Source organism: Phacochoerus africanus, chromosome 9 (genome assembly GCF_016906955.1).
Source record: "Phacochoerus africanus isolate WHEZ1 chromosome 9, ROS_Pafr_v1, whole genome shotgun sequence".
In the NCBI taxonomy this organism is placed as follows: domain Eukaryota; kingdom Metazoa; phylum Chordata; class Mammalia; order Artiodactyla; family Suidae; genus Phacochoerus; species Phacochoerus africanus.
Genome location: NC_062552.1, coordinates 106,816,691 through 106,960,869, shown reverse-complemented (window position 1 = coordinate 106,960,869; position 144,179 = coordinate 106,816,691). Strand labels below are relative to the sequence as shown.

Below are 144,179 nucleotides of genomic sequence, written 5' to 3'. Positions count from 1 at the left end.
TTTCTTTCCTTCCTCTCCACATGCACCTGTTCCCAGCACGTTCCCATTGTGGCCTTTCTCCAGTCCCTGGAGGCTCCCTACCCCCACCCTCACTCTGCCTTTTCTCTTCTGTCTGGCTCTCAAGTGGGATGTTCATGCTCAGCAGTGAATGCTTGGTGCAGCCTCAGGATGTTCTCCCTCTTAAATTTACCAAAAGCCCTGCCAGTCTCTTACCAAACTCCTGAGCTAGACCCTGGGCTCTCTGCATCACTTAGATAAAGTATCCAGCAAAGCCAGTGGCATGCAGCACTCAATCACTGCTAGGCTTTCCTTCCTCTACTTAATCCTTTTCTTCTGGTTGAAATCTTCTAGGGAAGCTGGGACTTGATTCAATGTTTCACTTAATTAGGAACAATTGTTCAGTGCCTACAAAGTGCAGAGCACTTTGCTAGATTCTGAAATAAGGAAGAAAAAAAGAGCTGCAAAGAAGTTTGAAATGTAGCCCCATGTCCTTCTAAGCAAGTAAGATCTAGTTGACTCTAGTGCAGAGAAACCTATTAGGTCCCCAATAAAACTTGTTAAATGAATAACAGATGTATACACAAGGAAAAGTTTAAAAATTATCAGGGTTTCGATGAAGCTTAAAATGCTCTTGTCAAATGCACCTAGTAATGCCCAAACCTGCCAGCCTTCCTTCAACATCTTGAGATCCCTCACACGAGGGACAATGACAAATGGGAATTGAAGAACTGTGCTATTTTTAACTACCGGAAATTATGCTCTACACTCCTAGGAGGAGTTGGTTGAAAGCCTGAAGGGCACACGCGTTCTACCCGAAGGTCAAATGAACTTTTGCCCTCTTTGCAACTCAAACCCACGTCTTGGGATTTCACCACGCTCTGGCAAGAGCCATTGTGCAGGGCAGGCCCACACTGAGAGAGGAAAGAGAGAGTAAAGTTGGCTGGATCTGTCCAGGGCTGCCTCTCCAAGGGCTAGTTCAGTTATGAGGTCACTGAAGGGATGCAGCAGCTGAGACCTTTTCTTTTTTGCTTTTTTTTTTTTTTTTTTTTTTTTTTTTTTTTTTGCTTTCTAGGGCTGCACCCACAGCATATGGAAGTTCCTAGACTAAGGGTCCAATCAGAACTGTAGCTGCTGGCCTGCACCACAGCTACAGCAACTCAGGATCCAAGCCGTGTCTGAGACCTACACCACAGCTCACAGCCACGCCAGATCAAGCCATGTCTGCGACCTACACCACAGCTCACGGCCACGCCAGATCCTTAACCCCCTGAGCGAGGCCAGGGATCAAACCTGTATCCACATGGATCCTAGTCAGGTTTGTTAATGGCTGAGCCACGAAGGGAACTCCCCAGCAGGTGAAACTTTTTAACACACAGTTCCCCTGACCTTAGGAAACAAAGCCTTGTTGGTGGGCAGAAATTTCACCCCCAATTCCCCAGTTGCTGATATATCATTGATTGATAAGAAAATGGCAGACAGAAAACACTATAAAACTCAAAGAGGAGTGAATTCACTTTGGGCCAGAATAATAAAAGAGGTGATAGGATATTATTTGACTGTGTTGCTTTTGTTTTAAACGTAGGAGAGTTTTTCACATCAAGGAAGGCTAAAGACCAACATGTTCATTCTCTTCTCCCCCTGAACTTCAGCATTCTCACAAGGGGGCTTGCTCTGCCCTTCTTTTCACCCTGTACTATCTCAATAAACACTTGCTCAATGAACAGCCCAATTCTGCGGTCATTACCAGCAAGACCACAAGCTGGTCCTTCTTTCAGACATGCATGTGAGAGGAGAGCTACTTGGCTACTTAATGAAATTCTTTTCACAACGCTTTCCTGGGTATTTTCCATAATTGAATTGTCTACAGACAAAACAAGGATTGCAGCTTCTAATAGCATGTGGCATTTTGCAGGCACCTTTAAATGAAATGTAACGAAGCACTTTAAGCAAATATTCATTAGCTGTGTAGTTCTCTTTGAGGACAACGCAAGTCTAATTTAAGCAATCTAAGCACACTGAGAGTACTGAATAATACCTGTTCACGAACTATCATGGAAAATAGCATCTTTTGAGACAAATTAAATTTTAAAATGTTGATCTCTTTTTAAATTTTATTTGATTAATGTATGTATACATTTCACATTAGCTATAGGAAAGGCCTTAAAATTTTTGGGACCCCAACCCCCTTAATCGATTCTATCCCATTCTTTTATTTGCATGTCTTTCTACCCCTCAGCCCAGGTCCACAGCCCAAATATGTTTGCTCCTACATCTCTGTCTTCATGGACTTGGAAACAGTGGTAAATGTCATGCAAGCTGTGAACCTACCTATTCCACAGTCATCCAACTACTTCTTGAGTAGTTGGGTCACACCAACAAGTCTTTGGTCTTGAAACTTTGGCCAGGGTGGTTAAAAAAAAAAAAGAAAAAAAAAGGCCATAAAAACAAAAATGAAAATTCATCTACACGTGTATTTGTATCAATATTTTTGCTATCCCATTATATTGTCTTCTGATTTCAAAAGAAATACATTGTATAAGAAATGGAGAGGGGGAGTTCCCATTGTGGCTCAATGGGTTATGAACCCAACTAGTATATGTGAGGATGCGGGTTCCATCCCTGGCCTCGCTCAGTGGGTTAAGGATCTGGTGTTGCTGTGAGCTGTGGTGTATGTCACAGACGCAGCTTGGATCTGGCACAGCTGTGGCTGTGGTATAGGCCAGCAGCTGCTGCCCCAATTTAACCCCTAGCCTGGGAACTTCCATATGCTGTGGGTGCAGCCCTAAAAAGCAAAAAGAAAAAAAAAACTAAAGAAAAGAAAAGGAGAGAAAGGGCATTGAGCCACTGGAAAACTCAGGTGCTCCAGATGGCGTCAGCTCTTAATTCCTACCTATGGAATTTGGGGAGATAACCCAAAGTACATGTATTACTTTTCTTTTTTATATATCCAAAAAGACTCTGAAGAGTTTTGATATTTATATATTTAAAGCACGGGAGTTCCCATCGTGGCTCAGTGGTTAACGAATCCAACTAGGAACCATGAGGTTGCAGGTTCGATCCCTGGTCTTGCTCAGTGGGTTAAGGATCCATCCAGTGGTGCTGTGAGCTGTGGTGTGGGTCGCAGACATGACTCAGATCCCACCTTGCTGTGGCTGTGGTGTAGGCCAGTGGCTACAGCTCTGATTAGACCCCTAGCCTGGGAACCTCCCTATGCTACGGGAGCAGCCCTAGAAAAGGCAAAAAGACCAACAAATAAATAATTTTTAAAAATTAAAGTACCACACTTTGATGTCCCCCAAAACTGGCAGGTATATTATACAAATCTTTGCCAGGGATATATTGATTAGGATTCTAGTCTTGGAAAGATAGTTAGGCTAACAATTGATAAATATGCAGTCCAATGACTCCCATATTTTACCCCAATATTTGACTCATTGGCTGGTACAGTAGAAACTTAAAGTGGGCAGCTTAAGTAGTTATCACATACTAAAAAAAATAATAATAACACTGTCCTATTAGATTATAGGGAGCAGGAAGTGAGAGGAAGGAGACAAAAATGTTTAACCTGAATAATCCAGACCATCTATCGAGATCAAATGTACTAGATGATTATTCAACTTACTAATCTGCTTGCTGCTATGATATGCTAAATAGATGGACAAAATCAACAGCAGGCATGATGCTAGATTCTAGGATTCAAAGATAAATGAATTAAAGCACCGGTTCTTCACAAGGTCAGAACCCAGTGGGGACAACCATGGAAGGAAGGAATGGGGGAGGAATGAGGGAGATAGAGAAATGAAAGGGGAGAGGACATGATTCTACCGGGGGCAGGTGGGTATGGTTAAGGAAAGAGGAGATGATGTTTAAACAGGCTCTAGAAATATGTGTCAGCATTCATCAGAAGACAAGATGACAAAGGTATTCCAGGCCATGGGAACACTTGGGCAAGATATTTGCATTTTCTGTTCTGTAAAATAGAGCTTGCAATCTGAATCTACTTTCCGAGTAATGAGAAGAAGAAAGACTGTAAAATTAGTACGAACATTCCTCAAAAACAAAAAATACATTTTAGCAATTGCCTTTTTAAATAATCTGGAACAGTAGTTTGCAAAGTGTGATTTCCAGGCCAGCAGCATGAACATCACCTAAGAACTTGTTAGAAACACAGATTCTTGCCCCCCACCCACGCACTGACTCAGAAACTCCAGGGCTGGAGCAGCAATGTGCTTTAAGATGCTTTCTAGGGGATGCTCATTCTGAATTGTGAGAATAGCTGCCCCAGATCAAGTAACTTCAAATCACCCTGTGATATGCTTTCTGTATCTTACCAGTGGGAAAAAAAAAGAAAGAAAGAAAACTTTCTCAAACCTAATTCATAGAAATGCATCACATTGCTGGTTCCTAAACTTCTGTCCATGTACAGCATCAATACCCATCTTGACAAAATTTTTCACTGATCCTGAACAAAATAAGTGAAATAACCAAAAGTTTTTGACGAAGCTAATTTTTTTATTCATTGAATAGATTGAAAGACATTTCTCGGAGTTCCCATCATGGCGCAGTGGTTAACGAATCCAACTAGAAACCATGAGGTTGCGGGTTCGATCCCTGGCCTTGCTCAGTGGGTTAAGGATCCGGCGTTGCTGTGAGCTGTGGTGTAGGTTGCAGACGTGGCTCAGATCCCACGTTGCTGTGGCTGTGGTGTAGGCTCTGGCATAGGCCAGTGGCTACACCTCCGATTCAACCCCTAGCCTGGGAACCTCCATATGCCGTAGGAAGCAGCCCTAGAAAAGGCAAAAAGACAAAAAATAAATAAATAAATAGATGAAAGACATTTCTCATGAGATTATATCCTTCTCATATTTTTACCATTAAATCTTCACTCTTTTTATGGAATAATAGTAGTAAAAGATTAGTGACTTTTTTTCTCAAATAAATTTAACAGGCAAAACAGACTGCAGTCCTCTGTTGGGCCTCAAAAGATTTATTTAATGTATTAGTCCAAAAATCCAGACAATATAAACCACTGAAATTAACAGAATATGCATGCCTTTGCCATGAAAAAACAAGCCATAGAAATGTATTTTTCTAACTGAGAGTCAATAATGTCTTACTGAGAATTGCATCTATTTGTATTCCCAAAACATCTACATTATGTTTGTGATTCATAAAGCCAAGTTTTGGTGTATATAAATTTAATAAATGTCCATCATCTCTAATGAATTTTATTCTAGGATTACACACTTTTCTTATGCACTGTCATTTGGAAGATTTCTTATTTGTGATATAATACATATTATATCTGCCATGTATATGAGTGTGTGCAGGTGTATTTGGTAGCTTTTTTGATATCCCCAAGCACCTTGCTGGGAGAATAGAAAGGGTGAGTAGAAACAGTATCATAAATAAACTATTATTATTTATAATGTACATTCTTCATTCTCATGCACTAATGCACAATGTTATTTATTAGTTTAATCACAGTTGTGAGAATTGTTATTATTATTTCCTGACATAAAACTAAAAATGGAAATTGGAAAAGAGGAAAGGGAAAAATACGTTCTACCTTAAAGACATGAAGATTTACTTTGCCTAATCTGTACATTGACAAACCATATTCATTTCTATTACAATACCTTATTCATCAATATGTGAAATTGCCTTCCACTCCAGTAACCACTTCAGCATTAGTGACCACTGAAACACAAACCTCATTTCTTCTTATCATCTCCCATGTCCTTCCCTTCTTATAGTCTTACTTCTTATAGTCTAGTCCCAGACTTTACACCTCAAGCCTGAGATTACTGCCAGGCAAAGTAGCTGCTTCTGCATATCCTGAGGGTTCAGAGGGTTCTGGGGATTAAACAATTCTCAGTGAATCAATTGAGACATGCCCATCCCAAGTCTCAGAGTCCTCTTTCCTCCCAGTCAAGGTCATGACCTAGTAAGGTGCACCTGCTAGGCTGTGATTCAACCTTCTCAGGAGATACGCCATTTTTGTAATTAAGCACTGAACCTGCTCCTTAGCTTTAAAGAATATTTATATCTACCATTAAGGCTTTCACTAGTCAGTGGCCTTAAATGGGCTATTCATCATCCTCAGTCTTTTGCCAGTGCATAGATAGCCCCCAGCAAGGGCAGTTGAGTTAGCAGTCCTTACAAGGACCACTTCCCCCAAACCTTCCCTGAGCCTGAGCTATTGAACCCACCAGTGTGCTCTCTTTCACTGGTATCCCATCCCGGTTCACCACTGGTGAAAGTTTAATGATGGCACCATTACTGCACACCAAGGACTAGCATTACTCAACCTGCCACCAGCAAGGGGTTTTCATTGCAAGCACCTTTCTTAAAAGTCTGCTTTCTAGAATAACTTCTATCTCAGCTGGCCTAGGGCAGGTTCCCAAGAAACAGATATTGAGACAGTAAATTTGCATGCAGAAAATGTACTGGGGAGTGCTCTCCTGAAGCACACCTGCAAGGAAGTGAGGAGCAGAATTGGGCAGAGGGAGACCATGAACTGGGGCAGAGATCTTGGAAGCTCAAGAAGTCAACACCGCTCTTAAGATTTGGCCCACCTTAGGGCAAAAGGACTTTTGTAGCAATACCCCCATCAACTAGTCATTGGCTAGAGGGCAGAACCTTGAATGAGAACACTCCCTTCCTGGGGATGGACTCAGACATGAGCCCTCAGCAGGCAACACTCCTGGTAGCTGGCAGAACACATGTTTGGTCTCAAAGGAGGCACCTAGGCAGTGTACACATCACAGCATCCACTTAATCCCTGAGAACCAAGAATGTGAATGATAACAATGGTTAGTGCTTCCCAGCCCGGCATTCTCTGGCTTCTCCAACCTCTTCTACTACAGCACCTCTCCTCAGGCTTCTTTAGCCAGCTAGTCTCCCAGATAGATATTCCCTAAATCAACCACAAACACCCTGCTGCTCAGCCTTGGCTCACGGCTGGCCTCTGGCCTGGGATACCCTGGTCCCCCACCTCTTCTCACTGTTTCTCACTCAATCCAAACCCCACCTTTTCCAGGAATTCTTACCATCCCCAACACTGAACACCCCATACTAATCATGGGACACGGAAGATACCCTGCATCCACCAGTTCACTATTCTTATATGCAATTTTCTTGACTTCACCCAGACTTTCAGTTCTGCTACTTGCTAGGATGCAACATTGGAAAGAGGGAGGAGGTCCCTGAGGAGGTCTCCATTTGTGTTAAACGTAGAACCTAGTTACTTATTGAAGAGGATCTGAGCACCTACTATGTGTCAGGCCTAACAACCATCCCTTTCTTCAAGAGTTGGGGGTGAGGGATGGCAGGGTGATCTAGTTGATGGAATTTTCAGCTCAGAATGTAAAAGCCATGGAGACCAAAGGACTTGCCACAGCCTCAGGAGGAGGACAAAAGGAGAACAAATTAAGGGAAAGGGAAATTCTGGAGAAAATGGACCTGGAGATAAACAAACACAGTTCCATACCCACTTTTTCCATCTGTGAGAAACCTTCTCTGAGAGTCACTACTAAACCAATGACTATAACTACTAGTTTTAACCCAATTCTCCCAAATCCCCAAGAACATGCTCCTCTCTCTCTCTAAACATAACAAGTTCAGAAAAAAAAACAGCAAAAATAGAAAATTAAAGTCAGTGGGAAGAAAAGAGTAACTTTGAGAGTTTATCTTTAAATCTGTGTTAATTCCTTTAGATTTTAGGGCCCCAAAGCAATGAGCATTTTTAATTCCTACTTTACTTTAAGCATCCAGCTCCTTCACAGGTGTCTGTCTCATCAGCTTTAAAACTGTGCCCTTCAAATGAACTTCTCTGGGGCTGGAGTAAATAAGCATGCCCCTTCTATGAGATCATGTCTCCTTTTCATAAGGTATCTTTGTTCCATTCTCCTGGAATTTCTAAATGTGTGCTTTCTTGATTTTGCAAGTAGGAAGAGCCTGAAGAAAGAAAAAGATTCAGGAGAGAAGGGGGCAGGTGGGCCTGAAGACAAAAAAAAAAAAATGCAGCAAAACACTTATCTCAGCCCAGTGCTATCAGAGCGTCTGCCAGGGCCTTGTCTCAAAAGAAGAACAAACTTCCAAAACAGAGACTTCCAGTCCCACAGGAGGGAATCGCCGTCTGCCAAATCCACCTACTGCAAACTAAAGACCCACATCTAAGAAGGTGGAAGAGGCAGTAATTCCTACCAGCCCCTAAGCTTCCATGGACCAACCATTTATTCCCTGCACTACCTCATCACTGACCCTCTCCCTCCTGGGGTCTTAAAATAAACCCACAAGTGACACTTCAACAGTTATGTACAGGGATCCACCCTGTTTCTGACTGTGCTGCCCCCAATTCCCTCACTGCCAATCCCACCCTGCCCTTGGCTCATTCCTTCAGTGTCCAGGAGCACTCCTGGTGCCAACTCTGGCTTTGTTCCTCTACACGGTCTTCTTAAACCTCAGGATTGCTCAAGTTCATGACTATTCCATAGACACATTACGGGGAACAGTTATTGACCCGTGGAATTAGACAATGTGCTGATCAGCAGGTGAACTGAGGAGAGGGGAAAAGATGGCAGTGCTTCCTGGCAACAAGAAAATCACCATTTTACCACAAGGACACACGTGCTGGTGGAATTACAGCATCCTCGTGGATAGCCCACAGGCTATGACAGGGGTGTGCAGAGTCAACTCTTTTTCCCAGTAGAGTTAGTTTCTAAGCATCTGTGCTTCAGAGATAAGCCAGTCCTCCTATTCAAAGTCCCCTGCTGGCCCAAAGTAGAGTTATTTATTCTAAGTCAGGATATTTAGTTTGGGGGGGGGGGGGTTTGGCTGCAACCATGGCATATAAGTTCCCAGGCCAGAGATCAAACCTACACCACAGCAACCCAAGTTGTTGCAGTGACAATGCCAGATCCTTAACCTGGTGCACCACTAGGGGACTCCCTGTTTAGTTCTTTTATTGAAACACTTCTACTAATTAGTAATAGGTGAAGGCAAGCTTTCTCCCCTCTGGGTCTCAGTCTCTTTATCTAGGAAGTGAGGATGCTGAACCAGCTCATCTCTGCACTCCCCCCAGCTCTTGGTACCCAAGATAACACATGGGCTTCACACACATGGTCTTCTCTTACGGCATTACAGCTATCAGCTAGAATATCCCACCTCTCCCTCTGAATAAACTTTAATTCATGTTTAATTTTGCAGGTCGCCCAGTGGACTCCATGTGATCAACTTTGAAATAAAGAGAGAGTGTACCTTTCAGGTAACAGCTAGTTAATGGACATTCCAGAGAAGAGGAAGAGGTTTGCCCTGGTTATCAACATGCTGCAATTGCAGTCACCTCCCTTGAACAACACATCACTCTTTACACATGGTTCATAGAATCACACCTGACAACGTTGGTCATAGGATCTCCACTTCCTAGAGAAGGAAACTATAGGTAGAAGAGTGGGAACCTGATTTTAAACGCTCTTTTGACTTTGCCATGCATACCTGTCTTAGAGCACCAAGGGAGGGATCAGATCAGCGTGGTTTATAGACATTATAAATTGCAGCTACTTTTCAATTTTATATTTTACCTATTGTTTGGGTATCATATCCTCTTCCTATTAATATAGCAAAAGCTGCTCCTATTTTTGGTAGAAAACTTTTATTTTTTCATTGATATATTTCTCTCTGTGATGAATGCTTAATAAGTAGAATAAAATTCCATTACAAAGTCAATGAAAAAATTAACACTTGTGAGTGTTCCCAGACTTTACTAGGTGTTATGCTTCAAGGGGAAAATTGAGTCATGCCATATTTAAGTGTATGCAACGATGAATAGGTCTGACTGTTCTCTTGAAATTTCTATGATTCTCCCAATACCTTGAAAGACATTCCTAGTACCCAGACACGGTCACCTTTCTACTGGACCACCCAAGAGTGGCCATGTGCCACACCAGCCCGTCATCTGGGGCTTAGTGTGAAAGATCCTACAACCCATTCTGGCCAGCCAGTCCAATCAACCCGTCCTAGAATGTCTTAAGCAGCCCATAAATGACACTAGCATTATTGTTATTCAGTTGATATAAAGCAGATATTCTTAACATCCTTCTTTTTATCTTTCTCTCTACAAATTTTTTGAAAATTAAAAAAAATGCAGAAGAGTACAAAGAAAAATCTAATAATCATCCAATTTCTGCCCACCTAGAGTTAACCATTGTTAATACAGTAATATTGATTTCCACTCTTTTCTTTGATTTTTAAATTGAAAAATCTCTCATTTTAATAAAAGTGGTACATACCTACTAGAAAAAAATGTAAAAAATGTGGAAAAATCACAAAGCCAAAGTTAAAAAAAAATCCAAATACCACAGCTGGGAATAAGTGTTCATACTAAGTTAAAATGATCACATATTTCTTTCTAGTTATAAATACAGAAAGAAGGAAAGATAGATAAATAGAGAAAGAGAAAGAGGGAAATGTATTTTTTAAAATGAGCTTATTCTTAAATATAAATTTTTCCATTAAAAAGTATTAGTTTTTTGTTAGAATAGGAAAATCTACTCAATAGCTTGTAATAACCTAATGGGGAAAAAATGGATTTATTTATACTTATGAGTGATTCACTCTCCTGTACCCTGAAAATAATACAACATTGTAAGTCAACTATACTCCAATAAAATTAAATTTTAAAAAATGTTTAAAAACAAAAAATCAACTTTTTAAAAAAGTATTAGTTTCAAACTTAACTTTGATTTTACAAAGGTAAAAGAAACTACAGTGAAATAGAAGGAACTCTTGAATATCAAACAAATGTTTTCTCACTTTAAAAAAAAAGTTTTAAAAAGATCTCTCTGAGGTTAAGAAATAAGTTTATTAAAAACATCAGAGGGAGTTCCCATCGTGGCTCAGTGGTTAACGAATCTGACTAGGAACCGTGAGGTTGCGGGTTCAATCCCTGGCCTTGCTCAGTCGGTTAAGGATCTGGCATTGCTGTGAGCTGTGGTGTAGGTCGCAGACGCGGCTTGGATCCTGCGTTGCTCTGTGGCTCTGGTGTAGGCTGGAGGCTACAGCTCCGATTGGACCCCTAGCCTGGGAACCTCCATATGTCAGGGGAAGCAGCCCTAGAAAAAGGCAAAAAGACAAAAAAAAAAAAATCAGAGACTTGCAGTTTTTTAAGGCTGCCTATTTCTGCAGAGTTACTGTTCATTCTGCTGTTTGCTCTGAAAGATAAAGACCTTCACATTTTCACATTTCTTCCTCTTCTTGTTATTTGCTACTTATTATTATTTTTACGTTGTTCTTTATAACATTCACATTTTGTCCTCCACCTATATTCCCCATAGTTGTTTAATAATAATTCTACATTTACATGAAGTCAGTTTCACCAGTGTTTACCAGGGCTTCTAACATTCCTACATTCTCTTGATTCATGCATTAAGTAGCTAGTTTTACTTGCATGCAGGTTTTTTTTTTGTCTTTTTTTTTGTTGTTGTTATTGTTGTTGTTGCTATTTCTTGGGCCGCTCCCGCGGCATATGGAGGTTCCCAGGCTAGGGGTCGAATCGGAGCTGTAGCCACCGGCCTACACCAGAGCCACAGCAACGCGGGATCCGAGCCGCGTCTGCAACCTACACCACAGCTCAAGGCAACGCCGGATCGTTAACCCACTGAGCAAGGGCAGGGACCGAACCCGCAACCTCATGGTTCCTAGTCGGATTCGTTAACCACTGCGCCACGACGGGAACTCCTTGCATGCAATTTTTTCCAAGACATTCCAACAGGTGCTATTAAGCTCTTTCGTGCTTCAAAAACCCTTTGCACCTTAACATCATCTTAGACAGGTAAAAAAGACCAAGGTCAAATATTTTCTCATCAGGATTTTAGGAGCTCTGGATCCATTCCTTGTGACATTAAGTATTGTTGTAGGGAAATCTGAGACCACCCTGGTGTTTTTTTCTCCTTATAGAGGACTTGCTTTTTCTCTCCATATTCCTAAATAATTATTTCTTTAGCACTGAATTTCAGCAGCTTCTCATCTAAAATATGTCTTAGTGTTGAACTTTTGCTTCTAATTTTTCTAGAACATAGTATGCCCTTTGGATGTCTTCACTTCAGAGAACCGTTTCCTCAATATTTCCCTGAATACTTCTTCAGAGATATCCAACCCCTTTATGTTGAATTTTTTGGCATTTTATATCTATTGGTTTCAATTTAATTGATTTGATTTTTGTTTTCTTAATTACATTTATCAGGATTGTCTAAGGCCCTTCTTCTATGTTAATAATTCAAAGTTTCAGGAGTTCCTGTTGTGGTGCAGCGGAAATGAATCCGACTAGGAACCATGAGGTTGTGGGTTTGATCCCTGGCCCTGCTCAGTGGGTTAAGGAGCCGGTGTTGCTGTGAGCTGTGGTATAGTTCGCAGACACAGCTTAGATCTGGCGTTGCTGTGGCTATGGTGTAGGCTGGCAGCTACCGCTCCGATTAGACCCCCTAGCCTGGGAACCTCCATATGTCACAGGTGTGACCCTAAAAAAGAGATCAAAAAAAAATTTCAAATTTTAGCAATGTTCAAGCTTTGTTTCTTTGCTGTTACCAACTATTGTGACCATAGTGACATCATTTACTTCTTGGATTTAATTTCACAGCTCTTCCATAACTCTTTGATTTTACTTTCTTGTTTTATTATCAAATTATAATTATCATTATATTATAGTACATAATAGTTCTAATATAATTATTATTATATTATAGTATATAATAACTATAATTATATTATAGTCTATAATGATAATTATCATTGATTATATTTATTTTCTTATAACAAATAGTTCTATAATATAAAATGACTGCAGAGAATTTTCTTTGTTTCTTGAGTTATTTTTTTTTTCTAAAATGGAGTCTGTGTAATATACTTCTTGCTTGCTTGCTTTGGTTCATGGTTTGGTTGTGTTTCTTTTGCTGTAGTAGGTTTGCATTGCTGCCATGCTATTTATACTTTGCTCATACTTGACAGCTCTGAGTAGACCTTCCATCTGACCCAGACACAGTGGGCTAACCACTTGACTCTCTTTGCACTGTATCTGAGACCAATTTAGTTTCCTGTCCAACACTCAGATGGAAGAACTCGCCTGAGATGCTGGGAAGGGTGGATCTGGCTGGGAAAAAAAATCTTGCTCTCTTCCACTATTTGACATCTGTATTGCATGAAGGACTATCCCACCTGAATGCGTGCAAATGGCAATGTTGTACCAAACTCCCATGGCTAGGTTATCTTGGGCTTCAGCAGATGACCTTGGGCTTCAGCAGGATTCTCCAATTATATGCCTAACCATACAGCTACCTCCACTCAACACTTTCTTTCAGTATCCACTCCCACTATTCCTCAAATGAAGAAATATAAAGGTCAGTTTGCTTCTCTTCAAATTTGGGGCTATTAGAATTCTCAGAATTTTATTGTCTCACCAGTCTAGCTTCAGAGGGTCCAGGTAAGTATTCTACTCTGTTCCAGCACCTTCTGAGTCCTTCCATAGAGGATAGTTTTTAAGTTTATTGTATCTTATATCTATAAGTCCATAACTAGATAGGCAGATAGACATAAAGATATTAGATAGATAATAGATAGATATTGTCTATCTATAGAGAGATAGGGGTATTACATATCTATAATCTTACAACTATATTATACCTCTTTCCCCTTTTGGTTACTTTTTTTTTCTTCTTTTACTATTTTTTGCCTTGCTTCATTAGGTTTTGGGTAAAGATGCAGTTTGAGTCTTCCATATTAACCCAAAGTCCTCAAATTTTGGGTAAGATGCAGTTTGAGTTTTCCATATTAACCCAAAGTCCTCAAATTTTTCTAGAAGATGTGAAATCGCACAATACACACCCACCTGCACTCAGAGTTGTGAGAAAGTTCTGGCACACTAGCTGTACCTCTCATTTTTCCTACTCAAGAAGGCATGTAGGGAAAGCAAGTGAGAGCCACCCACTGGTTCAGGAAACACTGGCTGAGCAACTGCTCTGTGGTGTACACTGACCTGACACTAGACAGCAATGCGGACAACAGGGCACAGTCTAAGTCTCATAGAGCCTAGAGCCTCCTGGAGCACACAGATATTAACCAGAGAATCACAGAAATGACTTAAAACCACTTCGGTTTTGTAAAATGAAAAGAATTCTGTGGATGGGTTGGTAGTGATGGGGGCACATGAACATGAGTGCACTGTACACTTAAACATGGTTAAGGTGGCAAATTTCATTATGTGTACTTTGCCATATTTTTTAAAAATGAGAATAAGTATTAAGAGAAGGAGAAAAATAGTGCTATAAAAGTATAGATGAGGGCAGGTCAGAAGACACTTCCCTGAGGAAGAAATAATTGAGCTGAAATCCAAAGGAATAAGAGGGTGGCAGTTATTATAGGATAACCTTGAAACCACTTCAATCTATAAAAAAGATAAATCATTCACAAATGTGGGTGCTTTATTATTGGTGTGGCAGGGTAATGTATTTGAAATATTAACCAATATTTTTCCCCTGTATTTCCTTTCACCTTTCTATCCTTCTCCTCATGCCCACACCTAAGCAGCAAGTTTAGCCTGTGCTTATTTTGTGGGGAGAAGGAGAGCAGAGAGACACAGCCAAGAGAAAATCCAACAGCCTTTAAGACTTATTCTAGATTTGGGTTTTTCCACAAGACTAGGAATTTAAGGTAAAAAAAAAAGAGAGAGAAAGAGAATTGGGGGTGTCAGGGTTGTTTTTTTTTTTTTCTTTATGGACACACACTTGGAATATACATGCAAGTTCCCAGGCTAAAGGTTGAATTGGAGGTGCAGCTGCCGGCCTACAGCTTCAGTTGCTACTGATACTTTTAGATAACTTGGTCTTAATCTTTAAGACTCAAAAATTCACAGCCACAGCAATGCCAGAGCTGAGCTGCATCTGGGACCGATCCTGCAACTTGTGGCAATCTTGGATCCTTAATGCACTAAGCAAAGCCAGGGATCAAACTCGAATCCTCAGGGATACTAGTCAGGTTCTTAACCCACTGAACTACAATGGGAACTCTTGGGTATCCGTTTTTAGAGAAGAATCATGGATAAAAGAGCAAGGATTTCCCCGGTCCTAGATTTAAAAGAACTTTTCAAGCTTGAGAGAATGTAAGAGGAAGCAATGGGATCACAGAAGCCAAGGATGCTGAGGAACGGGCACTTTGGACTGACCTGAGAGAGGCACTAAAATCCCCGGGCAGGCATGAGATGAGGCATCTGGGAGCAGGAAAGAGGATTCCCCATTCTTGGAAAAGAGTCTTGGGAGGAGGCAGCAAGATCCAAAGAAGAAATAGACTACCTGGAGTTTCTGGGACAGCTGGACAGGGCCATGGCGGCCTCACAAAGTGTGACAGAGCAATTCCTGTGCCCCTAGGGCACAGGAGGCAGTAGAATGAGCTAATGAGTCTGAAACTTATGGGAGATGATAGATGTCTCCTTGGCAACCAGAGTGAAAGGATAACCAAGAACCAGATGAGTAATGGACCTCTCCGCAAAAGCCTCTGGCCACGATGACATTGAGGACTCAAAGAACTGCCCCCACACACTCACAGGTTTCTTCACGCCACCCGCTGCTGCACCAGGCATCCCAAATTAAAGACAGGGCTGACCAAGGTGACGTTTCTGCTGCCCTAACAGAATCAGGGAACAAAATAAAATTAGAATGACTCAGAGGAGGGTAAAGCAAGCTATAGTTTTTGCTACCTGATTTCCAGGCTGAAATTCATTGTGATGGCAAATCTCCCCTCAAGTACTCTTGACGGTTCTCTGTGATACATCTGTGTGCTGTGGCAAAAAGGTTTAGAATTGCTAATACAAATGTCCCCTGCTGGGATGTCACATTGTCAAAGTCCAGCCCCTCAGCCCTGGGCGAGGGCCACTTCCACAAAGGGATCTACAATATTCCCAGGCCCGGGGGTGAGACCAGGCATCCCTGCCCTATTGTTCCATCACACTGTGCAGCTTCTTCCTTATTTGTTACTTTCATTTAGGAATTTGATAAATCTCATATATTGCTGATGGACCATGATGATGTCTTCATTTGTCTTTTTCTTTAAGCTCCTGCTGAGTATTCAACATCTAAAACAGCATCTGGCACATAGTAGGTCCGCAGTAATTACCTGTTGAATGAAAGATTGTCCTATGCAGAGTAAAGAATCTATACAAACTTCAAATGAGTGCCAGGAGGCCCGGGTTGAACAACTGGGCCTACTCTCCATAGAAATTCTGTATATACCCACAGACAACCTGATGCTTTTAGATAACTTGGCGTTAATTTTTAAGCCTCAAACATTCAGTTCCAGCAGAGTCTTAACTGCAAAAATATTCTCAACATCTGGAACGTGGAATACTTAATTGATCATTCCTATCGATACCCAGTTGAATAGAAGCCTGGAGGTTAGAACCTGCCACTGTTAAAATATTATACTAAGCTGTTTAGGCCTTTAAATGTTGCATTAAACGCACAGTACGAGAATAACTGTGTTCAGTGCTGAGAGCCATCTGTGTGGCGAGAAAGGCGAGTTCCAAACAGCGTGCCTATGCCGCCCTCTCGTGGTGAAATGCCATAGCTTCTGAAACATTGCTGCGGAAAACCTGCCTACACCGACCATATTCTGTGACTCTGTACACTCAACAGATTTTATTTACTTCATTTGATCTTCCTAACAACCCTACTTTCAAGGATGCTGCTAATATCCCCACACTACAGATGAGAAAACTGAGGCTCAGAGCAGTCAGCACGCCCAAGTTCACTTGGAAGGTAGTAAGTAAAAGAGCTGGGATGCAAACCCAGGTATGCACAGCCCACATGCTTTCCACTATAACATATAAATGATTATTGTTTGTAGTTGTAGCTCCAGCGTCCTACATACAGTGGATAATCACAAAATATTTGTTTGGTGAATGAATAAGAGTAGCAGCAGTTGTAGCTTGGCAATAGCAGTTATATATAATGTGTATATATAATTACATACCATGTATTGAGTGCCTGCCATGCACACATATCATTTGACTATGCTCAAGCAGAGCAAAGTTGACTTGCTCTGATATATTTTTTAGCTTGTTATTTACATACATTTGGTGGGGGAGGGATGGACTTGGGGGTTGGGATTCATTATGCACACTGCGGTATATGGAAATATTGGCCAACTGGGACCTATGGTATAGCACAGAAAACTCTACCCAATATTCTGTGGTAATCTACGTGGGAGAAGAATCTGGAAGAGAATGGATGTGTACATGTATGGTTGAATCACTTTGTTGTACAGCCAAAATAATCACAACACTGTAAATCAACTATACTTCAATAAAACTTTTTTAAACATGAGAAAAAATTTAAATAAAAGCATTTAAGCACCTGCTTTTTATACATTCACCGTTCACCAAGTATCTGTTAAGAACCTACTACGTGCCAAACAGGGTTCAAATGGCAGTGACGCTTGGGTGCTATGCCTTGAGCCTCATAGTCAACTGACAGCTTCCACCTCATTTCTCTAAGAGCTGGAACTGGACCACAATTCTGCATCAATTTGTTGTTTCGGAGCATCCTAGATTACCTAATTTACTTAACAGTTTGAGCATATAATAGCTTTTCAGAAGGGGAAGGGATGTGGGGAGCCGTGCATTGTATTTTTTAATTGCACTCATCAGAACAGCCCTGGCAAAATTATCCCTATTTGTAAATCTGAACCTCAGGCAGTTTTTGTAGCTGTCAAGGGCTCCCACATCCCCCACCCCCTTCAGAAATCAGGAGCCCAGGGCAAGATTTAGAATTAAAGCATAAAGACCCCAAAGACCCACTCGACAGCCTGACATTCAGCAAGCTTGAGCAAGGAATGGGAAATTTGAACGAAGAGCTGTTTGGGTATCTATCCAATAGCTATTGTATTCAATTCAAAAATGAAGCTATTTGAGTATACAGTGTTGGACCAAGGTTCAGACAGCGAGAAATTCAAGTCATTAAATCCCTATTTGTAAAACAACAAGGAAACCGAATAATCACTATAATCCTTTTCATCTCCAAAATATTCTGATTGAAATTAGAGGAAAATTGCCTTTCTGTTTTCTTTCCTCTGAGATCAGAGAATCAGCGTTAAACATACCCCCACCGTGTTCTGAAATCGTAATCTTTTTTTTCACCTGCAAATGTATTTTCAATCAACCAAGATCTGTTGAATAATGCCAGCTGAACATAGCTGTGGGGTTGGGTTTGATAGGGAAGTAAAGCTGATATCATTGCTTCATACTCTCTCCTCAGTATCACACCTGGATGTATTTTTCTCTCCTACTTAAGGGGAGGGAGGGTGCACAGTAGGTAAGCAGCTTTCTGAGGCTGAAAGGCCTCTAAAGTGTGGCAGAGAGGGAATAAGGTAGGTGGCGTTGATAGTAAGTTCCACCCTGCAAAGGCCAATCCTGCCTGAAGAGTGGTCATGAGAAAGGGACAGGGGAGGAGGTCAGTCTTGCAGATTCAGCTGAGCAATTGTAGGACACACTGACCTTCACCTTCTCAAATCGGACATCCCAGCCTCTGAAGGTGAATCCCCTCTTTTCCCCAGTGTCACTGCACACAAGTGGCAATTCCTGAGAGACTGCATGCAAATGACACTTCCTGAGAGATTTCTAAGGAAAGAGAATAACACTCAAGCCTGCATGTTCTCCTGGCTAGTTGACCATGCAGTGGTGGCCAGAAGTACACAGGCAGTTCATCCTCTTTTTCAAGTCACCCCAGGGGTGTCAGGGAAGCAGGGGACTCCCGCAAGACCCACACATGGGGACAAGCAGGTGGAAGGATTTAAGGGCACCCTCAGGAAATCCTGCTACCCAGCATGTCACATATACCCCACAGATTCCCCAGTTTCCAGTCTTATCTGAGCATGACACCTTCAGATGGCCAGCTCTTGTTTGATTGCTAGCAAGGTCTTATTATCTAACTTTAACCCTGCTATCTTTTCTAAAATAAGAAGGTAGAATTCGATAATATCATGGGACCAATCTAGCCCTAAACATTCCTCTTAAGAAAGTGAAAGTAAACTGCCATCCTAGTTTGCCCCTAAGTCTTCAAAAGCGAACCTTCGAAAGCTGCAGATTTGCAAATACACTCCATCCTCTTACCTGCTTCCTTGTAAAACTGCCCAAGACATGTAAAATTTGCTTGGCTACTACCTACGTTTTTGAAGGCCACTTTGTCCCTTTGAAAATGGTCAGATTTATTAGATCTCCTACAACAGCCTAGTAAAAGTGGAATCTAACATAAATAATAGAATCTAGATAAATAAATAAGGAATAGCTGATGTGTACAGACTGACTTACATAGATATCCACTGCCTGAGCCTTATATAGGTCATTTTGCTTTGTGTGCAGAGATGTCTTCTTTTACATAAACCCTATTGAGCATTCACTCAAAACTCCACAGAACCTTGAAATCGAACTAGTGTTGCTTAAAGTTCAAACACACCCAATGCTCTTCTGCAGGGCAGCCTGGCCTCCAGGCCAAACTGGTGAGTTCTGTAAATTTTTTTTTTAATCTTTCTAGGGCTGCACCTGAGGTATATGGAGGTTCCGAGGCTAAGGATCAAATCGGAGCTGTAACTGCCAGCCTACAACATAGCCACAGCCACAGCCACACAGGATCCGAGCTGCATCTGTACCCTACACCACAGCTCACGGCAACGTCGGATCCTTAAACCACCGGGCAAGGCTTTACATTCTTTTAGCAGTGGCTTTTTACCCAGCTCCCCTCAGAGAACAAGCTGTTAGTTTTTGCCCCTAGCAGCAACCCTTCAGGTGAGCTGCCGCATCACAAGCTTCACCAATTTCATTAGAGGTAATGGCATTTTTATTTCATTTAGAGAAGGGACAGGGACTCAGATATGTATTCCATATGTCCTCTTATATCTCCTCTACCTTCCACGACCAGGTTCACCTCCACCCAGTTCCCTCCCAGGCCCAGCCAGGTCTGATATTTCCCTGTCCACAGCCTCACTCCAAGCATCAATCTGACTTTGCTTACTCACCTTAGACAAATATGTAAAGTTCCTGCCCTGTCTGCACATTCACTCTGAGCTACCCTCATTTAACTCTACTGGCTCCCTTCTTATCTCCCTCCCAGTTCAGGGTCCCGGTTACCTCATACAACCTTACTAACTCACTAACTCTTTCAAGCTGACTTTTCAAGAGGCGCAAGAATTGCAGGCTCTTATTTAAACCGGAGACTCTAGGACGCCTGCAGACTCAGAACTTTGAATCTTGGTGGTTCCCCCACCCCCGCACCATTCCCCTTCCACCCTAAATATCCATCTCCATCACCCGGAGTCCAACACGCTGAGAAAGAGGGGCCCAGCTGTTGGAGGAGGTAACTGAGAAGACTTGACCACTGGCAGACCCACCAACTGGACCAGACAATCAGATTCCCACTCCCTCCCCGGTACCTGCTACCCTCTGGTCCCACCATGGAAGCTGTTTTTAAGGATACGGCCTTGAGAGAGTTAAGGTGTTGCTGAGGGCATCTGGACAGAGCACAGGGCCGAACCTTGTGAAGAGGCCTCTAAATACACAAAGATTCTGGAGGGTGGTCATGGGGCCGCCCAAGACCTGCCTCCTAGGTAAGTTCCCTTGCTTATTAAACCTGCCACCTACATGTCTGGAGTTGCAGTGTCTCCATATCCTCCTGGTAAGAGGTGGGGGCAATTTCAGATTTCACCCGGAGAACTTGCCAGGTTGTGAACTAACATCAGCAAACACCTTGCTAAAACCCATATTTACAGCTTCCACATTCAAGCAGGTGCCCTGCACTCCCTTGCATTTGTGCACTGCATCCCTTCCCCAATCCTGTCCTGCTGCTGCTGCAGCAATCCTAGGACCTTCCTCTTGCAATCCTACTCCCAGCCAGCCATCTGCCTTTTTTGTTGTTGTTAAAAGAGATTTGCAATTAATTTTTTATGTGATTTTTATTTTTTCCATTACAGTTGACTTGCAGGGGTCTGCCAATTTCTACGGTACAGCAAAGTGACCCGGTTTTATATATATATTCTTTTTCTCACATTATCCTCCATCATGTTCCATGATAAATATTGAGATACAGTCCCTATGCTATAAAGCAGAATCTCATTGCTTATACAATCCAAATGCAATAGTTTGCATCTATTAACCCCAAACTCCCAGTCCATCCCACTCCCTTCCCCTTGGCCACCACAAGTCTGTTAGCCAAGTCCATGAGTTTCTTTTCTGTGGAAAGGTTCACTTGTGAAGTATATTAGATTTCAAATATAAGTGATATCATACAGTATTTGTCTTTCTCTTCCTGACTTCACTTAGTATGAGAATCTCTAGTTCCATCCATATTGCTGCAAGTGGCATTATTTTGTTCTTTTTATGGCTGAGTAGTATTCCATTGTTTATATATACCACATCTTCTTAATGGTATATAAGAAGAATATACCATTAACAACTTAATTAATGGTATACCATTAACAACTTAAGTTGTTTCCATGTCTTGGCTATTGTGAATAGTGCTGCAATGAACATGTGGGTGCATGCATCTTTTTCAATGAAAGTTTTGTCTGGATATATGCCCAAGAGTAGGATTTCTGGGTCATATGGTAGTTCTATATTTAGTTTTCTGAGGTATCTCCATACTATTTTCCATAATGGTTGTTCAATTTACATTCCCACCAGCAGTTCAGGAGGGTTCCCTTTTCTCCACACCCTCTTCAGCATTTGTTATTTGTTGACAGGTTAATTATGGCTGTTCTGACTGGTATGAGGTGGTACCTCATAGTAGTTTTGATTTGTATTTCTCTGATAATGAGTGATGTTGAGCATTTTTTTCATGTGTTTGTTGGCCATCTGTATATCTTCTTTGCAGAAATTATTCAGGTCTTTTGCCCTTTTTCAATTGCGTTGTTGGTTTTTTGGCTGTTGAGCTGCATAAGTTGTTTGTATATTTTAGAGATTAAGCCCTTGTCAGTTGCATCGTTTGAAACTATTTTCTCCCATTCCATAGGTTGTCTTTTTGGGGATTTTTTGTTTTTTGTTTTGTTTTGTTTTGTTTTTTAATGGTCTCCTTTGCTATACAAAAGCTTGTCAGTTCAGTTAGGTCGCATTGGTTTATTTTTGCTTTTATTTCCATAGCCTTTGGAGACTGACCTAAGAAAACATTTGTAAGGTTGATGTCAGAGAATGTTTTGCTTATGTTCTCTTCTAGGAGTTTGATGGTGTCTTGTCTTACGTTTAAGTCTTTAAGCCATTTTGAGTTTATTTTTGTCCTTATGTGAGGGTGTGTTCCAGTTTCATTGATTTACATGCAGCTGTCCAGCTTTCCCAGCTCCACTTGCTGAAAAGACTTTCTTTCTCCCATTTTATATTCTTGGCTTCTTAGTCAAAGATTAATTGGCCATTGGTGTCTAGGTTTATTTCTGGGTTCTCTCTTCTGTTCCATTGGTCTTTATGTCTGTTTTGGTACCAGTACCACATTGTCTTGATTACTGTAGCTTTGTAATACTTTCTGAAGTCTAGGAGAGTTATGCCTCCTGCTTGGTTTTTGTTCTTCAGGATTGCTTTGGCAATTCTGGGTCTTTTGTGGTTCCATGTAAATTTTTGGATTGTTTGTTGTAGTTCTGTGAAAAATATCATGGGTAAGTTGATAGTGATTGCATTGAATCTGTAGACTGCTTTGGGTAATATGGCCAATTTTATGATATTAATTCTTCCAATACAAGAGCATGGAATATCTTTCCACTTCTTTTTTATTTTTTTTTTTTTTTGGCTTTTTATGGCTGCACCCTTGGCATATGGAGGTTCCCAGGCTAGGGGTTGAATCGGAGCTGTAGCTGCCAGCCTATGCCACAGCCACAGCAACATGGGATCCAAACCACATCTTTGACCAACACTACAGCTCATGGCAATGTCAGATCCTTAACCACTGAGTGAGGCCAGGGGTCAAACCTGAGTCCTCATGGAGCATAGTCAGGTTCATTAACTGCTGAGCCATGATGGAAATACCTTTTTCCATTCCTTTGAATCCTCTTTAATTTCCTTGATTGGTGTTTTATAGTTCTCAACATATAAGTCTTTCACCTCTTGGTCAAGTTTATTCCTAGGATTTTAATTTTGGGGGGTGCGATTTTAAAAGGTATTGTATTTTTGTATTCCTTTTCTAATATTTCATTGTTAGTATACAGAAATGCAACTGGCTTCTGAATGTTAATCTTGTACCCTGCTACTTTCCTGAATTCATTGATCAATTCAAGTATTTTTTGGGTTGAGCCCTTAGGGTATTGCATACACAGTATTATGTCATCTGGATACCGTTACAATTTTACCTCTTCTCTTCCAGTTTGGATACCTTTTATTTCTTTTGTTTGTCTGACTGCTGTGGCTAGGACTTCTAACTCTATGTTGAATAAAAGTGGTGAGAGTGGGCATCCTTGTCTTGTTCCAGATTTTAGCAGGAAGGCTTTCAGCTTTTCTCCATTGAGTATTATATTTGGTTGGTTTTGTCATAAAATAGCTTTTGTTATGTTATGTTAAGGTATACCCACTTTGGTAAGAGTTTTTACCGTGAATAGATATTGGACTTTGTCAAATGCTTTTTCTGCATCTATTGAGATGATCATGTGGTTTTTTATTTTTCTTTTGTTAATGTGGTGTATGATATTGATTGATTGCATATGTTTTACCATCCTTGTGAACCTGGGATGAATCCCACTTGGTCATGGTGTATGACCTTTTATATATGTTGTTGGATTCCATTGGCTAAAATTTTGTTGAGAATTTTTGCGTCTATATTCATCAAATATATCAGCTTATAGTTTTCTTTTTTGGTGGTATCTTTGTCTGGTTTTGGTGTTAGAGTGATGGTGGCTTCATAGAATGTCTTTGGGAGTGTGCCTTCTTCTTCAACGTTTTGGAAAGCTTTAAGAAGGATGGGTATAATTTCTTCTTTGTATGTTTGGTAGAATTTGCCTGTGAAGCCATCTAGTCCTGGACTTTTGTTTGTAGGGATTGTTTTTACTACATATTCATTTCATTTCTGGTCTGTTCAGTTGATCTACTTCTTGATTCAGTTTTGGCAGGTAGTAAGTCTCCAGAAAGTTGTCCATTTCTTCTAGGTTGTCAAACTTGTTGCAACCTATATAATTGTTCATAGTATTCTCTTATGGTTTTTTGTATTTCTACAGTTTCTGTTGAGGTTTATCCTTTTCCATTTCTTATTTTGTTTATTTGGGTTCTTTCTCTCCTCTTCTTGGTGAGTCTGGCCAGAGGTTTGTCAATTTTGTTTCCCCTTTCAAAGAACAAGCTCTTGGTTTTATTGATTTTTTTCTATTATTTTTTAATTCTCTATTTTATTGATTTCCTCTCTGATCTTTTTTATTTTCTTCCTTCTGCTGACTTTAGGGTGTAGTTTTTGTTTGTTTGTTTTCTTTTGTTTTTTGTTCTTTTTCTATTTCATTTAGGTGGTGGGTTAAGTTGTCTATTTGAGATTTTTCTTCTTTTTGAGGAAGGCCTATCTTACTATGAACTTCCTCTAAGCACTGCTTTTGTGGCAACCCATAGATTTCGAATGGTTTTGATTTAATTATCCTTTGTCTCAAGGTATTTTTAATTTCCTTTTTGATTTCCTCATTGGCCCAGTTTTAGTAGCGTGTTGTTTAGTCTCCATGTAGTCAGTTTTTTCTCACATCTTTTCCTGTGGTTGATTTCTAGTTTCATGCCATTGTGGTCAAAGAATGAAATAATTTCTATATTCTTATATTTGTTGAGGTTAGTTTTGTGCCCCAGTATGTGGTCAATCCTTGAGAATATTCCATGTGTGCTTGAAAAGAATGTATATTCTGATTTTTTTGAATGTAATGTCCTGAAAATGTTGATTAACTTTTCTATTGTGTTATTTAGGATCTCTGTTGCTTTATTGATTTTCTGTCTAGAGGATCTGTCCATTGATGTGAGTGGGGTATTAAAGTCTCCTACTATTATTGTATTCACATCAATTTCTCCTTTATGTTTGTTAGCATTTGTTGTATGTATCTGAGTGCTCCTATATTAGGGGCATATGTCTTGACAATTATAATATGCCCCTCTTGAATGGATCCTTTTATCATTAAATAGTGCCTTTCTTTGTCTTTCTTTATGGACTTTATTTTAAAGTCTATTTTGTCTGAGAGGAGTATTGCAACTCCTGCTTTCCTGTCTTTTCCACTGACATGAATTATCTTTTCCATGCCCTCTTTATATGTGTCTTTTGGCCTAAGATGAGTCTCTTGTAGACAGCTTATTGTAGGCTCTGGCTTTTTTAGCCAATCTGCCACTCTATGTCTTTAATTGGAGCATTCAGTCCATTGACATTTAAGGTAATTATTGATAAATATGTATTTATTGCCATTTTAAACCTTATTTTCCAGTTGATTTTGTTTCTCCTTTGTTCCTTTCTTTTCTTTTCTTTTCTTTTTTCCTGCTTTTTAAGGCTTTACTCTCTACATATGGAAGTTTCCAGGCTAGGGGCAAATCAGAGCTACAGCTACCAGCCTACACCATAGCCACAGCAACACTGGATCTGAGCCATGTCTGCAGTCTACACCACAGCTCATAGCAACGCATTATCCTTAACCCACTGAGCAAGGCCAAAGATCAAACCCTCATGGATACTAGTTGGATTCATTTCTATGGACCCACAATGGAACTCCCTTTTCTTTTCTTTTTTTTTTTTTTGTTGTTGTTGTTGTTGTTGGATGATTTCCTTTTATTTTATGTTTGTGTCCTTTTCTTTTTAGTTTTTGTGAATGTAATGTTTGGTTTTGATTTGTGGTTGCCCTGTTTTTCAAATATGTTAACCCCTTCCTATATCTGCTTACTTTAGCTGATAGTCATATAGGCTCAAGAACATTCTTTTAAAAAAGAATCTAGATTGTCTTACTTTCCTTCCCCACATTTTATGATTTTGAAGTCCTTTTTTAATATCTTCATGCTTGTCCTTTTGCTTTTCCTCGTGATTATTGTCACTTTTACAGCATTTTTGTTTTCCTTTTAGATCTGTATACTGGCTTATTTAAGTAATTGCTTTCCAGTCATGATTTTCTCCATCCTGTTTCTTCTTATTTCTGTTTTATTTAGAGAAACCCTGTCAGTATTTCTTTTAGAATGGGTTTAGTATTGCTGTATTCTTTCAGTTTTTGTTTGTTGGAGAAATTGTTTATTTCTCTCTGTGTTTTAAATGATATACTTGGGAGAGTATTCTAGGATGCAAAATTTTTCCCTTCTGGAACTTTGAATTTATCTTGTCACTCTCTTCTGGCCTGTAGTGTTTCTGCAGAGAAATCAGCTGATAGCCTTATGGAGGTTCCCTTATAATTAACGCTTTGCATTTCTCTTGCTGCCCTTAGAATCCTCTCTTTAACTTTTGCCATTTTTATTATGCCTTGGTGTGGGCCTATTTGAGTTCAAATTGTTTGGAGCCCTCTGTGCTTCTTGTATCTTGATATGTTTCCTTTGGATTTGGAAAGTTTTCAGACATAATTTCTTCAAATGTATTTTCAATCCCCTTTTCTTTTTCTTCTCCTTGTGGAATCCCTATTATGCATAGATTGGCCCATTTTCTATTATACTATAGATCTCCTATTGCTTTCATATTTTTTCATTTTGTTTTCTATCTGCTGTCCTGATTGTGTGATTTCCATTATTCTATTTTCCAAGTCACTAATTTGTTCCTCTGCATTATTCATTCTGCTCTTTAGTGCCTTTAACTCAGTTTGCATCTCTGCAAATGAATTTTCTAATTTTTCTTGGCTCCTCCTTATATTTTCTAGTTCCTTTCTAAAGTATTACTGTTTATATCTGCTTGTAATTTCTTCATATTCACCCTTAATTCCTTCAGTATTTTCACTATCTCCTTTTTGAACTTGCGTCTATTAGATTGCAGAGGTCTGTTTCATTGTTTGCTGCTTCAGGAGGATTCTCCTGTTCTTTTACGAGGGAGTGGTTCCTGAGCTTCTTCATTTTGCTTATATTTTTCTTTTTCTGTGAGTTTAGGGAAACCGATTTCTGTAGTTTTAAAGGACGATTTCTATGCAAGAGCACCCCTTTGTATTTTGTGAGGGGTTACTGTTTATTTGTGGCATGGGAGTTTGGATATTTGCTCTCTTTTTCTTCAGTGTGAGCTGTTACTCCCTTGATAGGGTGCTGAGCGTGTTTTCAGGGAGAAGGCGGCAATGGGCAGTGCTAGTAGTCAGTGCCTGGCTGCTGGGCTCTTGAAAGTAGCAAGGACCTGCAGGAAGGTGGGGTAGGCTACTCCTAGTTTGCAGGGCCCTGGGAAGTGGTAATGAGCCTCAGGCAGATTTAGGTGGTCCCCAGAGCATTTGGCAGTGGCAGTGGCAGGGTGAGTGAGTTCCCAGAGGAGTCAAAGCAACAATAGGTGTGGTTTGGTCACAATGCCCTTCTCTGTGGTGACCTCTGAGGTGATTGGGGCCAAAAGTGGTTCCTGTTCATGGACCCCTAGTGGTGGTGGGCTATGCCCACCTCTGGAGTCAGAGATAAGTGGGGTGGTTTGCCCCCTACCACCTGTAGACCATGCAAGAAGCACCCCATCCCACTTAGCCCACTCAGGAGGTGCTGCACAGGCTGCTCCTAGTTGCAGGGTCCTGGGAAGTGACAGTGATCAGGCATGTGCAGTTGCTGCCCAGAGCATTTGGCAGTGGCAACATCAGGGCAGGTGTGTTCCCAGGGGAGTGAGAGCAACAACTGATGGTGCTCAGTTGCCATGCCCTCTCTTTTGCTGACCTCTGAGGTGACTGGGGCCGCAGGTGGAAACTTTCCTCAGATCCCTAGTGGTGGCAGGCCATGCTCCCCTCTGGTTTCTGAGATGACTGCTGTGGTTTGTCCCTGCCACCTGTAGATCATGCAAGATCATGCAAGAGGTGCTGCACTGCACTTAGCCCCCAACTACCCTTAGGCCACACAAGAGGTGCCTGCCACTCATAGCCCACACAATAGGCACCCAGTCTCCCATAGCCCAAGCTAGTGTCCTCTCACCACCCATAGCCTACACCAGATATTCCCTGCCCTCTGAGAGCCCACATCAGCACAGGGGAAGAGATTCATACAGTGGTCTGCACCTCCTCCTCTTACCCTCTCCAACCAGGCCTTGCTTCTCCTGTGGGCCCAGACCACCTCCCAAGTTCCCTCAGCTACGGCATTCTGCTCCCCAGCCTGTGTCATACCACTCCCTAGCCACTCATGCCATATGCACACAACCAAACCTAGTCCTCTCCCTGGAAGTGACCTCCCGAGCCTGATTCTCAGCACCCAGCTGCCACCTGAGGGTCTCAGACTGTGGTGTCCAGGGCAGTGGTGCAGATGGTCTATGTGGGTATCACTCTGCTTTGCTCTCCTCAGTCCAGCTGCTGCACTTTCCTCGGTGACTTTGAGGTCCCTCCGTCTCAGCTGATCTCCCCATCAGTTAGGTGTCTTCCCAGGGTGTGGGTTCCTTTTCTCTTTCATGTTTCCCTCTCAGAGTGTTAGTCCCATCCTGATTCTTTTTCTCTCTCTCTTTCTTCTTTTTTCCTACCCAGTTATGTGGAGGGTTTCTTGCCCTTTTTGGAGGTTTAAGTTCTTCTGCCAGTGTTCAGTAGATGTTCTGTGAGAATCGTTCTACATGTAGATGTGTTTTTTTGATGTGTTTGTGGGAGAAGGTGAGCACCACATTTTACTCCTCTGCCATCTTGATCCTTCTGTGATTAATTTTTTTTTCTTTTTAGGGCTGCACCCATGGCATATGGAGGTTCCCGGGCTAGGGGTTGAATTGGAGCTGTAGGTGCCAGCCTACACCACAATCACAGCAATGCCATATCCAAGCTGCATCCGCGACCTACACTACAGCTCACAGCAATGCCAGATCCTTAACTCACTGAGTGATGTCAGGAATCAAGCCTGCATCCTCACGGATGCTAGTCAGATTCATTTCCAATGAGCCACAACAGGAGCTCCCACAATTAATTTTTTAAATCTTAGAAATGTTTACAATTTCTCCTGAAAGAAGTGGGAAATGGGGAGTTGTGATTATGGTATAGATCCTCCAAGGACACATTTGAACTTGCGAAAATTCAGACATCGCTCTTTGAATGAGTCATAACCATCAGCAGGAAGTGAGGTTGTCAGGGCAGTGTCATCAGTTACAAGGCTAACTTTTTTTGGTTTTGTTTTTTGCTTTTTGTCTTTAAGACCTCACCCACAGCATATGGAAGATCCCTGGCCGGGGACTGAATCCCAGCCACAACTGTGACCACAGCCGCAGCTGTGGCAATGCCAAATCCTTTAACCCACTGCATCATTAGTGGGGGATCAAACCTGAGCTGCTTTAGTAAGATTCTTAACCCACTACACAAGGCTGATGTTTTTATCTCTGACTTCGGTGTTTTATTTCTTAATGATTCTGAACCCAGAGAAGAAAGAAAGTGAATTTATTATCTTTCTCCAACTCCAAAAAGGAAAATGATTATATATTAAACAGTTAATATAAAAATTAAAAATTAATTATACATTGAGATAAGTGCCATGGAGTATAACAGAGTATATAGGAAATATCTCAAATGTAAAACGGTACAACCACTCTGGAAAATAATTTAGAAGCTTCTTTAAAATTAAACATATATCTACAACATGATCCAACCATTCCATTCCTATTTGCCCATAAGAAAAGTAAATAAATGTCCATACAAAAATTTATACCACAAATGTTCATAGCACTTGTTAGCCCTTAAATGTAAACCCAAGTGTCTTTCAAGGGGTAAAGTATATCCACCCTATGGAACACTACTCAGCACTAAAAAAAAATGAAATACTGATACATGAATGAATCTCAGAATAGTAATGTTGAGTGAAAACTAGAGCAAAAACAAGAAATGTACTATTTGAATCCACTTACAGAAAATCCTAGAAAATGCAAACTAATCTTGTAGCAACAGAAAGCAGATTAGTGGTTGCTCTGGGACAGGAGGTGGGGAGGGGAGGGGATGGGACAGAAGGATTAAAAAGGGAACAAGGAAATTTTGGGGGGTGATGGACATATTTATTATCTTGATTGTGGTGATTGTTTCATATAAGGTGTCAAAAATTATCAAATTATAACCTTTAAGCATGTATAGCTTATACTACATCAATTATTCCTCAATAAAGCTGTTGAACAAAAAAGCAAAAACCTCTTTTTCCTGTGTTTTTCCTTTGTTCTCACACGACCATATTCACAACACTTCTGACACCAGATGGGCAGGGGATTTTTTCCCACACCACACAAGTCTCTGACATCCACTGGGTTCTTACAATTTAACTCAATTCAGACACTCTCTACCTGGAGATGGTGTCAGATTCTGCAGGTTGAGGGCTCAGTCCCATAAGACTGCCTCCCCATCTAAGTCAGATGCCAACCTCAAGACCAGGGGGTCACCTGTGCTTTTGACCCATCAGCTACAAGTCAGAGGCTCCCTCGATCCACTCCTCAGGTTTAATTAATTTGCTAAAGCAGCTCACAGAACTCAGAAAAACTGTTTACTTACTGTTAACGAGTTTATTATAAAAGGATATGATAAATGATACAGATGAGCACTCCAATGGAAGAGAGACACAGGGCAAGGAATGGGGGAGGGGCACAGAGCTTCCATGCCCTCTCCAGACCCCACTCTCCCAGCACCTCCACGAGCTCACCAACCTGGAAGCTCCCTGATCCTGTCCTTTGGGGATTTTTTTGGAAGCTTCATCACAGAGGTATGGTCAATGATCTCAGTTTCTAGCCCCTCTCCCACCTCTAGAGAAGGAAATGTCGAGCTTCTAATCATGGCTTGGTCTTCCTGGTGATCAGCCTCCATCTGAGAGCCCACAAGAGTCACCTCATTAGAATAAAAGAACTTCCTATCACCCAGGAAATTAATTACAAGCATTTCAGGAGGCCTGTGTCAGGAATCGGGGGCAAAGATGAATTTTTTTTTTCCTCTATTATTGCACACGGGGAGACCACAGCCTGTTGATCTTTATGCACAAGCTCCTTTTCACTTTAGGATGAATCATTTTGGATTACGTGTGCACTTGGAGCTATGAAAAACTGTTGAGCGGCCTGCGAGGGAGATATATGGTCATTTCTTTCTTTTTTTTTTTTTTTTTCTGTCTTTTTGCCTTTGTCTAGAGCCTCACCCATGGCATATGGAGGTTTCCAGGCTAGGGGTCCAATCGGAGCTACAGATGCCAGCCTGTGCCACAGCCACAGCAACTCAGGATCCAGGCCACATCTGCGAGCTGCACCACAGCTCATGGCAACGCTGGATCCTTAACCCACTGAGCAAGGCCAGGGATTGAACCCTCAACCTCATGGCTCCTGTTCAGATTCGTTAACCACTGAGCCACAACGGGAACTCCCAAATGATCATTTATTTCTTGACAAAAATTTATAGAATGTTTTAGAGTTTTCTGGTGGGGTTTTTTTTTGGGGGGGGTTAATTTAGTTCTGTGATTGTTTTTGGCCTATTTCTTTATGAGAATTTAAGACCATCTTTGTATTTAACTAAAAATATTTTAATTTTTAAAAAAAGATAAAATGAATTCTTAATTCTGAATCTATACTTCTACCTACACTGCTCTCATTTCTGATGTCAGTACTACACTGATTTGAGCAAAAAGAAAACTGCCCTGGACCCTATGTCTTAGGGTATACACACACATGCACGCACACACCCTCACATACAGAGGCACGTGCAAGTACCAGGAATGTACTCGGGCTCAGAGCAACCTGAAATATAGACATCATTCACAACTACCACCACCTGCGCTGGAGAAATGATTCTACATATCTCTTGCTCTCAGCCCTTGAAACAGAAGGCAATTGTGTCCAGACATTCTAAAAGGCTTTGTGTTGCTCTGCTGCTGATGCTGGAAATGTAGACACATTTTGGAAAGAGACCACAAACATATCCCTCTCAGCATACATGTAATAGATTCTGCTGTGGTCTGAAAATTTGTGTTCCCCCAAAATTCATGCTTTGAAATCCTAAGTCCCAAGGTGACAGTATTAGGAGGTGAGGCCTTTGGCAGGTGATGAGGTTGTGGGGGCAGAGCCTCTTGATGGGATTAGGGTCCTTAGAAAAGAAGCCCAAGAAAGCTTTCTGGTCCCTTCCTGTCAGAGGACACAAGGAGAATCCAGCTGTCTGCAACCCATAAGACGGTTCTCAGCAGAACCCAACCATGTGGACACCTTGACCTTGGACTTCCAGCCTCCAGAACTATAGGCAGTAGATTTCTGCTGTTTATAAGCCACTCCAAGAATAGTATTTTGCTATAGCAGCCCAAAGGGACTAAGATTCTTTCACAATACACTATCCTTTCCCAGTAGTGCCAAACATCTACTTTTCCTGATGTATTTCCTATTCCAATTCACAATTCTGGAGAGTCTCATGAATTTCATGATGCTCGTTGCAGTCATAAATGGCATGAAGGGACATTTTGCAATTTTCAATAATTGATATTCCTCTTAAATTTGTAGAAATAGGTTTAGCTGCAACAGGTATGAAGTTTGATACTGATTCTTTACATTGGCAAATGTATGGACATTGAATGCTGGAATTGCAAATAGTTTTATACTTATAAAATATTTAATGTGAATTAATTAAATTTTAATAAAAATTATATTAAAATATTTTAACTTTCTTTTTTTTTCTTGTCTTTTTGTCTTTTTACAGCTGCACCCACAGCATATGGAGGTTCCCAGGCTAGGGGTCCAATCAGAACTACAGCTGCAGGCCTACACCACAGGTACAGCAACACCAGATCCGAGCCATGTCTGTGACCTACACCACCACTCACGGCAACATTGGATCCTTAATCCACTGAGTGAGACCAGGGATTGAACCCGCAACCTCATGGTTCCTAGTTGGATTTGTTTCCACTCCGCCATGACGGACACTCCTAACTTTCATTTTTTAAGTTTAAATTCATAAATTGTAATTTATACATCATCTTAATTTTGAATACTTCAAAAGAAAAATAATTTTTGAAAATATACATAAAATTTTAATGTTTTATTTTTAAATTTATTTACATTTAAATTACATGTATTTATTTTAGATGAAAATGTGCCTAAATTATATACACTTTGAGTTCTATTGCCTAATGCTTAAGATCATTGAGATCATGATTTTAAAAAATACAAAAGTGGAACTCAGCATATTGCTTAAATATTTTTAAACTGGAAACCAAAAAAAGTGAGCAAATTTCTGTTAAGCATGACTCACATAAAATTCCTGACCAATTTATTATGTATTTTCTACTTAATGAAAATTTATTTTAAAAAATGAAAATGAGCAAATTTTTCTCTATGAATATTTCAGATGAAGTTTCTACAATCTCATATTCTTCACCAAATGAAGATATAATTAAATAAATACCACAAAACATATTTTGCACACAGAAAAAAAATACAAATGCAATTATAGCACTGAAAAAAGGGATGAATAAAGAGCAATAAATAATATTCAATGAACATAAGTGAATGCCAGCTGAGACCCTTACTGTGATATTCTTAAAAGGATGACATTATGTACCCAAAATTTGCCAAGCATAATGATGCTTTTTGGCTCACAAAAAGCACAATGTCTATAGAAAACAATGGGAATGTTTAAGATTGGTATAGATGGGTTTCAATTTTTGGTGCTAAAATAAACAAAAATATGATGCAGATAAACATAACAAAGCAAATGATCCCTTGCAAGGACAGAAAATTCAAAATGAGGATGCTAGTTTCATAAGTAATAAAATGAAGAAAGAAAAAAAATCCAGAAAGAATAAAAACTTGTCATAACTCAGTTTAGTCAGGTTGTACAAGCATCAAAATTCATATTAAAAATTTATATTCCAAGTTCCCTGGTAGCCTAAGGGTTAAGGACTCAGCATTGTCACTACCATGGCTCAGGTTACTGCTGTGGATCTGGTTTGATCCCTGGCCCAGGAACTTCCACATGCTGTGGGTGTGGCCAAAAATGGTAAAATGAAATAAAATTAAAATTAAAAAATTATATTCATTACATGTCTTGCTGAACTACCAGAAGAGGAAAACAAGTCCAAATTCATACATTTAACTGGATGTACATCGGTTGTGAAAACTGGTTTAGACTTTACTGAAAAACTGAGAAAATAACTTTCAATTTTGGGGATTGAATTAAGAGATTGACGAGAAAATCTTAAAGGCTTGCCTAATCTCACTAACACGGCTGGCTAACAAAAAGATGAGTAAACCTGAAATTTTACCAAAAATCCAGAAGCATTTGTTTGTGCTGTGTGTGGAACATAGCTGGAATTTATTGCTGGGAGGAATGGGGTCATCTGTACCAAGAGGAATGCTATTCTTTGAAAAAGTCCTAGAGACGAAACGCAATGTTTTCTGGATCTGCCCAAAAATGGGCCACCATAAGAGAACATGAAATTTGACCTATACAAATTTGACACATAATGGAATGTGGAATACATGCCGTAAAAGCAATTAGATTGCACGAGATCTAAGACATATTAGGAAAGTTTGGCAAAAAATATTCCTAAGCAAAAAGTGAACAATCATCAAAAATGAAATTCATTTTGAATTCATGCTATCTGTATTTATTTAGTATGATCCACTGCTTACTTTAAATTTTAAAGAAACAAAACAGATCTACTATGATATTTCACTTCAAAAGCTTTTAAACTATATATTTTTAATTTGAGAATTTCTTCCAAATTGAAACTGATATGAAAATGCAATAAAATAATATTCCATTAAAATATAAAGAATTTAGGAAAAGCAAATGAAAAATTTTTCATGACTCTATATAAGTATTTCCAAAACAAATTTTTAGAAAGGCTACATTTTAACAAATCGTAGATCAAGGAATATTGGGGTTTTTTTAACTTATTTGTTTATTTATTTACTTTTATTTTTATGCCTCTATCTGTGGAATATGGAAGTTCTCCGGGCTAGGGATCAAATCGGAGCCGCAGCTGAGGCCTGCACCACAGCCAGGGCAACAACAGATCTCAGCCGCATCTGCAACATACGCCACAGCTTGTGGCAACACTGGATCCTTAACCCACTGAGTGAGGCCAGGGATCGAACCCACATCCTCATGGAGAATAACTTGGGTTCTTAACCCACTGAGCCACAATAGGAACTTTCAGAATATTGTTAATTGAAGAGAGATTTTTAACAAATTGAGTATCTTACTACTATTTGTATTCTCTTTATAATACCTCAGCATTGAAAATTTTGAAATAAGATCCATGAAACAGTTAGTCTAAGGAGCCATTTATGATACAAAAATAACAACTTTATGATGAATTAAAATATGTACTATTTTCTGTAATAAATACAATTTATTACATTTAAAACTATCAAAACATTTGAACGTGTTATGTAGTATTTGGGACGTGTTTCTGAATCTAAATAATGCTTTAAGAACTTTATTGGCAATTCAAATTGCTATAGCTTCAGCAAAGTGGCTTCCCCAAATTGGAATAAAAGACCATGTAAGAACTTCAATGCCTCAAGAAAGATTACATTATTTGGCACTCCTTGTCAATAGAGCCAAAATTTTGTGAAAAGTCTTGATTAAACAACCCAGAGATATTGCTGAAATTAAGGCAAGAAAAGTTAAAATTTCGGAATAAATGTGTAATTTGTAAATTACACGTCTTTATGACTCACCCAAACATGACCATCCACAGAACACCCAGGCATGTGTGATAATAATTAAGTTCAGCTGTCTTTGATATTTGCACTCGTGTTTATTTAAGCCTGTAACTTTGTGCATTTTTTGTGAAGGGGTATTTGTTTTGGCAAGAGGATAGAACATAATTCAACAGCTGGTTAGCTTAATTTATAGCATTTAGTTCTGGAAACACGGTCTCCAGGCCTCCATTTGTACTTGAGTCTGAGCCCTGAAATGCAGGCACAGGCCTGGCAGGTGTGTCCACTGGTGTCCGGGCCCCAAAGGAACACAGGCGCACAACAGTTCGACCTCGCTACTTGGGTATCTAGCTTTATGCAAGTGTACCATCTTCTCTCTGCAAGGCAATCACCTTCAGAAACTATTTACACGTGAAAACAGGTCCACATACAATTTTTTAATGTTCCTTGTACTGCAAATAACAAAGCACTAACGAAACGACTCTGAAGAACACAACCACCGCTGGAGACCCAGGCGTTCTTCATTGAGATTCAAAAGCAACAGAAAGACTTGATACAGTAATTTTCTTCTTAAGAGGAGAGTAAAGAATGGAGGGAGAAAGAGTAAACTCCCAATGAAGAAACCAGATAAACATCGCCTCAGCCAGGTGATCAAGGTCAACTTCAACAATGATTAAGTTGTATTGATTGTACGAATCCTTGATGTGATGTGGTAAGAAGGGCCTTTCACCTCTGTGATCTTTCTTATAAACCCATAAGAAAAGCATCAGACAAATTTCAACTGACAGTTTACAAAATACCTTGCTCATAACCCCTAAAATGGTCAATCTCAAAAAAAGGTGGGGGTTGGGGGAGGAACTGGGAGGGTAGGATAACACACTGCATAAAATAGATGACTTCCAAGAACCTACAGTATAGCACAGGAAAATCTATTCAATAGTTTGTAATAACCTATATGGAGGAAAAGAATGGATAAATTTACATGTTTAACTGATTCACTTGGCAGTACACCTGAAGCAAATACAGCATTGTAAGTCAAAACTATAATAAAATTTAAAAAAGAGAGAGAGAGATGAGAAACTCTTACAGCCATAAGGAGCCTGAATGAGTTATGATTAGGTACAATACGGGGTCCTGGATGGGATCCTAGGACAGAAAAGGGACATTAGGTAAAAATGAGGATAAGTTGAATTAAATATGGTCTTTAGTGAAGAACAATGTATCAGTGCTGTTCATTCATTGTGACAAAGGTACCCCGTTAATGGAAGAACATGTCAACATTAGGGGGAAACAGATGTGGAGCCTATGGGAACTTTGTGCTGTACTACTCTTGCAACTTTTCTGTAAATCTAAAACTATTATAAGATTAAAATTTTAGTCTTTAATAAATGTAATAGAATGTTAGAAGGACAATATGGCCTCAAATGAGGCCTCCTAGCTGCAAAGGAAAACCTTAAGAAGACCCCAGGGCTCAGAGAGTCCTAGGAGAGACCCAGTCTGGACAGAGCAGGACATTGATTCTAGACCGTCCTGCCTCAGTCATTTTGACACCGTGGACATGCTGCGTAGGAAAAAGTCCTGTGTATGTCACCAAGATCTGTAACCCTGGGAGCCTCGGACCACTTTCCCTCTAAGTGGCCTCTGACCTTACAGACAGAGGAGGCTCCTAAGGAGGCTTAGAAAAGGAGCCTCCCTGCACTGACCCTAAGAGGGCGCCATATCAAATGACCGCCGCAAGAGGGCGCGTGAGACCATCAAGATCAGCAGGCAGGCGCGCAGGGCGCAGGTGTGCAAGTTAGACTCTGACCTGGGAAGGCAAATGGGAGTTCCCACTCTCCTAAAAGATAACAGGCATCAAAACCACCAGGCTTTTGATCTTAAGGTCACTGTAAGGATTTAATGGTGATGGAGAATGTACCAGGAGCGTGTTCCCACAGTCACACCTATGACTAAAGTGCGATACAACTTTTAATTTCCGATCTTCACGCCAGGGCCCTCTCAAACAGCAGACAACTTAATTTCATCTCTTCCGGGTTAGGTCTTCTTCAGTCTAATAAAGCAAATGTTCTTTGTTGTTTTGGTTTAGGTTTTGTCACCCAAACTTGAATTGAACCAACCCAAGATCGACTCATTGGCACACACACCCCCCCCCCCAATCCCAGGGGGACAGCTTTCCCTCAGGGAAAGTTTAAATCACAGTGTCATTGAGGTGGGGGAGTATTCCTGGTCCCTGACCTTCTCCCTCGCTGCCACCTTCTTTTTGCCCAGCACTACCTCGGACCTCCCCTGCTGACCTGCTCACAGCTTGGGCTTGTGACACAGATGATTCAATAAGATTTCAGCCACCCTCCAGGTCCACCCTCCCTAACCAGCCTACTAGTTCTCATGCTCAGATACCTAAGAATATTCAGAGCCTCTCCAAACCACATTCTGGACCCTCTTGTGACTAGACAGGCCATGTCCATATTTTCACAGATGCCTGCTGGTATGAGACATTATAGAGTTAATATCTCCTATGGACTGAGTGTGTCCTCCCCAAATTCATTCGTTGAAGCCCTACTCCCAGTTATGGTATTAGAAGATGGGACCTTGGGGAGGTGATGAGATTTAGATGGGGTCATGGATATGGAGTCTCATGATGGGACTAGTGTCCCCATAAAATCACCAGAGAGCTTCCTTTCTCTCTCTCTATACATATATCTATATCTCTGTCTCTCTGCCATGTGTGGATACAATGAGAAGTCTGCAGTCTGCCACCTTGAAGAGGGTCTTCATCAGAACCAACTCTGCCTGATCTCCGACTTCCAGCCTCCAGAAGGGAGAGAAATAAATTTCCGTTGTTGATAAATCACACAGTGTATGGTATTTTGCTATAGCAGCCCAAGCAGACTAAGACAATGTTGCCAAAGGGCCAGACACAAAGTGAGATACAATGTCTCTCTATTTCAAACCCAAGGAACTTCAGATTCAAGGAAGAGCTGATGAACTGCAGGGGGAAACGAAAAACGGAGTTCTGCACGACCCACCCGCCTCTCGCCACTCACGACCTGTCCTGGGTGTGTGTGTCCTGTCCCGGACATTCCTGTGTGGGCATGCATGTACTGATGGCTGTAACCGGGAATGTCCGGGACACACACACACCCCCAGGACAGGTCGAGAGTGGCAAGAGGCGGGTGGGTCGTGCAGAACTCCGTTCCTCGTTTCCCCCTGCAGTTCATCAGCTCTGCAGACTGAGGCTCCTTTTCCCTCTCTCTCTCTCTCTCTCCCTTCCTATTCCTGGAAGAGAAAAAGTAACTCCCCTCTTCATGACACATCAACATCCATCCCGCCCCACGTTAGAGTGATGGAAATCAAGAACCTGGCATCTTAGTTTCATGGTGGAAATTGTTTCCGTGGCTGTGGGTGTACTTTCCTTGAGCTACCCAGAGAGGAAGGATGACAGCTATTCCTGGCAGCTGAGAAATCGCGTGTCAATTAACACTTTAAAAACTATCCCCACCCCATTGACTTTGAAGAAAAGAAAGCTGGAAAAAGAAAATGGCTTTATGCTAACAAGGTCAGGTAAGAGCCAGATTCGCTGTGCTTTCAACATTTAAGAAACTGTGCCCTTGGGGGGTGAACTGTACACATGGGAATATAGTCAATAATATTATTATAACTTTGTGTGGTGACAGATGGTAAACAGACTTATGGTGATTATTTTGTAATGTATGGAAATATTGAAGCACTATTGTGTGCACCTGGAACTAAAATAGTGCCGTAGGTCAATTATACTTACATTTTTAAAAGAGAAAGGAAATTGAAGCACAGTGTTGTAATTGGTTCTGCAGTGAACAATATTTACATTGTTACAATGTTGAAAACACTAATTATTGATATTATTAAAAGTGTGATAGGAATTCCCTGTTGGCCTAGCAGTTAAGGATCCTGCATTGTCACTGATGTAGCTCTGGATACCTCTGTGGCTTGGGTTCAATCTCTGGCCCAGGAAATTCCACATGCTGTGGGCATGGCCCAAAAAAAACTATGATAAAACTGGGGGAAAAGGATAAGGAAGGGGTGAGGTATTACATCTTAATCTCTTATAACATTTCTAAACTTTAAATTGCTTTTTTTCTTTTCTTTGTATTCTATCTCTATGAGATGATAGATGTTCACCTATTGTGGTAACCCTTTCATAATATATATAAATCAAACTGTCATGCTGAACACCTTAAACTTATAAGGTGATATCTGTCAATTCCTTCTCAATAAAACTGGAGGAAAAAAAGAAATCGTGCCCTTATTTCATACTTAAGATGCTCAAGTCAGACATTCCTGGTTATATATAGACATGGTAGGATTGAATTGCGCTTTGGCAAATCACGGCCTGGGCTGAGCCATCCTGGAACATCAGGAGGCTGGGTGGGTAGCCATGGAAGGGAAGACTCTTTTATTGAAGTATACGTGATTTACAATACTGTTAGTTTCAAGTGTACAGCAGAGTGATCCAGTATTTGTACAGAGTATCCCAAATTAAAAGCTGTGACAAGTTGATGGCTATAATTCCTTATGCTATACAACAATCCTTGTTGCTTATCTATTTTATACATAGTAGTTTTCATGTCTTAATCCTGTACCCCATCTTGCCCCTCCTTCTCCCCACTAGTAGTCACTAGTTTATTTTCTATATCTATGAGTCTGTTTCTGCTTTACATATATATTCATGTATATATATTTTTTGGATTCCACATAGAAGTGATATCATACAGTATTTGTCTTTCCCTGTCTGATTTATTTCTCTAAGCATAGTATTCTCTAGGTCCATCCACGTTGCTACAAATGGCAGAATTTCATTCTTTTTTGTGGATGGGTAATATTCTATTGTGTGTATATCAACATATATGTGTGTGTGTGTGTGTGTGTGTGTGTGTGTGTATGTATGCATACCACATCTAGGAAAGACTTCTTGAATACAGCTAGACAGAGACTCATAACATAGCCTGGGGGGACAGTGAATATTCACGAGAAGTCCAGGCACCCACTACCTGCAGAGGACACTTACTCGGGTGTGTCATGGGCTTGTGTGTAGCTGAATCCTAAGTAGCAAGACCTGCATTGCTTAGTGTGTCAAAGTCTACAGCCCTTGTGGAAAATAGACTGATGATTGGTATTAAAATGATAACTACCCCATGGCCCAGTGCAGTGGCCGTGGAGGTGGCAGTGCACCATGCCGAACCCCCTTCAAAATGACCTGCTACAAGAGGCACCTTTGGTCCATTGTGAATTCACCCAGAGCCTATGCTTTTCCCAGCCTGGTCGCAGCCAGTGACCAACACACAGGAGACAAGTCAGGCCACTTCAGCCCAACGAGGGGCCCATTAATTAGCCTTTGCTCTGGGCACCTCATCAGCTGATGCTTTCTCAGAACCCCCTCCAGGGAAGTGTTTTTAAAGGCAACCTTTGCAGTAAGGGTTGCAGCTCATGAGCTTTCCTCTGGTTGTTGGTGGTCAGATAGCAGGGAGACGTTTGGGGGAATTTTCATCGCCAACCCTCTGGTTCCAGTCTGAGGTCTATACACTTGTGGGCAGCAAGTAGTCACCATCCTGCACCTGAATGGAGGTGGGGTGGCTCTTTGTTCCTGCAGAACACCTCAAAGACATGCGTCAGATTGTTGCGTATATTCCCTGAAGAGGAACTAAGACCTGGTTTTATCTAAGACCTGGTTTTATCGCTTTCAATAGTTTTCTTGCTTGACTGCTTTTCCTTTGTATCTGCATTCCCTCAATTCCCTAATTAGTAACTGCTTGAGTCTGCTCTTTGGAACTCAGGGAAGGCCTAGGAGACTACAGCCTTTTTTCTGCAAGCAAGAAACAGAGAATACATAGCCCGAGAATTTCCATATGCCACAGTGCAGCCTTAAAAAAAAAAAAATTTAAAAAGAGGGAGACAGAGAGAGAGACCAGGGGAGATTAGAAGAATAGAGGATGGTAAAACAATAGAGAGACAGACAGACAGACAGATACAAATAAATAAAAGTTATGTATATATCTCCTGCTAAAGATGGCTTGTGATGAAGGGGGGTTTTGGTTCAGTATTTGAGGGACTGCAAATCCCCGAATCCATATTTACATTTGAATTCAGAAAATGATTACAAGAAAATCTATTTTGGGGGGTTATTTACACTACATCTTTATCTATGAGTGAGGATTTGGAGAATATAACATTTTTAAAATGGGAAATTCATAGAGAAGATTATTAAAATGATAACAAAATAAAAAAAAAAGAGAGAGAGAGAGAGAGAAAGAAACAGGGGACACAGAGGGAGTTTTGCATCCAGAAGGTTCTGAAGTTTCCTGCTCAGCTTTGTTTACATATACTAAAACACTTGTTACAGAAATTTGACCTGACACAATTATGAGAGCTTATTAATTTTTGCACCTGATATTAGAACTTGAAGCCCTCAAGACAGACAGACAGGAAGGGATGATGACATCATGTGGGGAGAGAATAACCTGGAGCCCACAGGGCAGACAAGACTCGTGGCAGTTCTTACAGCCTCCGACCAGGATTATTATGGGCTGAATTGTGTTCCCCACCAGTTCACATGTGGAAGCCCTAATTCCCATGTGGTGATTGGTTTTATGTATCAGCTGGACTGTACCATGAGGTGCCCAGACGAAACAACCTTCCTGGTTGTCTTGGTGAGCCTGTTTCTGCGTAAGATTACCATGTGGATGGATGGACTCAGTAAAGCAAATGCCCCCCCCCCACAAAACCGACCAATAGGAGTAGGCATCATCCAGTCTGCTGGGAGCCTGAATAAAAAAAAAGTAGAGAAAAGGGGCATTCATTCCCTTCTCCTGCCCTTCTCAGTTCTCAGACTCTAGATGGGATTACACCACTGACTTTGCTGGGTCTCCAGCTTCCAGAGGCAGATCCTGGGACTACTCAGCCTCTTTAACTGCATGAGCCAATCAATCCCTTATGATAGGTAGATAGATCACATAAATATGTACTGTAAATGGGATGATCAATAGGTAAGTAGGTAGACTAGATAGGTAGTTAGAGAATCTTGTTTTTCTACAGAACCCCCAGCATACCCCAGTATCTCAGAATGTGACTGTATTTAGAGATAGGACCCTTTAAGAGTTAAATAAGTTAAAATTAGGTCTTTAGCATGGGCCTTAATACAATATGGTAGGTGTCCTCATAAGAAGAAATTAGAACACAAACTCACCCAGGGGGGTTGCGATGTGAAGTCACAGGGAGGAGATGCCATCTACAGGCCTGGGATGAAACCAACTCTGCCAGCACCTTGATCTCAGAAGTCTAAACTTCAGAACCGTGAGAAAATATATTTCTGTTGTTTAAGCCATCCAGTCTGCGGCATTTTGTTATAGCAGCTCTAGCAATCTAATACAATGACGTGGGTGTCCAGCCAGAGCCCCTCCCCATGGAGCTTAACAAACCTGGAGCTGGAGATGCTGAAGGAGGATTCAAGGAAGCAGAGCAGCGGCAGGTCCAGCTGCTGCTTCTCACCAATGGGTGAGTCACCAGATCAGCAAGAACACATGTGGTCTATAGAATTGTGTGTGTTGCTGCTTTCCTTCTGCCCTCCAAACCTCCCACAAAAATCTTATGCACCCCCACAACCAGGAACATATAGGAAAAGGAATCCTGGGGAAGGCATTTCAGCCCAGACAAGTTGGCATATTTCAAAGTCAATATAATCACCCACCACAAAACTTAGCCCCTTCTACCATTTCCATTGCAACAATAGTTCTCAGCTGGGGCTGATTTTGCCACACACACACACACACACACACACACACACACACACACACACCCAGGGGAGTATTTGGCAACATCTAGAGGCACACATCGTCTCTTCTGCATCTCCTCTTTTCCTTCTTTTGCTCTTCCCACAACCCTGGGAACTCCAGACTCTTCCCCTCCAGTTTCAGAGTCGCTTTCTTCTTCTCTGAAATCTTGATGCCATCCAACATCCTGAAACTCAGGACTCCATCTGAAACCCCAAAGGGTTATCAAACTAGTTTTCCTAAACAATCTAACTTCGCCCCCAAAAGAAATTTGAACACCAAGAGGTAAGGTAAAAAAAAACAAAACAAAACAAAAAAAACTTCTCCACCTTGATATATACATATGTATATACTCTTACCCAGACACAAAAATCTGAAAATGTAGAACACAAACTCTTACTGTGCTTAATTCTAAATCTTGCAATTTGACTTGTTTTCTTTTTTTGCTTATCTGTGTTTTTTGATTTTCCCCAATTGAAAAGACTTTTTTTTTTATTTTTAATGACCATACCTGCAGCATATTGAATTTCCTAGGCTAGGGGCCAAATCAGAGCTGCAGCTGCCTATGCTATAGCCAAGGCAATGCCAGATTTTTAACCCACTGAGTGAGGCCAGGGATCAAACCCTCATCCTCACAGACACTATGTTGGGTTCTTAACCCACTGAGCTACAATGGGGACTCCTAAAAAGAACTTTTTAGTAAAGGAAAACTATGTCTGGAGAGTGGAGGAAGGGGAGATATATAGCAACATGTAAAAAATTATTGCAAAATAATATCACATGAATGAAGTGTCACATTTAGTTTATATACCGTATGACTAATTTTATTTTATATTTTTATGTATTTATTTGTTTGCTTGCTTTTTAGGTCCACACCCACAGCATATGGCGAGGGGGTCCAATCGGAGCTACGGCTGCCAGCCAACGCCAGAGTCACAGCAACACAGATCCGAGACTCGTCTACAACCAGCACCACAGCTCACGGCGATGCCAGATCCTTAACCCACTGAGTGAGGCCAAGGATGGAACCCACACCCTCACAGATACTAGTTGGATTATTTTCTGCTTCGCTACAATGGGAACTCCTTGTTTTGTTTTAAAGTGAAAGAAAAAACCCTAACTGGCACAGGGAACAGCAAAAAGAACGAATGACTAGAAAGAAATACATCATTATGGTGTTTTGTTCAGGAATTCAAACAAGTGACTTAGTTTTTCTCTGTTGCTGCTTTTCCTAATTTTTAAAAATTAACACAGTGTACATACCCTGGCCTAGAGTTTGGGGCAGGACCATTGAATATAATGAATGGCTCTCCCATGATTAGGTTACATCATAAGGCAAAAGTCAAGAGTTTTTTACAAATATAAGGTCACTAATCTGTTGACCTTAAGTTAGTCAAAAGGCAGATTACCTGGGAGGGCCTTACCTAGTCAGATGAGCCCTTTAAGAAAAACAAACAAACAAAAAACCATTTGCCGGTCAAAGGTTTGACAAAGCACACTCTCCTGCTGGCCTTGGAGAAGCAATGAGTTTGCTGCAATGAGCTTTACAGATTCAAAGACATCAACTCTGCCAACATCCACAGGAGCTTGGGTCAGAGGTTCCTCGGTTGAAATCTTGTGAGACCCTAACCAAGGACTCATTTAAGCTGTGCCAGGACCCCTGAGCCATGGAAACTATGAAATGATAAATGTGTGTTTCAGATTGCTACATTTGTTGTAATTTGTTAAGCAGCAATAGAAAATGAATGCAACCACCAATGAAAAAAATACATTTTAATAAATAAACTTTATAGTGGAAACCAAAAGATCAGGGTCCATACCACCATCATTAACCCAATATATGATCTTCAACAAGTCACTTCTTAAGGCAGGAGGTTTTCCAAATACATAATATGAGCAATAAAGGCTAGAAAATTCTATGATTCTAAATCTTGCCATAATAAACTCTCAATTGCTTTTTCCCTGTCTTGCTTATAATGGAGTCTTGCAGTGCTAAAGATAAGTAGCCCAATAGTTAGGCTCTGTCAAAATCTTTTCATAATAAAGAGATTCTCTTTATAACAGTATTTATTCCACAAAATACGGCACTTGCCTCACTACAACCCAATTATACTTTTGGAATAAAATATGTAGCAAAATGCTCAAGATCAAATACATACAAACTAAAATAGCACAAAGGAATATTTTATGAAAAGGGAAAAAGTCCGGCAAAAGAAGGATTAAACTGGATGTATGTGTCTTAGAATTTAGAATAGTTTTTTTGTTTTTAGAAAAGTAGACTATCAGAAAACAAGGGCAAGCAGTCCAGGGAGAGGACAAAATGCAGGCAAGTGCAGGAGAGTACAGCATTTTAATTGCATCTGAAGCAGAATGTATGTGCTATGGACTGAGCTGTAGCCACCCTCCCCCCAAATTCAGATGTTAAAGCTCCAAACAAACAGTGTGGTGGTATGTGAGGATAGAGCCTCGGGAGGTGATTAGGTTTAGATGAGGTTACGAGGGTGGGGCCCTAGGGTAGAATTAGTGCCCTTATAAAGAGACATCAGAGTCAGAGAGCAAATCACTCCCTCTCCCTGCCTTTCGAGGACACAGCAAAGAGGCATCTGTCTGCAAGAAAGCTCTCACCAGAACACAACCATGTTGGCACCACCATCTCAGACTTCCAGCCTTCAGAACTGTGAGAAATAAATTCTGTCTTTAAGCCACACAGTCTGTGAGATTTTGTTATGGCTGAGCTGCCTAATACACATATATTAGGAGGGAAAATTAAAGCGGGAGGTGTAGAGGACAGGAGAGAAAAAGGATGCCTGGTGGTCACATGGGGGACTTTGAATTCATTGCCCATGATTATAGGAAATCCTTATAACTTTTGTTTTTTTTTAACGGAAGTTCCCAGGAGAGGGGTTGAATCAGAGCTGCAGCTGCTGGCCTACACCACAGCCACAGCCATGCCAGATCTGAGCCACATCTGTGATCTACACGGCAGCTTATGACAAGGATGCTTAACCCATTGACTAAGGCCAGCGATCGAACCTGTATCCTCAGGGATATTATGTCAGGTTATTAACCCACTGAGCCACAGTGGGAACTCCCCTTATAAATTCTTGAGCAAGAGAGTTTGAGGACAATGAGTCTGATGATGATCTCATCAGCAGGTTTCTGTGACATGATGTAATGAGGGCCATGGCTAGGATGATGACCATGGAAATAGCAAAGGAACCAGAACTTTCGAGAAACAGTCCAGAACAAGAATTGTCTGGATTGTTTTGGAAATAAATTTAACTGTTATTAAGCAATGAACTCAGTTCTTAAGCTGACAAGTGAAAATGGTGGAGACCTGGCTAATTAGTGTGGAGGAGCTGATGTAGGAACCTGGCCCTCATGACTGGAGGCCAGGCACCTGTCCTTGTCTGCTCCCGGGTAAACTCCTAAGATCTTTTGGAGAATCCATAAATAACCAAAAATGGTTTTTGATACTTTTTGTGAGATTGCTCAAGGACAGGATACCCAGGTAGTCCTCTTTCTTAGTCGCCAGCTAATCAGTGCTTTTTTAAAAATTGCTAAAAACACTTAATCTTTCCAGATGGTCTCCAACTTTTTGTCTCCCCATGTTACTTTATCATAAATCCTGTTTTGCCTTTTTTCTTTGACTTAGCACAAAAATCGCTCCCTCGTATGTGCACGTGCACCCCTTTTGCATGTTTATTTGTCTACAAAATAGAGAAATGTCTCAGTGATGTGATGGACATCTTCTTCATCTTTATGTTTGGTCTCTGAAGTCAGGTACCAGATTGAAATATTGGTGCCCACACTCTGAGCTGTACTTGGGGAAGTTACTAAACATTTCTATGCCTTAGTTTCTCTGTTTACGAAATAGAGAAAACTGAAGGGCCACCCTCATGTTATTATTAACATCAAGCTTAAGTGACAAAGGCATGAGGGAAGTGCTACCGAGGGCTGGGGACAATGGCTGCACACAGCAAACCTCAGCTGCCATAGTTAAGAACTCAGCACACCTAGGAGCCTTCCAGAATGCTAGCAGGAGTGAAATAAGTAGAGAGACGTAATTAGCACCTTTTGAAATATTTTGCAATGTCTTATGAGTCTTCAAATATTTCAAAATAAAAAGTTATTTTTAAAAACATGAACAGGAGTCCCATTGCGGCTCGGTGGGTTAGGAACCTGACTAGTATCCATGAGGAAGCAGGTTCAATCCCTGGCCTCACTCAGTGGGTTGAGGATCAGCGTTGTCATAAGCTTCAACATAGGTCACAGATGCAGCTCAGATCTGGCATTACTCTGACTGTGACGTAAGCTGGCAGCTGCAGCTCTGATTCAGGCCCATGGCCTGGGAACTTCCATATGATGCAGGTGCAAACCTAAAAAGAAAAAAAAAAAATTGTGAACAAAGGACAGCCTGATAAGTTCTTCACAGGACCTTTGCCCCTCTGGTTATCTTTCACACAAAAGGTGTAATTCAAACTGCCCCACCATACTTGGTCATTCACGCATTTGCGCCAGGTGAAAGTCCAGCACAATAAGACCTTACTCTTTGGTCTTCTGTTGTTAGAACACTTTCTTCTTTTCTTGCTTTTAATTTTCATGAGAGGTCTGAGAAGTAAGGCAAGTTTAGTGATTCTGACTTTGTAGATTAAGAAACTGATCCTTAGGGATGTTGCGTAACTTGACAAAGTTTTCCCAGCTGAGCAGGCAGGTGATATAATCCAGGACAAGTGGGGGGTCTGTTCTACAACATGGCTTTTTTCTTTTTTCTTTTCTTTTTTTTTTTAGAACATGGAACTGCTATTTTAAGAAGCATAGACTTTTTTTTTTTTAATTTTATGGCTGAACTCGAGGCATATGGAAGTTCCTGGGCCAGGAATTATATCTAGGCTCTGGAGCTTCGGCAACGCTGGATCCTTTGACTCATTGTGCCAGGCCAGAGTTTGAACCCCACCCCCCCAAAGTGACCCAAACCACTACATTTGGGTTCTAATTCACTGCACCACGATGGGAACTCCAGAAGTGTGTGTGTGTGTGCGTGTGTGTGTGTGTGTGTGTGTGTGTGTGTGTGTGTGTGTGTACAGTCTTTTTTTGCCATTTCTTGTGCTGTGCCAGCAGCATATGGAGGTTCCCAGGCTAGGGGTCCAATCGGAGCTGTAGCCACTGGCCTACGCCAGAGCCACAGCAACAAGGGATTCGAGCCCCCTCTGCAACCTACACCACAGCTCACGGCAACACCAGATCCTTAACCCCCTGAGCAAGGCCAGGGATCGAACCCGCAACCTCATGGTTCCTAGTCAGATTCGTTAACCACTGAGCCACAACGGAAACTCCTCCAGAAGTATATTTTTAAATATATTTTTTGATGAGGTAAATATTCATTTCCTATTGCTGCTGTAATGAATGGCCTCAAATTTAGTGGCTTAGAACACACATTTATTTTCTTACAGTTCTGGATGTCAGAAGTCCAAAAATAGGTCTTCCATGGCTAAAATCAAGAAGTTGGCAGGGTTCTGTTCTCTCTGGAATTTCCCTGCCTTGTCCAGCTTCTAGAGGCTGCCCACATTCCTTGGCTCATGACCCCTTTCAGCAGTGGCCTCACTCCAACTTCTGTCTCCATTATCACATCTTTCTGACTTGGAGCTTCCTGCCTCCCTCTTGAAAGGATGCTTATGGTTAAATTTAGGGCCACCTGGATAATCCAGGAGAATCTCCCCATCTCAAGACCCTCAATCACTGCAGCAAGTCCTATGCCTTCTAAGGTGCCATAGTCACCCATTCAGTGATTAGAACATGAACACCTTCCAGGAGGTCATTATTCTGCCTGCCACGAGATATCATTCACATGCAGTAAAATGTATGGATCTTAAGGGCACAGTTCTATGAATCCTGACAAATGTACTCATGTGAACCTCACACTAATCAACTATAGAAGATCACGATTATCCTAAATTTCCCTCCGGCCCCTTTCCAGTGGTCCTACCCACCCTCACCCCAAGAACTGCTACTCTGAGCGCTGTCACTCTCGATTTGTTTCACCTGTTCTTGAGCTCCATATGAGTTGAATCATAAAGGATGTACTCTCTTTTGTGTCCGGTTTCTTTCACTTGCCATAACATTTTTGAGAGTCGTCCATAATGTGCACATACCAATCATTCTTCCCCTTCTTTGCTGAGTAGTATTCCATTGTATAAATATATCATCACTTGTTTATCCATTCACCAGATGGTGGATATGTCAAGTTAAAGATTGTCCCTATTGTGAATGTAGCTACTGTGACCTTTTTTGCGCAAGACATTTTGTGGATATGTGATTTCATCTCTCTTGAGTCAATACTTAAAAATGAACATGCTAAGTTACACAATAGGAATATATTTCTATAAGAACTACTATCAAACACTTTTACGCGGCAGTCGAAACCTTTTACTGCCCCACAAGTTGTATCTCTTTAAAATATTTTGTACTACAAATATTTTCTTTTATTTTCTCTATGGCTCATTTGTTCATTTTCTCAGAGGTTTTAAGATACAGAAAGAGATAAATAGATATAGAAATGGGTTTAGATGTGTGTGGCTCTGTATATATGTTATGGATATATGCATGCATATATATGTATATACACACACACAAACATATGCATACATAGACATGCTCACACATACACCCTCCCAACGCATGCACGCACACACATACACACACTCACAAGCACACTCCCCAACTCAGTGTGCTAAGAGATTTTAGAAGCATTAGCACCACAGTAGCAATGAGTGCTCCTGGAATATAAACACCATTTTCCACTGAAAGAGAACAGGCTTCCTTGGAGAAATGGCTCATTCCAGAACTGAGTCAGGAAAGATAGAAAAAAATATAAATAGTTCAAAATGGGAGTTCCCGTCGTGGCGAAGTGGTTAACGAATCCGACTAGGAACCATGAGGTTGCGGGTTCGGTCCCTGCCCTTGCTCAGTGGGTTAACGATCCGGCGTTGCCTTGAGCTGTGGTGTAGGTTGCAGACGCGGCTCGGATCCAGCGTTGCTGTGGCTCTGGCGTAGGCCGGTGGCTGTAGCTCCAATTCGACCCCTAGCCTGGGAACCTCCATATGCCACGGGAGCGGGCCAAGAAATGGCAAAAAGACCAAAAAAAAAAAAAAAGTAAGAATATGCTAAAAAAAATATGGGAACATGTCAAAAAAGATACAGGAGTCAGTTTGAAGGGTTACCCACCCACTCGCCAAATCTGAGACAATCTGATCATCAAAATAATAATAATAATAGGATGATAAGCTGTTGAATAAAGAATGCATGTGTTTGGGAGTTCCCATCATGGCACAGCGGAAATGAATCTGACTAGGAACCTTGAGGTTGCAGGTTTGATCCCTGGCCTCACTCAGTGGGTCAAGGATCCAGCATTGCCGTGAACTGTGGTGTAGGTCGCAGACGCGGCTCACATCTGGCGGTTGCTGTGGCTGTGGCATACGCTGGCACCTACAGCTCTGATTAGACCCTTAGCCTGGGAACCTCCATATGCCACGGGTGGAGACCTAAAAATACCAAAAATAAATAAATAAATAGATAAATAAATAAGTAAATAGAGCACCCATGTTTGTGCAAATATAAATAAATAAATAAATAAGAACAGAAAGCTCTGCCTACACTAGAAAGCTAGTAATAAGTGTAGAAAGAATCATGGAATTAGGAAATAACAATTTGGCAACCACCATAGGAATTACGGCAAGAATCATGAGCACTCATGGTAAAACTAGTAGGTGAATGTTTGAGGGATGAGATATTTACATCATTTCAAAGGGTCCTCTAGAAGAAACACTTTAGTTACAAAAGGTAAATACAGTGGAAACATCTCTCCATAGCCAACTGATCAAAATTAGCATTGCTAGGATTTGAACCAACCAACAGCATTTGGCTCCTGATGCACTGAGATGAATTCAGTATCACTTCCTGAATCTAATCCTGACATGAGCTGAAATTAGGGCCCACCCCATGAAATAGCTTGCGTATACACTTTAAAAATGTCAGTATCATAAGGTTTAGGAACATACATGCACACAGCCTCCAGAACCATTCAGGTTAAAGGATACTAATGAGACATGACAATCTGAATAATGTCTGTAAATCAGAGGATAGTATTTGAATCAGTGCTAAATTCCTAACTTTGATAACAGTTCTGTGATTATGTTAGGGAATTGTTTGTTTTCAGCGTATTTTAGGGATAAAGAGGCATTATGTCCACAACCTATTCTCAAATTTTAGGGATAAAGATGCATTATGTCCACAACCTATTCTCAAATTTTTTTAATCATATATGTGTGTGCCTATGCATACACATTTTTAAAATAAATTTATGAATGTATATTTATTAATGTATATTTTAACATTTATAACATGTATATTTCTTTTTTTTCAATGCACCCCTTTAAGTTGGATTTTTTTTTTTTTTTGGCTACACCCTCAGCATGTGGAAGTTCCCAAAGCAGGGGCTGAACCCCTGCCACAGCAGCAACCTGAGCTGCTGCAGTGACAATAACGGATTTTTTAACCCACTGTGCCACAAGCGAACTTTGTGAGCTGGATTTATACGAAGTCAGCGCAGCATAGGTAGCAGTGTATTCAAGTATAAGAAATGATCAAAAACCCTATTTTACTTTGAAAGGAGTTGCATTTATAATATTATTTGAATATTGTAAAAATCCTTATTTGAAGATCCTTCTCTTGACAATGGCTATTTTGCCATTTCAATTTCTAACCAGTATGTGGACTTACTCTGAATCAAACTTTTATGTACAATTATTTTAATTGGTTACTTTAGAATTATGTTCAATTTATAATGAGCTTTGTGTAATTAATTTGGTCATTCTGATGCAACAGAAGGGAAATCTTCAGGCCATTATCCAAGCCATGCTTCAAGATAGTCTCAGACTATTTAAAAGCATTCTGATTACCCCTTACTATTGACCCCAAATCCCTCCCAAACCATTTTACCCCAATCTCCTCTCTAACCTCTCCAGCCCCCTTTCTGCTTAGCCCCTCGCTCACCTTCTTCTGCAGCCGGAGGCCTCTTTGTCAATCTTAGAACAAAACAGATAAGCTCTTCCCTTAGAATCTTTATTTGGGTTGCTCTTTTTCTCCTGAAGTTTCTTCACTCCACATTTTCCCGGCTTTGCTCCTTCATCAATTTAAGTCTTTGTTCAAAAGTGTGTTCTACAGAGAAATTTTCAGACCTCCCCACTTTAAATTTAAATGGTTTCAACCCTCCCTTCAGTGTCCTAATTCCTCTCTTTATGTTTTTCTCTAGAGCACTTATCACCTTCTAATGTCTTATCATTCACTTATTTATTTTATTCTTTTTTCTCCCCTGGCTATAATGTAAACATTATTTTTGTCTGTTTTATGGATTGCTGAATCCCCAGCATCAACAGCCTCACAGGAGGTGCTGAGAAGGAAAAACAAAGAGCAACCCCTGACAGTCATAAGCTAGCATGGCACTCACACCCAGGCCATGTTATTCTCTTACTGGACATAAACAATGTCACAGAATACCAACCACAGACAGGTTACTCTGAGACCAAAATAAATGAGACAAAACCATGGAAGGGCCTGTGGAAGTTCCCCAGTCAGGGATCCAACTCATGCCCAAGCCACAACAGTGACAATGCCGGATCCCCAACAGGCTGCACCACCAGAGAACTCCCAAAGATTATTTATTTTCATTACTAATAGTGTACCGGTCATATACAATCCTGGAATTCTAGGCAATACAATGAGATATAAAGCCATTGTCCATTTACTCAAGGAGCTCAGAATGTACACCGAGAGGTATCAGCTTCTATCTCATAATATGGTGCAAGGATTTATATTTCCATTTATCCACAAAAAAGAAAGACAAAAATAATGACTTGAATGCACCTCTTCTACATCAAAGAAAGTACTCTACCTTCTTCTCCAAACCCTAAGGGGAAAATGTCCTGCTCCTTGCTTCTTCCTAAACCTGCCCTGGCAGACCTGGTGCTAGCAGCCTTTGCCCATTGCCAACTCAAATAGATCTCTAAGAATAGCACTGGCAAAGATACTCCACTAGAGGTGGTGACAATCACTATTCTCAGGAAAAGTCTTCCAGGGTTATCTCATCACATTTAAATGAAGAGCAAGCTGGATTCATGTCCTCAGCACTTTCAGGAGCTTCTCAACATTTGCTCATTATTTGATTAATTTCAATGGAATAAGATCACATCCTTGTCAACTGCATAAAAAGGCACTTATTATCTATCTCCATTGGGTCCTATGCTGTGTTGTAATGCAGAGCAAACAGGTTTCTGCAACTTGGAAATCTATGACAATGACCCAGAACACTGATAGAGACAAGCAGAACAGAGTACAGACAGCTGAACAAATAGTAAGGAAGTCTATGAATTAATAAATAATGTTAACATTTGGTACAAGTAGAGTGAGTACATAACTTTAACTGGGAATGTTGGCAAGAAACCTGGAGGGGTTATGCTCAGACTGGATAAGGCCATCGAGAATTCATAACCTTTTCACTAATTCACCATCATGCAATGTAGCAGGCTGACAAAATAAATCTAGCTTTCCCACACTGCATTCTAGACCTGCTCTGGATACCTGGAATTTCCCCCAGGAAGTCAAGGTCTCAGAACATATCAATTACTCATTGCTGGCTAAAGACAATAGCTCTAGCAGCTCTAAACCCTTTTCAAATTAAGGCAATAAAACTAACTGTCTTTAGTAATCTTAATAAAAGTTAATTTTTAGTTTGCTTTGCTTCTTTGCTTCAACAAAGCAACCAATAAGAAATAACATTTGCAGATTGTTCTACAATGAAGAAAAAACTTTTATCCCCTGTATATCTCTTTCGAACCTCATAACAGACCTGGCAAAGACAGTATTATTAACATAACCAACTTTCAGATGAAGTGAAGAGGAGTGAAGTAAAATTCGTGTATAATCAGGGTTCAAATGCTCCTTAATATTTTTCTGTAATATAAAACTGTGGTAGGTATTTTAAAATTAAACTATGGTAGACAGCACGTGCTTTGAAAATATTGTCAAAACATGTTATAGGTAAGGTGTAACTATTAATCAACAAATAGCTATCTAGTGCTGATAGGTGACAAGTCCAATGCTATATACTTATACACTGAATTATATAATTGCCTTTGGCCTCAGCAAGCTACAATCCATTTAGAAAGCAAGTTTGTGACTGTTCTCTAAACACTTGTAGAAATGAGGATTAATAAGGACTGGCCTGAGCAAAGAAGGCTCAGCCAAGATGAAATGCAAATAAAATTGGAAAGATGACAGGGTTGTAGCTAAGAAGAAGAAGCAAGGGCAGTGGGGAGAGGATAAGGGAGCCTCTGAAAAGGCAAGTGAGTGTTAATTTGCAAATCTGGAAAAGAGTAAAAGAGAAGTTAGACATTAGTCTTTGTAGTACAGGATTTTTTTTTTTTAAGGCTGCACCGGAGACATGTGGAAGTTCCCAGGCTAGGGGTCAAATTGGAGCTACAGCTGCCAGCCTACACCACAGCCACAGCAACACCGGATCCAAGCCATGTCTGCGACGTACACCACAGCTCACAGCAATGCTGAATCCTTAACACACTGAGCAAGGCCAGGGATCAAACCCACATCCTCATGGATACCAGTCAGATTCTTTTCTGTTGTGCCACAAGGGAACTCCTGAAGCACAGGACTTTAAGGATAAGAAGGACTCAGTAAAGAAAAAGATGGAAAAAAAAAGTTGGGTCTTAACCAAGCAGTGAAATTTCCCCAATCTTATCAATCAAATAATCACTGTTTTGGGAGTTCCCATTACGGCTCAGTGGAAACCATGACTTGGGTTCAATTCCTGGCCTGGGAATGTCCGTATGCCTGAAAAAAAAAAAAGGCAGAAGGCCTTTTTCTGTGGAAGGCAGAAGTTTCTTCCCCAGTAATTCCCCAAGAAAGTAGAACTGCCAGCACAAGTTCCTGTTTTGTCAATACAAGTTCTAGTATTTTTTGATTCTGTGGCAAAGGTGGCCATTAAAATTTTTTGAACAAGAATATGAAAGCAGTGTTTAAGGAAAGTTAATGTGGCCATGGCGCACGATTTAGGTTAGAATGAAGAAAGAATGGTTTGGGTGAATATGGCTAGAACTTGGGTGCACCAGGCAACTAAGGGAAAATTAGAGCCAGCAGGGACGTTTTCGTGAGAAAGAGGAAAATGGTCACATAATATACCAGAGTTTACTCTATGATTTAAAACCAGAGGACCTCTTAGGAAGCAGTGTTAGTGATAGAAAGAGAGATGAGTGCCAAAGAGATAGTAGTAAAAAAGAGCATACTTCTTCACGGGACAATATTTTTCCTTCATCTCCTCCATTGTGAATGTTGAGTAATAGTTTTTTTTAATCCTCTTCTATGAAATAAGGTTGGGTATCAAGACATGTTGGCCAGTGTGGACTTCTCCAAAACCCTGAACTCAGGCTGTCTAGGTTCCAGATCTAAGAGCTGACTGTGGCTGGATACTAAGCAAAGCAAAATGACACAAATTGAGGAAGGGTCAGGAATACCAAGCCACTGCCCTACTACATAGTGGGAGCATGCCTGGAGTTGGTACTTGATAACACAAGACTATTTCCACTCCTGCACTGCAATCGCTGTCACCTTTATCTCCAAATACATCAATCTAGACTTCTGAACCTAGTCAATGTAGGATCTAGGTAGTCAATGAGGAAGGGAGCAATGTAACTTACAAGAGAAAAGGAATGCGTACAGGCGTTTGAAAGGGTTTTGTAAAGACTTTTGGCCTCTTTTTCACAGGCACTTATTATCTGGTAGCCCTCCGTTAAAGTGAATACTAGCATTGACAAGGTCTGTACGAGGTGGGGTTTATTTCCTTTTGTTTAGGGAAAAGGAAAACCAAGTGAGTTCCATCCTGGTATTGTTTTCTTTTACGATAAAAAATACCACGAATTCAGTCTTGTAGTTTTATTTTTCCTCAGTACTGGTATCTATATCCAATACAAATTTTCTAAATAAAACAAAGGGGAAGAAAAGCTGAATACATTACAAACTCTTAACCTTATAATGTGTTTCATTATATTTATTTGGCTCAAAAACAAAAAAACTCTGCGAGTTCACGGCCTTGAGTTAGTGTCTAGCCCAAGTGTTTAAGTTTTCTTAACTTGAAGAGCCACCAGCGCTTTTAAACATTGCCCCCCCCCCCGCCATGGACTACGATTCCCAAGAGAACACACCGAGAGAGGCCCATGAAGTGCATTGTGGGAATTGCAGTCCTGAGTGACGATTTTTTCACAACCCTGGACTCCTGCTCGGATTCCGGGATGGTAGGACACAGGAGCTACCAATTAGCTGGGGCCATGTCGGTGAGACCGTGGCCCAATCGGGAAAGCTGGTGTGAGGGGCTCGCATAATGATTGGCCAATGCCTGACCCCGGAGGCGGGGCAATAAGGTGGGCGGGAAGGTCGCGGCGATTGGGCGAGGAGCCCGCGGCGGCGGGCGGAGATTGGCTGCGAGCTGGGGAAGGGAGGCCTGGGAAGGGGCGGAGGAAGGAGGCCAGAGCAGGAAGAGCAGCGGCGAGGCGGTGGCGGCGGCTGAGTCGGTGGTGGCTGAGGCAGAAAGCGACAGCTCCAGGGGGTGCAGCGGCCCTGAGAGCAGGATGCGGGTCGGGGTCAGGCTGACGCTGCTGCTGTGTGTGGTGCTGCTGGGTTCGGCCTCGGTGTCCTCGGGTCAGTATCCGCCCCCCTCGGACTGGAGGCCAGGAGCCACCGCCCCCCGGCCTCCATCCCGGGGCAGGGCCGTGGGGGCTCCGGCTGGAGACTCCACTCTCTCTGGTCACAGCTTGCATTTGCTTGTCACTTGCTGTCATTTCTGGGGCTTGGGTTGGCCTGGGCCGGAGCAAGTGCAAGTGGGGAGCGTGAGAGGGGAGGAAAAGAAGGGGCGGTCACCCTGCCTACACCTCTCCTCACTTCACAAACTTTACACGACTCGTCACGAGTGAGGAATTGACTTCATGGGAATGATCCGGACAGCTGGCTTAGACCTCCAGTGACATAGGAGCTCTACCGGAGCTTCCACGAAGCTCGTGTAGATTGTGTGCTGCATCAGTTTCGAAACTCTGGATTTGGGATTTGTGAATTTAGTGATTGACACACCTGGGGTTGTCACTGGGCAGAGCCGGGTCCATCAGAACCAGGATGTCCACAGTTTTTTGGTGGGTTTGCTTAGCAACTGAGGTGGTCTTGTCTCTGTCTCTTTAAAAATGAAGACTTTTTATTTAATTGTGCCTACCTACACCCTACCCATTTTAAAGAAATACTCCTAAGAGTGGTTTTTACCTCTCTCACAGTTTGAGTTGCCCCATGTTTTCTGAGAGTAACTACTATTTCTGAAAAAAATCTTGGTACTTAATAAATGTAAAGTGGATAGCATCTAGTTTTAACTTTTTACATAGATACAGAAATTCGTATGCTTTTGAATTGATTTTCCAATTAGATGATTTATACTCTGGTCCTGAAATGATCATTTCCCTTTTTTTAATAGTTTAATCTGCCTACACTTGAAAACGTCTATTTTGAGAGTGTTGGTAACGAAATACTTAGTGTTTCTAACTGTTGGTAGAGAAACAATTAGTACAATAAAGCTTTTGAATTTTAATCAGTTTCAATTCACAAAACAGCTGTTCTGTGGCTTTAAGTTTTTTTGGAACAAGGCAGGGTATAAATGTCAACTTTTTTTCCAACAGAAAATTTCCCAGATGGTTATTTGAATCCTCAAATTATCTGTCCTAGTTGTAAGTCAATGCTGTAACGTCATTCTGCTTCTAAAATAAGAGGTCTAAACCTAAAATTTTATCCATAATGTAGCTTAAGATACCATTTCAAAAGCAACGAGCATATGCCAGTTACTTTCCTGCCAACATCATGCTTTGAGGTCTGCTCCCCACCTCCCCTTTTAGTGTTGATTTGTGTTTATGACCATATCTTTAAAACACTATGTAACTTCTGAAGCACTGCTAGCTAGCAGTTTGATCTAAGCGGTATGGAATGAAACTGTTGAGTGTAGTGAGTAAAGTACCCTAAGGACTGTGAGCCACCTGCCTCAGAATTCCTCTTAAGGATTTGTTATAAATGCAGTTTTAGGTCTGGAACAGGTTGGGGCATCTGTAGTTTAACAGGCTTCACAAGTGATTCTTCACACTAAAGTGTAAGAACTACTAGTTTTAAAGAACATGGTACATATCCTTCTGAATTCAGTTTGCAGAATTTAAAGAAAGTCAAAACATACATTTTCTTGCATCTTCGTTTGACTAGATTTTATACATCTAAAGTGCCATGTCAGTGGAGATGATACTTGAAGTCTTTTAATCAGTTGGAATTCTCAGTTTATTGTAATAGGAGACTATTAATACCCAAGTGGTAAATCTTTGGTTGTGTTGATATAAACAGAGGACTACGTTCATGAAACGACTGCTCTGATTTCCATCAGTTGAAACAAATTTCTAGAGAAAAAACATTTGTCTAGTAGAGGCAAAAATCTTAACCAGAACTAGAACAATATAGATGTTAATGCTGACAAGTGATAAAGGCACTACTAACCTCACATGAAGTACAAATATCATAAAACTGTTATATGAGATAAAGTTGTGTAAATTGAGTAAATGGATTTTCAGGACTTTTTTATTGATTAAATTGCTTATTTTTATGGACTATCAGCCTCATTTTTACTTTGGATTTAAAGGTTTACTCCTATTTAAAAGTCAACTCTTGGGTCATAATTTTGTGTCGACTTAATGTTTGAATGTTAGTGGGTACCCAGAGCAAGTTGCATGTATTGCCAGCTAGAACATGATTAAACAACAAAGAAAATCTTGATCCTTACATTGTTAGTAGCTATTATCTAGTATCTTGTCTTAAAGACATGTAAGAATATAATACTTTTATTAGAAATGTGTATAAATTTAAAGGAGATTTGAAAGATATTTCTTCATTTTCTCAAGATAATAATGAAAAATGCTATAACTTTTTCTCTCAGAAATACATATTTTCTTATTTTTGATAGGAAGTGGGTTACTGCTTAAAATGGTTTACTTTTTTTTCTTTATGCCAAATAATATTATAAAATCTTTTAAACTAGGTCCACTGCTAGGTATTTCAGGTAACAGTTACATTAATTAGCACCATATTGTCAGAGAATAGATTTCAGATCACAGAGGATGTTTCATGTCACTCTTCTTTTGTTTCTTAAAACTTTATTGAGAATCAACAGGGCAGATGATATTCCCCTTTGACACATTGAGAAAAAGGAGGCTCAGCAAGCTTGCCATATTGAACCACGTGTGTTAACATTGGTGTGTAATTAAACTAGGTTTTGAGCCCAGTTCTCCAGGCCTTGGATTTGGAGTAATTAGGAAATAGTAATTAGAAATCAGCAGAATCCTAGGATGTGCACAGATTCAGTGGCAAAGCTGAAGACAGGGTATCTAGTCTCTTCACTAAACTTTAAAGATTTTCTGTGTTTGAAGGTGTATTATCTGTTTAATTTACATGACAAGTTGGAAAATGAATTTGTAATGATCACTTTTCCCTGAAAGAATATCCCTGGTAGTTTGCAGTTTGTTAGCTGATATAATAAAAATGAAAATTGGTCTTTTTCAAAGGAAGGTATATGATTACCAAAGTAATGTAAACCGTGGTATTTTAGATATGATACTGTTGAATGAGAAATCCATAACTCTTCATTGAATCCTTTTGCATTTTTTTTGTTGCTTGATGTATGTGTTCTGGTAAAAGCATTACTATATTCTTTTTATCTATGCATAATTTCAGCATTTTTAATCCTTACCTGACCACCCATCAGAAGTTTATAGATGAGAAGAAACTTCTTTAAAGTATTGTGTGAATGAATATATTGGTTTGAAAGAGAAAATAGCTTGTACTTTCAGATTACCATCTGGAGTAAGAAATGAGAAAGAATTCTCTTATTTACCAGTAACCTGAGTATATATCCCTAGGTTGTGAAGAGAGCAGAGAAAGAGAAGCATGATGCAATTCATGTGAAATAACCCTGGTGTCACAAGTTCCTATGTCCCTGGGAGCTGAAAAACACGTTGCTACTCTAAGCCTAACGTTATCTCAGATGTATTATCTCAAATGTACATGTCTTAAAATTTATTTATAGGCATCTATATTATTTATCTATTAGCCACATTTGTAACCTGTTGTGACAGGGTACTAAATTGAGTGATTAGATTAGTGATAGAGGAGTTCCACATAATCTAAAGTTTCAGTATTTGGGGATGTACCCTGTACATTTCACATTTAATGTCTGCTCTTGATAATGCTTGTGAATTAAATTCACACATACAACTTTGATATATCATAGAGATGAATTTTTTTTCAACTTTATCCAAAGATTTGTTGAGAATGGTAAATTTTGAACCATATGTTAGAACTTGGGCTTTGGATAATATTTGTAAAGATGTGAGCATGAGGGATCATTAATTGACATCCCTACCTAAATGGTACAGTCACTATGGGACTAACATATGCTATATCATTCTCCACAGAAATAAAACATTTGGAAGGTAATCTAAAAATAGTGAATGTGAAAACAGCTATAATTTAAGTTTTCTTTGAATTGACAGCACTTTTTTCTTTTAAATGGCTCTACTTGTGGCATATGGGAGTTCCCGGGTCAGGAATTGAATTCAAGCTGCAGCTGTGACCTAAGCTGCAGCTGCAGGAACACGGGATCCTTTAACCCATTGCACCAGGTCAGGGATCGAACACACACCTCTGCAGAGATCCAAGTCACTGCAGTCAGATTCTTAACCCACTGCTCCACAATAGGAACTCCTTGGCAGTGCTTTTATAAATGACGAAACCTAACTAGTATGTTGGTTTTCTCAAATATTTTTTTTAAAAGCCCACAAATACTGTGAAATAGAGTTGGGTATTTGGTACATAAAGGGTTGGTTATACTTCTTAAAGTTAGCTCAGTAATTTGACAACACAAATTCCAAAACATGTTTTTGTTGTACTTTAGAGAGTTACTAGTTACCAATAATATTTAGGATATAATCTTATGAAGTAAAGACGAATGGCAACTGTAACACCAAACTTTCTGGTAAAAATCACATGGTCTTATAGCATTTTGTCTACTGGTTAATTTCTCATATAATTTATGGAGCTGGAAATACTGAAGCTCACTCCTGGATGAAATCAGATAATTTTAAGAGTAAGAAGGAAACTTAGAGATCATCTGAGAGATTTTTTTTTTTAAACCAGTCAGAAATACAAAGATCAAATATTTGCAAGTGGCTATTGCATTGTTGAATGTGTTTATATAAGAGCAGGAAAAAGAATAAGAAGCAACCAGAATAGAAGTAGTAGCAGGAAAATACAGAAAGAATAATAGGAGGAAACAATATAATTAGACAAAGCCAAAACAGCCAATATGAATTTGGAAGAAATGTAACTAGTGGCTGGATTTATTTAATATAAGCTGTTGACTTCTTAGAAATAGGTCTCATGTGAATGAATACACAGTAGTGTGATGCTACTTTTTACCCATATCTGTTTATGTCTTCAGTAAAATTGAACACAAATCCTAAATATCTTTGGCAAGTCTGCTGTTAAATAATAATAATTCCTAATGTCCTTTTTTAGTAGTCTTAGTGAATCATAAAATGCTAGTTATCATTAAAATAACCTCAAGTAACTTCAGATTCCGAGCAGAGGAAAAGAATGGATGGAATCCTGAAGCTCAAAAGTCAGAGCGCTACTTTTATAAATTTAGTAACTCGTTCTCAGTAGTGGACTAACTGTATACAGAAGAATTAGAAGACAGCTGAAGAACTATCTGCTTTTGGTTGTGGTGGTGTTGGTCTTGCCACCTGTAACAAATGAAGCTAATGTATTTTCCTGGAGAAAAAAGAAAAAAATACCACCCCAGCATCTTTTTTTCCTTTCATTTAATCTTTTTTGAACAGCTGTTGAATACAACAAATTTTTAAGTAATTCCAGGTTTATTTATCTGGCATCTGATTTTTTTTTTTGTCTTTTGTTGTTGTTATTGTTGTTGTTGTTGCTATTTCTTGGGCCGCTCCTGCGGCATATGGAGGTTCCCAGGCTAGGGGTCGAATTGGAGCTACAGCCACCAGCCTACGCCAGAGCCACAGCAACGCGGGATCCGAGCCACGTCTGCAACCTACACCACAGCTCACGGCAACGCCGGATCCTTAACCCACTGAGCAAGAGCAGGGACCGAACCCGCAACCTCATGGTTCCTAGTCGGATTCGTTAACCACTTCGCCACGACGGGAACTCCTGGCGTCTGAATTTTATTTGTTGTATTTCAGATACTTTCATTTAACAATACCTGTGATTTCCAAACAAGAAAGATAACTAAATTGTCTTAAAATTTCTTTACAGATGAAGAAGGTGACCAGGATGAATCCTTAGATTCCAAGGTGTGTACTCAAATTTGGACACATTTGATGCCCAATTGTAAGCATGAATCAGGTATCTTAGGATGTGAAATCTGCATCTTTTGAACAACTGAATTGGATTTTTTTTTTTTTGGCTGTCTCGTAGCACATTGAGTTCCCAGGCCAGGGATCAGATCTGAGCTGCAGTTGTGAGCTACTGCAACACTGGATCCTTAACCCACTGTGCGGGGCTGGGGATTAAACCTGCAACCCAGTGCTACAGAGATGCTGCCGATCCTGTTGCACCACAGCAGGAAGTCCCTGAATTGGATTTTTAAAAAGAGGAAAAAAGATAGTTGGTATCAGTATTAGTTCTAGTTCTTCCAGGGATAAAAACAATGGCTGACCTACAGGAGAGAAAGTAATATATCCATTGAGAGTGTTGCTTATTACATTCATTTTCAACTTAAATGTGCTGTGTGTGTGTGTTGAAGAGCCTTGAGGCAATAACATGTTTACCATGTAATGAGAGATTGATTTTTTTTTTTTTTGGTTACTTTTTAGGGCTGCACTTGCAGTATATGGAGGTTTCCAGGCTAGGGGTTGAAACGGAGCTGTAGCTGCCAGCCTACACCACAGCCACAGCAACGCAGGATCCAAACCAAGTCTGCGGCCTCGCAGCTCATGGCAATGCCAGATTCATAACCCACTGATTGAGGCCAGGGATCAAACCCGTGTCCTCATGGCTTCTAGTCACATTTGTTTCCACTGCACCACAACAGGAACTCCAAGAGATTGATTTTTATTCCTCTTCATTTTAGTTTTTAAATTTGAAGACTTAACTTCTGCCATTTGTTTCTACTTATATCCGTGTTTTAAAAAATCTATTAAGTTGATGCACTTAAATTGGTTGATTGAATAAATAAGACTGATTATTACATATCCGGTGGGACCAATCAGTTATGATCCCTGAGTCTAGATGAGAAGGAATGTAGGTAAGAAATAGGAAGCTATAGTACAGGGCTATATCGTACAGGGAAGTTTAAGACATATTGGGAACAAGTAGGGGAAGACCTTTACCTAGACTGGCAAGTAAGGAAGGCTTCTTGTGAGGAGATAACATCTGAGTTGATGTTAAGTGGTGATGAAGGCAAGTGATGGGCACATACCAAAGTCTGTAGAGGTAAGTGAGTATAACACAGTCAAGAGCTAAAGGAGATATATCTGGATTAGTAAAAGTAATGGTCAAATTAGGTTGGAGGGAGTCTTGTTACTGTTGGAAACTAAAAATACTTTATATATTCTCAGACTTCTTTGCCATCAGATGAGTCAGTAAAGGACCATAGCCCAACAGGCAGAGTAGTTGCTGGCCAGATATTTCTTGAGTCAGAAGAATCAGAAGTGGAATCGCCTATTCAAGAAGAGGAAGACAGCCTTAGGAGCCAAGAAGGGGAAAGTGTCGCAGAAGAAATTAACTTTCTAGAATCTCCAAATCCAGAAAACAGGGACTATGAAGAACCAACGAAAGTACGGAAACCAGGTAGTCTGGACTAAAAGTTTTGTTTGCTTTTGCCTGATTTAGGAAGGAGACAACTGAAACTTTAAAGCTAGTGTAAAAGGTGCAGAAATCCTGTTCTACTGATTATTCACCACATATAATGTATAGAGTATAGTTTTACAGGATTTTCTAGGTGTTAATACATAGAAGTTAATCACTTAGCAGATTTAATTCAAGTTATGTAAGCTGAATTCAATAGTAAAAATTATGTTTGATTATATTCATATTCAAGCATTTCCTTTTGGACTCCAGTAAGTAATAATCTGTCAGAGTGATATGCAAAATAGAAACTCAGGCAGGAAGGATTGTCTAACTTACTGCTGTGTTTATATTCAGAACTGTGTTAGGATTTTTACAACAATAACCTTTCAGTCATTTAGCTGTTTATCCCTCTCCAGTTGAAGCTTACATAAAAACTTTAATCTTCTTCTAACTTTCATCTTCTTGACACTCTATTTTTATTTTATTTTACTGTTTTTTATTTTTAGGTTTTCTTAAATGAGATGTCATACTTATTTTTTTATTTTTTAAATTTTTTTTAATATAATGATTTCTATTTTTTTCCATTATAGCTAGTTTACAGTGTTCTGTCAGTTTTCTACTGTACAGCATGGTGACCCAGTCACACATACATGTGTACATTCTTTTTTCTCACATTATCATGCTCCATCATAAGTGACCAGACATAGTTCCCAGTGCTACACAGCAGGATCTCATTGCTAATCCATTCCAAAGGCAATAGTCTACATCTATTCACCCCATCCTTCCCACACCCTCCCGACACTCTATTTTTAAATTTACAACTTGTTCTTCCTCACAATAGAGTGCTAAATACCTGTTCTTTTAAAAATTAACATGTCCGCTCTGCACTGTCCTACCACATTTCCGTTATTTAGTCTATTATTTCAGAGATAATCATCATACCATATATTCTATTGTTAGCCAATCTCAAAAATCCAGATTTTAAAAACATAATTTATTACAAATATTTTATATATATATATATATATTTTTTTTTTTTTTTGCCTTTTTAGGGCTGTACCTGTAACATATGGAGGTTCACAGCCTAGGGCTTAAATCGGAGCTGAAGCTGTTGGCCTACGCCACAGCCATAGCAATGCCAGATCCGAGCCACGTCTGCAAGCTACACCACAGCTCACGGCAATGCCAGATCTTTAACCCACTGAGCAAGGCCAGGGATCAAACTTTCGTCCTCGTGGATACTAATAGATTCGTTTCCGCTGAGCCACAATAGGAAAGCCCTACAAATATTTTATAATAAAGAGTAGAGAATCCATTTTTTAAAAAATTAGAAGTACCTTTGGAGTTCCCGTCATGGCTCAGTGGTTAATGAATCTGACTAGGAACCATGAGGTTGCAAGTTCGATCCCTGGCCTTGCTCCATGGGTTAAGGATCCGGCGTTGCCATGAGCTGTGATGAAGGTTGCAGACTCGACTTGGATTCCAAGTTGCTGTGGCTGTGGTGTAGGCTGGCGGCAACAGCTCTGATTAGACCCATGGCCTGGGAACCTCCATATGCCACGGGAACAGACCAAGAAATGGCAAAAAGCCAAAAAAAAAAATTAAAAGTACCTTAATGTCATTAACTCAATATAACAGCTGTTAACATCATGGAGAATAATCTTTCAGGCTTTTTTCTAGATGTGTGATTTTAAGAAGACTAAATTTGTTCAAAATGCATATTCTATTTTACAGCCGGCATTTTTGCATTTAACAGTTTATGATGAACATTTTCCCATATTATTTGTTTCCTTTTTTTTTTTAAGGGCCGCACTCTCGGCATATGGAGGTTCCCAGGCTAGGGGTCGAATCAGAGCTACAGCTGCTAGCCTATGCCACAAACACAGCAGCACAGGATCTAAGCCATGTCTGTGACCTACACCACAGCTCATGATATCACCAGATCCTTAACCCACTGAGCGAGGCCAGGGTTCGAACCCACAACCTCATGCTTCTTCATCAGATTTGTTTCCATTGTGCCACGACGGAACTCCTTCCCATATCATTTAACATTCTTTTACAATTTAATGGTTAATGGCTATAAAAAAATTTTTACTAGTAAATATACTATAAAAAATATTTTTCCCGGGAGAGCCTATAAAATCTGTATCTTTTCTCACATCTCTGAAAATCTCCTGAGAGTTCCTAAAATTAAATCATAAAAGTAAAATATGAAAATTTAAGAAATATTTGATACACACTGCTAAATTGTTCTTCAGAAAAGTCTGTTTAGTTCCTTTGAAATTACTTCTTTTCTTGTACCTCAGCAAAGTGTGTATTACCATTTTAAAATTTTTACCAAATATTACTGTTTCATTCATTCCTTTTTTTTTTTTAATTTGGGAGACTTATAAACAAGCACAAAAGTAGAGGGTGTCATGACCCCCATGTATCTACTGTCACCAGCATCAATAGCCATCAACACCCTTGTTCTTGTTTCGTCTTTACCATTCCACATCCGTTTACTTTTTTCCCCCTAAAATATTAAGCAAATTCCATGTTGTTTTACCTGCATACATATCTCTAAAAGTAAGATTTTTAAAAATTTTTTAAATTAAAGTATAGTTGATTTACAGTATGCCAATTTCTGCTGTACAGCAAAGTGACTTAGTCATACATATATATACATTCTTTTTTAAAATGTTATTTTTCATCATGGTCTATCCCAGGAGATTGGATATATCTCCCCATGCTGTACAGCAGGACCTTATTGTCTATCCATTCTAAATGTAATAGTTTGCATCTATTAACCTCACACTCCCAGTCCATCCTACTCCTGCCCCCCCCGTATCCCTTGGCAACCACAAGTCTGTTCTCTATGTCTGTAAGTCTGTTTCTGTTCTGTAGGTAGGTTCATTTGTGCCATATTTTAGATTCCATATATAAGTGATATCATATGGTATTTGCCCTTCTCTTTCTGACTTACTTCACTTAATGTGATAATCTCTAGGTCTATCCGTATCATTTCAAATGGCATTCTTTCATTCTTTTTTAATGGCTGAGTAGCATTCCATTGTATATATGTACCACATCTCAATCCATTCATCTGTCAATGGATATTTAGGTTGTTTCCATGTTTTGGCTATTGTGAATAGTGCTGCAATGAACATAAGGATATCTTTTTGAATTACAATTTTATCTGAATATATGCCCAGGAATGAGATTGCTGGATCATGTGGTAGTTCTATATTTAGTTTTCTAAGGAACCTCCATACTCTTTTCCATAGTGGTTTTACCAGTTTATGTTCCTACCAACAGTGGAGGAGGATAACACCCATGAAGTTAATTATTATTCCTTTATCTCCCAATACCCAGATTCTGTTCAGTTTTCCCAGTTGTTTCAAATGCCTTTTTGGAATTGGTTTGTTTCAATCAGTATGCACACTAAGATCTTAAGTTTTTCTTAATCCGTAACAATTTTTCCTCTCGTGTTTTTTGGTGTCATTTTAATTGTTAAAGAAAGAATATTCTTTTTGCTACACAATTTCCAACATTCTGGATCTAGCTGGTTATATCCTTGTAATGTAAGTGAACTTGTTCTATTATCTGCCATCTGGACTATGAACTGGAAATTAGCTCTAAAGACTTGGGTAGATATAGTTCCATTTTTTAATTGAGAATAGTCATGGACAGTGTTGCATACTTCCCATTGCACTACCTGGAAAGTATATACTATCTGATGGTTCCACTTCTGGTGATTGATCAGTAAGGTTGGGTGGTGTCCAGCCATTCGAAAGTTCCTTATTGACCTTTTACCTAGAGGTTTGGGGCTTTACTTGTTGTCTGCATCCATTATTTCACTAGGGTTACAAAATGATGACTATATAACTTAGCATTCCTCCTGCATTTGTTACCTAGGATCTGTATAAAGAAGAACTATCCCTCGTCAACTATTTGATTATCCAGAAATACAGTCCATACAGCAGGATAAATGCTTGATTCTTTACCTTGAAATATTTTCAAATAATGATTTTGTGTCCTAGCAAAGGAGACTAGTGAATATTTTTTTGTTTCTGTTTGTTTTGCTTTGCTTTTGAGCATCATTACAAATCCATGGGTATTATACATCTGTATTTACTCTTTTGCAATTATTCTTTCGTTTTTATTGCTTACATTATTCCATTTTTGGCCGTTGAGCGTCCCTTTAAGTTCATTCCTTTGTCCTTTTGATTAATCAGAGGTAACTTTTAAACTTTTTTCTTTTCAGGCAGGACAAGATGGCCCAAATTCATCTTACACATTTCCTGACCTAAAATTGAATCTCTTAGCCCTTTCTCCAGGGAATCCAGATTCCTTTTAGAGGGAAATTGTATTTATTTTAGATGCTACAATATAGACACCAGGGATATACATTGCAACTGAGATGTCATTACTAATAGGCCCTTTTGATGGTTAATGGTAGGAAATGTAACATTCGTATTGATTATTCCAGTTCAAATTAAATACTGTAGGTAAAATAACACAAAGGGTCATATTGACAAATTGGCCTCACAAGAATCACACATTGTATCCACTATCAAACTTGACTAAATAAAAACTTTTCAAAGACAAGGCACAAGTCACAGCTCTGACTGCCAGAGCTATCCCCAGCTCCTATCTTACCTCAATTAGGATATGCTTTGGCCCAGATTTCAACATATGAGGCCTCTGATCAACACATATAGAGTGTCAATTATGAAACATTTCCACTTTATTCCCTGCTTATTACTTCATGGCATTTGTGGTATTTTCTAGGAAGCCATGCCTGGTAACTACTTACATCCTAGGTACAGTGAGCAGTCTAGGCAGACCAGGTCCCATCCATTAAAGCAGTATACACGTTAAGACTCTGCGGGTGGTAAATACCTTGAGTGTATTTGCCAGAAGGCCTCTTGTCAGCATGTTTCTCAGATGATCATGTCACCTCTCTGTCTCTCTGTTTATTGGGCAGTAAAAGAAGAGAACAGATTTTGGGTCTGCTACTAGTCTTTTCCACCCATCACTGTTTCTGCTTCTTTCTTTTATGTTTGGGTTTCCTTGCTTGATGCTCAAAATCATGGTAACTAACAATGTTACATTGCTTTAAACAAATGAATAAAGTTACATGTCATTTCAAAATAGCAGTGGCAACCTTACCACTAACAATAGGACCATGGAATGAAGTGTAAGATTTCTTTGTGTTCTTAGTATGTATTTTACTCATAATTTGTAGCATGATGTGTTTTTAAATCACTTCAGTAATTCTCTCTGGTCATACCAACAGTTTTATAAACATTTAGATTCACTTGTTTTAGTTTTTCAGTAATTACTTTTTTTTTCCTTTCATTCAAACTTGTTTTTAATGTATTATTCATACATGAACAGGCTTATGTATGTACACATAACACAAGTTACATAGGCACAACTTTGTATGCAGTCTAAGCTGCATTAGAACTGAGTCCTGTGACAGTTACTTCTAGATACTTCCTTTGTCTCTGTCATATTGATCTTCCATGTCTCTGCCATGTTGATCTTCCTAAAACCCAAATTTGTTCCAAAACCCAAATTTGTTCCTATAACTCCCCTGTTTACAACCCCTGCCATTTGCTCCCACTTGCCTATGAGATGAAGTACTCACTCCTTAGCATAGTTCACAAAGCCTTCTGTGTGTACACGCCTGCCCCATCCTGTGACTTAACTCCCAAAGCTTTCCCCACCTGCCCTTTTCTAGCAATACCAAACCTATCACCCATCTTCAAATACACCTCTGGGCCTTTGTACAGCTTCTCCCCACTGCTTGGTATACGTTCCTCACCCCCTTGCCCAAATCCACCTATCATATTTTTACTCATCCTTAAAGATTAACTTAGCTTCCCGCTTTCTGAAGCAGTTCCCAAACTGCCCAAGGGTAGTTAAGAGTCTCTTGTAGGTAAAGACTTACTGTCTAGTGTCCCTATTTTCACCTTTTCCCCCTGATGCCAGTTATCTAACGGCAGCCAGACTGATCTTCCTTCCTGTTCAGAAGCCTCCAATGGCTTCCCGTCACGTTCAGAATAAAATCTAAACAAGGCTTTATATGATCAAGCCGCTCCTATCTGACCTTATCTTCTGTCACTCCCCTTCACTCACATACATAACTCCAAGTCACACTTGCCTTCTGCTGTTTGTTGAACATTTCATACTTATTCTCAGCTGTGTCAGAAATCCCCAAGACCACGCCCACATTCTCAGTGATCCTCCGGAAAGACTCACAGGACTCAGCATATAGTTGTATTTACAGCTATGACTTATCACAGCAAAAGAATACAGAGCAAAATCAACAGAGGGAAAGGTGCATGGGGTAAAGTCTGGGTGGAGCAAGATGCAAGCTTGCAAGGGTCCTTTCCCAGGGGAGTCACACGGTATGGGTTTAATTTCCCCAGCAGCAAGTTGGGACAACATATAAAATGTTGTCTATTAGGGAAGCTTGTTAGAGACGTCATACCCAGACTTTTTATAGGGAGCTGGTCACATAGGCTCTGTGTCTAGTATGTACCAAAATTACAGACTCCCAGAAGGAAAGCAGGTGTTCAGCATAAACCATATTGTTTGTACAGTTGGGATGAGTCACTTATAACAGGGTAATGGGAACCCTTCCAAAATCTTCAGTTCCCAGACACAAGCCAAGGACCAACCTTGTAAGCAGGCCATTTCAAGGTTAGAAGTTTAGGAGCCATGTCCAGCGCAGCAGGGCAACCGGCAATTCTGGAAGAGGGGCAGGGCGGTATAACAAACACACAAGACTCTTTTACATTTAGAAAGTGGGGGGCCGGGAGGCACTCTGTTCCGCAGAAAAAAGGTGCTGGATTTTAGCCCTCACGACTTTTATTAAGGAAGGTGCTGTATGTAGATTAATGAGCAGGAACAGGCATAGGCAATGACAAAGCTACCTCTTAGTGAATAACAAAGGAAACTATTAGCACTGGTGCATACCTCTAGGGCATAGTGCAGCTGCTTATAGGATAGTATAGTTCATTCATAACTCCCTTATTTTGTCTTTGAAGAAGACCCTGTACTTAGAACTGCATCAACATATATTTGCCGTCTGCAGAGTTCAGCTGTTCAGTGGTCTCCAACGTTTAGACCTGCTATGTTCACTCTTCTCTGTGTGATATACCCGTCGGTCATCAGCTACGACCAGGTCACTGACCAGGTTGACTTTACAGTGAAATTATTATCACTAAGATCCAGACAGCAGAGTGAGACCAACCTGCAAGGTTGATTTTAGTTGTACTCCTCATGTCTTAGCCAGATAACCAGACACTGGCATAGAAAGGCAGTGTCTCCTTCAATTTCTATATTAACCTTTTTTTATCTGGCCTTAAGCATCAGATCAGGCCCAGTACAGTCTGGCCAGTAAGTTGAGGCTGGCTTGAAAGCCTTCCAGGGCTTGAGGCAGGATCATTCATAGTAGTCGAGGTACACATACAGAAGTTCACTCCCCAAGGGAACTGTCAGGGATTCCAAGGAATCCCAGAAATGAGGGTTCACCGTCGTTGGGCACACCAAGCAAGACCTGAGTTAGTATGATGTAGCTGCTCATGCTGGACAGCCTGTCCTAGGAGTTCCCAGTCAAGTTTCAATAAATTAGTTCAGTTCTGGGTTTCAGGAGCTACGAGTCAGTTCTAAAACAGTTTTGTTGTCCATGACATTTTATCCACTACACAAATGTGGTCAACACCTGGAGGTTTCCTTTTCTTTTTTCTTTTTTTTTTCCTTTTTGTCTTTTTAGGGCCACACCTGCAGCATATGGAAGTTCCCATGTTGGGGGTTGATTCGGATCTTTAGCTGCTGGCCTACACCACAGCCACAGCAATGTGGGATCCTAGCCACATTTGCAAAGTAACTTATACCACAGCTCACGGCAACGCTGGATCCTTAACCCACTGAGCAAGGCCGGGGATCAAACCTGCGTCCTCATGGATACTAGTCAGATTCATTTCTGCCAAGCCATGACAGGAACTCCCACACTTGGAGGTTTTCTGTGTGGGAAGTGCAAGGGCTAGATCCCCTCCTGCTGCCTCATAGTCAGCCCTGCCAGGTATGATTGTAGGCTCAGCTATCTGAATTCAGAGTACTCTCAACAGCTTGGAAAGGTGCATGGAGAGTTTTCCTTCGGGAAGAGAAAGAAGCTTCCAGAAATAGTTTCAAAAAACAAAGATTGTAATGCCTCTCCCCTCCCTTGTGCCTTTGCAGGTGCAGAGGGTTTTGGCTTATTTTCCTTGGTTGATACAAAATCTGTTTCCATTCAACAATCATAATTTTATATTTCTTCAGTCATCCCCTACTCTCATTCTTTTGTCTGGTGTGAAGGGGTTCAAGACTTCTTCCTAGAAAAACTCCTTTATATTGCTGAACCAGAAAAACGTCATGTTCACCAATTGGTCAGGGCAAAACTCCTGAATTTTCAAAAAAAATCAAGTTTTATATAACCTCCCATCCCTTTCACCCTGATCACTTATCCAGTGAACAGCCTAGAAAAGATCACCCCCGTTCTGAGATGGCTGCACTGAATAGTGAGATTGCACCAAGGTATGTGCAGTGGGAGAGGAGTGAGGGGGGCAGTCAGGTATCAGTCCTTGGTCGCCAGTGGCAGCTCCTCAGTAGACCAGGCACAGGGAATAGACCTCAGTGAGACTTGCTCGAGAGGGGGTTATGAGTCAGCTCAACCTGTCAGGAGTGAATCAAAGGTCACAGTTCCTGGGAGGTACCCTCCCCCAAATTGCAGCTTTCAGCAGTAGTCACAAGGGTGTGATCAGTCTATCAGAACTATGCAAGGAATCAGCAGCTTGATTTCAGATGGTCCCTTCAAAGAACAGGTCCTTTCCCGCAGGCATTTGTATAGGACCCAGATAGTCCAGCTGAGCAGCTGTGTTGTCCTCGCAGGGTAAGCCCCACAGAGAGGTGGCCTGATGTGCAGAGGTCACAAAGTGTGAGTTCTGTTTATGAGCCCACGCCTGCTTTCAGTTCAGCACAGCTCCCACTGAAGCTGGAAGCTTATACCAGATGGTATCAGGCTTTAGCTTAGAATCAAGTCCAGGCAGTTAGGATCTATGAATTAAGAGTTTAAAAAAGCCAGAGGCTGTTCTTCAGCAGCAAAGACTAGATGCTGCAGACCAAAGAGTCCAAGTGGCAGCTAAGACTTTCCTATGACCATCTGGTTTTGTCACTCTTCAAGTCCAAATCAACCCATTCACAGATATGCCCATCAGTCTTTAAGGGACAGGCCTCTACTTTCACAAGAGTTCATCAGCCAACTAAAACCTTCTTTTTAGAACTCTAAAAGCAGATCTCCATCTGTAGATCACCTTTCTTTATTATTGTCTCCCTTTTTCCAGAGGCTCCAATAAGTAAAAATCCCTATTTTCCATAGCAGAACTCATCAGTTACAGAGACTTGTTCTGTTTCCGATACTCAATTTAAATTCCAACCTGCCCATTGGCAGCAAAAAGCAAGGGAGTTGTGTCCCACTAACACATTTCTTTGTTGCTGCTTCCCCTGATCAGGATGATTCCTCTAACATGTATGGCATTACAGGCATTTAACATTTTATATCCTTTTTTACCATACTTTTAGATGTCAGAGCCACAGAGCATAAAGTCACTAAAAAAAAAAGAAAAAAAATCCTTTTTTTGCCCCCTCATTGCAAATGCACTTAAAGTCCTAGCAATAAATTCTGCATTTGCAATGTGGACATTGCAACTGCCAGGGAAGATCCAGGCTGGAATGCAGGGAAGGAAGGGAGGTACTGCCGCAGCAAGCAAGGCTGAAAAAAACTGCCAGGATGTTACCTCCCCCTCTTTTTTTTTTTTTTTTTTCTGGTTCATCTGAAATGTTGCTTCAGCCCTGGAACCTGATTTAAATCCCACCCCCACAATGCACATTTTTAACATTTTTGACCTATTTACTTTGAGGCACTGTGGGCCCTTTCTCCTCCCATCAAGGTCAAGGAGAGAGCAAAACCCAAAGGCATCACTCTAGCCAAAAGCAGCTGGGGGATCCAGCGAGCCCCCTCTCCAGGAGTTGGATCTATCGTTTTAAATTCCACAGGTAATTTTTATTTCTCATAACAGGTAGCAGCTTACCTGCTACTGCATACCACGGGTAACCCCATAATCACCTGGGCACCAAAGATGCATCACATCCAGCCCCTTATCCTTGGTTTCCCAAAATTTCACCATCTTTCCGTGAGTCGAGGTTATTCTAAGGAATCCCGTTTCTGATGCCAGCTGATACTGGGAGTCTCCAAGACCATCCCTGGGTTCATAGATTTGCTGAGAGGACTCAGCATCTAGTTGTGCTCTCAGCTATGATTTATTGTAGCAAAAGGATACAAAGCAAAATTAACAGTGGATGAAGTCCAAAGGAAACAAGGTGTAGGTTTCCCAAAGATCCTCTCCCAGTGGAGTTACACAGGATGCACTTAATTTCCCTAGCACAAGTGACAAAAATGTGTGAAATGTTGTCTTCCAGGGAAGCTTATTAGCTCCCCAGTGCCTGGAGTTTTTAGTGGAGACTAGTCATGTAATCACTCTCTGCCTGGCACCTACCAAAATTGCAGACTCCCAGAAGGAAAACAGATGTTGAGCATAAACCACATTGTTTGTACAGTCAGTTTAGGCAGAGTGAGTCACTGGAGTTAGGGTGGCAGGAACCCTCCCGAAGTCTAGGTCCCCAGATGCCAGCCAAGGGCCAACCTTTCAAAGGATAACAGTCATTTCTGTGGTGGTAACTATTTTCTGCATATCATCCCAGTGAACATTTGTTGGAAATGGATGAATAAAAGGCCACCAAGAGATAATGATAACACTGTGGTATTCCCTGTTACAGAATACTTGTAGTCATTTTAAAAAGGAGCATGTTTTGTTGCAAGTAATAGAAAATCCTTCCAACAGTGGCAGGAGCAGAGGTTTATCTGGCTCATATAACCAGAACTCTGTAGATGTGGTGGCTCAGGGCTTGTGCCATCAAGGACTACAGCTCCTTCTTTCTCTCCTGTTCAGTCTCCTTAGTAAATTGGCTTCATCAGTTTGTCCCAGGTGGGACCTTGGATGTGCCCCCAGGTCCTATATCCTCAGGAAGAAGTGGTTCCTACATAAGAGGAGCAGGAGCCTCCTTCAGAAGTCAATGGTAGAACTGCCAAAAGTGTCACTTAACCATCCCCAGCTCTACAAGGTGAGGAAGGGGTTAAGAATTGATAACCAATCTGCACAGTCTGCCATGTGGAAGAATGTCAGTGGTAAATGAAAATGTCACATTGTAGATAATTGACAGTACAATCCTTTATTGATCAGGGCTCTCCAGAGGATTAGAACCGAAGCCATCTGCCGGCCAGTTACATCTTGCTCAGGGGAGGCTGGTCTGTGTTCTCTTCAACCTTTAACTGATTGAATGAGGCCCACCCACATTATGGAGGATAATCTGCTTTACTCAAAGCCCATTGATTTTATTTTTAATTTTTATTTTTATTTATTTATTTATTTATTTATTTATTTATTTATTTTGGTCTTTTTAAGGCCACACCTGTTGCACATGGAGGTTCCCAGGCTAGGGGTCAAATCAGAGCTATAGCCACTGGCCTACACCACACCCATAGCAATGCAGGATTCAAGCCATGTTTGCGACCTACACTACAGCTCACAGCAACGCTGGATCCTTAACTCACTGAGCAAAGCCAGGAATCAAACCTGCATCCTCATGGATACTAGTCAGATTCATTTCCACTGAGCCGCAATGGGATTTCCTAATTTTTTATTATTATTTTTTTTAATGGCCATACCTGCTGCATAAGGAAGTTCCTGGGATAGATACTGAATCCTAGCTTCAGGTTTGGCAACACTGGATCCTTTAACCCACTGCTCTAGGATGGCAGTTGAACCCATGCCTCTGCAGTGACCTGAGCTGCTACGTTCAGATTCTTAACCCACTGTGCCACAGTGGGAACTCCCAAAATCCATTGATTTTAAAATCTCCTCCAAAAAAACACCATCACAGAAACTAGAATAGTGTTTGATCAAACATCTGGATGCCCAGCCAAGAATGTGCACAGAATTAACTGTCACAGATCCCTTATATGAAAGAAAGCCATTTTTCCCCCATACATTTGCACTTGAAATGAAAAATGAAACTTTTTTCTAGTAATACTCATCTTTGGAGAAAAAGGGAATTTTCAGTGGTAGCTAAAGATGACAGTGATTTTTCTTAAATTTTATATACTTTCACATTACTTAGATTGTCTTTTCTTCGAAAAACAGTCCTAATGGTCTTAAATTTTTTTTTAATAAATAAAAATTAATCGGCATCTTGCTCTGTTTTGAATGTCACAAAAGAAATTGAGTTTAAGCTTATTAAACATACTTAAAATTGGGTTCTGAAGTAAGAAAGTTGGTTGAAGAATAGGATAGCATTTTTGCCTTGTCGCATGCATGGGTACAGGTGGTGGTGACAAGAAATAAACTTTAATTCAGTATTCAGACTAAGCAGAAGATTGATGGTTAAAGAAACATAGGCCATGGTCTGCAGGAGGTTCTGACTTTAATGGAAAGATTTCTTTTGTTATTGTTGTTTCTTTTGTTCGGTTGTACAAGAAATTATTTGTGGAAAGAAGCTTCTTTAGGAGACCATCTTTGTGGAAGAGCGCCCCACAGAACTTTTGAAACTGAAAGAACTACTTTACAGCCATTATTTAGCAAAACGCACGTTCTAATATAGCCGTTTTCCTGAGCAGATTTCACTCTATATGGTTCCTTATAGTGCCTGACACCTAAAAGTGTCATGAAGCTTGTCACTTTCTTCTGGGCACATGGGCCAGTGTTTGCTTTATTTCTTCTTTAAAATAATAAGTTATTTCTCACAGAGAGAACTAAGCTTCTGTGAACTCTGATCTTAATGTTTTGTTCATTCTCCACGTTACATTTCTCCTCTGAACTATATCTTAATACTTAAAACAGTGCCTTCCTTGTACTCTGCATGTCTGTCTGTCCTTCCTACATTAACATATGTAATTCTCAGCTGTAGTTAGCAATTCTCAATCTTGGGTGAAAGCAGTCTTCTTATAGTAAAATTACATAAAATTGGTATTTTTCCCTAGGAGGTTACTATATCATATTTCTCAGCCAACTGTAAATACTTCTTTATTTGGCCTGTACCTTTTGCTTTATCTCAAGTGTTGCTTGCTTTAAATCATCTTGTACTTGTGTTTTGTTTGTAGTACTTTAGGGATTTTTGGTATTGATTGGTTGGTTGAGTTTTTATCTTCATGTTTACTAAAATTGCCAAATGCTTTATGACAGTTTGTCTTGAGGTTGATATCTTTTTAACATTAAATAATTGCTTCAACTATTTTTGACTGCAAATATATTTGACTAAAATACTACTTACTGCTGAATGTTTAGAAGTACAGGATTGCTTCAAACAAGCAGCATGATTAAATAGTTTTCTGATTAACAGGACACACATCTAAACTTACAGGTACAATATCAGTCTTTAGTAGCAGTGTAAAAGCTCATAAAATGACAGAGTTCCTATCGTGGCTCAGTGGTTAACAAATCCAACTAGGAACTGTGAGGTTTCAGGTTCGACCCCTGGCCTAGCTCAGTGGGTTAAGGATCTGGCGTTGCTCTGACTCTGGTGTAGGCTGGCAGCTACAGCTCTGATTCGACCCCTAGCCTGGGAACCTCCATATGCTGAGGGAGCGGCCCAAGAAATGGTAAAAAGACAAAAAAAAAAGCTCATAAAATGAGAAATTGCAAAGCTAAATCCCTTGCCTTTATGGATCAAGGTGATGTTTTTATTTTTTTGTTTGTTTTGATTTTACAATTAAAAATGGGGAAAAGATGTGAGTATTTGTATTCCAGGACATTTAATTCAGTACCTATAGCAACAATCTAGCCACATTTACATTGTCTTCTCTTGTCAACTAAAGAAAAACACACAACCTAATTGTTGCAAATTATGTTTTATTTGGAGACCTTACTAAGACTATACCTTGGGGGACAGCCTCACAGACAGCTCTGAGGAACTGGTCCAAAGAGGTAATGGAGGAGCCAAGATACATAGGAGTTTTTGCTGGGGGTGGGGGACCCAAAGTATGGATATAGGCCAACATCAAAAGATTATTGCTAATCAAAAAGAACAGACACCTTAAGTTAATGATTTGTTTCTCTATGTTTGAGAAGATATAGGAGTTTGGGTTTGTTGACATTACTCCTTAGATATGCATCTTAACTATCTAGGGCCAGTATCCTATTTTTCTCCATCCTCCATTCCCCTCAGGGTACACTGTTGGAGGGGTGGAGGGTGGGCACCACCTTGATGACTGGATGACCGGCAACATTCTTTGCTTACTGAATGGCAGATGGCCGTCTCTGTCCACACTCTTGAATTCTTTCCATCAACATTCAAACATGCTGTAATATCTCGAGTTATAAAAACCAAAATCTGGCCCCAGAAATCTCTTCAGCAACCACCTCACTCCTCTACTCCCCTTTATAGCATCATTCTCTGGAAGAGTTGTCTCTGCTCACTGATTGCACCCCTCTCTTCCCATTCTCTAATCTGAGGCTCTTGAGGTCCCCCTCCAGAACACTGAATCCACTCTCCTCCCTGCACGTTCTAATTGCTGAATACCTAATCAGTTCTTGGTCCTTATCTTACCGACTCCTCATATATTTTTCCCTTTTCCTGAAGCTGCTTTCTTCACTTGGCTGTAGTTACTTAATCTACTTGATGTTGAAACATACAGTTGCCCCTGAGACTCAGCCTTTATCCTCTGCTCTGTCTACACTACTCTAGTGACCTTTGATTCCTTCTTTGTGGATGCCCAGGTTTCTGTGTTATTGCTGCACTGTAGTTGATTTAACCAGCCTACTTTTCATAAACCTTTGAGTTCTTTTCGATTTTATGCTTATAAAATTATGATAATGCACATACTCTCTTGGACATATTTCTTTGTATCCTTGTTGGCAGTATTTCTGTAAGTAACACACAAAAGTGAAAAACTGAGATCTAAAGGTGTTCAGTTCTAACAGATATTACTAAATGTCCCTCTTCACACTCCTGCCAATAGTATGAAATTTACTCTTTGGCCAATACTGTGGAAGTTTGTATTTACCCATACTTTGGCCAGGACTGAATGATCACAGATTTGGGTAGGGTTTGGGGGTTACTTTAAAAACCTTTCTAGCCTTCCTAAATGATATTGATTGACTTTGCAAGAGCAAATTTCTACTAGTTTAAATATAAAGCAGTCTGTTAGTTATTATAAGTTCTCATATACCCTAAGTTAAATATTTTACTCCCGAGGTCTAAGTAGATTGTGATATTATATCATTATTGTTGAGTGAAAATATGATTCCCCTTATCTAGAAAATGTGAACTTTTACATGAAGGTGCAAAATTGACTTAGTGACACGTTTTTTTTCTCCTTCATTTTAAGTATCATATTTGATCACTGGCCATCAATTAACTTGAATTGCATAATCAGTCAGCCTCATTATGCCAGAGCAGTGATTACCATTGTTTTTAAAACTGGTACTGTTTCCATGGCAGTTTTTAAAATAATAGTTTTAAATTCTTATAGAATTTCTCCATGGAAAGAAAATTAACTGAAATTAATCGTATTGTTAAGAATATCAACTTGAGATAATTGTCTTGAAATTAGCAAGTCCCAGTCAGTCACTTTGGAAAACTTTAAAACAAGTTTAAAAGGTAATAGCCATTTCCCTCTGGTTCTGTTTGGAGAAGATAACTGAAAGATACAAAATTTCTTTCTACTATCTTACTATTAAAAACACATTATTTTGGCCAAAATATTTCAGTTTAACTACATTGGTGAAACAGGCGTACCCTGGGGGTTCTTCCTGCTTAAGTTGGTACTGAATCAGCAGTGGGTTAAAACCTTTTGTTGCCAAAAACCTTGGGTTCCCTCAGTTTCTTTCCTGCTCGATGGTTCTATCACATGAAAGAGAATTCTTTTGTATTTTTGAACCACCTAGAAAATGTAAGTTCTGGCAAACTAGAATTCTTATGACAAGCTATTTGCTTTTTTTCATTTCATAAATTTCTGTTATAGGAAAAAAAATGTTCTTTGAACTATTGTATGTTATTTAATTTGAAATTTGAGTTTACAAACTTTAGTTGTACAAATACTGTTTCCCAAGACAAATTTCAATCTGGTGGAGGTGCATAGGAGTGCCTTTTGCAGATTCTATAGTCAAAAATGATCCCTCTGAGGTTGTTGCTAAAGGATGCTTTCGTTATGTGTTACATTAAAGATCGTTTCTTAAAACGTGGACAGATTGAGGGAGAAGTTATTTGCCTCTGGTCACTGATTACCAGGATGATGAATGACATTTATCTGGTGGCAAACCATTTGAAATTCACTTATAACTTACTGAATTTTTAGTCTTGGGGTACATTCTTCTTTACACTGGAAAGAAGGAGTCTACATTTTCTAGCCTTTCAGAGCAGATATACCAGTAATAATAATAGCACTTGCCATCTCTGTCTCTCTCTCTTTTTTGTGTGTCTTTTTGTCTTTTTGCCTTTTCTAGGGTCGCACCCATGGCATGTGGAGCTTCCCAAGCTGGGGGTCCAATTGGAGCTGTAGCTGCTGGCTTTCGCCAGAGCCACAGCAACGTGGAATCCGAGCCGCATCTGTGGCCTACACCATAGCTCACAGCAACACCGGATCCTTAACCCACTGAGCAAGGCCAGGGATCAAACCCACAACCTCATGGTTCCTAGTTGGATTCGTTAGCCACTGAGCCACAACAGGAACTCCACAGTTGCCATCTCTTAAACTCTTATCACCTTAGGTGGCAGGCACCATGATGAGTCCCTTACGTGGATTATTTCAGCTCATCTTTTTGAATACTGCAGCAAGGACTGTCATCCCTATTTGTAGATAAGAGAATTATCTCCAGATAACTGTATGGATAAGGAGAGAGATTAAATAACTTAACTCAAACTGCACAGCTAATAATCAGTAGGGTTTGAATTAGGTGTCCTGACTCCAGAACCTATATACTCTTACTTATTGAGCTTTGTTGCCTAATTAAATTCTCTGTGTAAAGGCCACCAATGGACATTGACGTGATTGTACTCATACTTACCGAGTATGTTTGGAGTCTAGGCTCAGGCCTGGCCATTTATTATTCTCATCTCACTCAGCATTCTTACTCATACTCTTGCCTTCAAATATATGTATAAATTGGAGAACTTTCTCTTTGGCTACAACTGAAAAGATACCTTCTTTACTTGCTTTGTTTTGTTTAGCCACCCTATAGCAGGAGCAAAGCTTAACTTGTCTCTCTCCTGATCCATTTCATCCCTACCCAGTAACCTACTCCCTTTAGTCTTCTCTATCTTAGTAAGGACAACCACCTACTCACTTCCTGAAGCCTAATACCTGGGAGCCTTCCTTGATTCCTCTCTCATCTGCACATCTAGTCAGTAAGTAGTACCATATCTACTTCCTTAGCATCACTTGAGTATATCCAGTTCTTTCATTCCATTGTCCTCTTCAGGCTACCATTATGTCTCTATTAGACCACTGTCACAGCCTTTAAACTGGTCACCTTGCATCTAGCCTTGCATTTCATCATCCACTCTCTAAAGTATAAGTATGAGAATGTCACTCCTACTTAAAACTCTGAAGTGAGTTTCCATTGTTCTTAGGATAATCCAAATTCATTAATAAGATTTGTCAGGACCTCCCTAGTCTGGCTTCTTCGTGCTTCTTTAGCTTCTCTTGTCCACTTTGATACTCATGCTACATGTTCTGAGATACTGAATGCTTTTTATTTTCTCTAATGTGCCATGCTGCTTCCTTTGATTCTTTTTTTTTTTAAGCTGGATTATGGATGATTTTAATTGAATCCATTTTGCTTCTCTGTGTTTTCCACATTTGCCACAAAGAATATCTATTGATGCTGTAACGAGAAATACTAAATATACATAGTTTTTCATGGAAACTTTTCCCATTTCCTTTGATTCTTAGCACACACTTTTCCCTTTGTCAGCAATGCTTCTCCCCACCCCACCCCAAAGCATTTCATCTGCCACCTCCTACACATCCATGAGGTTCAACATGAACTTCGGTTCCTATTGAGGAGGCTTTCCTTTCCATAACATCAATCATGCTTTTGTTTAATGTCTTTCTTCCTTGTGAAACAATAAGTTCTATATGGCAGAGACCTCTGCTCTGCCTCATTTCCAGCACCTGGTGTAATTCTCAGCACCTAGGAGATACTTGGAAAGAACAGAACAAATTAGAGATATAGTCTCTACACTTAACAAGCTCAAAGTCTAGTGGGAGTTAGGGGATAGCAAAGAAAGAAGCTCAGTGCATAGGGTCTGTACTCTAATAAAATTCTGTGGGATCACAGAGGACTATGTGAGTGATTAATTTTGCCTGGGGAGCATTTTCCTTGTATAAACTTTATTTATTTATTTATTTAATTTTGTCTTTTCTAGGGCCACACCCACGGCATATGGAGGTTCCCAGGCTAGGGGTCGAATTGGAGCTATAGCCACCGGCCTACAACACAGTCACAGCAACACCAGACTGAGCCGCATCTGCGACCTACACCACAGCCGGATCCTTAACCCACTGAGTGAGGACAGGGATCGAACGCGAAACCTCATGGTTCTTAGTTGGATTCTTTAACCACTGAACCATGACGGGAACTCCGTAAACTTTATATTATTGAAGAAATTGACTTAAACTTTCAGATGGAAAAAAAAAATAGTTGTGCTGAGCAGTGGAATTGATTCAGTTGCATTTGCCTTACATTTTGCCCACTCATTGGGTAGGAGTTTTATAGTAGACTTAACATTCTGAGGTTAGTATCTCAATACCTTAAGAAATTCTAACCTAGGTATAGAGCTGGGTAGTCAGCTAGCCATGCTCACTAAATTGACTCACCTGCAGATTGTCCCTGAATAAAATCGGTGCTGGCTTTTTTATGTTCCCCGTTGCAAATCACGTATCTGTATTTGGATTTTCATAGTTGAAACTGTTAGTATTAAATCTGTGAATACCAGAGGTGCTGTTCATGTTTAGATTTTTTTTCCCTTGTCTTTCCAGCTTTGACCGCCATTGAAGGCACAGCACATGGGGAGCCCTGCCACTTCCCTTTTCTGTTCCTGGATAAGGAATACGATGAATGTACATCAGATGGGAGGGAAGATGGCAGACTGTGGTGTGCTACAACCTATGACTACAAGGCAGATGAAAAGTGGGGCTTTTGTGAAAGTAAGTATTCCTCAGTTCAGGAGGCATGTCTGCATTGTTTTATGTCTCAGGTGGAAGTTTAAAGGCCTTTTTTAGCCTCCTATTTTCCACCTTGGGCAGAAAAGGTCAGCATTGATGACATGGTTATCACCGTAAAGCGTGCACGTAAGTGCAGGAAGCATTCGGTGTACTTCCTTCCTTCCAGGGAGTCACTCGGAGAGCTTATCACCCTCATGCCTTACTCAGGGGTGGTTTTCCATTGGTGTGCATGGATAGTTTTCAGAACCCTCAGGTAGGCTGCTAAATTAATGTAAAATCATGTTTTGGTAATAAAGGAAACAGAACATTAAGATGAAGGTTAATAGTAGTTCAAAGAAAAATAAGATAATACCTTTTTTGAATACTTTGAGTGAAATGCACTGTGCTAAGGTAGCATTTGACAAATATAGTATATTTTACTGTCCTAAGTGTTTGTATCAGTACAAAGGGGCCAACCTCTAAAGGTAAGCTGTGTTTTCAGGAAAAACTTTGTATTAGAGAAAACTATAACAGAAAACCTTGAATCTACCTCATTTGATAACAAATAACATTGTCAGAATAATGGCTCTGGTAGAATAGTTAGGCTTTCCTAGAATATAGCATCTAATATAGTCTATCTTTGGATGTAGGCCAGCATAATTAAGTATTCCAATTTAATACATCTGATTTTGTTTTTATATTGCAAGAAGAACTCACTTCTGTTTCTACAAATATTATTCCTAATGTTTCTACAAATACTCACATGTCTCTGGGTGAATTCTAGATTTCTGTTAAAAAACTGTATTATAGTGGGAGAATAATTTTTGAGAGCTCTGTAACAATTCTGTGACTTTTGGGGTTGTATCAGTGCATAGGGAAAAATTAGAGAACGTTGAACATTAAATCAGGATATATATTTAATAAAAATCATTTTTTACAAGATTTTTTTGTCATGTAATTAATAAAATACTTTCTCCTTGTAAAGATATATAGTAGTTTTTTAGGTGAAGCTTTGACCACAACAGTATTTTTCTGACTGTTATTATTATCCTTCTGATTTTAACTAACCTTAGCATATATAATCATAAGCTCCTACTGAAATTTAAGTTGAAGTATATAAATAAGTATGAATTACTAGCAGAAAAATACCCTCGAAAAAAAGATTGCTAATTGCTTTCTCTGAGAGAAGTGATTTCAACTAGTTTTTTTTTTTTTTTAAGTTTTATCTGTTGTCAGATAAAGGCAACACTTAAGCCTTTATAGCCACCTGTCTTTATTTTATTTTTTTAACTTATTTGTTTTTAGCTACACCCTTGGCATGGGGAAGTTCCCAGGCCAGGGATTGAACTCAAGCCACAGCATTGACAATACCATATCCTTAACCTCTAGGCCACCAGGGAACTCTCAATCATGAGTCTTTAAAATACAGGAAAACTAAACAAAAAGCCATGTGTCTTTAGAGTCAGGTTTAGAATTGGTAAAAGATCATTAATTGTGTTTTGGAGTCCCCTTGTGGCACAGTAGGTTAAGGATCCAGCATTGTCACTGCAGTGGCTCAGGTCCAGTCCCTGGCCCAGGAACTTCTACATGCCATGGGCGTAGCCAAAAAAAAAAACCATTAATTGTGTTTGTATGAACACTCAAAAGAAGAAATAACTTATGTTTGAAAAATAATTTATGCAGGATTATCCATGTAACTAAAACTGACATTTTGTTTTTAGCTGAAGAAGAGGCTGCCAAAAGACGGCAAATGCAGGAAGCGGAAATGATGTACCAGACTGGGATGAAAATTCTGAATGGAAGTAATAAGAAAAGCCAAAAAAGAGAGTAGGTAGCACGGCTAACTCCATTCTTTCTCTAAGATAGGTTATTACTGAGACAAATAGCTAAGCACCTTTTAACTTGAATGTACTGCCAGAGACAAAGGATTTCTTCTTTTTTTTTTGGCTTTTTAAGCCTGCACCCACAGCATATGGAGGTTTCCAGGCTAGGCTCTAATCAGAGCTGTAGCCGCTGGCCTATGCCACAGCCACAACAACGCCAGATCCGGGCCACATCTGCAACCTACACCACAGCTCATGGCAGCACCAGATCTTTAACCCATTAAGCAAAGCCAGGGATCGAACCCACAACCTCATGGTTCCTAGTCAGATTCATTTCCCCTGTGCCATGACAGGAGCTCCAACAAAGGACTTCTTAAAGTTGCATTATAAGAAAATTAATATGATATATGGACATTAGGAGCATTAATTTTATCAGATTTTAGCTTGTTGGGATAAAGGTTATAAATACCAATCACAAGAATGAACAGTGAGCAATTGGCAGTATTTGATTAAGTCATAGTAGTTTCTCAGAGCCAGGAATACATCTACTATTTAAATTCAAAGTGACATAAAACAGAAGAAATTGTTGCTTTCTGTATTTTGTTTTTGCTTCGTAGTTTTCTTGCAAAGTCTAGAATTTAAGAGTGAAAGTACATAAAACAAATGATTGTCCTCTAACATTTTATGTCCCTTTAATTTCAGCTCTGCAAAGATTTTAAAAGACATTTGCAGTGGTTATTGTTGGATTATTTATTGACACCATATTATTACAGTTCTCACATTACAAATCTAGTAAACTTTTTTAATAGCATTTTTTAGGATTACTATTAGTGTAATTAGAATTCCAAGATACTGGAATGGCAGAACTGTGGTACCCTAATGTAAAAACAAAAGTATCCAGAATGTTTTCTATGTATCCATAAGTAACAGAAGTAACACTCCTTTACTAAAAATAAAATATGAGAGGGATACTATAGAATAAGGAAATCATGCTGCATTTTAGTAGATCTTGAAAAAAATCTTAATGGCAATTCCAAAATATTGCTAATTTGTTTCTTCATTACTTATGTTTAAAGAGCATATCGGTATCTTCAAAAGGCAGCAGGCATGAACCATACCAAGGCTCTGGAGAGAGTGTCATATGCCCTTTTGTTTGGTGATTACCTGTCACAGAATATCCAGGCAGCTAAAGGGATGTTTGAGAAACTGACTGAGGAAGGCTCTCCCAAGGGACAAACTGTAAGTGTACTTTGGATAGAGGATCTCACCCCACACAGCACTGGTTTATTTTAACAGCACGGTACTCTCCTTGCCCTGACTTCTTTTAACGAGTGAGACTGGAAGGTAAAATATCTGTGAATATTAATTTTGTGGCTCACCATTTTACCAGTCTTCTTGCACAATTTTTTCCTTCGTTTGTGAACATTTACAGTCACTTGAGGTGTTTTTGCAGTTGTACCTTGCCAAAATTATATTTGTAGTTTTCCAAATTGAATCTGTAGCGAATGAAACATGAAGGTAATTGTTTTTCATCTAAAATTACTCACCATAGCATTTTTTTCGAAAGGTCAGATGCTCCAGCTCATGTTAATCTTGTTTGTTTGTTTTTTTTTAATGTTTTATTACAGAGACAGTGCATGTACATTATAGGAAACTAGAAATACAAACTAAGAACACTGAGGAAGTTATCATCACATATGTACTCCCCAGACATAAACACTGGTAATATGTTAGTGTATGCATACCCTTCTAGGACCTTTCTCTTCGTGTACATTCTTTATTAAAGTAAAATGTCATTCTTCTCTTTCGTAACTTGCTCTTTTCAATCAATAGCCTTTTCTATTCCATTCTAGCAAGTTTTTCCATCATGTAATACCCATACCATATTCATACGGTGTTGAACCGAAATATTTTCTTTATACCTGTTTTGTACAAACGAGTTTCTGGTCCAGGACTACACTTATATTTGGTTGTTATTTCTAGCATAGACCCCACCTTTCTTTGTCCATGTTAGAGATAGGGCCGGTTTTTCTGAAAAATATTCTACCTGAGTTTGTCTGTTTGCTTCTTTATTGTGTCCTTCAGTTTGTTTCTTCATCATCAGTGTTTTCTAAAACTGGATTTTGCAGCTAAAAGCTGATGAACTCAAATAGAATATTTTTAGCCAGACTGGGTTATAGCAGGCAGTTATATGATTGCATCATGCCAGTTGATAAATATTATCATATTGTATCATGCCAGTTGATACATAATATCTGCTCTACTTCCCGTTAGTAAAGGTAAGATTGACACCTGGACTTGGCGGGGGTGGGGTGGGGGGTCACCAAATTTATTTTAAAATGCCCTCAATAATAAAGATTTGGTTAAAGATAAAACAACATTTCTCATCGAGGAGTCTGTTGTTTTCAGACTCTGTAAACAATTACAGGCATTGTGACCATTGTTTTCTAAGGACTGATCCCTAGCCAGCCTGCAACTCTTATGTAGTCTTGGTTTTGGTCTATAAACGAGTTATATCTTAATTGCTCCCCTTTTTTTTCAAAGCTGTTTTCTCCTTCTCTACATAAATCAGTTTTTGTAACAGTCACACATATATTCTTTATCTTTGGATGTCTTCTGCTCTGAGGAATGCTTACTTTTAAGGCATCTTTTCCCTCTAATAATAGAACCTTACAATGCCACAGTGCTTTACACTCTGCAAAGCACTCTCTCCACTGAAATTAATTCTAGCTGATGAAACAAAGGGCCAAAATCACAGTCACTTAACGCAACAAGGAGTTATTTCTTGTTCCTGCCAAGTTATTTTCCATGCAGCTCTCCTACCTGCATCACGCTCTTTAGATGGTGCCATGAGCTCAGGGACTGCCTCTATCATGTAGCTATTTCAGCCATCATGAGAGGAGAAGAGGGGACTGGGGGATTCTCTGGGATGTTTTTAAGGGCCAAGCCTGAAAATGGCTTGCATCCCTTCTGGTCATATCTCAGGCAATGACCCTATCTAACCACAGGGAGGCTGAGAAATGTAGAATAGCTCATGGATTTTGATGAGAATAGCACCTGTCTTTACAACTTTAACTAGTGCTTTCATGTCATCAGGGATGATCCTCAGAGGGCAAAGGGTAGAACCTTACCAATGTATTGTTTGGTTGGTTGGGTTTTTTTTTTTTTTTTTTTTAAGAAAAGTCTGTATGCTCTAGCATTATAAAGTGACCTTTCTCCCTTGACACCCTCAACTTAGCCCCTTGCTGCCTCTTTTTATTCTTGAGACAGTGTATTTTGGTAATCTCTTTCCCATTTTCATTGAGTATCTCACTTCACATAGATAAGATGTTGATGTATTTATTAAAGAAACCATTTTATTTTCATAATAGCTATTCATCAAGAATCAAATAAAAGTCATATTTGTGTTCCGATTTGGCTTTCCAGTTAATGTTTTATTGTCTTTACTCTTCAAGCTAAACTTTTTACTTGTTCAAAGTTATACTTTATTGTGTAATTTGTAAAAATTTGAATGCATTTCTGGGCCTTTTTAATTCTACAGTTGTCCATACTTGCAACCACTCAAATCTTTTAGCATTTAAAGATTCTTCCGTCTTTTCATGGTTCATAAAACTATCTGTCTTGGATAAACTTACACCAAAGGAAGAATTTTGACTTTCATCATTTTGTTTTAGGCTCTTGGCTTTCTCTATGCTTCCGGACTTGGTGTTAATTCAAGTCAGGCAAAGGTAATACTATTAAAACTTTATGCATTCTACAATTTGAATTGGGTAAATATGTGCCTATGTTCAATTAAGTATCTTTTGTTCTTTCATAGGCCCTTGTATATTATACTTTTGGAGCTCTTGGGGGCAACCTAATAGCCCACATGGTTTTGGTAAGTAAGACTTAAATGGAAGGCTGATAATACTGAGCGGCAGAAGAATTTTTGATTTACAAGTGGCCACAACTTTTCTAGCTTTCATGATTGAAATTTACTTATATTCATTAAGACCAAATATTCAATAGAATATCCTTCAAATTCGTGTTAATGGATGTAGCAGTTGAATCTACATGTGGATGGAATTTGAGGGAGTCCATAATTTTTCATTAAAGTGATTAGATTACCGGATTGCCCTTAAAATAGAGATCTGATAAACTGCTCTTTTTTTTTTTTTTTTGTCTTTTCTGGGGCCGCACCCACGGCATATGGAGGTTCCCAGGCTAGGGGTCTAATCAGAGCTGTAGCCACGGGCCTACACCAGAGCCACAGCAATGCGGGATCCGACCATGTCTGCAATCTACACCACAGCTCCCGGCAATGCTGGATCCTTAACCCACTGAGCAAAGCCAGGGATCAAAACCCACAACCTCATGGTTCCTAGTCGGGTTTGTTAACAACTGTGCCACAACAGGAACTCCAGTGGCTCCTTTTCAATTTTCTGTAAGTTGGAATTATTTGTCAGAATCCCTTTTTTGATTGGGTTATGACAGATTTTACATTTAAATTGATGAGAGACTAACTGTACAAAGAACCAGTATCTTATAAAGTTCATTACAGAGTATCTCTTATGTGTTATCTGATAGCATTGATCACTTAAATGGCTTGGTGGTAAAATAGAATCCTTCCACCAAGTTCTTTCCTGCTGAGGTGTTTAATCTGTCTTCTACTGTGTAAACCAACTTCGGGTGAATCATGTGACCTCTGACCCATATTACTATATTCCAAATGAATAAGTAAGTTCTTGCAGAAAAGTAAAGAATAGATTGAGCCAAAATGAGATAGAAAGCAGGCAACCAGTTCAAAATCTGGAAAGAGTCCATAGGCCTGGTCATTGTTGCATATAAGATTTAACAAACAAGGTAAATCTAGTTTTCTGGCCAACTGGGTAGACCCAGGGTAATTTTCTCTATGTGTATTTCAAAATATTTATTGAATACTTACATTGGGATTCCAAAGATCAATAAGGTATGATTGCAGCCTACAACAAGCTTTTAATCTAGAAAGGTAGACAAGCATTAAGGAGATTGTTAGAGTACAGCATGAGAATGTCACAGCATCACAGAAAAGGCACCTGACCACACTGGCATTGGATGGAGAGGGATTTAGGGAGATCCTTGTGAGGAAAGAAGCAATTAAAATGGTTGGAGAATAGAATGTCAGGTAGTTCGTCAGGATGTGTAGACGGGAACCGTGTAAACAGCCATATGTCATGCCAAGGAGCTTGGACTTTGTTCTGTTGCAGAGGTGAACCACTGAAGGGTTTCAGCAAGTGAAAAAGGGTGTTGTTCTAACTTTCGGAAACATTCCTCACTAATTTTGAAGTTTTTTCACTTGTTTGACCTCCAAGAACGTTTATTCCTCAAATAGTAATTGAAAAGTTCCTTTTAGGTGAATTTTCAAGACATATGAAATATTTTGACAGAAATCTTTTAAAAAATACTTACAAGTCTTCTTAAATAGTGGCTAAGGTATAAGAAAAATGAGTCTTATACATGTTATAGAGTCATTACCCCAGTATTGGTTGAGTCGGTAAAGTTATTTGAGTCTGTGCTAAATGACTTCAGAAAGCTGTGCTTTCTGTTCTCTGCTTTTTATAATTAGCTATATTCCCCCTTATTCTGAAGTCATTTATTGCTGGCATTACTGTGCCTGTTTCTAGTTGTCTCTTGTCCTCCTTATTTTGCTAATTTGTTGCTTAAGAGCTTCTTTGGAAGATTAACCTATTTTTGTTAAAATTGTATCTAAAGTAAGATTAGAATCTATTTTAAGCTAGAACCTAAATAATTTTCTCTTATAAGTGAACACACACGGCATACATAAAGTTGATAGCATCTATTTTGATTGCTCTCTGAACTTTACTAATTTCCTAGTTCTTAGCTGTAGTCGAGTTGTTGAAGTTGCTGAATAAATTACCTCAGAACGTTAAAACTCAGGGTACACGAGATGGTCGTGTACTTGGATCAAAGGATAGCTAAATTACATTCTGTGTATGGTTGGTTTTATTTGTTCCCATAAGAACACCACTGACTTGTGTGAAACTGCCCTCTTCTCACTTGAAGTTGTGTTACAGGGTTACCGATACTGGGCTGGCATCGGAGTCCTCCAGAGCTGTGAATCCGCACTGACTCATTATCGTCTTGTTGCCAATCATGGTATTTATTTTCTTGCCTTTCACCTTACCCAAAGAAAAAAACCTAAAAAAAACCCCCAAAACCAAAAAACAATTAATTTTATGTCTTTTTTTTTTTTGTCTTTTTAAGGCGGCATCTTGCTGCATATGAAGGTTCCCAGGCTAGGGTCTTATCGGAGCTACAGCTGCTGGCCTATGCCAGAGCCACAGCAACACCAGATCCGAGCCGTGTCTGCGACCTACACCACAGTTCACGTCAATGCCGGATCCTTAACCCACTGAGCGAGGCCAGTGATCAAACCCTCAACCTCATGGTTCCTAATCGGATTCGTTTCTGCTGCGCCACCATGGGAACTCCAAAAACAATTAATTTTAAATAGATCTGTTTTTATTGTACTACTTGAAATACTGTGACTGGCTCTCTCAAGTGGAATCGTCTTTACACTAGTTGATTTAAGAAGTACATTTTGGGAGTTCCCGTTGTGGCTCAGCAGTAACGAACACGCCCTATATCCACAAGGGCACAGGCAGGGTCAATCCCTGGCCTTGCTCAGTGAGTTAAAGATCCAGCGTTGCCGTGAGCTATGTGTAGGTCACAGACATGGCTCAGGTCTGGCATGGCTGTGGCTGTGGCGCAGGCTGGCAGCTATAGCTCAGACTCGCCCCCTAGCCTGGGAACCTACACATGCCACGGGTGTGGCCCTAAATAGACAAAAAGAAAAAAATTGCTTTGGGTTCCACTTCTTAATATTATGTGGGGGATTATGATTTTGTACTATATACCCCACTATAGAAATAATGTCCTTTAATGTAGTGTCTGTCAGCAGTGTTTGGCAGCTGGAATTGAACTTCTCTCTGTGGGACCATCCCTCTGACTTTCTTCCCCATTATTACTTTGTCCCTATTTTCAGTTGCTAGTGATATCTCGCTGACAGGAGGCTCGGTAGTACAGAGAATACGGCTGCCTGATGAAGTAGAAAATCCAGGAATGAACAGTGGAATGCTCGAAGAAGATTTAATTCAGTATTACCAGTTCTTAGCTGAAAAAGGTGATGTACAAGCACAGGTATGTGTTTAAACATCTCGTGGATGTTTATTTACTTACTGCCTTGTATAATACAGTCTCTAGGGGCAAGCACTTAACATCTATAAGTAACGTTTTTCACAGAGCCCTTATTAGCTACAGATTAGTCCCACACTCTCAGGACCCTCCATTTGGATTCATCTATAGGATAGATTCCAGGCATTGATGGTTCCTTAAAAGCAGGCTGGATGACTTTACTGTGCACCAAAGTTGAAAACTGCTGCTTAGGGAGTTCCCATTGTGGCTCAGCAAATAATGAACCTGACTATATCCATGAGGATGCAGGTTTGATCCCTAGCCTTGCTCAGTAGATTAAGGATCCAGTGTTGATATGAGCTGTGGTGTAGGTCTCAGACGTGGCTCAGATCTGGTGTTACTGTGGCTGTGGTATATAGGCCAGCAGCTGCAGCTCCAGTTCAACCCCTAGCTGGAAACTTCCATATGCTGTGAAGCAGACCCTCCCCCCCCAAAAAAAAAAAGAAAGAAAAAGAAATAGAAAACTGCTGCTTAAATGGAGCGGCATCACAGTGGTGATGGAGGCTCTCACGTGAATCACCAAGGACAGAAGCTGTCACCTCCTCTAAACAGTCTCTGGAACATTTGGAATGTCAGGTGCTCTTCACAGCTGTTTACTATTCATGTTTCCTTTGCTTATCTTAGACAATAATTTTCTTAAGGTCAAGGTCAGAAGTAAGCTTGTTTTATGTAAGCTGTATGATATATATCAAAGTAACATGTATAATCTGTTGTTTCCTGGGTTGTCTTGATTCTAAAATAAAGAGCTTGGGAGTTCCCATTGTGGCTCAGCAGTAACGAACCCAACTAGCATCCATGAGGATGGGGGTTTGATCCTTGACCTTGTTCAGTAGGTTAAGGATCTGGCATTGCCCGGAGCTGTGATGTAGGTCTCAGATGCAGCTGAGATCTGGCTTTGCTGTGGCTGTGGTGTAGGCCAGCAGCTGCAGCTCCAATTCAACCCTTAGCCTGGGAACTTCCACATGCCTCAGGTACAGCCCTAAAAAGACAAAAATAAATAAAAAAACAAAAAGTTTCAACCTCTGTCCTTTTTTCTATTAAGTGTACAGTTCTTTCTGATTTAGAAATATATAGAAATGAGCAATAAATAACTTTTAAAACTAATTGAAGGGAATCTTTAAAAAAACAAAAATGAAAGTCAACTTAAGCCAAATCTTAGCTCATGGAAATTGTAATAAAATCGTCTCTTCTGATTAGACATCTTTCTTTATATGAGACAGTTAAAATTCAAAACAATCTACATTCTTAACAGTAGGGAATTATTTAGCTCAAATATGACACTCCAATATAAAAATTCTGTGCAATCACTAAAAATTATGTAGAGTACTGCTTAACACTAATGTAGAAAGCTATTTCAGTATATTGAATGAAAATCTCAAGTTACAAAAAGTATAGTATGGTATGTCATTTTCTCTTTTTTTTTCTTCTTTTTACTTATCATGACATGAATACAGGGGAGTACACAAAACTGAAATGTACAGCTTGATGCATTATCAGAAAGGGAGCCTCTTAAGGCATAACTAACATCCCAGAAGCCCCTCCTGGGAGCTTTTCATCACTAACTCTTTCCTTTTAACCATAGGTAACCCATTGAACTGGCTTCTAACTCTGTGGATTGATTTGGCCTGTTTCTGAATCTTACGTAAAAAAATACAGCATTTTGCTCAGTATTACGTTTCCTAAATCAATCCATGTGTTCCTACATAGTTATAATTCATTCAGTTACATTGCTATATAGTATTTCATTGTATGAAACTACTGTAATTTATTTATCCATTTTATTTGTCCCAGATTTGGGCAGTTGCAAATAATGCTCTATGTATTTCCTTGTACATGTCTTATGCAAATACTATCTCAAATTTTCATAGCTTTACAGAACTTGATATCTGTATAATACTTTTTCCTACTATTGTATTTTCATTCTATTTAGCTCTAATTTTTATTGTTTTTTTTTTCTTGATCCATGTGTAATTGAGAAGTGAATTGCTTAGTTTGTCACACACTAGCGACTATTAACATAGTATTTACAACTATTAACATGCATTTACATTAAGTATCATAAGTAACCCAGAAATGATATGAAGTACACGAGAGGTTGTACATAGATTATATTTATGTACTATATCATTTTATATAAAGGACTTGAGCATCTGTGGATATTGGTATCTATGGGAGTCCTGGACCAATCCCCCATGGATACCAGGGGACAACTGTGTGTGGGAAATTTTCTACTTATCTTTGTTGTTGTTGATTTTAGTCAGAATATGCTCTGTATGATTTCAGTTGCTTGAGTTTTCTTGAGACTTGCTTTATGGCCCATCACTTGTCAGTTTGGACAAACATTCTATATGCTAAAAAGAATATGAATTTCTACAGTCATTGGGTGTAGTGTTCTATATGTGTCAATTGAGTCATGTTTCTTAGTCCCATTGTTTAAATCTTTTGAATCCCTACTGAATTTACTTTTTCTATCCAATGCTGAGACAATATATTGAAATTTTCCACTCTATGGGTTTGTCTCTTTCTCCTTTTAGTTTTGTTCATTTTGACTTATATATTTTAAGATATGTTGAGTTCATACAGATTTAATGTTGTTATCTTCTTGTTGAACTAAGTTTTGTATCATGAAATGTCCTCATTTATATCCAGAAATGTTTTTTGCTTTCCATTATATTTTGTGGCTTAGCTGTGTTACTTTCTTTTGGTTATCTCATACTTGCAACCTTCTAACATCTTAAGGTTCATCTTTTGTAAGTATCATATCTCTAGTTTTGTTCATTTTCTTAACCATTCTGACTTTTTTTTTTTTTTTTTTGCTGTACTTGTAGCATACGAAGGGTCTAGGCTAGGGGTCAAATCGGAGCTGCAGCTGCAGGCCTACCTCACAGACACAGCAACACTGGATCTGAGCTACACCTGCAATCTATGCTGCAGCTTGTGGCAATGCTGGATCCTTAACCCACTGAGCCTTAAACCATGGATACCAAGGGGGATTGAACCCACATCTTTACAGAGACAATGTCAGGTCCTTAACTCACTGAGCCCCAATAGAAACTCACTGACAGTCTTTTGATTAGAGTAATTAATGGTATTTGGATTTTAATTTTCTATCTTACTTGCTTTTATTTTGCTTTTCCATGTTCCCTTTTCTCTCCTTTCTCACCCTCTTTTGGTTTAAGTTTATATTTTCAAACAAGAAGTTATTCTATTATATAATCCGTACAATTTAGATTTACTCACACATTTACCTTTCTGTCGTTCTTTATTTCTTACTGCACTGCCAAGCTTCCCAGGGTAATTTTCCCCTTTCCTAAAGAACATCCTTTAGTTCAAAAGACTTGAACTGTTCTTTAGTTTGTATAGAAATGCTTTTATTTTACCTCTTTGTCAGAAGAATGCTTTGCAACTAAAAAGAAATATCTTTAGGAGTTCCCTGGTGGCTCAGCAGGTAAAGGATCCAGCATTGTCACTGCTGTGATGTGAGTTCGATCCCTGACCCAGGAACTTTTGTATACCTTGGGTATGTCTAAAAAAAAAAGATATTTTTAGTTGTTAAAAAACTCTAGGTTAAACTAGAGTAGTATCTTAAGGAATGAAGACTAGATGCTTAATTTTTTGTGTTATGAACAGAAACCTTTTTGTGATCAAATAAATGGTTTCTTGTTGGTCTAATTTAATTACATGCTAGATGCTACCATATACTTTTGCCTCCTTTTTGTTAATTTTCAGGTTGGCCTGGGACAGCTGCATCTGCATGGAGGGCGTGGAGTAGAGCAAAATCACCAGGTAACTTTCCTATCCTTAGTGCTTTGTATTTCATATTATACCAAGAAATGATGCTCTATATATATTTCTTTTTTTTTCTTTTTCTTTTTCTCCCTCTCTTTTTTTTTTTTGCCTTTTTTTAGGGCTGAACCTGCGGCATATGGAGATTCCCAGGCTAGGGGTTGAATTGGAACTACAGATATGTTTCTAGCTAAATAAGTTAGTAACAGTATCAAATTTTGTTACTAAGACAAAGATCACAAATGAGCTTTCAAGATCTAATCCCTGAGGAAACTGAAGAATAAAAATGTGATCATATCTCATAGTGATGGGAAAGGTTTTATTCTGAAACCTAGTTCTCAGTACCAAAAATGCATAAATGATGTCTTGTTTTTCTCCAGGTGTGTGATAGAAGTATGTCTTACAATTCCTATTGGAAAATATTTCATAATACTGAGGAAAATTTATGAAAAACCAGGAGTGTACAACTCTAGCAGTCAGGTCTATATCCAGCTACCAACTTTGTCTGCTTTTTGTCCAGTGTATTCACTCACCTCTTCCCTTCTTTCTGTCAGCACACCTATCACTTGTGTGAATAATTTCCTGCTTGCATTTCCTAAGCAACAGCCTGTCTTTGTAAACTACATCTGATCATGCAGTCCCTTGCTTAACTCTTTCGAGTGGTCTGTGATTTCCAGTAGCTTGAAAACCAAAACCTTTAACATGACCTCTGTGGCCTTTTGACAGTCTCTGTTTACCTCACCAGCCTCTTGCTTTTTGAGTCACAGGCACACAGACCTTTTCTCAGGTCTTTGGAAATTTTAAGAACGTCTCTGTTTCAGGACTTGTGGAAGCCTAGTCCTTCTGTCTGGAGTGAATATTACTATCCCACCTCCTTTCTCCACATAGCCATTCCTACTCATCCTCCTGAACTCAACTCCAGTACCTTTCCCCCTCATGTCTCCCCTGATTACTACCCTACTCTAAGATTCGGTCCTGTACCACCAATTCTTGATTTCTGAAAATCTGTGTTCCTACAGCCCTAATCTATTGTAAAGTAGTTAATTATGTAATTGTTTCCCCTGCTAGAATATAAAGTCCAAAAGAGCATGGACTCTGTCTGCTTTGTTTCCTTTATTCCCAGCACCTGACAGTGCCCAACATGTAGTAAGTTCTCCATAAATGTTTTCAGACTAATAGAACTCTGCTTTTCTACCATGCCAGTTAAGCATTCTAATTAAGGTTATTTCATACACCATACTGCATCAACTTTAATAATTAGATTGTAACAAAATACACATCACTAAAACAATACCAAATGTTGGTACTTTTTTAAAAAATTATTATTCAAACAGTATTCATATCTATAGGTCATTAGATAACTTTCAGTATCTCTAGGTCATAACATTTGTATATCATTGGGCCAGTGAAGCATCAAATGAACTGGTTAATAAAATGTCAGGTGAGAGAACAGAATTCTGGTTAAGAATTTGCTGCATACTTTTTACACAAGTTTTGGGACATTCTTCGTGTATGCTGACTACACAATGATAAATTTTCACAGAAGAAAAGGAGCTCCCAATACATAATTGCGTTAATTCAGCCATTATTTGGGTACCACCTGTTGCATTCACTGAAAGGCATTCAGGATACAGTGCTGAACCTTTCTTCCTTACCTTTGCAGAACTTCAAGTTTATAGAATCATTAGGTATTTTTTTAAATGATCATACCAACAAATACATAATAAATTGTGATTGTTACAATGGAGAATTAAAGAGTTCAATGACAAGTTAAAGAGTGGGAGGGCACACTTGTCCCTGAAGAGATGTGTGTGACATTTTAGTTGAACCTTGGAGGTCAGATCATTCCAGGCCAAAAAGCATGTATATAGGTCCTGAGGCAGGAAGGAACATAGCTGGTATACCCAAAGTGCAGAGAGCAAGATCAAACAGAAGTCAGATAGACAGTGTCTAATCATGTCAGTGTGGTCCCTGCAACACTTACTTCCAGGGGCTAGAAGGACCAGGGTGTTGAGATTTAAGAAGAGTCGCTTTGGATGACCCCAAGAATAAAAGCAGAGAAATCAGAAAGGGACACATTCCAGGAGCTCTGCTGAGAGATAATTCAGCTTAGACTAGAATTGTGAGAATGGAGGATAATAGATGAATTCAAGATGTATTTGGTGGCAAAACTAATAGGACTTACTTAGTGTAATTAGATATGAGAGGGAAGTGGGGTGGGTACTTTGGGCAACCAACAGATGTCTTACCATTTACTTAAACCGAGATACTTCAGTATAGCAAGATTTTTTTTTTAATGTTCGTAAAGTATTTTTATTAAAAGCCACAGATTCTATTAATAACTAATTATTTTCATAAATTCCTTTCTCACAGAGAGCATTTGACTACTTCAATTTAGCAGCGAATGCTGGCAATTCCCATGCCATGGCCTTCTTGGGAAAGGTACTGTGATATTGTGTAATAGCAAGATGTGTTTGCATGGTAAGCAAACACATTGTATTGTATTCATCATCTACGATTTACCAAAAATAAGCTGGAAAAAAAATTTCCAATGCAAGCACTTAAGATAAGTACTATTCTGGGAGTTCCCTTGTGGCACAGTGGGTTAAGGATCTGGCTTTGTCACTGCAGCAGCTCGGGTCATTGCTGTGGCACATGTTAGATCTCTGGCCCAGGAACTTCCACATGCCACAGGTGCAGCCAAAAAAGAAAAAAAAAAAAGATCTATCCTGAGGAATTTTCTTAGGAAACTTAAAGGTAACATAGCATTTGCTTATCAGTATGTTAATTCTCCACTGAAATTAACTCTATCTGCACTCTTAATGTTTTATGTATCACACACAGTAAGGAGTTTATGCTGTGTGGTTTTTTTTGCTAAGTCTGGCATAATTGCCTGTTCACTTTCATGCTGAGTTGAAATTTGTCTGCAGACCTTTTAATTGTCCCCATTATGACAGCTGTCACCCACTTCTCAGTGCAGTTCTTTTCTCGAGCAAGGAAATGTTTAAGTCTACAGACTTAATAGATTCCATGTGTCCTGGCATTATCTCAAAGCTTCCTTTTTCATCATTTTGAAAACTAACACAATGTAAACCAATGGGTATTTTCACCTGTAACTAAGTCCTAAGGTTAGGAGGCTCGAGTAGACTATATCTCAAAAAAGTTTTTACAAAGAGAAGAATATAATCCTTCTTTGCCACATGATTACAACTAGTCAGTTGGGGCCTGAGAACTTTATATTTAGATATTCTAATTATTACAGTGTAGAAGTTGGTATCACCTGTCTATTTTTGTTAGCATTTAAGAAATTTTCATTCCAGCCTTCTCAGTTCTTGCTCTGAATTACTAGTTTTCCCTACTTGAAAAAAAGATTTCCTGGAGTTCCCATCGTGACTCAGTGGTAATGAACCTGGCTACTATCCGTGAGGATACGGGTTTGATCCCTGGCCTTGTTCAGTGTTAGTCTCTTCAGTAAGGAACCAGCATTTCTGTGAACTGTGGTGCGGGTCATAGGCATGGCTTGGATCCCCTGTTGCTCTGGCTGTGGTATAGGCTGGCAGCTGCACCTCCAATTCAGTCCATAGCCTGGGAACTTCCATAAGCCACAGGTGTGACTCTAAAAAGCAAAATATATATATTTTCTTTACTTATTTCCTTAATATGTATATGGATCAAAACAGTACTACTGGTCATTCTGTTTTCCTTTCTCTAGGCTCTTTTATCAGGTCCCATACCTAATATTCTATAATTGTTTAATGATTGAAACCATTTTAAATAACCTTTTAGGAAGTTCCTTTGTGTCACAGCAGGTTAAGGATCTGGCATTGCTACAGCTGTGGCACAGGTCATAACTTGTGGTGCAGGTTCGATCTCTGGCCCAGGGACTTCCACATGCCACGGGCTTGGCTGAAAAACAAACAAACAAAACAAATAAAATAACCTTTTATCTATATCTTTTCCTGAATTTAAAAACTTACCATGTGGGGGAAAGCAGTGGTAGAAGAGAAAGGAAAATGGACATTGCTGTTGGCTCTCCTTTTCCTCATTTAATAGCTGATCCCAAGCAACTAATTAACCATTTGAGGGCCCTGGGACAGAGTGAGAAGAAAGATTTGTCTTGAGGTTAAGTTTCTTCAACTGAGATTGATCAATGAACTGATTTTATATATTCATGTTTATAGAGAAGTTGTAAATTTGCTATGACATAGAATATATAATATTAAAATGTCTACTTTTAGGGTTTTGCTTTCAAGTCTAAAATATCCTGTGAGAAATTTTAAACTTTGTTGAACGATTTCATGAAATCTAACAAATCACAAAATGAGATGAAATAGGGAAAAAATGTACCTGGAAAGATTACTGAAATTGGGGTCTGTTTTCCAGATGTATTCAGAGGGAAGTGATATTGTACCTCAGAGTAATGAAACAGCTCTTCACTACTTTAAAAAAGCTGCTGACATGGTAAGACTTCATGACTCAGTGTATTGAAATGTGTACCATTTATTTTATTAAAGGATTAATCATAATTAACTTTTACCATAAATTATTGAAATTGCTTTTGTAAATATGATTCATATGGATGAATTGACTAGAAAAAGCCTTCTCAATAAAAAGCAATATATCAAGAGTATACGGTGGAGAAAAGACAGTCTCTTCAATAGGTGGTGCTGGGAAAACTGGACAGCTACCAATAAAAGAATAAAATTAGAACATTCTATAACACCATACATAAAAGTAAACTCACAATGGATTAAAGACCTAAATGTAAGGTCAGATACTACAAAACTCTTAGAGGAAAACATAGGCAGAACACTCTTGGACCTAAGTCGCAGCAATATCTTTTTTGATAGACCTCCTAGAGTAATGGAAATAAAAACAAAAATAAACAAATGGGACCTAATTAAACTTGAAAGCTTTTGCACAGCAAAGGAAACCATAAGCAAAATGAAAAGACAACTCGCAGGATGGGAGAATATTCGCAAATAAAGCAACCAGCAAGGGATTAATATCCAAAATACACAAACAGGTCATGCAGCTCAATATCAAAAAACCCAGTCAAAAGAATGGGCAGATCTAAATAGACATTTCTCCAAAGAAGACAGACAAGTGGCCAAAGAGCACATGAAAAGAGCTCAGTATCGCTAATTATTAGAGAAATGCAACTCAAAACACAATGAAGTATCATCTCATACTGGTCAAAATCACCATCATCAAAAAGTCTACAAACAATAAATGCTGGCGAGAATGTGGAGAAAAGGGAACCCTCCCAAACTGTGGATGGGAATATAAATTGGTATAACCACTATAGAGAACAGTATGGAAATTCCTTAAAAAACTAAATATAAGGAGTTCTCATTGCGGCTCAGCAGGCTAAGAACCTGACTAGTATCCATGAGGTTGTGGACTCAATCTTTGGCCTCGCTCAGGGGGGATAAGGATCCGGCTTTGCTGCAAGCTGTGGTGTAGGTCGCAGATGTGGCTCAGAATCTGGCATTGCTATGGCTGTAGCATAGGCTGGCAGCTGCAGCTCTGATTCAACCCCTAGCCCGAGAACTTCCATATGTCGCAGGTGCAGCCCTAAAAAGCAAAAAAGAAAAGAAAAAAAGCCTAAAGATAGAACTACCATACGATCTAGCAATCACACTCCTGGGCATATATCCAGGAAAAAAAACCATAATTCAAAAAGATACATGTACCCCAATGTTCACTGAAGCGCTATTTACAATACCCAAGACACAGACGCACCCTAAATATCTACTGACAAAGGAGTAGTTAAAGAAGATGTCTATATATATATACATATATATACACACATACACACACACACACCATGGAATATTAGCCATAAAAAATGAAATAATGCCATTTACAGCAACACGGATGGACCTAGAGATTGTCATACTAAATGGAGTAAGACAGAGGAAGACAAATATGATATCTCTTTTATGTGAAATTAAATTTTTTAAGATGATACAAATGAACTTATTTACAGAGTAGAAGCAGACTCACAGATCTCAAAGTCAAACTTATGGTTGCCAAGGGGGAAATGTGGGGGCAAGGGATAAACTGGGAGTTTGGGATTGACATACATACTGCTATATATAGAATTACCAATAAGGACCTACTGTGTAGCACAAGAAACTCTGCTCGATATTCTGTGATAACCTAGATGGGAAAGGAATCTGAAAAAGAGTGGATATGTATATATGTGAGGCTGATTCACTTTGCTGTACACCTGAAACTAACACAATGTTGTGAATCAACTATACTCCAATAAAGTAAAAATATATAGATACTGCTTTCATTTAAGAGGTGAGATTATTGAATATTAAGTCTCTGTATCAATTTCACTGAGACATTTCCTGATGAGGGAAATAATGATTTTAGTAATGGAATTAGGGGTATATACTTTATCCTATTTACATTGCAACTTGAGGTTTAAAGCTTATGTAACTGGATAGTTTTGATAATTACAATACATAAGTTAGACTTTCTTTGTCCCAGAGGAAGCTACATATGAATATTCAAGATCCTCTGTCTCCAGTGTGGACCCTTATCTCTTTGTCAGCTAGTACATGCCACCATAGTCCCAAATGCCAGTTGAGTGTTTCCCAAAGGGGCACTGTGACACATTTCTTAAAAGATGCCTCTGTCTCTATGAGTTTAGGTGAATACTAGATTTTTCTCTTTTAGGTCTCTAAACAATGATTATCTTTGCTCCACAACACTCCCACAGTCTAAGCATATCCTTACCGCCTGATCCAAATATTAATTTGTTGATTCAGCCCCATGGTGGCAGCATCTTTATTGGGGTGGGGTTACCAATGAAAAACTACCCCCCCAAAAAATAACATACGTTTAATTTTGAAAAGAGTAAGTAGTAGAGAATAAATAGTAAAGAGTAAATAGTCATGTTTTATATCGCAAATTTATGAAATAGATAATCACAAGGTAGGTCACCAAAACTTAATTCTAAGTAAGTTTACTTATTACTCTTTTTTAGCAAATTATTGAAAATCAACTTTCTAAAAATCAGTATCATGTTTAGTCTGATAGGAAGGGGAGACTTTCATTTTGAATTGAAAAGTGTTAAGATATGTTTTGAATATGCTTGTAAATTATTTCTTTTGCAGCCATTTATTCTTGCGTAATTTTTAATGAATCCTTTCATTTTGTCTCTGGTTGGCAGGGAAACCCTGTTGGACAGAGTGGGCTCGGAATGGCTTACCTCTATGGGAGGGGAGTTCAAGTTGTAAGTTATTTTTGTTTTTTTGTTTTTTTGTTTTTTTTTTGTCTTTTTGCCTTTTTTTCTTGAGCCGCTCCCACGGCATATGGAGGTTCCCAGGCTAGGGGTAGAATCGGAGCTGTAGCTGCTGGCCTACGCCAGAGCCACAGCAACGCGGGATCCGAGCCGCGTCTGCAACCTACACCACAGCTCACGGCAACGCCGGATCCTTAACCCCCTGAGCAAGGCCAGGGATCGAACCCGCAACCTCATGGTTCCTAGTCAGATTCGTTAACCACTGCGCCATGACGGGAACTCCTCAAGTTGTAAGTTTTCTGTCTAACCTTCTGGTCAGCTGGTGAGGTAGGGAAATATTCAGTCAGCCCAGCTGAGGCCATTTCGTTATGACCAAAGCTGAGCCTGTGCTGTTGTGTCTGAGTTTGGTTCCCTACCACCCTATGCCCACCATGGCCACTGCCTTCTTAGAACAGCTGTGAATCTGGGACCTTCTCCTGAAGCTGTGAAACTGTTTCTCATTTTGTCTGTGTTCTCTACCCCACCTGCTCTTCTATCCCTCCTGACCTTAAACCCCTTTCTGTTCCTTCTTCACCCAAGTCTAAGAAAACTCTTTTAAGTCCTCCCATGTAGATGCAGAAAAGCTTTCTGATCTTCCTTTTGCCCTTCTAGCTACCACCTCTTTTCTCTCTAGCCAGATTTCTCCAAGAGATGGACTCTGCAGGCAGCTGCTTTTCACTCTTCAGCTGCCAGCAGTCAGGCTTCTGTCTCATGTGACTGCTTTCCACGGCTCACAGTAACCTCCTCAACGTCAACCCCAGTTGGCACTTTTTGGTCCTACCTCACTTGCAGTCTTTCTTCCCTGGGTCTGTCTTGGTTTTCCTGGGCCACTGCTCCTCATTGTTCTGTGCTGCTTGCTCATGTTGGACACTCCTGGATCCTCATCACTGTCTGATCCTCTTCTCTGTCTGATTCCTCCAAGTAATATGTTTTCTTAAGCTGGGCCTGAAACTAAGAACTAGATATAGAATTCTAATCAAGGTATTCCCTAGCACAGAAGATAGCAACGTGGTCTCATTTTTTCCCTTCTAGTCCTTTTAGGATACTAAAGTCCAGTAGTGACTTTGGTTTAATTTTTCTCTAGGGATGTGTATGATATCTGAAATCTATTAAACACATAATGTTTGATAAGCCACCCAGGGAAGGAACAAATAAGGAGAGAATAATGTTTCTTATTCTTAGAAAAATTGAGGTTTAAAAATTAGAAAAGATAGGACTGTTTCTTAATTTCTGGCCTGCTGTCCTAGTTTTGTTTATGCTTTCTGAAAGCAGACATACCAACTGCTTCACAAAACACTCTATTGATTTTTCACAGTCTTAAATATTAATCTCTCATGACTTACAAAATATTGCCATCTGTACATTGTAAAAAATTAGAAGATCATCCCTTGAATGACTCAAGAATATTCTATGTGTGCTTTGTTAATTCTTTTTATGACTGAAACTCCTAACATCTGAGTGTATCAGCCTTTTGAGATTTCTCATCATGTGACCATGTGACCTCTTTTTCTACAGAATTATGATCTAGCACTGAAGTATTTCCAGAAAGCTGCTGAACAAGGCTGGGTGGATGGGCAACTTCAGCTTGGCTCTATGTACTATAGTAAGTAATATTGAATTAATGATGGACACGCCAAATCTAAATCACCTATTTTCCACTAGATGCCACTGTGATAGGAAGTGAGAACAATTGAATTTCTAGCTGATTCATGTTCTCCCAGCTCAGTGATTTGTGTATCTTGCGTTTCATTGTAGATTATATTTTCTATATTAATGTAAAAATCTATATTAATAAGATTCACATCTTTCTGGAGTAAGAATTCTGAATTTCATTTATTTTTTATTCCTGTGGAAGTCTTCTCTGATGCTTCTATTAAATCTTATTTAAGACTACTCCTGACCTTTCATGTGATTTTCCTTACAGATGGCATTGGAGTCAAGAGGGATTATAAACAGGCCTTGAAGTATTTTAACTTAGCGTCTCAGGGTGGCCATATCTTGGCTTTCTATAACCTGGCACAGATGCACGCCAGTGGCACAGGTGTGATGCGGTCGTGTCACACTGCAGTGGAGGTAAGGGCTTTTCTACCAGCTCATACATAGGAAATCATTTTGCCCAGAGGAAATTCTACCATTTTAATTCTGGTTTTCTTTGCATGATTTCTTCTAGAGTAGAAACAGACTCAGCCTACCAGTATTGATATACTAAGGAAGACTCAGGGGCTGTGTGTTAGTGTCATAGTTATTAATTCGATTTGTCTTTTCCTTGGGGAATCAGCTTTTTTTTTTTTTTTTTTTTCTCCTGTCTTTTTAGGACTTCACCTGCAGCATATGGAATTTCCCAGGCTAGGGGTTGAATCAGAACCGCTGCTGCCAGCCTACACCACAGCCACAGCAACACCAGATCCATGCTGCGTCTGTGACCTACACCTCAGCAACGCTGGATCCTTAACCTCCTGAGTGAAGCCAAGGATCAAACCCACATCCTCATGGATGCTAGTCAGGTTCGTTACCACTGAGCCACAACAGGAACTCTGGAATCAGCATTTATAAGGGCAGATATTGTTGTCTTCAGTCTCTCTAGCACCTAAGACAGTGTCTGAGACCTAGTTAGTTTCAAAAAGTGTATGTTGGGCGTTGTCTTGTGGCTCAGTGGGTTAAAGATCCAGCATTGTCATTGCTGCGGCTCAGGTCATGATGTGGAGGGGATTCAGTCCCTGGCCTGGGAACTTCCACATGCTGCAAGTGCAATAAAAAAAAAAAAAAAAAAAAGTGTATGTTAAATGAATGTTGTAAGAAGAATGATTCTTCAAGAATATTTTGTGTATTCTTTGTTAATTCTTTTTATGAATGAGTCTTCTCCTAGTTGGAACTTTTCCTCTTTAGCTTTCTCATAACTGGCACTTTAGAGTGACAGTGTTAAATGCTTAGCAAAGTTTCTAAACCACTCTGTGCTTCAGTTTCTTCACTTGTAAAATGGGGGATTTAATAGGATTTTACTCTTAAGAGAATGGTCCCTCATGGGAGGAATATGTGAATTAAGATAGTATTATACATAAATCACTAGGACAGTGCCTGGCCAGAGTAAATGGCATATAATTACGTGCTGTTGTTTTTATACATCTAGTCTAAAGACTAAGTGAAAGCTTCAGATAAATATTGCAGACTTTTATATATATTTAATAAAACTGCCAGAGATTCAAAGAGCAAGTTTAACAATAGCTTGTAGCCAAAAGTGCAAAGGTGATTTTCTGACATATCTTTCTTATTTTGTATTGATTTTTTTCCCCTGTTCTCACAGTTGTTTAAGAATGTATGTGAACGGGGCCGGTGGTCTGAAAGGCTCATGACTGCCTATAACAGCTATAAAGATGGTGACTACAATGCCGCAGTGGTCCAGTACCTCCTGTTGGCCGAGCAAGGCTATGAAGTGGCACAAAGCAATGCAGCCTTCATTCTTGATCAAAGTAAGGTTCATTTCAGTCCTGCCCTGGGTATAGAATACAAGGGTTCACATTGGGTTAACCTGTTTAATAAGAAAAGCCACAAAGACACTTCTTTATCATTGCCACTAGAACTTAGCATGTGCTTAAGTTATTCTTTCTTAGATCTATAAGCCACCAGAAGATGGTTTCATAGAATTGACAGTTGAAGTGGATTTAACATTCATCATAAAATTAACTGCTTTACATTTTTCTTTCTTATTTTTTCTTTTCTTCATGGCTGCCCCTGTGGCATATGGAAGTTCCCGGGCTAGGAGTCAAATCACAGCTGCAGCTGCCAGCCTACACCACAGCCACAGCAACATCAGACCAAGCCATGTATACAGTCTGCACCACAGCTTTGCTGCAAGGTTGAATCCTTAACCCACTGAGCAAGGCCAGAGATCAAACCCACATCCTCGTGAAACACTATGTCATGTTCTTAACCCACTAAGCCATAATGGGAACTCCTAAATACATTTTTCAAAAGTGGTATGTACGTCCCTAGTGATTCAGTAATTAGTCCCACTGTTAGTTTTGTGGATAAAATGTCTCAGGAAGTAGTGGTATCCTGAATGCAATGATTCTTTTGAACTCAGTATTTTATTTCAATTCCTGTTTAATTTCAATCATTTTTTCATTTAATATTTCTTATATCCCAGTTCTTACTTAAATTATGCTCCATGTATCTACCCTAGTTTGCAGATGAAGCCTAGCTTTCCTTCAATGCCTGAATTTTGTCTTTCCTTGTAGGAGAAGCAACCATTGTAGGTGAGAATGAAACATACCCCAGAGCTTTGCTGCACTGGAACCGAGCCGCCTCACAAGGTAGTGATTGGTTAATTCTAGGATAAGAGTTTTACTGAGGGGCCTTTCTTTCTTTTTCATTTTTTTGGTTTGTTTTTAATCTCCCATAAAGATTAGATCATATCATTCACCACTTTAAAATTAAGCAGAGACACTAACTATTACTTAAACTTGTTTGCATTCATGATTGGTATTCATTCTTAAAATGGAAGTTCTAGTCCCTGCAAGGTCTTTGTGTTGGACATTTTTATCATGCTGTGGTTTACTCTTTGGCAGTTAGTTTGAGGCTGGTAAGTTGTATAAAATGAGAATTGAATGGAGTATGTAATAGAATACAGATGTAAAACCTAAAAGATTTTAACCTTTACCCACTCTTTTTTATTTGAATATTTCTTTCTCAGCCATACTGACAACATTGTCTGCCTGTCCTTTCTCCAAGCCTAAACAACGGTCCAGTTGAATTATTTTAAAATGTGGTGACACGATAGTGTATTATGAGCAAAATAAGGATTACCACTCACTTTTATTTTGCCTCTTCCTGAATATTAGAAAAGGAAGAGCAACATGTCTGCTACACTTTTACTAAATGTATAGCTTGGCTGGAGAATTTGTGGTAAGGGTTTGTGTATTACGAATTAAAATTGTATTTTATGTAAGCATGTTAGGAGGAGAAGTAAGAGTTTGGCCTGTTTTAAACACTTTATTTATTGGCAGTTTTGCATTTAACTTTTGTTGAAGGCTATACTGTGGCTAGAATTAAGCTTGGAGACTACCATTTCTACGGATTCGGCACTGATGTAGATTACGAGACGGCATTTATTCATTATCGTCTAGCATCTGAGCAACAGCACAGTGCACAAGCAATGTTTAACCTGGGATACATGCATGAGAAAGGACTGGGCATTAAACAGGTAAGTGTGACTTCCAAACAAATCTGTGAATAATGTAATTGTAAGTTGGGGGAAACGACTTTTTTTTTTTTTTTAAATAGGAGATAGGCTTGCTTTGGAATGGTCTCAGATTTTAGGTGCTAAGTTAGGAGACAGTTTTGCAATGTTTCAGAAGACTGCCCTGCACCTCTCATTCTGGAGCACATGCACTGTTACATTTAGAATATTAAGCCAAAGCCAGATGAATGAAAATGGAAAAGCAGTGCTGCCTCTCCTGATACCTCCTGTTTAAGAAACTGTCCACCAAGTGGCCAAATTCTGTCATTTCTAAATTATTTTGAAATGAATTAAAATATTTGCTACTGATAAACTTACTCTTATACCTCCCTCATGAAGTCTTTATTTTTTTATTTTTATCTTTATTTTATCTTTATTTATCTTTATTTTTATTTTATCTTTATTTTTTTATTTTTTAAATGATTTTTATTTTTTCCATTATAGCTGGTTTACAGTGTTCTGTCAGTTTTCTACTGTACAGCAAAGTGACCCAGTCACACATACCTATATACATTCTTTTTCTCACATTATCCTCCATCATGTTCCATCACTAGTGACTAGATATAGTTCCCAGTTCTATACAGCAAGATCTCACTGCTTACCATTCCAAATGCAAAAGTTTGCCTCTATTAACCCCAGATTCCCAGTCCATCCCACTCCCTCCCCCTCCCCCTTGGCAACCACAAGTCTGTTCTCCAAGTCCATGAGTTTCTTTTCTGTGGAAAGGTTCATTTGTGTCGTATATCAGATATAAGTAATATCATATGGTATTTGTCTTTCTCTTTCTGACTTAGTATGAGAGTCTCTAGTTCCATCCATGATGGCTGCAACTAGCATTATTTTATTCTTTTTTATGGCTGAGTTATTCCGTTTTATATATATACAAAGTCTAATAATCTTTAGAACCATGGTCTTAAGGCTTTGCCTTTGTACCCTTAAAATAATTTTGACATTTAAAATTTTTCATCATAAGTTTCAAGGGGTCTAAATTCTGGCTATTTAAACACAAGTTGGTAAATAAAATGACCAAATTAAATACCAAAATAATTTGATAACTTCATTATTATTAACTTTTAAAAAACACATAGCAAATTCATGAAATGGAAATTGTATCTTTTCCTTTTCTCCCTGTATTTGTATTTTTAGTCCATTATTAACACAGAATTGTGATCATTCTACCGTGCTTATCTGAAACAAAAAAGTATAAAATTCAAATTTGAATTTATTTCCTGTGATTATAGGCTCTTACTGTTAAGAAAAGTTCTTGAGATATTATTAGTCATAATTGGCCAATTATTAATACAGTATTGATCTCATCAACATTATGATATAAAATTTTACTCTTTGTGGTAATTATTAAAAATGCATCTTTTAATGAGATGAATGGAGCATCTTTTAAAATTAGTCTAGGAGTTCCTCTTGTGGCTGAGCAGTAACAAACCCAACAAGCATCCATGAGGATGCAGTTTCGATCCCTGGTCTCGCTCAGTGGATTAACAATCCATCATTGCCATGAGCCGTGGTACAGGTCGCAGACATGGCTCAGATCCCACATCGCTGTGGCTGTGGTATAGGCCAGCAGCTGCAGCTCCAATTCGACCCCTTGCCTGGGAACTTCCATACGCTGCACATGTGGCCCTTAAAAATAAATTAGTCTATTATTTCATAGATTTAACTTTAATTCTACTTTCATTTTAAAAACGTATGACTGGAATCATGTTCACATAAAAAAAGTATATGGAAACGAGAAGAATTTTTTTTTAATTATTTATTATTATTTTTTTCCCACTGTACAGCAAGGGGGTCAGGTTATCCTTACATGTATACATTACAATTACATTTTTCCCCCAGCCTTTCTTCTGTTGCAACATGAGTATCTAGACAAAGTTCTCAATGCTATTCAGCAGGATCTCCTTGTAAATCTATTGTAAGTTGTGTCTGATAAGCCCAAGCTCCCGATCCCTCCCACTCCCTCCCCCTCCCATCAGGCAGCCACAAGTCTCTTCTCCAAGTCCATGATTTTCTTTTCTGAGGAGATGTTCATTTGTGCTGGATATTAGATTCCAGTTATGAGTGATATCATATGGTCTTTGTCTTTGTCTTTCTGGCTCATTTCACTCAGTATGAGATTCTCTAGCTCCATCCATGTTGCTGCAAATGGCATTATGTCATTCTTTTTTATGGCTGAGTAGTATTCCATTGTGTATATATACCACCTCTTCCGAATCCAGTCATCTGTCGATGGACATTTGGGTTGTTTCCATGTCCTGGCTATTGTGAAGAGTGCTGCAATGAACATGCGGGTGCACGTGTCTCTTTTAAGTAGAGTTTTGTCTGGATAGATGCCCAAGAGTGGGATTGCGGGGTCATATGGAAGTTCTATGTATAGATTTCTAAGGTATCTCCAAACTGTTCTCCATAGTGGCTATACCAGTTTACATTCCCACCAACAGTGTAGGAGGGAAATGAGAAGAATTTTGCTGTAGCAAGGTCGCTTAATTCTTTAAACTGCTTTAGACAGTTATATGCTGTCTTGGTTAGCTTGGGCTACTGTAGCAATACCATAGATGTTTATTTCTCATAGTTCTGGAGGTTGGGAAGTTGGAGATCAAGGCACTGGCAGATTCGGTGTCTGGTGGAGGCCCTCTTCTCTATGTGTCCTCATGTGAGGAAAGAGCAGGAGAGAAGCAGCACTCTTTAGGGACTCTGATGAGGACACTAATTCCCTTCAGGAGATCTCTGCCCTTATGACTTCATCCAGTCCTAAGAACCTCTCAAAGACCTCTCTTCCTAGACACCATCACATTAGGGGGTAGGGCTTCAACATGGGACTCTTAGGGAGACACAAACATTTAGTCCCAAACATATGCCAAAAATCAGACTTATCTCTAATTAAAATTATTTCTAATGATCTGTGACCTGGTAACTTGGGTAGCCACCACCCCCCTTCAATTCTGTTGAAAGCAAAGAATTGGAAACTAGAGACTTGCAAAAGAAGGTGTTCCCTGTTCACTGGACTGATACTTTCTTAGTTTCCAGGAGGAATACCTGAGAGGCTTTACCAAGGTTTATCAAATACCTAATGAGGATACCCCCTATCATTCAGTCACTTAGAGACACTTTGTGGCCTCATGTGCCTAAAAGAGGGTTGTTCATTTCATTTTGCTATTTTCTAATTCCAATATGTGTTTTGATATTTTACATTTATACTAATATTAGATACTTGAATATAGTTTTACCAAGGATCTGGAGCTGCAGGCTGAGTGCATTCAGTTCATGGACAGTCTTTGCCATGTAACGTAGTTGTTGAAACCTCCCTGCATTGTCAGACCAGTCAGCCAAATCAGACTTAGTTTCTATCAGAAATTCTGATTTCATTTTTTTTTTTTTGGCCATGCCTATAGCATGCAGAAGTTCCCAAAAACCATGCCACAGCAGCAACCCAAGCCACTACATTGCCAATACCAGATCCTTAATCTGCTGAGCCACAGGGGAGCTCCTCATTTTTTAATTCAAATCAAATTAGTATGTATTTGATGCCTAATGTAAAGGTCACACTTAAGCTATGGTTTTATACATAACTGGTAATAATTTACTAAAGACAGAATTAAAGTGATATAACTCAAGCAGTCTTTTTATAACAGGCTATAAAATAAGAAACTTAATCTGTGCTTTTCTCATAATAATTTAATTTGCAGTATAAAGCATTTATACAAATCCTTGTGAATAAAGACTGTGATGAGAGGCATAGTATTTCTTTGATTAGGGTCAAGGGAGGAAACCCTGGGATTCAGCTTTTAAGAACAATTAATTGGAGCTCCCGCTGTGGCACAATGGGATAGCGGTGGGGGTGGGCGGGTCTTGGGAGCCCTGGGACACAGGTTTGATCCCTGCCCCAGTACAGTGGGTTAGGGATCTGGTGTTGCTACAACTGTGGCTTAGTTCGCAGCTGTGGCTCAGATCCGATCGCTGGCCCGGGAGCTCCATATGCCTCGGGGCGGCCAAAAAAAAAGGACAATTAATCATGTATAAAAATCAGAATAATTTCATTAGTCTTCATAAGACATTATGATCAACTTTTCCTGTTGGCTTTCTGCTTTTTTAAGTGAAAGAGATATTCAGTCTCTAAAAAACTAATCATCCAGCATTCAGTATAGGTAGAAAAATGTTAAGTATTAAATAAGATGAGGATTGGTTATAATCGGAATAAATCAGGATGTGATTGATAGATATGATTGATAGACAAGATTTACTTACCCTGTTGAACCATCCACACATAATCTATGGATCACATAAAGGTTGATCCTGAAGAATCATGCACAAATAAAAAATGGCAGTACAAATAAAATTCGTTACATTTTTTAAAAATTGAAGACACTAATCATACTGTTACTATTATTTGAAGGTCCTCTTCTTTTTAACTAATAACACACCTTAGGAACAAGTATAGCAAATAGCTGAAAGTAAGCTATATTTAAATATGTGGAAAAAGTCAGTTTTAATGTTCAGCCTTTCTTTCCCATGTCTCATGGAATCCTTACCTATGAATTTGGAATTCTTTGACAGTAGTGAGACGCTGTCCATGCAAGTACCCCTTGGAAAACCTTGAGTATGTCTACCCCCATTGGAAGATCATTGCTCCAGACGAAACCAGGATTGCTTTCATTGACTGGTTTTAGGTAGGAAAAAATTAACTTGAGACTTAGGTTTCATTCCTAGAAGTCTCTAGGTTGATAGATACACAAATAGCTGTGGCCAGCATATCTGCACAGCAAATAAGACGTTAGGTTGGGGGAACATGAGTTAACTTTTACATTCTTTCCATTAAATTTTTCAAAATTATAAGTAGTTACATAATTAAAGAAATTTTATAATTAAAGCTTGAGTTTTTTCTTTAGGTAAGCAAAATTTTAAAATGAAACTTGAAAGATAAAATAAACTTCCCTAATATATAAGTAGTGATTATTTGTACTTATTTTAAAAAGAATTGAATTCTGGTTTGTTACCTATATTATAGGACATTCACCTTGCAAAACGTTTTTATGACATGGCAGCCGAAGCCAGCCCAGATGCACAGGTACCAGTCTTCCTAGCCCTCTGCAAATTGGGCGTTGTCTATTTCTTGCAGTACATACGGGAAACAAATGTAAGTAGTCCATGATTCTTTTCAATAAAATACAAATGATGTAATTTTCTCAGTCCACAGGTTTGTTTTAGCAAAGCTGGGGGAGAGGGGAGGAGGGACTGGACGGGTAAGTGTCTGGTCTCTACCCCCAACTCCCTTCCAGGGGAGGTGCAGGCAGACCTCATCAGTGAGGGCTGAGTATGGCCACAGAGCACTGACTATCCCCAGGTAGTATTTGACAATGGTTCATAGTGCTAAAGCATTTTTCATTGAATCAGATGACTGCCTAGCAGTGACTCAGACCAGCCCGTGAAAAAGAGAATTTAAGTCAAGGGAAGAAGAAGTAGAACCTGAGAACCTTCCCAGACTGTTATACTTCAGAGGCTTCTGATAGTGAAATGTGTTGAAAACACCACCAGAACTATGTTCTCTAAAAATACCTTGAATTATTTAAAGGCTAATGGTAGAACCTTGCCAGGAGATGAGTGGACTGCCCATTCTCTTTAAAACTGCCAACTTTTTAGTTACAATATAGTATGTGGGTGCTCTTGGGTTCTCCAGTTTTCTATTTTGTTTACAGTACCTGTTGTTCCTCATAATGGAGTCACAGTGTAGCATTTCACTCTGAAAGTCCTCAAATGTATGCACAAAGAAGGGCTGTTTAACTTAATTCACTCCAGACCAGAAAAGGATGATGTTTCAATCTTCTGTTAACATCTTTCAAAACAAGTTGATGCAACATTTCAGCATTAGATTCCAAAACAGGATTTCCCTCTTTGTTACACAGATGGGAATGTAGTCCATGCTGCTTCAGCATCTATACAGAGAAATTCAACAACCTTTCCCTTTTGCAGCCCTAGAACTGTGCATAGGGCTCCAGAGGGCTGCAGATGTTGACCTGTGTCCTCCTGATTGATCATAAATTTGTCAAATTTGTAATTGTTCAGTAGCGTGAGGCAGGTATGCTGTACACTCTAACTGAAAGGATCTTTGTTGCTTTAATTAAAAAGCTAACATTGTGGCCGCCTGCTCTTTCGCTCTCAGAACTATTTCAGGCCCTTGTCTCACAATTTTTATTACTAATAAACTATTTATCACAGCCTAGTATTTGGTCTTATACTATGCCTTCTTAAGTTTTTTTTTTTTTAAATACAGAAGTACCCCCAAAAAAATACTAAAAATGCCTCATAATCCTACCACCTAGATATTCCAACTGAAAAAAGAAGCTTAATAAGTATTGACGGTAAGAAAGTCAAACACTACAGAAAAACAAAATCCCCTACCCCAGGGAATACAGTTAATAGTTTCTTGTAATTTTCTTCCAGAAAAATTTTAGAGCCTATACCTACAAATATGTATTATGGGGACAACTTAAATGAACTTTTATTTAAACGTAAAAGATTATACCCATATTTACTTTCTTTATGGGTAACAGAAAATGCCAGGAATAATTTAAGTGACATTAAAAAGCTGAAATATCATAGATGAAGAACATTTAAGTTCAGTTTCAGCTGTTAAAAAGCATTATTTGCTCAGCTATTAAACATTTGAATTCCTGCCATCTTCAGTTACTTGAGAGAAGTAAAATATCCTTGCTGTCATTAGAATAGAGCTTTTTAGCCAGTATATCATCACTAAAAATAGGATATAAGTATGGCAACATACTGATTTTTTTTCTCCCCTCAGTCCTCCATTGTCCCCAGTGTTTGTTTCAGATATTCCTATGAAAAATGGTTGGAAATTAGTGCATTAGTTTACTGATGGAAAGCAGCTTTTTAAGACACTTTATATAGTCAACCGTTAAGAACTAATGGCTCAGGTCCTCAGATATAATATTTTGAGTTTTGGTTGAAGGCTTTAAAACCTTTTTTGTTGTTGTTCTTAATTTTATTAGATTGGATCCTTTGTTACACTGGATCCTTAACCCACTGAGCCACCTGGGAACTCCTTTATTTATTTATTTATTTATTTTTTTGAAGTATGGTTGATGTACAATACAATTTTTGGAGGTTACATTCCAGTTTTAGTTTCAAAATGTTTGCTATATTCCCTGTGATTTGTGATGTACCATATATATCCTTGTAGCTTATTTTATACCAATAGTTTGTACCTCTTAATCCCCTACCATTCCCCTCCCACCTTCCCTCTCCCCACTGATAACCACTGGTTTGTTCTCTATATTTGAGTCAGGTTCTTTTTTATTATATTCCTAGTTTGTTGTATTTTTTAGTTTCTGCATATATGTGATATCATTCAGTATTTGTCTTTCCCTCTCTGACTTATTTCACTTAGCAAAATGCCCTCCAAGTCCATCCATGGACTTATTGCATGTTGCCACAGATGGCAAAATTCCACTCTTTTTTATGGCTGAGTAGTATTCCTGTGTGTGTGCGTGTGTGTGCGTGCGCACGCGCGCATGTGTGTGCACATGCGTGTGCATGTGTTTTTACCATATCTTCATCCATTCATCCCGTTTTTGTTTTTCTTTTTAGAACTGCATCTGCAGCATATGGAAATTCCCAGACCAGGAGTCAAAGTGGAGCTTCATCTGCCAGCCTATACCATAGCCACGGCAATGCCAGATCCAAGCCGCATCTGCAACTTACACTGCAGCTTGTGGCAATGCTGGATCCTTAACCCACTGAGTGAGGCCAGGGATCAAACTCACATCCTCATGGATACTAGTTGGGTTCATAACCCACTGAGGCACAATGGGAACTCCTATCCATTTGTCTTTTGATGGACACTTAGGTTGCTTCTATATTTGGCAATTATGAATAATGCCGCTATGAACATTGGGGTGCATGTATCTTTTCAAATTAGTGTTTTTGTTTTTTCAAATATATATATATACCCAGGAGTGGAATTGCTGGGTCATATGGTAGTTCAATTTTTTAGTAAAATCTCTTTTTTTAAAACACATTGAAAAATGTTACTAAGACCAATTGTTGTCATAAGTTCTATATTTCTCTCTAATTTGTGATGTACCTTTCCTAGCTCCTTCTGTTACATTTTAGTGATCATAATGATTTTTATATTATTTTCATTAAGATTCGAGATATGTTCACTCATCTTGATATGGACCAGCTTTTGGGACCTGAGTGGGACCTTTACCTCATGACCATCATCGCATTGCTGTTGGGAACAGTTATAGCTTACAGGCAGAGGCAGCACCAAGACATGCCTGTACCAAGACCTCCAGGGCCACGGCCAGCACCACCACAGCAAGAGGGGCCACCAGAGCAGCAGGCTCCGCAGTAACCCACTGTGTCCAGCCTTGATCAGTGACAAACAAGGAAATGGTTTACTAAGAACACTTGCATTTGATTTAGGACTTTGGATCAGTGGTCACCTCCTGGAAGAGGCACATGGAAGCGTTGAATTCTTAAAGCTGCTTAGAATCTGATGCCTTTATTTTCAGGGATAAGTAACTCTTACCTAAACTGAGTTGAATGTCTGTTTCAGTGCCCTATGGGATAACAACTCTCAGTGCCCCCTCCCCCATTTTTTTCCTGGAAACATATGTGAGACACTCAAAGTAATGTCTGCTGTATCCAGCTATCTTTTTTGGGTCCTTTTGGTCATTCTCTCAAGGTGCATAAGTTCTTCTGTCCGCCATCTTTAAGGTCTTATGCATCGACACTAAAAACTGATCAGTGTAAAAAGGAAAACCCAGTTAGTTACAAGTTTAACCTTAACACATTTGAAAGTCTAAAAATAGAACTTGCCTTTTAAGTTAAAAAAAAAAGTCTTCAAGTGTTTCAGAACTTCGATAACCAAGGAACTTTTAACTGTCCACATGCAAGTACACATATTCAGCATATTTCTTAACTTTAAAAGGTAAGGTTGGGAAGTTTCTTATTGGTAATTGTCATACTTTATACCATACTTCTCTCCTTCAAAGACTGAAAGGCCTTGTTAAAGAGTTGTATGTGAACTTCATTTCTTTGGAATGGAATATATAGAAAACATTGTGAATTGACTTCTTGAGCTAACACGTGAACTTGCCCCACCTACTCAATGTAATTTGCGTGTTTGTGGTGAATATACGGAGCCTTTACCAGAAGCCAGAGGATGGACTAAATGGGAGAAGTTAGAGAACAATATTGAAGCACTCTGGGTGGGGTATCAGGATCATAGACACTTCCCCAAAAGTTGAAGCATCTGTTCCCAGGATTTATTTTACTGTGCATTTCTTACTGGAAAAGAACAGACCACCCTCGTGAATTCTTTAAATATGAAATGTTGTTGCCAGGCTATGGCTGACAGTAACCACCGTTACAATTCTAAAATACAAGATGCATTAAAATCAGTGGTTGAGGAAAGCCAAAGCCTGTTTGTACTGTTCAGGTAGATTTTTATCTCCGCAGTTTGATGTTCCAGTAAAAAATCAACCACTTGCTTAGGTATCATATTCACCACCCTCCCACTGTTAACATTAGGAAAATCAGGGCTATCACATTGCAGCATTATCTGATTAAATAGTATGGAAAACAACAGCCATGGCAACAGCAAAGAAAACTGAGACCGTCACAATCAGACAAATGAAAAAAGTGAAAACTTCAACCAGATTTGTATTTGTTTTTATTGTCGGATGGTGGTGTTCACCTCTGTTTCTGGTCCGGGACCCTGTTGGTGTCTGAGCAGGCGTGCTGTGCCTCTTGACCTCAGTCTGTTTATATTAATCTTTATACTCTTTTTCCATAACCCCTCATCTGCCAGAAAACTTGAGGAGTTTGTTACATGTGTAAGGAGTTGTAAGACTGGTTTTTAAAGTGGGGATTATATTTAGAACTAGATTTAATTAGTCCGTAATGAACATGAAGACTCTAAATGTGAGGTTGTGTGCTTTTTTGGATGTTTAGAATATTATGCAAAACCTGGTGAGCAAACTTTTCTCCCAGATAATTGCTTCTAAATTGAAAGAGGTAGTCACGGCGAGAACCATGTATATAACTGCTGATCTGAAAGGTAGGAAATTTTACCCTCAGAGGTGTAATGTCGATTTGGGCAGCTCTTGTAAATAGTAAGACTTGTTTGATCTCTGACATTAGAGATTTGAGTGCTGTTGGTCCAGTATGTTGGTGTCTTCACCCCTACATCTTCTCCCCACACTTCAAACTAAGTATGATCCACCATAGCAGCCACGATTCATTTCAAAGGAACTGTTTTAATTTATTTAAAAGTTTGAAGACCAAAACTTCCATATTTTTCTACCATCCACTTAATTCCTCCTTTAGCAGTATCTTTATCTCTATCACTATTTCCCTCTGTTAGTACTTTGAAAACAACATTTCTTAAAACAGTGTGCACACCCCAAAGACAGATGGGGAAGTGCAGTCTTGTTCTCCAGGCAATAACAAACTTCCGTTAGTGTACCAGTCACCGTGTCCTTCTTATAAATCTTCTAAATATCTTTTTCTTGGCTTTTGTCCACCTCCTGTTTTACCCTGGGTCATTTGCTACTGGAAATTTGGTAAATTTAAAATAACTTAGTTCCTATAGCTTCATTTGAAGACTGGCTCAAAATACTTTGCTCCCTTTTTCATGCTGTGCAAGGGACATGATATCTAAGCAAATAGGAACTGGGTTTGTTGTTTCTCCTAAAATAATGCTCAATACTTACCTAATCAAATGGCATCCATTTGAATAAAATGACAGTAACTAAAGCTAGTTAATGTCAGTGACATTGAACTAACTCCAGGATTCAGGAGTTTTAACGTTAGAATTTAGAGTTAGCAGATAAAGTGCGGCTTCTCTTCTCCACGGTCGCCCTTGTCTCCCGATTCCTTTCAGAGTCTGTCTTCGTGCCTTCCAAGGTGGTGACAGTAGTACTCTCCTTAGCTCCTGTTCTCTTGTGTGTTCACTTTGTTGGTTAGTCAGCTGCCCCAGAATCTTGACGATCTGTTTTGTTTCTGTTTTTTGTTACAAAGGTAGCATAGGTATTTGGGTTTGATTTTGTTTTGTTTTTCCTTCTTCTTTTTGAAATTTTTGTTTTTGTTTTCTGGGTAAGGCTCATCTTCTTTTTGGTTACTATACAGTGGCACAGAAAAGTCAAAAGTTTCCTATTTTTCAAAATTCATTATTTAGCTCCTAAATGAGGTTAACTTGTGAATCACTAATCTTAATACTCTTGAGGATGTGTTACCCTTCTGCATATAAAGTTAATTTGTGAGAGTTTTTACTGCTAAATCATTTATCTCTGCACCATTGGGAAGTTTTAGAAACTTCTACCCATGATCTGATGCTTTATTTAATTAAGGAGCTGCTGTTGCATTCAGGAACCTTAAGTATTTTGTATAAGCTTTTTTTCTTTTTCCCTCCTTTCTTTGCTGTTCATGTTTGTTCTTCAAACCAGTGTTTTGGAAGTATGCATGCAAGCCTATAAACGAAGACCGCAGCTCTTCATGTGTGTAGCATGTGTATTATATTGTCTAGCTACATCTGCAAAAAACTTCTTTTTCAGAGGTTTGGACTAACATTTCACATGCACCTTTCAAAACAAAAATGCAATGCTTCAGATAATAAACAGCCCCTTTACCAACCAAGAAGAGCAATGTGGGGTACATTTGCCCCAGTAAGAGCTAGTGTTTGCTTTGAAAGTGAATTTAATTATATGCTATACAATATTATGACTACAGCTGTGCAAGAAATAAAGCAAAAGAAACTTCTGTTTTCATGAAAATATTTTTCATCAGTCATTGCTCTCAAATATAAATGAAAATACAAAATTTCTGAATACCATATTGTCGGAGACACTACCTAATTTTTAAATGTGCAGTAGTCCTCGAAAAGAAGCTAAAATTTATCCTTCCATTTGGTATTTCAAGAACATCGAAAATATTCCAAGCAAAAATGATTTGTATTTTTAAAGGGACTCTTAGCACAAGTAAAAATCTGACAAGTTCATGAGCAGGATGTCTCGGTTATGTGCAGGGAGTCTTCTCACATGCACCGGTTTTCCAACTTGGAATGACAAGATGACACTATTCTCTTTGATCGAAGAAAAATCATAATGTTGATTTGATCAAGGTGTAACCACTATCAATATTTAGGAGACATTTAAAAAGACCATAGACTGGCATTGGAAGGAACAACACCATGGTAGACTTTTTGTAAATTTATTTTGTATTTAATTAAATGCAGTATAAAGGCTGGTGAAGTGTATTATAATTGTGTAAACAAATCCTGTTAATAGAGAGCTGTACAGATTCATTTTGTACCATATCCTGAAACTTGTGAAATAAAGATTCCACCTCTGGTTATCCTGTATGCTATAATGTACCATGGCCAGGCGCCTCTCCAGGTAGGCTTTTTAAAAGATCAGAATCATTAAATTCTTAAATGAACTTTTTTGGAATTTCAGAAGCTTCTGGAAAACATGCGTTAGGGGCAGTCTGAATCCACCTTATGTTTAACTGTTGAAATTCATATTTCTGTAAGGGAGAATATATAAATTTGCTTAAGAAATGTTTCCATTTTTAAATCTCTGAGGTCTTTGATCTGAATCAGCCTGTGATATAAAGAACACAATTCACTTTAACACTGATTATAGTAAAATGTAGCTAAAGTTTGTTTATGCATTGCCTTTTTGCAGGAAGTTTTTAAGAGGGCTTAACAGAGCTACATACAGTAAAACACAATGAAATTCATGTAGGATGAATAACATCTAAGTAAAGGAGAAAACAGTATTAAATCATGAGTGAACTTGGAACACAAAATGCACGATAGAACCTGGCTAAAATCTGGCCCTAACTTCCTAGCAGCTGACTCAAAAGAAATTGTGTTAAAATGTTCAGCTTAGAAGCATCAGATCCTTGAAGAAGTCTGGATGATGCAAGTTACGGCAAGTGAGAAATTGGATCTCAACTTTTACTTCTGCGAGCCCAGACAGCCACCAAAGATGACCTTGACTGACTTTGACTAAGATAGCAGTGGTGAGGAGGTTGGACATTGGAGACGCCACATCAGTTTGATCATTTCACCTGGAGTTGTGCATAATTCCTATTTACCAGTTAGCCCCTTCTGACAAGTCATTACAATGAGTCCTTGGTCTTCACTGGAAGCAACTTAATGAGAAACAACCTCCCCCCGCCTTTACCTTTATGGCACTAATTTTGATTGGTTACATTAGCCTTGCCATTTGCTTATACTGTGTCACAACATATACATGAATATGAAAGTAAAAAAATAGAAATAATTTCTGTAGTAGAAACTATGAAAAAAAAAACAAGAGAGGGAAGTTTTGTTTTTTTGTTTTTTGGTTTTTTTTTTTACTTTTTGGACATTTTCCAAATACTTGAAGAGTCAAGTAAAAAATAAAATGAGCTTTAGAAGCTACCAGTGCAAAAGGAGGTACTTCTGTGTTAACAAGTCTTCTATATTTCTTCCTATTCCATTTCTACCACTATTTAGAAAGCCATCTGATTGAACAGCCCTACAGGATCCTGAAAATTCTGTATCAACCTTGTAATTGATTGTTACATTTTGAGCAAAACTCTGTTTTTCCTACTGGCCACATATTTACAGTGTGGATTCATTTCTTTTAAACATGAGCTAGTGTTCATGCTAGACTGTGATTAAATGCCACTTATACAAGCGCCACGTGCTTTTTTTCTCATATAAGTTGAGTAGAATGTAGTCAGTTAACTGACTTCAGAACATTCATATAAATATTTTCTGGTTTTGCTTAATCCAGTTTCTTTTTGCCTTCTCTCTGCCTCCCAGTAGAACGTTCTTATTTAGCCTCTCAGGATTGAAAAAAATTTCTTCTAAGTCTTCTAAGTGATAGATATGAGATTTAAGTATCCTAAATAAGGATTCTAACTTTGAAAATAATGTTGTCATTGAGCTTTTACATGATTCAAGATTTAAATGTGAACAACAGAAACCTCCATTCTTGGAAACGGATTTATTTCAAGCTGTGAAAGCACAGGTGTGAGTTTCAGACTTTGTGCATCTGGGTTTCCCCATGCTTCACCCATACCTTGCCTATATTTTTTTCCCCTTAGCAAAATTTGAAAAAAATTATTTTTTTGTTCTAAATCAAAAATTTTTGAAACAAATAGAAACCAGTCCTGATTGTGCAAGGGAAGAGGGGAGAAAGGGGATCATCTAGCTGGTCCGGTTTCCCTTATGTACTAGAAAAGAACTTACTTGAATTTTTTCAACCTACACAGATGTATTTGCATACTACTTGGACGGTGTTCTTTGACTGCATCTTACACAATATGCATGGACATTTATTGCTGGGACAGAGAGGTGAGAACACACTATTTCCTACAGTCCCCGTTTTGACTTTATGAAAGAAATGCTCTACCTGGAAGTGTTCACACCAGCTATGAACAGCAGCCTTTATTCTTTCAAAGGCAAGGAAAAAAGTAATTGAAGAAGCCTTAAATTTGTTCATTAATATTTATATTTCATCACTCATTTAAGACTTAAAAGTATTTAAAACTGCATAACTAAACGAATGCTTTTTGTACTCGAGTTCACGAAACCAAAGAAGGAATCTATTTGGGTTTCATCAGGCACAGTAAGGTTAGGAACTAGACATTTAGTACCTTAAAGCAGTGAAACAGAAGAAAGACTTATGAACTGGGATGAAAACCCCAACCTTACTATGGAAAAACTACGTTAACATCCCATTAGACTTACCGCTGCTAATGAAAGGGGTTAACTACAAGTCAGTATTCCAGTGCAAGAGAGTCACGATGACAAATGGGACAGATGCATAAGGGAAAGGCCCACACACAACCTCCATGGCCTGTAGTTGGTCTTGTATCCCAACAGGTCCTCCTGCTGACCCGTTTGAATTGCCCAATCCCTTCATAAAAGAGATTAGTGATCACCCCTAACCAAGCTACATGGCCCTGAAATGCAAAGGAAGAAAGGAAGGGTGTCACAATAAGAGGGGAAAGAGTTCAGGGCTGGGCTCTCATCCTCATGGCAGGTGGATGTCCTTGGGCAAACTGCTCACTTTATAATGAAGCTGGATGAACTGCATGGTCTTTACAGTTCAGCCCTTGCCAGCCCTTGGAGGTCTTAAACACCAAAAGCAATTGAACAGACTTTTTTTTATTTTTTATTTTTTTCAATAACCCACTAGCCTGAGAAAACCTCACAGTTGGCACTTGGTTTGGGTTTTGGAAAACGTAGGTCACCATGAAGACTGTCTGGACCGAGGTGTGCGCCTTGTTCTCATTATCAGATGACATAGATAACAAACCTGGGTTTGAACAAACCAATTTTTCTTTGGTGACTTTATGTACCTTTAAAGCCAGAAGCTTTAGCAAATGGATGATGTCTTCCTGTGAAGAGACCTGAGGAGGAGACCGCAGTATTAACAGGGGCTATCACAAGGGACTGCATGGCCTTGAGCCCTGTAATCTGTTATGGGACTTATGCCTTGAAGGCCTCCTTACAGGATATTGATGAATTCTAGCAGGAAATTTTGAGGGATCCATTTGAATCTTGGGAGGTGAGCTGTAAATTTTGCCAATATCAGTGGGAGGTTTTGCCCACAAAGAGTGTGGTAGCTGATTCAGTAGGAGTAGATGATCGGTGGCTCCAGAATCAGCCTAGTAGCATCAGAGATGGAACAACTGAAAGATGTCAAAGGATCCTTTAATGCACTGGTTTGCTGCTTTGACAACTACTGTCAAGCTCTAGAATTATTTCACCCTCTTGATAGAAAGAAATTCCAGCATGATTGTTCTCTATCAAGTCTCAGTTTAGTAAATGGATAGGGCAGAGGAACCAAGGAGAAAGGGTGTGTGTTTCTCAAAAAGGGCCTACACATAAGGAAGAGCTTTAGAGGCAGGAACTCTGAGGTTCATTAGTGATCTCCGCTATTTGAAGTGTTTCAATACTCAGAGGGAGTGACTGCTTCATAGTGGTAGGGTTGAGCACAAAGAGTGTTCCTCAGTGTCACCTCTCAGAGATTGATTCCCAATCTGGAGAAATGTTTCTCCAAGCTAATTAAGAGGGAGCCTTGGGAGGAGCCTCTGTCGTTCTGCGGACAGAGGACATTAGAAAGGCAGGGTTAGAAGGTTAAAGGTGCCTCAAGTGCTTAAATTTGTAATAATCTCTTCCAGTGTCCTGGATCTTTACCATAATAGCAAGAATTAGGAGAGTTTTGGTTTCATTTAGGAGCCTTCATGTGTTGGAGTTGAGGGCTTAAGAATTTTGGCAGTCTTCTTTTTTTTCCCTTTCCTTTTTTTTTCAGTCTTCCTTTTAGGTGACTCATCTAGAGTGGGAGAGAGCTGGTTTGCCATATTAACTAAATCTGTAGTAGACAGTTTCCCATTCCATCCCGGTCCTTTTTACTAGAAGAGAATGATCTCTGGTTCAGCCCATTAATAAACTTAGAGTTAAAAGCTACCAGGATGGGGAGTTCCTGTTGTGGCTCAGTGGTTAACAAATCCAACTAGGAACCATGAGGTTGTGGGTTTGATCCCTGGCCTTGCTCAGTCAGTTAAGAATTCAGTGTTGCCGTGAGCTGTGGTGTAGGTCACAGACACGGCTTGGATCCTGTGTTGCTGTGGCTCTGGTGTAGGCCAGCAGCTGCAGCTCCAATTAGACTCCTAGCCTGGGAACCTCCATGTGCTGAGGGAGCAGCCCCAGGGGAAAAAAAAAAAAAAAAAAAAAAAACCTACCAGGATGGAATCAACATCTGAAGGAAGATTAGAATTTTCTTTAAAAATAATTTGAAGCCAATTGTGATAATCATGACATGTTCATCAGATTTTTGTGTGCAAGCCTGAATTTTGTTCCAATCAACAGGCTTTGAAAGAGCCCTAGGAATTGCTCAGTGAAGTCACCTAGGGATTGCCTGAGCTTGATCATGTAAGTGAGCAGGCTGGTCTCTCACCTGTAATTCTAGAAACCTCTCAGGATTTCCCAGTTAGTAGTTTTCATCCAATGATGGGCCTGGCCTTCACTAACAAGCATATGAACTAGCTAACAGAAGTCCGTGAAACCAGGTTACTAATAAGTTTGAGTGACTATATTAAATTCCTCAGAAAATTTTTGAGGATTTCAGTTACTTTGGGAAAATCATTGACTATGGCCTATAGTTCAGCTTTAGTCCAGGGAATATGAGAAATTAAAGATATAGCCTCTTGGAGTTCCCTCTGCCACAACGGGATTGGTGGTGTCTTGGGAGCCCTGGAACGCAGGTTCAATCCTTGGCCTGGCTCAGTGGGTTAAGGATCCGGTGTTGCTGGAGCTGCAGCTTAGGTTGCAACTACAGCTCCAATCTGATCACTGGCCTGGGAACTCCATATGCCACGGGGCAGCCAAAAAAGGGAAAAAAAATTTTTTAAGTTAAAAAAGACTTAGCCTCTGAAAAAGAGATATATATACGTGTGTGTGTGTGTGTGTGTGTGTGTATGAGACTCACTTTGTTGTACAGCAGAAATTGGCACAACATTGTAAATCAACTATACTTTAATAAATTTTTTTTTAATTATAAGAAATGGTTAACCTCCGGATCCACAGAAGTCTTAATTTTAAAGGGACAGGTTCTGAGAAGTTAGAGGAAAAGAGATCAGGGGGAATTTTGGAGAAAGAGGGAACTTGGCAAGAGAATTAGTATGAGGGGTGGGGTCTGAGAGTACAGAGGAGATGCAGGCAGCACAGAAAGGAAGGAGGAAGATGGCAGCAGAGGTAGAGTCAAGGAAGAGCCTAAGGCTTTGGGGCCATTTTATCTTTCTTTAATCATTTGTTTGCCTCAGTGAATCTTAAAATCTTATTTTTCAGAGAGGCAATTTCAAGCTCCTGATAACAGTTGGGGAGTCTCAAAAATACTAATGAAAATATGCATTCCACTCAGTTCTGGAAATTTTAGAGCTATTGTGGTCCAATTTGTTTTAAGAAAATTAAGTTTGGGGATTTCAAAATTCCTGCAAAATGGCCATTGATATTCTAAATTGCCTTCTGTCAAGTCCATCCATTTAGCTAGAAATGCACATGAGGATGGACTATGGGTTTTAAATATAAAAGCAGCCAGAGTTCCTGGGGTCAAGAGCAACTCCAAAATATTTAGGTAACTGGGATCCCATTTCTCAGAGGTGTTTCTCTAGAGTAAGAGAATAAATTTTGAACAGCTTAAATGACTCAATTCAGACAGCCTAACCAGTGCACATATCTCAAACAGCTTGCGACTTGAATAGCCTGCAGGCCTAATACCAGCCAGCTGTAAGGGAACAAGTTGGTCCCGGAGGAGCCAGGCCAAAGGCTTTTCAGCCAGTTCCAGAGGACAGGCTCTGTTTCAGAGAAATGGACTGACAGCTTCTGAGCCAATTTTAATTGAAATAGTCTGATCTCAAAATCACAAGGAAGTGCCAAATGCATACTTACATTCAGAACAAAGCCTTAACCAGAAAGGATGAAACCTTAAAACACATCCTGAATAAAGCCTGGAGAACCTCAGATACAAAGGGGGCAGGTGCTCAGATCCAACCCTTTCAGATTCCAGGGTTGGTGAAAGAAGCAATGAACACAATGGGCTCAACTGCGGTTACCATACCTGTTTGCTCACCAGCCCTGGAGCAACGGGGGGTCTCCTCAGATCCTCATACCACCAAAACACTAACCAAAGACAAGTAGACTGCCAAGTATGTCTCCAGCAAAAATGTGTTTATTTGGAATCAGTGGAGAATTGTAATTTGAGGTCTGCAGACATGGCAAGGCAAGTACGACTCTCCTAAACAAGGGGGCAAGAGAACTCTTTTATGGGGGGCAGGGTGGTAGTTGAGGAAGCATAAGCAGACACATAGTTCATGGCTTTTCATTGGCAAAGTCCTTGCCAGGAAAGAGGAGTCTTTCTTCTTTCCAATGGGCTTTGCCATTGTTGCAGGTCATCAGAGTGCCCCGCTCTGGTCTCCTAACTATGTAATCGTGGCTTCAGTTGATTAACGTTTTACTGTAGGGCAAAAACTGCTTAGAGCACACCAGCACTGGCTCTTCACTGCTCCACTATGTCTAGGGCCTCTGCTGGGTGGCTTGAATGACTTTGAGAAGCCATTTGGCTAGGGACTAAGCCTTTTTCTGTATGACTTCTTCCAGGGCTAGAAAATCCAATACAGCTCCTTCATTCATGCCTGCTGCCTGATCTGGGATGTCCGAAGCAGCTGGGCACGGGCCAGGGTTACCGCCTCCACGTCTCGGGGTTTATAAAATAATAAAATTGCTTCAAAGTGAGCATTCCAAAAGGCTTCTTGGGGTCTGGCCATGGACGTCCCAACCACTATCTGCACTGCCTTTTATGAGTCACTAAGTCACTTAGGCCGCCGGGATGCAAGCCGTGTGGGCAGAGGATCAGCCTGGGTGGACTGGGAGGGAAGGAACTGACGGTGGCCGTCTTGGAGACAGGCTGCCACGATCATAGTTTTCCTTCACAGCATCAGCAAACTTTGAAGTTAATGAGTAGTTCCGTAGTTATGAAAACCATGTCTTTGACTTGCTTCTGGATAACTCGTTCCATGTCAACTCCTGCTATTATTCTTTAAATTTTATTGAAGTATAGTTGAGTAACAAGGTTGTGTTAATTTCTGCTGTACAGCAGAGTGACTCGATTTTACATACGTATTCTTTTCCATATTCTTTGCCATTACAGTTTATCAGAGAATATTGAATATAGTTCCCTGTGCTATACAATGCAACCTTGTTTACCCACCCCATATATAATAGTTGGCTTCTGCTAATCCCAAACTCCTAAACCTTCCCTCCCCTACCCCTCTCCCCCTTGGCAACCACAAGTCAGTTTCTCTGTATCCATGGGTCTGTTTTTGTTTCATAGATATGTTCATTTGTGTCATATTTTAGGTTCAACATATAAATGTTATCATATGGTATGGTTTTTGTTTTTCTCTGACTTACTTTGCTTAGTATGATCATCTCTAGGTCCATTCATGTTGCTGTGAATGGCATTATTTCATTCATTTTAATGGCTGATATCCCATTATATATATATATATACACACATGCCCATGCACACACACACACTTATTTATCCATTTATCTGTCGATGGACATTTAGGTTGTTTCCATGTCTTGGCTGTTGTAAATAGTGCTACTACAAACACAGGGGTGCATATATCTTTCAAATTATAGTTTTGTCTGGGTATACAACCAGGCAACTCCTGCTACATTTTTCCCTTTTTTTTTTTTTTTTTTTTTCTGGCCGTGCCCATGGCGTGTAGAAGTTCCTGGGCCAGGGATCGAACCCAAGCCACAGCAGTGACAATGCTGAAACCTTAACCTTAACTAGGCTACCAGGGAACTCCTCCTGCTATTAATTGTGAGGCTAGAAGGGTGACAGTGAATCAGACATCAGCCCCAACCTCAAGGACTTCATTGAAAAATGGCCCCCAGGGATTTTCTGTTGTGGCCCAGTGGAAACAAATCTGACTAGTAACCATGAGGTTGCAGGTTTGATCCCTGGCCTCATACAGTGGGTTGGGGATCCGGCATTGCTGTGAGCTGTGGTATAGGTTGCAGATGCAGCTTGGATCCTGCATTGCTGTGGCTGCGGCATTGAGTGGCAGCTGTAGCTCTGATTTGAACCCTTGCTTGGGAACCTCCATATGCCATGAGTGCAGCCCTAAAAAGCGGGGGGGAAAAAAAAAAAAAAAAAAAAGGCCCGCAGGAGTTTATTTAGACCAAAACTGCTTCCATGATTTTATGCTTGTAAGTTAACCCCAATTTGACTATAAATTTAGAACAAGACCTCCCATATCCATTTACCTGTAATAGCTGAGTTAGTGAAAAGATTAATAGCGCTAATGGAGGATTATGTGCATGTGCTGTGTTAATCGTATCAGCTTTATTCAATTCTAAAAACTGCCTTCCTGCCTTTTCTCTGCCCCTTGGCCAGCCCGTCTCCTCCCACCTCTGCTCAGACATTTCTATCCATGCATTAAATTAGGTGCACCTGTTAGGCACCCCTCTGTATTTTTCCTTTATAGCACTTCTTATCATTGATTATTCACATCATTTGTTTAATCTTCTTCTCCTGATTGGTAAATCCCTAGAGGACAGACACCACCTTTGCCTTATTCACCAGTGCGCACCCAAATCTCGGTACAATGCTTGACATGCAAATCACTTTGACTAATATTTGAATTGGTGGATGGACTTAAAAGCAACGTGGTAAAAACAGCTAAGATCCAAAGTCAGCTCTTGAGAAAACCTGCCTAAATGCATAAGTACTTGAAGGATTTATTGCTGTGTGATTTACCAGTTGGTGTAAGATTGCCCTGACCTCCCTACCCTAGAGGCCCCATCCGGCACAGGGAGGAGGAATCCTGCGGAGGGCCCCAAAATGACAACTGCCACCACACGGAGGGGTGACTGTGCCCCCAGACACAAGGGCAGGAGTGCTCTACACTGGAAGTGACACAGCCCTTTGCAGATTGGAAAGCAGGAAACAGTAGCACAGAAACCACTGTTGAAATGAAACCAAGACAGCCTCTGAGTGGTCGCTCCACTCAGTACTGCCTGGATGCTTGTGATGGCCAGGTCGCTGTGCAGGGAAGAAAAGCGCTCTGGTGGAAGTGGGGGTTAACTGGACAGCGGTGCTCCCTGGACATGCTATTTCAATATGGGTACAGTTCCCTAGGAAATGGGCCTTTACACGCGAATCTTTCTTCATCCTCTGGATGAATACTGTCATGAGAACATGATGAAAAACTAGCAAAAAATACGGGTTTTTTTGTTTTGTTTTGTTTTTTTGTGTGTGTTGTGACACTGGGTTTTTTTTACTTAGGGTTTTTGCAGAAGTTTTTCCAAGTCATATCACTATGAAAAAGTGATGCCTAAGAAGTTTTCAAATATCTCTTTATGACTGAGAGCGCCTCACCCCTTTTTCGGGATATTGACAGGAGAGATACCCTGCCGTTTTCATGCTGTTTCCCTCCCGCAGGTAGTCTTCCTCCACCAGCTTTCTTTGTGTAAAGGGGAGGTTGGTTATCAAGGATCCACACCAGGGCATCTCCTCCTACTCTGCTCTGCATCACTTCTCTGGAGGGTCGATGGTAAATTGTACTGGACTATAATATAGATGATCCAAGTTATGTGTGTGGTTGTTTCATTTTTATCATATGTCTCGTGTAGCTAATCATTTTAAATTTGTGAATAGTTTCCTCTGAAAATTAACTTTGTAGTTTCCGCAAGTTCTCACGGCTTCCACTAGAGAGCGCCAAAGGGCTACCTCTGAGGGACAATGGAGTTGGTGCGGGGAGTCTTTTCCCGGCAAAGGCAAGTCTGAGGGACGTCGATTTCCCAGCTTTCGACAAGACCGTCTTTATAACTGCTAGAAGTATCAGAGAACTTAGTAAGTACACCGGACCGGCCGTGTGAGTTGTGAAATGCTTACCAAGCTTTCTTGCTATGTCACACAAACGATGGCCCTTGCCACCCAAAATATTCTAGTCATTGTAAGGGGTTCAAGGATGGCTCACCCAAAAAATATTTTCATGTGTTAACCCTGGCATCTATAAATGTGGCCTTGTTTGGTAAAAGCTAGGGCTCTCGACATGAGATAATCTGGATTGGGGGTGGGGGTGGGGCTAAATCCAGTGACAGCTGACCTTGTAAGAGAAAGGCCGAGAGAAGTGTGAGGCAGCCAAGAAGGGAGACACAGACAAAAGGGTCCATGTGGAGCCGGAGGCAGAGACTGGAGGGATGCAGCCACAAGCCAGTAAATACTTGGAGCCACCAGAAGCTGGAAGAAGCAAGGAAGGATGCTCCCCTGGAGCTTGTGGAGGGAGCACCCCATGATTTTGGACCTCTAGACTCCAGAAGTGTGAAAGAATACGTTTCTGTTGTTTTAAGCAACCAAGTTGTGGTAACTTGTTACAACTGTCCTAGGAAACTGGTACAGTCACCCTACACCACACATTCTCAAGGAGGGTGATGTGGCCCCCAAGTCAGAGAAAACCCCTTCTTGGAGGGGGAGGGGAATGTGTGGAAAGATCCTAGATAATGCAATGATTTGTCACCCTCCAAAGGACCACAGTAACATAAACAGATATGCAGTATATCTGTGATACTAAATTTTATTCATGGGGGAGCAGGGAGGGAAGAAGCAACTAGGAAAAAATAAAATCTAAACTAGGCTCCTTATGGGAATGACTTTCTCTCTCTCTCTCTCTCTCTCTCTCTCTTTTTTTTTTTTTTTTTTTTGGCTACACCCTCAGCATGTGGAAGTTCCAGGGCCAGGGACTGAACCTGCTGCAGTACTAACCTGAGCCACAGCAGTGACAACACAGGATCCTTAACCCACTGAGCCACCAGGGAACTCCTGACCATTTTTTTTAAGTTGAGAATCACAACCCTACACCTATGCTGCATACACATCAGTCCTACTTTTAATTTTTAAGATGAATAAGAAAAAATTAAGATATAACCAAAAAAGAGATAAAAGTAAAAAATCAACTGGAACCTATGAAATTTTTCCTTCAAGAAAAATGTATTTTAGGCTCCTCCCTCTTTTCTAGCCCCTTAAGTACAAAGAACATGTGTGTTGGGCACACAATATACAAAGGAAAAATCAAGCTCACAGCCCTTAAGAGATACATAGTCTAGAGAAGGGATGGGACCAGACCATACTTTCAACCCAATGGCTAAGGGGCATGACGGAGGCATGGCCAAGCAGGGCACACAGGTAGACCCTACTCCTCAGGCTGGTAAAGGGAGGTAGGAATCAAGGCAGACTTCCTGAAAGTGAGGCTGGAGTGCATGGAACAAGTTGGAGTCAGCCAGGAAAAGAGAGGCAGGGGCTGGAGTCAGAGGGCACATCCCCATCTGAAAACAGATACTTCTTCTGGGCTTTGTCTCAGGTTACCCAGCCTCTTCATTTCTGGTGTCACCATGCTGGTTAAGATCTCTGGTCCCATCAGTAGATGTCCCCATGATATGTCTGCACCCCTCCCCCATCCCCTGTGCTAATTAACAACTGGCAGCAAACATGCCTTTCCTCCGCTCAAGAACCGTCCATGGCTCACCATTATAGGCTAAAGCCTCCCCTAGCTTGCTGCCCAAGATTCCGACAACCTGGCCCTTCTTTCTTCTCCTCTACCTCTCTACCATCTAGCCAATCCTGCATTTCCCCAGACACTGCCACAGAGGGGTAAAAATTTCATCACCTTGACCATAACACAAAGGCTATTTCACTGGCTCCAGCTCCACCCTTTCTGTGAGAAGATTGGACCATCTCAAATTCCTTCCAGTTAGTCCCTGGAACACTCAGGCAGTCTCAGACATGGCCTTAGACTCTTCTGCCAACTACGGTAATATCATCAAGGGGCACTATTTCTTGTGTGTGATGTGGGCTGCTGCTCCAGTTTGCTCCGTGGAGGATGTGTCCCTCGGCCTCATCCCAAAGCAGCATCGCCATCGCTATGCTCCCACCCTGGAGAGAGATGTTGACAGCATTGCAGTCCCTCACCTCTTGCAGGAAGGTGAGTCACAGGGACATAGACTGAGGTCTAAACCTGAAGCTTGTACTCAAACTTGTCCCCTTGTCCATCTCTGGCCTGTTGTCTTTGGAACAAAACCCTCTGTACGTTGCTGACTCACAGTGCCTTATTTCTCATGAGGATCCTGAGACAGAGGGGACCCTCAGCAAATACAGTTTAGGTTCTCAAACGTAGGCACCCCCACATCCGTATATCTGGGTCTTGGGCCAAAATGGACAGTGTTCCTTGACCCTCCAACCCAGTCTTTTTCCAGCTTTTGAATTCATTGTGTTAATCATTTGGCCTCTATTTGGCATCATCAGGGCTGCCCCTGCACCTCTTTTGTTATCATGTTTGTTTGTTTAAAGCACTGAGAGCGGAAGACAGAGGCTGCCTGACCTCGGCCCGACAAGCCATCTTGTCTCCTGGTTGTTGAATGTGATGCCCTGAGAAACAAAGATCTGCTTCTGTAGGTCCATCCAGACCTCCTTGTCCTCTGTCTTCCTGTCTTGCTCCTTCCACGCGCAGGAGAAGCAGAGAGAGAAGCAGGCACTGGATGTGGGAAACCAACGCTGTGCCCAGGCATGTCTCCACCGCAGGTTACTCAGAAATGAGCAGGGGAATGTCTGGTCTAAATGGCGATTCCATTTTCCCAACAAGTGTCTCCAGTCCTGCCTTAGTTGGCATTTCTGTTGTGAGTGAGGTTGGTCATCTTCCATGTACCAGAAGTTATACGTAATTCTTTTTCTATGAACTGTTAATCATGGTGTTTCCTCACTTTGCCTATTAGATTTTGATCCATATTGATTTCTATGAGCTTTTATGTACTAAGGAAATTAACCTCTCGCTGAAAAATAAATGGCTGTGTCCTCCCAATTTGGTGGTTTGACAGTGGTCTTGGTGTTTTGAGTCATGCGTACTTTTTGTTATTGTATAGTCAAGTTTATCAGTCTTTAACTTCGTGGATTCTGGAGCAATAATTCCAATACTTTGTTTTTTTCCTTTATAAATGTACATTTCCAACAAACAAAGAAAGGAAATCTTAGAAAACATGAAAACTGGTTAGGACTGGACCACGACACCTAGGTGCCCTGGGGAGGCTAATATTGAGATGCTTCAAGCTAATAGTTTAAATATTTTTTTCAAATTCCCTCAAAGCACAGGGTGGAAGGTGAGAAGGCAGCACGCTGTCCTGGGCAGCTTAGTTCTGACCCTGAACGTGTGTACCTCACGCAGAAAAACAAATGCTCCACATTAAGGAGACCCAATCCCAAGGCAACTGGCAGCCAGCAGGGCTCCGGGAGCAGCCCTGGAGCAGCCCTTTTCCAGTCACTCTCCCTGAAAGAATTCTTATAAGTGCAGTTTTCTTCATCTGCATGTAATTCAAGAGTTGTTCTGGCATTTCGGTGTCATTTTCTTGCCCCTTATACCCTAAGGGTTCCCCCCAGCTGACCACAGCACCCCCCCCCCACCTGCTCTGTCCTGATGAACAAGAAAGACAGACAGACACAGAAAGCCAGCTTAGGCCTGCGAGGGCTGTGCAGAGGTGGCAATGCTTTGGGGGAGGAAATCGAGTCTGATGGGCAACATGAAAGGAAGCAGCTGGATGTGGCAGGGAACTGACCTTCTTGTCCCCAGGTGAGCTGCAAAAAGGGGTTCCAGAGGGACAGGAGCTATGAAAGCCTCATGTGTCCTCAGGGATAAAACACTGCTGTGTTAACCAGCCCTGAACCAGAAAAGATACATGTTGCAGTAGTGACACTGGGGTGCTTAAAGGGAAGAAAACTGAGTGACAGAGAGGGGGATAAACTTTTGACTGTGTACCCTGAACCATGGCATTGTGTTGCTTGTTCAAATATTAAATTAAGAAGTTCCCATCATGGCTTCAGCTGTTAATGAACCCAAGTAGCATCCATGAGGACCTGAGTTCAATCCCAGGTCTAGCTCAGTAGGTTAAGGATCTGGTGTTGCTGTGAGCTGTGGTGTAGGTTGCAGACATGGCTCAGATCTTGCGTTGCTGTGGCTGTGTTGTAGGCCAGTGGCTACAAGTCCGATTGGACCCCTAGCCTGGGAACCTCCATATGCTGAGGGTGTGGCCCTAAAAAAACAAACAAACAAAAATCCCCATTAAATTAAAAGCAAAAAAAAAAAATCTGGGAGTTCCCTGGTGGCCTAGGAGTTAAGGATCTAGCATTGTCACTGCTGCAGTTTGAGTTTGTTCCCTGACCTAAGAACATCTGCATGCCTCAGGCATGGCCAAAAAAAAAAAAAAAAAAAAAAAATTAAAAAATCTGAAGCTAAGGTTAACATTTATGCTTTTCGGTGTATCTTCTTAAAATATAGGTACTAGCAAAATTAGTTGTTTTATTTTCATGTCACCAACAGAAGGATCCTCTCATTAGCAGAATTTAAGGACCTGAGAGAAGAACAAGTGCCTCTGGCCTCCATGTTCTGTTTCTACAACATTGGACTCAGGTCTTGCCACCATGGGGTTTTCCATAACACCTGCTCAACGGGAAGAAAAAATTATGTGTGGAGCTTGAAGATGGAACTTCCCAGGCTCCACATTTCCTCTCTCCTCTTGAGCGCATGGGTGACTCCCTCAGAGCCCTGCGCCAATTCTCCCCGCTGTGGTTTCTACAACTTTTCACACCCGCCACAGTGGTTTCTACAACTTTTCACACCCGCCGCAGTGACTTTGGTCCTGAGGCAAAGTGTTCTTGCCCAATTTGGTGAATATTCTGTGGCCAAAATTTCCCCCTAACGTTCCTGCCTTCAATGACTCATTTTCTAGCTGTGGAGAAATATGAGCCAGCAAGGAGCCCTTAACATGTTCAGTTTTCGGGTCCCTTCTCCTTTTTGTCATGAAAGCTGTCACCCAGTGAGAGGAAGCTTCATTAAGCTCTGGTCTAAATTCAGTCATCAGATTGCCACCAACAAGTACTGAGTGTGTGCTGACTATGGACTCACGGACTCAGCCCTGGTTTGTCACTCCTGATAGAACCCAGGGCTTTAGGCCAAAAGCCACTGCCAGGGCGTTCAGGTGGTGATTAACAGAACCATGGAGATAAATCAAAAAACCACAGAGGATCACTGACATTCTTTTCATAGGATGTGGAAGCACTGTGACAATGGTATCATGTCCACAGTGGTTAGCAGTCAACGGTGGTGCTGTCGTGGTACTGGTATAGTATTTTCACCATTTATTCATAATATTCAATTTTTTAAAAATGGGCAAACCCACAGCATATAGAAGCTCCCAGGCCAGGGACTGAATCCACGCTGCAGCTAAGGCAATTTTTGCCAGATCTTTTAACCCACCATTCCAGCCAGGTATCAAACCCATGCCTCTGCCGTGACCTGAACCACTGCTGTTGGATTCTTTTTTTGTCTTTTTAGGGCTGCACCTGCAGCATATGGAGGTTCCCAGGCTAGGGGTTAAATCAGAGCTGTAGCTGCTGGCCTACGCCACAGCCATAGCAACACCAGATCTGAGCCACGTCTTCAACCTACACCACAGCTCATGGCAATGCTAGATCCTTAACCCACTGAGCAAGGACAGGAATTTGAACCTATGTCCTCATGGATACTAGTCAGATTCATTTCCACTGAGCCACGACGGAAACTCCTGCTGTTGGACTCTCATCCTACTGTGTCATGGCAGGAACTCCAAAATTCAATTTTTTTTTAATGCTTGCAAATATCTTCAAAGATAACCCACTGCTGCCACCTTAAGTTTGGTCGATGTAGCCTGACCAAGAACGGGGATGAAATCTGAAGATCCATGTGTGAATGGTGGGATGTGACCCTTCCTGTTGAGATGATGGGATGAGTGGGTGTTGTGGTGCTTCAGGAGCACAGGGCTGAAAGGAAGGGTGGGATCATAGGGGTTCTGGAGAGGCCACAGAGTTAGAGGGTAGCTGACCTCTAGGGTGTCTTGAGGGGTGATGGAGGACCCAGTTGCCCAAGCCAGCCTGCTGCAACCCTGGATAATGACTGAAGGGCATTCCATGTGGGGCTCCGACGCTTGAAGCCATTTCATTTTCTTCATGAAGGGCCTCTCTACATCCTCACCTAATGGTTGGTGGTCCAAACACTTAGAGATAACCAAATTGTAGCAAAACTTTTTCCAAAGACAATTTTGACCACATTAGTTGTCCTTGTCATTTTGCCCTTCCAGGGAAAAGCAAGTGAAAGTCTTCCATTCTTTGGATGCTTATGAGATGAGAACTTGTTCAGATTTCCAAACTGAAGCAAAATTAAATTAAAATGTATGTATTATCTTTTAGATTTATTCTGGAAATAGTAAAAAAAGAATTTATCCTTAGGGTCTGGGATAGGTCTCAGAATCACACAAAAGCTAAAGCGCTACTGGTCTAACTGATTGAAACTGTTAGTCCAACTTTTGGAGGTGATTCAAATCTCTGGGCTGACCCCTTAGCCGGGGTGGGGGAGGGCACTTGATTGACAGCCTCATTAAGGCTGGATGGGTTGGGGGAGAAAAAAGAAAAGGGTTCTGAGCAGGGCAAATCAATAGATTCCATTAAACACCGTATTTGATTTTGTGCTCTTAAACTTTTTTTTTAGGCAATCGATTATATTCATTTAAGTGGCCAGAATGCCCACAGCCTTAAATTAGGGATTCAAGTTTTTCTCTTGAGGAGCTGATGACATAGCTGGAGAACAAAAAAACTAATACCCACTGGCAAACTTAGAAACTGAGAGATAAACAATTGCAATTATGTATGCTTCAAAAACCTATGTATCTATCTCCCCCACCCCATTTTTTTGCAGCACTACTTACAATAGCCAAGATGTGGAAGCACCTTAAATGTCCATCAGTGGATGAATGGATAAAAGCATTGTGCTATATATACACAATGGCATATTATTCACCCATACAAAAGAATGAAATCTTGCCATTTTTAACATTAGATAGACCTTGAGGGCATTATGCTAGTGACTATAAGTCAGACAGAGAAAGGCAAATATCATATGATCTCACTTACATGTGGAATCTAAAACAAACACAAATTACAAAAAAACAAGCTCATAAGTACAGAGAACAGATTGGTGGTTGCCAGAGGTGGGGGTGGGTGAGGGTGGGTGAAATGGGTAAAGGGGGTGAAAAGGCACAAATTTCCAGTTATAAAATAAATATGTCATGGGTATGTAACGTACAGTCTGGTGACTATTTAACCATTGCATATTTGTATTATATATTTGAAAGTTGCTTCAAGATGGTAGAACTTAAAAGTTTTCATTATAAGAAAAAAATATTTGTAACTATGTATGGTGTTGGATGTTAACTAGACAATGTGATGATCATTTTGCAATACTGAATCTTTATATACCTGAAACTTATATAATGTTATATGTCAACTATGCCTCCTTTTTTTTTTTTTTTTGTCTTTTCTAGGGCCACACTCGTGGCATATGGAGGTTCCCAGGCTAGGGGTCGAATCGGAGCTGTAGCCGCCGGCCTTCACCAGAGCCACAGCACAGGATCGGAGCCGCATCTACGACCTACAGCACAGCTCATGGCAATGCTGGATCCCTAACCCACTGAGCGAGGCCAGGGATCGAACCCGCAACCTCATGGTTCCTAGTCGGATTTGTTAACCACTGAGCCGCGACGGGAACTCCTGTATCTCAATTTTAAAAAGTTTTTTTCAGCCCCACCTGCAGCATATGGAAATTCCTGGGCTAGGGGTTGAACTATATCTCAGTTTCAAAAAGACACCTGGGAGTTCCCGTCGTGGCACAGCAGAAACAAATCCAACTAGGAACCATAAGGTTGCAGGTTCCATCCCTGGCCTTGCTCAGTAGGTTAAGGATCCGGCATTGCCGTGAGCTGTGGTGTAGGTCGCAGACTCGGCTAGGATCTGGTGACGCTGTGGCTGTGGTGTAGGCCAGCAGCTGTAGCTCCCATTAGACTGCTAGCCTGGGAACCTCCATATGCCGCAGGTGTGGCTGAAAAAAAACTTTTTTAATTGAGGTATAGTTGACATATAACGTTATATGTTTCAGGTATGTAAAGATTAAGTATTGCAAAATGATCATCACATTGTCTAGTTAACATCCAACACCATACATAGCTATAAAAATTTTTTTCTTATAATGAAAACTTAAGTTTTACCATAATGAAGCAAATTTCAGTTAATGAGCTAAGAAGGCCCACAGATCCATTTACCAGCAACTTGCAATAATTCCAACTTCCACCAGGGGACATCAGTGCACGTGTTTTTTAACTAGCACCTACAAAATGGCAAACCGTTTAGATTAGATTGGATTGACCATGTGACTTTTAATAATTCACTTAATTTGTTGACAGTTCTCCAGTGCACCATTAATGTAAGGATGGACTTCGAATAATGGCCTTGCAGACATCTGTGGGATAAAAGACATGTTTCTAGTTCTGCCTTTGAGTTCGTTGGCCTTGTGATCTTGGCAAATTACCAGTCTCAAATTGAAAAAACAGGTATCATGGGAGTTCCTATTGTGGCTCAGCAGAAACAAACCTAAGTAGTATACATGAGGATGTGGGTTTGATCCCTGGCCTTGCTCAGGGATTAAGGATCTGGCATTGCCATGAGCTGTGGTGTAGGCCAGCAGCTCTAGCTCCGATTTGACCCCTAGCCTGGGAACTTACATATGCCACAGGGACGGCCTTTAAAAAAAAAAAAAAAAAAAAAGGGTATTATCTTAATAACCCATACCCTGGAGCTCCCTGGTGGGTCAGTGGGTTAAGGACCCAATGTTGTCACTGCAGCTGCCCAGGTGGATGCTGTGGCTGGGGTTCTATCTCTGTTCTGGGAAATTATGCATGTCTTGGGTAGGGCCAATAGCAACAACAACAACAACCCATACCCTGCCTTTCTCATAGTATTGTTCTGAAGAGAAATGCCTTTAACCTAAAGTATCATTCAGCTTAATCCTCTGCAAAAAGCTCACTCCTCTCTCTACCAAGGTTCTTTGTGAGCAGTTAAAAATGAGAGATATTAAGTGCTCCTTCAGGGGCAAGTTGAATGTAGCTAATCCACAATTGTTTTCTCCTTGTCTTTTATGAATATCTCCAAAGTAAAGTTCTTAAAAAAATAAAGTTCTCTATCTACGCTGTCCTATATAATACCATCTGCCTCATGTGGCTATTGAATATATGAATCGTGGCTGGTCTGAAGTGAGGTGTGCTGCAAAGTATAAAATGCACACTAAAGTCACTTATAGGCCAATAAAATTTATTTTTTAAAATATACACCAATTTTCAAAGATTTAACATGAAAAATAGGTCTAAAACATTTCATTAATAATTTTGGTTATATGTTGAGATGATAGTGTTTTTGAAATATCAGTTTAAATAAAATATATTACTGAAATGAATCTGGCCACTGAAAATTTCAAATGATATACCTGGAGTTCTTGCTGTGGTGCAGCGGGTTAAGGATCGAGTGTTGCTGCAGCTGTGGTGTAGGTCTCAGCTGTGGCATGGATTCAACCCCTGGCCTGGGAGCTTCCATATGCCCCAGTTACATCCAGAAAGGAAAATAACAAAATGACGTATCTGCCTCACATTATATATCCATGGGACAGAACTGGCCTTGATTATGTAGCTTTTCAATTTCTGTCCTGCTATGAGGTTCTATAAGACTCTTAGAGGGAAAACAAGTTCCAGGTAAGCCTGGGATTTAGGTCTTCCAGAAACTATCCCACAGAAGCACACCTGTAGATACCTGTATGATGCGTGAATGTTTGTAGTATGGTATACAGCATGAGGAAAGGGCTGAAAAAACCTAAATATTCAATAACTGGGGTTCTGCTGATAAATGGTAATACATCCTCGTATGAGTTGTGTGCAACTATTAAAAAGGCAAGACATTTTCCTTAAGAACCACTGGAGATATCACACACACCTAAAATGATTACAATGTTATATGGAAATTATAGCTTAATTTTTCAAAAATTTAAAATTAAGAACAAAAGAGCCACTTGAGACACTTATTCTGATTCAGCCCATCTGGTAGAGACCTCTCAATCTCTGTGTCCAAAAAGTGCCCCCAAGAGATTCCAGTTTCCAGATGTTTGAGATGCACTAAAATAATTTATGTTTCTATAACTATATGGAAAATATATCCATGAAAATATTTGGAATATTACATGATAATTTTTCTTGATAAAATAGTATTACATGTATGTGTGTGTGTGTGTGTGTGTGTGTTCACAAAACATATATTTGTGCATAGAATGAGATTTGGAAAGATGAGACCCCAGACAGCTACCTGTAGTTGCCTCTGGGAAGTGGAGGAGGAAAGGAAGATGAATTTTTCATTTTTACTTACATACATCAACATTTTTTTTTTTTTTTTTTTGCTTTTTAGGGCTGCACCCTTGGCATATGGAAGTTCCCAGACTGGAGGTCAAATCAGAGCTGCAGCTGCCAGCCTACACCACAGCCCCAGCAATGCCAGATCCTTAATCCACTGAGAGAGGCCAAGAATGAAAACCTGCATCTGCATGGATACTGGTTAGGTTCATTACAACTGAGCCACAACGGGAACTCCCCAACATATTTGTTGTTGTTGTTGTTGTTTGTGTTTGTTTGTTTGTTTGGCAGCATCTGTGGCATGTAACAGTTTCTAAGTCAGGGATCAAACCTGAGCCATAGCAGTAACAATGCCAAGTCCTTAACCAATAGGTCACCAGGGAACCTCAGTATTTGTTTACACATCATTTATAAGGGGAGGAGAAGTACTTGGAATTTCATCATTCCCAAGTGATGGGGAGGGAGGCTGACTGAGGCTGTCAGCTACGTTCACAGCCCGGGTGACACAGCCCTGGGGGCGGCCCATCGTGGGGTCCCCAGATGGGGCCAGGTCATTCCCGGGAGCCTGAGTCCGGCTCCCCCCAGCCCTGCAGCTCTTCCAAAACCAAGTCTTTTCTTCCCCTGCTGCCTCGATGCACGCATAGGGGAGCCTGAAGCTGACTTGGATCAATGACTTAGGAAGAGGGCTTTCCAGATCACAGCTTGGCCCATGGCAAAGCCAGAGCAAGTGAGGTCACCCAGCACAGCTGCGAACTATTTCAAGGAAACAGGTGGCAACTCTGGCTTCTTCCTAGGCTGGGAGTTTGCTGTGAGAGGCCTCTTCAAGGGCAACCTCAAAGCCCAGCCCTGGACGCCTCTGTGGTTGGAAGAGAAGCACGGGGTGGCCAGGCGTCCTCAGAGCCTGCAGATATTACCTTACCTACAATGGTGGTCTCAGCCTTGGTGACACATTCATTCACTGGGAAGCTTTCAAAGTCCTCTGCTGGGGCTGCACCCCAAACCTACAAAATTGGAATCTCCAAGATGGAGTCAGCATCAGCATTTTGAAGGCTCCCAGGTTAATCCTATAGGCTGCTAAGGTCAAGACCACTGGTCTAACCCTTGCAATTAAAGTTTTTGGGTCTTCAGCATGGCTGGGACATTTGTTAGAAATTCAGAGTCTCAGGTTCCACCCCAGATCTAGTGAATCAAAATCTGCATTTCTACAAGGTCCCAGGACATTTGTGTGTTCCTGAGGGTTTGGAAGCATTGCTGTAGGGGCTAGGAGATAAACACACAGACTCCGGGGGCTTGAAAAAGTGTGGGACACTAGCAAAGCCCCTGTTTCCTGTGTGCCCCCCGGGAGACCTCCTTAACCTCTCTGAGTTTCATTCTCCGCGCAGATACAATGAAGGTAAGAACTGCTCCTCTTGGATTGTTGTCATGATTAAGCTTGATGATGCCTATAAAGGACTAGTCTTTAGCACCCGTAAATACAAGCTCCGAGTTTGTTGGGATTGTACTGTTTTTCATCCTGAAATGCAACCTGCTTGGTTGGCCAGCCTGCTATGAGCATGTGCTGGCTGTGCTTCTTGTCCAGCTCATCCCCCATTCCATCAGCATCAGCAGAATAATGAAATCCTGGGTCCTCCTCCCTTTAAATGCTGTATAAACAAACAAATATTGAATATGTAAGTAAAGTTTTTTCTTCCCAGAAAGTCCTCTGTCAATCCAGACAGCGTCCGATTCCAGAGTTGTTTTTCCTGTTGCAATCATGTGATTGCTCCATCGTTAGGAAAAGGAAAACAATACAAGGGAGTAGGTTCTCGTAATTGCCATGGAAGCTGCAAATATGGAGCATTTCTCTGCCAGCTGGAAAGGAGAAGGGTTTGGGGAAAGGAGTTTGCCAAATCTCCTCCTGCCTGGGCTTCTCGATTGCAGAGCAGCCTCAGATGGAGAGCATGAGAAGCCGAGTGAAGGCTTGGGGACAGTCTGGGGAATGGTACATGACAAGGACAATACTGGACAACAGTAAGCAATGCTGGGCTTTCGGGGATAGCAGCTTCATCCAGCAGTGGCACTGGCTTTTTATGGC

At 40.1% G+C, this 144,179-nt stretch overlaps 1 protein-coding gene across 1 annotated transcript; it reads left to right on the top strand.

The window, feature by feature from the left end:
* The first annotated feature begins 57,114 nt into the window (after positions 1 to 57,114).
* SEL1L (SEL1L adaptor subunit of ERAD E3 ubiquitin ligase) lies at positions 57,115 to 121,795 on the top strand. The gene is made up of 21 exons (XM_047794869.1): positions 57,115 to 57,286; positions 62,993 to 63,030; positions 64,297 to 64,528; positions 83,655 to 83,822; positions 85,541 to 85,646; positions 86,719 to 86,881; positions 89,317 to 89,370; positions 89,460 to 89,519; positions 91,696 to 91,777; positions 92,667 to 92,821; positions 96,605 to 96,661; positions 99,035 to 99,103; positions 101,045 to 101,122; positions 103,851 to 103,913; positions 105,477 to 105,564; positions 105,886 to 106,034; positions 107,263 to 107,428; positions 108,197 to 108,271; positions 108,989 to 109,161; positions 114,215 to 114,343; positions 117,374 to 121,795. Exons 1-21 carry the CDS (start codon positions 57,217 to 57,219, stop codon positions 117,581 to 117,583), a joined length of 2,385 nt encoding a protein of 794 aa, XP_047650825.1. The 5' UTR covers positions 57,115 to 57,216; the 3' UTR covers positions 117,584 to 121,795.
* Positions 121,796 to 144,179: the final 22,384 nt, after the last annotated feature.

Excerpts from the sequence above, each read along its gene's own strand:
- SEL1L (XM_047794869.1), top strand. The coding sequence starts at position 57,217 with ATGCGGGTCGGGGTCAGGCTGACGCTGCTGCTGTGTGTGGTGCTGCTG. Across the intron at positions 57,287-62,992 it reads TTCGGCCTCGGTGTCCTCGG|ATGAAGAAGGTGACCAGGAT; the intron begins GTCAGTATCCGC and ends ATTTCTTTACAG. Across the intron at positions 107,429-108,196 it reads AGCCTTCATTCTTGATCAAA|GAGAAGCAACCATTGTAGGT; the intron begins GTAAGGTTCATT and ends CTTTCCTTGTAG.